The following is a 136671-nucleotide window of genomic DNA, read 5'->3' on the forward strand; positions in this document are numbered from 1 at the left end:
ATGATTTGTGAGTATGTCTAAAGGAAATTTTCATGTAGGGTCACAAATGGGGCACTTTCAGAAATATTTCCTTAGTTAATATCATATAACATCTTTCGTTAAATATTCTTTAAGCTTTTCCGGATGTTTTGTTTGAGCCTTTTAAATGAAATGTTTTAAACTTTAAAAGTTTTTCAAGCAAAGTCTGAAAATTGAACAAAGTTGACCAAACAAAAATTCTCTGTTTTGTCAAACTTGGTCTTGGAATAACTTTCAATGAACACAACAGCATGATGTTGACAAATATTATGACAAAATAAATTTACAATTTAGTTTTTTCTTTTTACTAAGATTATTTAGTGTATTTCAGTTATATACAACACAATTTCCTCATAATAAAGTTAACTTCACTCATACACTGTTTTTTTAAACCCAATACAATCTTGAGCAATTATTTACGATGCACATTCAAAAATCAATCTTGACATATGTTGTTATGGTCATTATATTAATCACTAACAAACAAGAAAAGAGTATCATTCTACTATAGTATTAAGGTTAATTAGATGACATTAACAAGCAAGGGGAATGTTATGTTGTTTACTGTTACAAGTTAATTATACAAAGTTCAGAAATTCATTTAATCTCATTTTTGTAATTAAACCAAGTTAGCATTACATTACAATCTATCCGAATAACTGAAATCAGTTGACACAAATTTCAGAAGTATATTAAGAACGTATAAAAAACATACGATACAGATTATAAGAAAAAGAAAAAATGTAAACCTGAGAATATTGATACAAATTCAGCACATTACCCTTACACATATAGGAATATAACAATAGGAACATGTAACAGGAATATGTAATACATATGACACAGGAATATGTAATTTATTGACTTTTCATTTAAAATTCTTTATAAGTCAAAAACTACATTTTTTTGTATTTTTACACTCAGCATAGTGAAAACAACATATACCACAATTATTGACTTGTAAATACACATCATCTTTCTAAATAATTACCCAGTCTTAAAATAAGAATTCTGTACAAATAATAACAATACTAGGCTTTAATATGTAATACACATACACTATTATCATAATAATCAAATTTACAAACATTAACGTACTACTAATGATAATTAAAAAGTAAAATGGTGTCAAACTGAGGGAATTGAACAATACAACACTTATGATCTTTTTTTGATACAACTAAAATCTATCTTGATATTTGATGACACTTGTAATGGACAAACCACGCAAATTACTTGTAACTACAATTTAACACAGTATCAGCCGTCGTCAGTTTCAACAGGAAAGAGAACGTCAGGAAAGACTAGCGGTCGTTGTTCATAGTTATAAAATTTACAAAAAATAAATAGATTCAAATCAGCAGCTTTTGGAAATTACTCAAGTTGCTTTATTTATCTATGCAAACTGGACACCTACAACTTCCAACTAATAATTTGAGTAGTATACAAAATATCAGTGAAACACTTCATTAGTCACAATCTAAAATTAATCTTTTATGTTGCACTCTATGGACTACTAAAACTAATATATAATTAAAACACAAAAAAGTCAAGTAATAAAAAGTTAAAAGCGTACACTAAAACTGAATTCTGGATACAAATCACAACAATTAATGCGAGACTTGTCAGCTACAGCACCAAATGCCTATTTAAATAGCTAATTACTAAATAACACCCCCTACTACTAACACTGCGTTCGTTCAAATAAATAAAACGTTTCAATTTAATACGCCTTCAGACTTGATACTTATTTAAATCATCTAAAAACAATGTAATACGTACTAACACATCATAATACAATAACTTTAAATGAACATTCCACATCTGTTAATAACTTAAATTTTCATAGGTTAGTTATGCAACACGTGGGTCCTACACACATTTAATTAAAATAAAATAATAATACGAACCCGTCGACGTAACTCCTATCTTCTAAATAATCATTTAAGGCTTCAACTCCTTTCTGAGATTTTAAGTCACCAACAGCCATATTTACCACTGATTTTAACCACGCAAATTACTTGTAACTACAATTTAACACAGTATCAGCCGTCGTCAGTTTCAACAGGAAAGAGAACGTCAGGAAAGACTAGCGGTCGTTGTTCATGGTTATACTCGTGAACCGTGCTTTCTTGGCGTGAACAGTTATTTCTGATTCTATTGTACATGATTCAGAATAAATCTAGTTATTTAACTCAAATAGTACAAATTGTGAATCATTATCTGGTTTTTTTTTCACAATCGCTATAATTTGTTAACAATTTGTCTCACTTCTCACAGAAGTGAACTATTTACAAGCTCACGAAAAACTTATAATGATCGAAATATCAGCTTCAAATAAATATGCAATAATCAAGAAAGAAAGAAACGTTGATAAATTATACTTAAATGTTGTAGTATAAGAATATCAGTTTTAACAAACAAACTTTGAAATGTTTAAAGTTTATGTAGTCTAAGCTGTACATAATTTTTTCCCTCAGTAAAAAAAATATGTATATATAAGCTTAAGTGGTATGGTGAAAGGAAATATAAAACGTTTTTAGTGTGTTTTAAGTGCATGTAATGGAATAATATATGGAGCTGCCATGAAAAACGAAGTATTTGCCAAAACTATGCGTTCTACGGCTCCACGTTGCCTAATAGGCAATAATAATTTAGGAAAATTTGAATGGGAAATGAATGAACAGCACCCGATCTCAAAAGTGTTACAGCTTAGTACACTAACTTTAAGGAGATGAAATTGTGTTCCCTCAAACGAAGAAATCGCCTTAACGTATGGACTCCAGTGTTTTTAGTCCACGCAGTTGTAAAATAACTTAGGGAGCCCGTACCTTCTAATACGCTAACAAATTTAGAGAGGCCGTATCTCGCATCCATCATATGAAATTTATGTTCGTTCTTCAGGGACAAAATTTAATACCTCGAATGACGTGTACAAAGTGCAAATCATCTAGTTCTCGTGTTTTACAATTGAACATTTGCATTTTATCGATACCAATGATTAGCTACAGTGAACTATCTCCAATAGATGAAGTTTCCTTCTAGATCTCTGGTGTAGAAGATGGAGACAATATACAGATACAGACTTAGAAATACTCAAACTGTCATTAAATAACAAAAGGAGAAAGTAGAATAGAATATTTGGTGTTTTCTAATGTACAAGATCCCTTCTATTTTAATCCCCCAGAAAAGAGAAAAAAGCAGTAGCAGATGGCATATACTGGGAAATATAAAAGAGAAGAGGTTTTTGTGACAAAATGTTGAAAACTGAAAATTAATTGATTTTTATTTCCTCACACTTCTCATCGCGTGGACCGAGTACTTGTTTTATAAATATTTTATGGTTCAATATAAAAAAATATAAATAAATGGGAATATGCTTTGTCATCTAGTCAAACATATATATATCGAGTTCTAATTAAGTTTCTGTGTTGAAATCTTCAATAAAAATTTTGTGATTGAAGAAAAATGCTTTCGTCTAAATTGTAGCAGAGTGATTCAAAATTTCACATCAATCTCTTGGGAGATAATTCTATAGCCAAAAATAAGAAAAACGTTTTAATTAGAAACAAAGCACAAAAACGGGATCGAAAAAGTGATAGATTTTAAACAGAACAATTTTCATCTATCTTTGAACTACATATGTAAATGAAAACAGAAAATTTATCAATAACAGAAAAAATGAATAATACCTCAATATTATATATATGTATTTATTTTTATTATATATTTATATTTTATATTTATGTTTGGTTAGATTTATTTTAAAGATTTTATATTTAGAAAATTAATTATTAATCTATACTTTATAATCATAATTCATCGGTTGAACAATCCGATATAGAAGATTTTTCTACACTACTTTTTTTTTTTTTTTGTCTTCAGTCATTTGACTGGTTTGATGCAGCTCTCCAAGATTCCCTATCTAGTGCTAGTCGTTTCATTTCAGTATACCCTCTACATCCTACATCACTAACAATTTGTTTTACATATTCCAAACGTGGCCTGCCTACACAATTTTTCCCTTCTACCTGTCCTTCCAAAATTAAAGCGACTATTCCAGGATGCCTTAGTATGTGGCCTATAAGTCTGTCTCTTCTTTTAACTATATTTTTCCAAATGCTTCTTTCTTCATCTATTTGCCGCAATACCTCCTCATTTGTCACTTTATCCACCCATCTGATTTTTAACATTCTCCTATAGCACCACATTTCAAAAGCTTCTAACCTTTTCTTCTCAGATACTCCGATTGTCCAAGTTTCACTTCCATATAAAGCGACACTCCAAACATACACTTTCAAAAATCTTTTCCTGACATTTAAATTAATTTTTGATGTAAACAAATTACATTTCTTACTGAAGGCTCGTTTAGCTTGTGCTATTCGGCATTTTATATCGCTCCTGCTTCGTCCATCTTTAGTAATTCTACTTCCCAAATAACAAAATTCTTCTACCTCCATAATCTTTTCTCCTCCTATTTTCACATTCAGTGGTCCATCTTTGTTATTTCTACTACATTTCATTACTTTTGTTTTGTTCTTGTTTATTTTCATGAGATAGTTCTTGCGTAGGACTTCATCTATGCCGTTCATTGTTTCTTCTAAATCCTTTTTATTCTCGGCTAGAATTACTATATCATCAGCAAATCGTAGCATCTTTATCTTTTCACCTTGTACTGTTACTCCGAATCTAAATTGTTCTTTAACATCATTAACTGCTAGTTCCATGTAAAGATTAAAAAGTAACGGAGATAGAGAACATCCTTGTCGGACTCCCTTTCTTATTATGGCTTCTTTCTTATGTTCTTCAATTGCTACTGTTGCTGTTTGGTTCCTGTACATGTTAGCAATTGTTCTTCTATCTCTGTATTTGAACCCTAATTTTTTTAAAATGCTGAACATTTTATTCCAGTCTACGTTATCGAATGCCTTTTCTAGGTCTATAAACGCCAAGTATGTTGGTTTGTTTTTCTTTAATCTTCCTTCTACTATTAATCTGAGGCCTAAAATTGCTTCCCTTGTCCCTATACTTTTCCTGAAACCAAATTGGTCTTCTCCTAACACTTCCTCCACTCTCCTCTCAATTCTTTTGTATTGAGACTACACTACTTTATGAATATCATATTCTATAATCGAACGTTTCTTTGGAAGACTAATGGAAGTCTTTGTCTTCCATCTGGGATAATAAATTCATTATGAAATAGAAAGCACAAAAAGCTGATTAAACGAATATAGTTTATTTTACAAATTTGACTAGTTTACCATGGCCTGCAGTTCAAAGACTGCTTTTGGGTTACAACGACACTCGGAACAAATCCATTATTTAATGCTTTATTTTAATCAGCGGTAATGAAGCAGTATTTGAATTAATCCACACTTTCTCACTTAAAATTAAATTTGTTCTATTATAATTTTTCAGATTTGCCATGATTATGTGTACAAATCTGAAAAAATAAACCTGATGTCCAAAACCCGTATAGGTGTATACTTAAGTAATAAATAATCACAACCTTTTGATTTTATACTTCTTTTGGCGCGTTAGGAGAAACTGATCAGAGTGTATTTTCAGCAAGTTACGGAAGTTGCGCGCGCCGATGTAACACACCATGAAGATTTACGCAAGTCCAAGTTGATCAGTTAGCACGCAATGCGAGTAGTGTCTAATTCAGTCAAAGGCACGTGTTGTAAACATGACAGATATTGAGTTGTTATAAATATATATTTATGTACGTATTTATACAAACGTTTTTCTGAAGACGAATATTTTAAACTGAGAATATTGTTGTTCATATTCATAAAACTTTATTTATATTGCAGCGAATATATATTTTTTTTGTGAAAATTGCGTATCAAGATTTCAGGTTATATTTATGTATTATCTTTTATGATTAAAATTATGTTTTTTAATGGCGGAAATAGCACACATAAGATAAATTCTTGATTTTGCATAAATAATTTTAAACTTACCAAAAACCAAATTTTTGATAAAATACACTAAAATAAAACTATTTCTATCATATTTTTCATATCATAAGCCTCTGATAACCCTCGTGACTATTCAATCGTCATCCGAAGAATTAATGTAACTAAACTAATCGAAATATATTCGATGAACTTTGTTTTATACGATGAGGAATACATCAATACTTTTTAAACTGCATAAAATAAGAATTATTTAATTTAAGTCTTATTTTTTCAAACTTTTATTCATGGTATTTAATGTAACCTACCGATCGTTTGACTCTGTTCAAATTTGTTTGAATCCGTAAAAAATTTTTTTTTATTCACGCCAAAGAAGTATAACTTCTTACGTGCGTACTTAAATGCATACGAGTTTTTTTTAATGCCATACAATGTTAGATACTAATACTTTGTATCCTTCGATATGAACATTGAACGTTTTTAAATCAGAATATAACCAATCCAGATTTCTAATCTTGTACTGGGAGCAATTTATTGATTGGCTGCTGTAACAGCTGTTTTATTGTAAAATGGCGACCTTGAAGATTTAGCAGTGGTTGAAAGTCGCATTTGTAGGTGAGTTAAATTTTTTTGTTATCGTTTTTTTACGACTTTTCTGGTATTTTATGATTGTAGATACTTGATGCTTATATTTTTTTACTGTAGTGTGTTTGTTAATTTAATACAATTTCTGTTTTATTTTTTTTTGTTCTGATATATCAAAACTTATTTAGGACAAATCTCCCTTTGAAATTGTGTTCCCATTTATTCAGAAAGAAAGGATTATTAATGGTTTCTTTTTTATTATGCGAATTTGTTGTAAAAAGCCACAAGAGCTGACGATCATTTTATGTATTTGCTTTCTAAACAACAGTAGAAGTGTTCTAATCTTTAGTTACTGGATTCAAAATGTACTGTTTACATTTAACGACACTGTATTTGCTGTATGCATTGATGGATATCCTGAAACTAAAGCCAGGAAGAAAAAGTTTGGATAATATTCCACAATCTGCTAATTATAAACTATAATACTCAACATTTGTAAAAGTGAAGATATTTTTGTTAGTTGCTGAGCCTTTTGTTTTCAGTATGTGACTATTTCAGTTGATTTGTAGAAAACAAAAGTAATAACTGTAGCTGAGAGATGTAAATTATTTTTTTGTTAACAAATTGCCAAATGTGTAATGTATTTTGAGATTAAAATTGTCAATTAGATGAGCCCATATTTTTCACCATCTTTGTATAAGGTGGTTAATCTATTCAAAGAAAAAAATGTATCCATTTGTACTGATCATATTTTGTATTCTAGATATCATGTCCACTGTGTGCCTATATTAGTGATTCTTAAAAGGATGGGTAAACCATGCCAGAGTTAGTCAGTCCCTGTGGAGTGTTACTTTAGAAGCAAGAACAGCATTTTACATTTTTATTTTTCTCATGCCTTTTTGGCTCTCATTTTCTTGATATCATCTGTTCAGCAGAACTTATAATTATTATGGTTTACTATTCCAGTATTTTTCAAGTAAATTAAAAAGATTTTAACAATTTTGGTGCAGTCTTTATCTTATTCTTTTTCTATTTTTACACTTGTTACAATTTCAAGCTATTATTTAATTATGAGGTTAATTTTTGTGTAATATAGATATCGGATTATGAAACCTTAACAGAATTAAAGTTCAGAAATTAAGTAGTTCTTCAGCATTGATATTTTTTCATATTTTATCTTTATCAAGTTATGTAAAGTTCATTGATTTAATATCATTTTACATGATTACCTTAGGGAATGAAAGTAGTCAGTTTAGTTTCAGATGGCAGTTGGAATGTATATTTTCAATAGTAATACTAGCATTGGCTACAATTATAAAATAATATATCATAAACTGAGCTATAAATTACATTAGGGACTTTTTTATTTAAGCAGCGTTCAACAGAGGTCACTCATTGGGATTTTGGGGTGTGTGTCTATTACTAAAACTAGATGAGGTTGTCCCAAGTAACATAAGCCTGCTTACTGTAATGAATTGCATGTGTTTATGAAGTCCCAACATTTGATCATGTGATTGTATTATTTGTGTATTTTGTCTTCATCTCATAATTTTCAAGAATTAGAACTATTGTGAGATTTTTTTTAATATTGGTGGCAATTTTTAATACATTACATGCATCATTAAATGCCATCTTGAATTATGATGAAGGGCTCACACTTTCGAAGTTGATAACCCAGTTAGTGGATGTCTTCAGTTAGGTAAATAAAAAAAAAATGATAACCACAGAAGTTTTGTATACCTTTATTGATAAGGTCATTTATTGTTGTGTTAATATATATATATAAGTTAATGTTAAACTACTTATCTTTTCCTATTGCCCACTTTTTCCATATGAAATTGATCCAACTTGGCTAAAAAATTATAACTAGTGTTTTATTTGTTCTTTGTGCTATTGACTCTTTTGTAAAAATATTCTCTTAAAAGAAACAATACTTTGATTCTGAAGTTTGACAGTATTAGATTTTAATATTTTGACATTTATCTCCACTTTAAATTCAAATTATTTTTTAGTTTACTTTTATATCTTACTATTGTGCATATTTTAACAAGGTAGATAAGATTAATGAAATGATGCTTGAAAAATGCCAAATCCCTACCAGGAATCGAATCAGAAACCAGGAAATCTAGAAGCCAATATGCTAACCACTAAAGCAGCTAGTTTTTATTGTAAGTAGGTAACGCAAAATTTTCCAAGAATATAGCCATAATTATAATCATATTTAATACAGAAAAATAAATCCTAGATATTAAACTAAACCAATCTAGCCTATTACTTTAGCATTTATAAATGTAAAATTAATCATTGTAATGCCTGTCCATTACAATGGCCAATGGCATTAAACAATTTCCTCATTTTATAAATAAATTACATGTATTTATTTTAATATTTAAAAAATATAAAATAAGATCTTAGAAACTATGCTATTAGGAGGATGGCAATGTAAGGTACAAAGAGTTGTAAATGATTTGGTAGTATGTACAGTTAAAAAACCTGTTATATGAGTGAATTTCATTAAGATTTGTTCATTTTGTATTTATACATTTAACACTGGAAAATTAAATAGTTTTTTTGGGTAGGTCAGCTCTGTTTTATATAGATTTCTGATGGTTTTTTTTTCATTGAATTTTGTTAATTGTTTAATAGTGGAATATATATTCTTTAAAGGTTGATTATTAACTTTCTACTCTTTTGAAAAGTGAACTATTATCTTTCAATTAGTAGGACTACATATTTGTACTTCCCTAGCCAACCAGAATTATAAATATGTTTACTACCTGTACACAATATATTTTTACGAATTTAACAAAAAATAAATTAAAATTCTTTTGTGCAGATTACGGTCTTTCTGATCACAGTTTTCAAATCGCAATAGATTATTTATTAATGAAAATATCCAAAAACACAATGATATTTTGGCAAAATCCATTATATGACCACAATTCTTAAACATTTTTCTATAGACAAGATACTTTGTTAAATAAATGTTTTTACTGTTGTAAATAAATTACTGTTGTAATAATTGACTTTAGAAAAAAACATTTCAAGCTATTTTGGTTGGGGTTGTTATCTTATCTACCTTTGTCATTCATTGATACAAGTAAGTCTATGCATTGCCTCGTGTTGTAACTGGTAACTTTAGTAATGAAAACGATTCAGTCGTAAGCCTATATCTCATTTCTCCCTTAGTGCTTGTGTGAACTATGAATTTGCCTACCAATATTTCTGAACTGTACAAGTTGTGCAATTCTAAAGAAAGGTGTGTTGAGTTTTTCCAAAGAGTAAATTACTCTTTTACCTAATGAAAAAGTGTGACAGTGGTCATAAAATGATTCTTAGTGTTACTGACAGTTGTGAAAGGTGGCGTTGTGCAAAAATTTTGTTCAACTGCGTTCTAAAATTTAGCTGAAACCATTTAAGGTTGGGGTGTGATAAAATTTTGATCGTTTATTTATTGCTAGAGCCACAAACTTATGTTTCAGGAGTTCTGCAAACGTGAACTGGACATTAACCACAACACAGTTGTAGATTGGAATAACTATTTGCAAGAGGTATGTGCTACAAAATTACTAGCAACGCTGCTAGTAATGGTTCTGGTCTAATTGTTGAAATTGATGAATCTGTATTTGCTAAACAGTACAAGTACAATGTTGGTTGAGTACCAAAACAACAATTGACGGAATTTATTGGGAAACCAAAGAGTGTTTTTTGTATTCTGTTGAAAACAGATCTGCTTCACTTATGCTATAATAATTGAAAGTATTGTACCTGGTTCACTAATCATGTCTGATCAATGGAAATCCTACAATCAGAACCGCTAACAAAGAGTGTGATCACCAAACAGTTAACCATAGTCAAAATTCTATTGATCTGGTAACAGGCGTACATACCAATACAGTGGAGATTATGTGGGGTGTAGCTAAATCAAGTTTTAGGCGCTGATTTGGTAATCATTCACAGATACTGAATAGTTATCTCTGTGAATTTATGTGGTGTAAACGACTTCCAGGAGGAGCAAACCCATTTGAGACAATCCTTCAGTATGTAGCTGGCTATTGGTCACATGAATAGTTTAATATTGTATATATGTTTTTTCATACAATTTTTGTCATGTATAAATAGAAAAACTAACCAGATTGTTTGTTTCAGTCATTTAAAGCCCTTTGCAATTGTCTCTTAACAGGAAAAGTCTATAGAAAAATGTTTAAGCATTGTGGGCATGTAATGTGAATTTTGACCATTCTTTTTAAAGGATTTCCATAAAGATTCAGTTAAAAGTTTGAGAACTTTATTGTTAGAAAATGATTGAGAAAATAACAAAATTAGCTTTTCTGAAAAATGTTAACAATTTGCCTTATGTTTTTCTTTCTAATTTGATCTTTAGTAAAAAAGAAACAGTTTAATCATGCAGAGAAAATTGAAAAATTGTTAAAGGAATTGTAAAATCTAGCTCTACGGTAAGGAATCCTCTAATTAAATGTCTGGGCATGATTTTTTTTTTGTTGAAAATATCCAAAATAACTTTTAAAATTACAGACAAATTTATGCTAAATTTATTTGTAATGTTAAAAGATTACATTATAGTAATGATATCTGACTGAAATATTAAATTTGAAACTGTGAAGGAAGTTGTCAAAGTTGAAAGCAGATTAGGGAACAGAACAAATTATGTTACTTAACCAAAAATACAAAAAGGCTGAACTTCCATTACCTCATCTCCTCTTCAGGCAGCAGAGGAATTAATAAAATCCTATTCAGTATTTCACATAACAAAAATACTCACTGTATTTTCATAGTATTTGAAAAAAAATTATTTAAAACAACTTAAAATTTCTTGAAAAGTATAATACATTGATATGCTTTTTGCATGGTGGTTTTAGAAAAAACTATTTACTGACAGCCATTTCTAGTTTGTTTCTTAGTAAAACATTAGATTTAGTCCAACATTTTGTTCTGATAAAATACTTAGTAACTGTTTGATATCAAAGAATTGGTGTCACACCATACCAACCAAAGAAAAGGAGTTGAAATTTCATCTTTTGAAGTTTATACATGTAAAATGTAGGCCTACACTTAAAGATGTAAATATAGACTGATACAATATAGTAGTACCTTCAGTTCCTTGCTTTTCTTATACTTAATGTTAATGATTATTTGCTAAAAAGAATAGTCATTTATTTTTAAAAAAATTAACAACATTCACATCTAGCAAACCAGACAGCTGAACAGTTTTATGTAACTCAATACGACATTGGCTTATAAAAAAGGCCTTATTATGCTTTTGAAGTCTTTAATAAATGACCAAACTATTTAAAAAAATCTCCCCACCAGGTTATTTAAAATACAAAGATTTTCTTTTGTAAAACAATATTACTTATTAGTGAATTATTAAATAATATTAATTACAACATTTTTTAAAGATTGGAATTTATTATATATTTATCCAATTTAACTTTCAATTAATGCCTTGTGAATCGAAATTTATTTTGAATTTTACACATTTATTTTAATATTACTTTGCATGCTTATATTTAAAATCATTAACATAACTATAGTCATATCTGTTCTTCATTTTATAATTAATTACATATTTATTTGGCTCTGATCAATGTTTTACCATGGTTTTTCTTGATCTATCCAGCCAAATGCTCAAGCTGTTCCTTCTTTTTATCAATGGAGTAGCACATTTATTCATTCCTGTTGCAATCTGTATATGAATTGTTATATACCAATTTTTATTATGTTGTTTATTCATATCTTTTTCTTTTTTATAATGATTGTAATGAACTTATAGCTTGCATAAAATTACAAGTCTGATCAGGATTCAAACCCTAGAATCTTACATACACTATCATACATCTTAATCTTAGATACACTATCATTTACATGTAATTTATGTAAGAATTAAAAATAAATAAATAAATTTAAGATGTTTTAATACCTGTTATATTAGCGTACCTTTCGTACAGGTGTACAACTTAAAAGAGGCCCCATCACTTAGTTTAGGGTATAAGTAATAGTTTATTGGCTAATATTTACGCAATAATTTACAGAAAGTATTGAAAATGATGTCCATCCACTTCTATAAACTTATCAACACGTTTGACCATGTTCCTGGCCACTCTTGTTAATTGTTTGTCTTCAATTACTGCAGGTTGTGTGGGTTGTCCCTACAAACAATTTCTTTTAAGTAACCCTGTAGAAAGAAGTTTGGACTAGTCAAATCGTGGAATTTTTTGGCCAAAATCCTTTAGAAATGATTTTTCCACTGAAAAAACACTATAGCATCTCAATAGTTGAGTGAGCTGAATGACAAGTGGTGCCGTCCTGTTGCAACTCTTATTCTCCTGCAGTAAGGCTATGAATCTGTTGGATAATTTCTTGGTAAACAGCAGCATCCACAAATTTTTCAAAAAACAAGGATCCTATTCGTCGCCTTGAAACCACATACCATATGCTTATTTTTTGTAGGTATTGGAGAGATTCAAAGAAAATGTGTGGGTTTTTAGTACCCAAGGTCTGGTAGTTTGACTATTAACATACCCACCAGGTGAAACCATGCTTCATTTGTGAAAAACATATGATCTAAAATGTCAGTATTGCCTCTAATGAAGTTCTTGAACCATTGACAGTATGAACTCGTTTTGTCATAATCAACATTTGTTAGCTCATAGAAAACCTGCAATATGGATAACATTTCAGCATTCTCCTCATTGCAATGTGGGTTGAACCTAGTGAAGTGTTATTTTCCTTGCCTAGTCTCAACATAGATTTATGAGGAAATCTTTTAACTGCTGCTTTAATGTCTTGTACAACATTCATCGCTAAAACTGACCTGTATTGGGTACATTTCTGGTCTAACACCGAACCTGTATCAACATTTTTTAACCAATTTTTGAATAACACTTTTCAGTAGTGCTTCCTTTTCAAATTGATCCCTAAACTTTTGTCGACACACAACATAAGATTTCATTTCTAAATAAGTTTCCATCATGAATGCATGTTCTTCAACAGTTAACCTTAACAAACAACACACAATTATGCAACCTTGTTGAAAAGCCAATGCTAGACACAGACTAGTAATACTTAAATATGCAAACAAACAGTCCTCCCCACATATGTTCCAATTGTACCAATATCTTCTACATTATTTTACCCATCTGACACACCAGTATATGCAATTTAACAAAAATATGCATTATGTATAAACTACTGAGTGATGGGGCCTCGAATAAGTTGAATGTGTGTGTGTGTGTGTGTGTATGCGCGCGCGCATGTTTTAACAAATTTTCAGTATTATAAATTCATTTGCATTAATAGTTATACAAAGCTTCTTTTTTTTTTTGTTACAGTAATATTTATTAGCAAAATGTTGCGAATACCACTGCATAGGGCATTGCCCTGTGTACGTGTTATTTTACCCTCATGTAGAACTGCATCCTCTTCAGCTCCTGAAAAATTAGAAGTATTTATTGATGATAAAAGAGTACTAGTTGATCCTGGTACAACTGTGTTACAGGTAATTTGTTAAACTTATTTATTAGCCGTGCTTTCATTTTTTTGAAACATTTGTTTACTTTCCTTTAAAAAAAAGTTTTTTGATGCCATGTTCTAAACTTAATGCTATTGAGAAGTTTTTAAATATTAAAATTAAGATCAAATTCGTTACCTACAACACGTAAAATATAAAAATTGTTTTAAGTCTGATATCTGTTGATGATGGATCAGTTTTTGTTAACTTAAAATTAAGTAATATTTCTTGTTTGTAACTTTTTAGAGCTGCAGTAAAGTTATCGAGAATAAAACTTTTAATTTTTACATCAATTGATTTGTTAGAAACAAAACATGTTGATCTACATGGATATGTAGTAGTAGTTGATAGTAGCTACAATAAAATTTATATGAGGAAAGTTTTACGTGAAATAAGACTTTCACATAAAATTCCTGTGTGATATGACTAAAGTTGTTTAAGTAATATAACTTTGACAAGATTTACATTAAAGCTGAATATGCAAGCCTTCTCAAAGTTATTGGTTCTTTAACCCTCTGTGGTACTCATGAGTGTACACATACATTCTGAAATGAATGACACTCTCAAGTATACTCATATCTGCTCCTGCATAATGCATATATGTAAGAGCAATACTAAATATATTTATCTGAAATTTACTGCTACAAGAGCAACCCTTTATTGATTTGTTTGTTTCTTTTAAAAATGCTATCATTCAAGAACTCTACTTATTTCAAACAAATAAAATTAATTCTGGTTATACATACGATTTTTCTATGAAAACATAATAAAAGTGGCTCCAACTGTATATTTTGATTGTATGAAATTTATTTATAATTTATTACTTACTGATCTATGAGATTTTCATTCTTTGATTTTTTCTGATATGTAGTGTTTCTTCTAATTTTTGTTATTAAATTATTTTCTAAAAAAAAATGTTTTTTGTGTATGAATATGTACATAAGATTTTTATAATAGCTTTTATCTGCAGTGTTCAAAACATAATTAGAAGAAAAACTAAATATTCCAGATATTAGTGTTACGAATGCAATGTAGGTCTTTATATTTTGCAGTATTTTATTTTGAGATGTACCTCATAAAAAGCAAATTACAACGAAAATTCACTGAAAATTTATTTTATGTATTATTTAGTGAGTGCATAGTGTTTTTGAAGTTTTGATAATATAGTAATACAAATATGTAGAAGCATTCACAATATTTGATATTGAACTTATTTAGCACATACTAAATAAGCAGGTTCTAAACTGTTAATCTTATTTATTGAATAGATTATTTTAAAAGTTAATAATTTTGAGTAAATCGAATAAAAACTTTCACCTGACAACAGATGTTTTTTTCTGGGCAACATTTTTTTCTGACAACAGAGAATAAGCAATCAAATTGAGGTGTGAAAAAAATTTATTAAAACAAAATCCTGCTTGTAAATAGGGTACTCCATTAAAAGAGAGTAATTTTTTTTATTGTTCTATAATACTGCAATTTTTGTTATACAGTTTCTGCAAATAGTTTTTCTTTACATTAGATAATATTGTGGTTTGAATGGAGTAGTAATTAGAGTTACCAGAGTGTTGCAAAAAATGTGTTTTAGAAGCTTTAAATTTTTAATAAGTGTGCGATTGAAAACAAAATTTCCTTTTTTTGAATATTTTATGACCAAATTATATTTTCTTATGGAAATTGTTTCGTAATTTAGTACCTTAATTATGTGATGTAAGCTTAAAATTTATTTATGAGCATTATTTTTATAATGCATTTGTGTGTTTGTCCATTATGTATTTTAATGCATTAGCCCTTACAATACATTAACAGTACTTAGAACATTTACCTAAAAAATGAAGTTTATGATCTGATTTTTTCGAACATTATTTCTTAATAAAGAAATCCCATTTAGAATTGTTGAAACATTTGCATTATTACTAATTTCTGATATTCATTTTCAAAACGTTAATGAAGTGTTTGGAGTAGGAAATGAACATTTATTATACATTGTTCTTTTTTGGAAGTTTTAAAGAAATTGATAAGAATATTAAATTTTATAAGATATCAAATATATATGATATTTGATTTTATTTAATAAAGTTTTTAATGTAGAGTACTTAAATTTTCCAAATTTGTCATTTTATTGTGTGGAAGCAATTTCATGGGTACTTAATTTAGTAAATTCCATTCTCTTTCAATGAAATGGTTTCTCTACAGTCTTATAACACCCAAGAATACTGTCCTTTTATATAAAAAAAAGTGTGAAATCAAAATTAATTGCTGAAAACATCTATCAGAGTCGCTTGTAATGAACTGGTTGATCCCTATTGATCCCAGAATTAAATAATGAACTTAAATTAAAAATAAAAAAAATATTAAATTCACCCTCTTACTCATTAGAGATAGTTGTATTTATAGTTTCTTACGGCCTGTTTCAAGAAATATAGGTAAAAACATGAAAGTAAAGGATCTTTTACATCTATGAAGCGTGTATCTCCATTGCTTTTTAAATTATAATTTTATTCTCTTCTCTATAAGGAATTAAGCTCATTTTTGTTGCACTGTAACACGAAGCTTTTTTTTATACCTACAATACATTATTTTTTAGCTTCGTACTTTTAGTTAAGGTTTATATGATCATCATTGAATTTTTCATTGCCTTTATACATGTATCAGTTTTTAACCAGTCTGGAGACATGAGAGCTTTTGCTTTCATTATAATGTAGAAATAGAAATTAATTAAATAAGAACTAAAGTTGAAAGAATAAATTAATGATTCAGCTTCTTTTTCCCGTATTTGTTTACCTATTTCCTGAAAAAATACTTTTTAACAAATTAAAATTGAAAGCTATTGTGTAAGATATTGTTTAATGCGATTTAGTTCCTGGTTTACAAGAACATTTATTTATGTGTATTTCACCCTATAAGAAAGCAAGCATTGAGAGCTTAATATTTTTTTTTTCAGAAAATTGACCTTAAAACTCATTTCTCATACAGTGTTGAGTTTACAGTATATAAGATAAAAGTTTCACGAAAATAACATTACTGGTATTTCCTGTTCAATTTAACTATTTTGTAGAGAAAATAAATAACATTCTATGAATAAGGTTTTCTGTAGCTGATGTCACTATTGATTAATGGACATATAATGTGTAATTTGGTTTATATACTATTTTTAATTGTGTTGTATTTGTTATTAAAGTAAAGAAGATATTACTGATGAACTATTGAAAAGAGTTATCTAGTAAAAACTGGTTTAGAGATTCATTCAAAATTTGTAGCTGATGACCATTAATTTATGTTCTTAATTTACATCATTTACCTTAGAATATTATGAAAATAATTATATTAAGTAATAAATAATAATCCAGTTAATTAAAAGAGCTTTGTTTGTACTTGTAAATGCCAGCTATTTTTATGAATCTAAATCTAGAATTGCTGATCACTTACTTAATCGTCTAAAAATGCTGACCTTTTTTATAAATTTCAAATATTACTTAATTTAGCGATTAGAGATTTGATTTTTCATCAGTTTAAATCCTGTGGTAACTGCTTAATTCCAATTCGTGATAGCATTAGTAGCATTTAGATTAATTTATATAATCTTGAAACTTCTCGGTTTATAAAATATTTGTTATTCTTTTTCTTTTATAAAAAATAAAAAATGAAAGTTAGGAATATTTTATAAAAGTTTGTTTAAAAATTTAATTTTGACTAAAAAAATCTAAAAACAATTTAAAAAAGTATGATTTTCTTTTTTTCTTTATTATGGAGTAACTGGAAATAAGCACTGTGTGCACTGCGTACTTACTAGACACTAGACATAACGACTCAGAATTGTACAGAAATGTTTGTTAAAAGGAATTGTTTTGTGTATGATCAAAAATAATTTTGTGTACTGATGCATTCCCATTAAGATTTTGTAAATCTTCTTTTATGGGATTTTTTAAATCATAGTTGCATAAAGCAGTGCAATTAAAACATTGTTTAGAAATATTACAAACTTGGATTATTCATTATTTCAGTAACTATTGTTGCATGCATGGTACTGACTTAAATATTGCTATAAATTAACATTTTTGTAACAAAATTTGCGAAGAAAGACATATTAGATTTTATGATAGATGAAAATACATTACTTTTCACTATGCATATGCATTTTTAGCATGTCATTTAAAATATCCATGTACATTCTTATTTCATAATTTCTTAACATTCAGTTTTAGATGTAAATAGAAATCGATAACTTTTAGATGTAATGAAAATCGTAAATCATAACTATGTTATGATATTAAAAGTGCTATATTGTACTACGTTACAATCCTGAAGTGAAGACTCATAAAATCATCACATCGGTGATGATTTTATGACTCTTTGAATGGTGTGATAAAATCTCTGAATCTGTTTTAGGCGGCAGCTATGGTTGGTGTGGAAATTCCAAGATTTTGTTATCATGAGCGGTTAGCTATTGCTGGCAACTGCAGGATGTGCCTTGTTGAAGTAGAAAAGTCTCCTAAGGTAATTGGTTTAGTTATAAAATATTATTTGGTTGTATTTGTTTTCTCTCTGTAACCAAACAGTTTGAAGATGGTATATGCATAAACTGGTTCTAGGTTCCAATTTCCTTGATATAACTTGCTGATTCAACTGATGGGTTCTTCAGATAAATGGACCCTTACCTAGCTTTCAGTTACAACTAGCTAGTTGCATTTATCAACATGAATGTTCAGTTAAACATGTAAACATTGATAAAATAGTTCTTAAGAGATAATCATTCATTGTAAATGCTTATTACAAAGAATTATGGTAGGATACTGTTCTTGTTGATAAAATTAAAATAGCTGTTGATTCAAAGATAATAGAAATTTCATACTAGCACATAATAATAACAGAAAGGGTTTACAAGAAGCCCAGCTTTCTTATGTTGTGCAATCGGTACGCTGAACAGATCAATGCATAAAGAAAGTTGTAGAGTAAGTAAACAAGCAAAAATTGTTTTTAAATATTGAGTACTTGTGCTAACTTAATAATACAGCAAAACCAGTGATTTTTAACTTGAAAAGTGATGATGAGGTTGATAAAATTAGTCTAAAGCCTATTTTGAAGTCATTGAATAAAATCTAGTGTTGGGAGGGAGTGACAAAATAAATTTCAGGAATTTTACTCATCCAAGGAACAAAGTATCAAATTCAAATAGGAGAGGGAATTATAGTAGTGCAGTAGTTCCGCTGTTATCTGTCCTCCATGTAACCGACTCTTCGGGTTAAATGACCCTCTGATTTTTCATAAAATAATTAATTTTAACTTATTTTTTATAATTATATGATTTATTTATATATGATTTATAGTTTATATTTTTATTTGATTTATTTATATTTTTATTTATAGTTTATATGATTTATTGTAATTAGGCTGTATACAGTACAATACTGTATTAGTTACCTCTGATAATATAATTAGGCCCGCATGCAAAGGAAAGATTTTTATGAAATGTAAAATAACTGTATACATATAGACTTTATACATTACTGTGCTACACCATGTCTGACTGGTACATTTCCTCAGCAAGCGTTAACATAAACAGTTTACTTTGTTACCTTTCGCATCAATTTTACAACATCGATACATTAAATGATTTTATTTAAAAAAAATTTCATTATGATGAAATCATAACTATGTTATGATATTATAAGTGCATTACAATCCTGAAGTGAAAACTCATAAAATCATCACATCGGTTCCATTTTGAATGGTGTGATATAAAGTGATGTCTATTGAGTAAAAAATTCAGTACATACGTACATATTATAGCACTGTGAAAAATAACTGCCTTTTAAGTAACAGATATACAGTGCATAGAGTATTTTTTTTGTGTACATTAAATTTTAGTTTAAATTCAGTACAGTAATTTTTAAGATTCCTTTTTATTTTCATCTATTTAGTATAGTGTAATGGGTTTCGTTCATAACGGTAGCTGTAAATTTTTTAGTTTTAGGTAATTTTTAAAATTCCATACAGTTTATTTTTTACCTATACTTACAGTTATGAGTTGCATAAGAAAATGTGTGGTAGTTTGTTTAAATTGAAACTAAACTGAAAGAATTAGAAAAAGCTCAATCGGTAAAATCAGCAGCATTAGATTTAGGTGTCGATGAAACAGTGGTTAAAGATGGGGAAAAAACCATTCACAGATTAGAGCATATTATACGCATCAAGGCAGCTAGGTGGCTCTTGAGTCAAGGTGTACCTTAAAACACCTGTTAGATTTACTAGATGAGGCGCTTTGATGTGGTTTCTTCAGGAAAGAGAACGAGAAACACCTATTCGCGAACCTCTGTTAAAAGAAAAAGTCTTATTCTAAATGGTAAAGTTGCTTCAACAAATGGTTCTGTCACAGCACTGTTAGCAACTCCTTTACAGCAAGTGAAGGATGGTTACATGGTTGGAAAAAAAGCACCATGGAAGCCATACCTTAAGTATATCTGGCAAAAAATTATCTGTAGACTATGCCGCAGTGGAAAACTTTATCAACTTCATAAAAAAATCATTGAAGAAAAACTTAGTTTCAAACTGTATTATGGGGTGATGCGGAGCTTGTATATAAGTCGCTGCCAAATAAAATGGCTGTTCGGGATGAACTTGCTGTTCCAGGAATAAAAAATCAAAAGGCCAGATAACTATAGTTGTCTGCTGTAATGCAGTGGGACTCATAAACTTCCACTTTTTCTAGTAGGAAAGTCTAAAAATCCGAGATCTCTGAAAGACATTAATAAAAAGACGTTACTGATGTATTATATAGCACAAAAAAATGCATGGATGAGTGCTTCATTATTTAAAGAATGGTTTCAACATGAACTTGTTCCTAAAGTAAAACAATAACTAAGAAAATTAAATTTATCTGAAAAAGCTATGCTATTCCTAGATTATGCTTCATGTCATTCTTCTTCCGACGAGCTTGCAGAAAACAATATTAGGGCTCATTTTCTACTGCCTAATGTAACACCCTTGATCCAACTTATTGATCAAGGGGTAGTATCCATCATACTTTACATTTTAGTTTTAATAGGGTTATTACGCTCAAAAATATGCAAGGGCTGTCGAGAAAATAACTTATGTTTTGAAATAAAAAACCAGCCAAATAAAAAAAAGAAATTTTATTATTCATATTTGAAAGTGCCAGTCTTAAACTATTTTTATACATTGTTGCCATTTAAATTGAGGCACTTATCATAACGATGCACAAACGTTTCAATTCCTTCTCTGTAGAAATCTGCCGCCTTAGATTTTTGGCACCCATCTTGCATAAAACTTGTGATAACCAAGCTTCCCAGATACAATTTCATGTAGTAAACTTCGTGAAATTTGGGGGAAATGAACCAACATAATTGTAATGTGGTGATTTTCACAAATTTTGTTGTTGATTTTCATCATCAGTTCATCAGTCACAAGGCTAGGCCGACCACTGCGGTCCTCATGATGAACATTGGTGCAGCCATTTTTAAACTGACTGCCTCACGCCACCTTCACTCATTATTCCATCTCCACACAGCTCACAAAGTTGTCGATGAATTTTAATTGGTTTGAGGTTTTTTGCCAGTAAAAACCTAATCACTGAATGCATTTCACAACTTGTGGGATTTTCTATGGAAGCGTACATTTCAATAATTCACAACGGAAAAAGTAGAAAAATTACAATCCACACACTATGACAGCTTGGTGTGTACTGAATTTAGAAATGTTTTGACGCCAAGATGGTGGCTCTATCGCCACCCATCTCCATGCTAGGCACAAATGTAAGTTACTTTCTGAACTGCCCTCATATCTGATGAAGGGCCTTCTTTTTTTGCTTGTTGATCTCACCACATAAACTTGAAGCTTGTGTGATGCAGAAATGGAATTTTTGTGGCACATGAAAAATGCCATGCTATTGTTACAGTATTAGTACCAATGGTTAAATATTGGTTATTACTGTACAGAAAAATACCACCTACAGTATCTTTTATGAAAAAAAATTGGTTTAATCAACTACCTGTCGGTCCCAACTAAGTCGATTTAACAGGGGGACAATTGTAACATCAGGAATATTTCAAAACTGAATGAAAAAGTATTAAACTGTGAAAAATGACTCCATTTTTGGAAGTGATTAAATTATTCATACGTCATTTTAAATTTATTTTTTCAAAATGTAAATAAAATAATGACTAGAAAAACATATTATGTTGGTTTACAGTTTTTTTTGCATTTACAAAGCATTACATTTGCAAATCCTATTTTGATTGTGAAATACAAAAACAGTTGTGTAAAACAACTATAAGTTTAAAATTTTAACTGAATTTTACTGTTTTATTTAAAAATTTACTGATTTACAAAACCTGTCGTTCTTTTATTCCATATGTCTATTTTTTTACTGTTCAAACTTTTTATTCATAATATTTTCACACACCATAATACTCTGAGTAGCAAGAAATTACTGAGTTTTAATTATTGCTATCTAGCTATTGATCGTTTATACCTTTGCATCAGATTGAACCTCTTGTTCAGTAGATAAAGCTAACTCTAACTTTTCAATTCTGAAAAAAAATTGTTAAAAACCATTAAATCTTAAATTTCGTACCAACCTGATCAGTAGTATCAGCATGTCTGAATGAAACATATATATATATATATATATACAGGTTGTATCACAAAGTTCTTCAGGGACTTTCATAAACTATTCTACTCATAAAAATAATAAAGCTGGTTCATATGAATGTATGTCTTAAAAGTTACTGTTTATTAATAAAATTTAAAATTTTCTTTATTTTATTCAACTTCTTATACTATTTTGTTCAGAATTAAATTTGCTACAAGTTTTGTTTAAAAATTTTGTGTTATTACCCATTTAATAAAGTTATTGTACGCAAAACATAAAAAAAACAGGTTTTTAATTCAGTTTATTTGTTTTCACCCAGATTTCTTAAAAACTACTGCAGATACAGTTTTGGGACCTATTTTATTAGATGTGTCAGGTCAAAAACCATAAGAAATCACTAATCTGCCCCTTAATTAACATCTGAAAAATTTCAGTATGACCTCATTTCACTGGGGTACCTGAAATCTGAGCAAAATCGTTCCCTAGCTGTAACTCTCAAACGAAGCATTTTAGAATATAAGTTTGTATGAACTTTTTTTACCATTATTTTTATGAGTAGCTTAGGTTATGAAAATTCTCGGAGAACTTCGTGATACACTCCTTTGTGTATCTGTTAATCTATACACATCTATGTGAGTAGTAGTTAGTAATATGCTAACGTATATTACTGTGAGTTTTAGTAATATGTTAATAAAGGGGTTCTAAATTTTATAATTTGGATTTTCAAGTAAGTAATTTTGTGTAGAAATTTGAAATTACTGAATAACAAAGTAGAATATGACAGTATATATTGCCAAAATTCAGGACTCAAATAAGGTGGTTGAAGAACTACAGGAATGGTTTTCTTTGCCAAAAACTCATTAATTGAGAGTGCAGTGTGACATGGTGCATTGTCATAATGCACCAACCAGTAGTCTTTGATGGCTGGATGCAGGCAACTATTTTCTGCAGTCATTCAAGAATTTCTCTTTAAACATAGTGATTAGTAGATTTACAGTCTATCATGTAGTCAAAAACTTCTTATGGACAATGGCATTACTATCAAAGAAACAAATTAGCTTGGTTTTGATTTCTGATTTGCTCATTTTTGCTTTTTTGGGATGTGGTGAGTTTAAAGTGTGCCATTCCTTGCCCTGGTGTTTTGTTTCTGGGTCATACTCAAATATGAGTGTCTAAAATTCATCACCAGTAATAACATTTTTTAGAAAATCAGGATCAGTTTCAAGATCGCAGCACACTTCCTGTTGTTTTTCTGTTCAACAGTAAGGTTTTTTGGGACCAATTTTGCACAAACTTTTTTTATGTCCAATTTGTTTATCAAAATTTGATGGACTGTGTATGGTTCAAATTCAATAGTTCTGCAATCATCCTGACAGTTAATCACTGGTCATACCAAATCAAGTCTGATTTACTCAACATTGTCATCACTTTTTGACGTTAACGGTCTTCCAGAGCATGGATAGTTCGCAACTGATTCCTGGCCATCTTCTTTCTTTTTCTGTTTAACCTCTGGGAATTACTATTCAGGAATCAGAGGATGATATGTATGAGTGTAAATGAAGTGTAGTCTTACATAGTCTCAGTTCGACCATTCCTGAGATGTGTGGTTAATTGAAACCCAGCCACTAAAGAACACTGGTATCCACGATCTAGTATCCAAATCTGTATAAAATAACTGTCTTTACTAGGACTTGAACACTGGAACTTTCGACTTCCAAATCAGCTGATTTGGGAAGATGTGTTCACCACTAGACCAACCCGGTGGGTTGATTCCAGGCATCTGAAAATGCTTTAAAACACTTAAAAACTTGGGCTCATGACAGGTCGTCATCTCCATATTACCTTTTCAATTTAAAGTTTCAATAGCATACTCACTGAGTTTAACAAACACTTGGCACAACGTTGCTCATAATTAGTATCATTCATTTTTGTAATGCACAACAAAAACTCGTTTCACGAAAAGTTTGTTTACGTCTCACATAGCAGCAATAGACCAAAAATATTAATACATAATATAAATCAGCTGTTCATATAAACATATGTTTACTAGTAATTTAACAGTGTTGCCACTTTGGCTGGCAGAAAAAACTAGTCTCATTACTTTATTTACAGACCTCGTGTGTGTATATATATATATATATATATTATATATATATATATTGCAGTAACAGTAGTCTTTTAGCAGTATGGGATTGTTTAATTTGTACCTGTATAATTAATGTACACGTTTGTGAATACCTTCAAAGTTTTCTAAATTAAATTTTAAACACAAAAATGTGATTGATGTGCTATATTAGGTGCTAAAACATAATCCTCTAGTTAGAATTCTTTTCTCATTTTCCTGTCTGTTGGACTACTTATTGTTATTGATAGATTTTTTGTTCATTAGTGACTTACAAACTACAATCATCAACTTGTCACATAGTATATTATAATATAAAAGTAAATAAATGATAACGTAAAATAAGATTTAATTGTAAAATAATTAATATAACTTACATTTAAAATAAAGATAATTGATTATTAGTTAAGTTGGCTTGTGAGTGAGTGGAAGAACACAGGTTTTGGGGTAGGGCTTATTCTGCTATTGAAATGGAACGACAGTTTAAAGGGATAAGCCTGCTGATAAAAAACTATGGTTGGCATGTAGAGAGAACTAGTGTGTCAAGTTTGCAGTCTTATTTACCCATGGGTGAATGGTTTACTATGCCGACTTCATCTTTAACATAAATTTTTTGAAAAACTTAATGTGGTTGTTTATATTCACCTTTGACTTTTTGAATCTTGGCAGTCATTTTTTTTTAACAAAACGTGACTGCCTTTGATTATATTATTATAGATTTTCATTCCTTTTACAATCATAATTTATTTTAATTTATTAAGGATATATACTTGGGTACTGAAATTTATTATTTATATCACTTGTACCACTTAATAATCTTTTATATTCATTTACATCTTCTGTGTTTGTGTACAGCCTGTTGCTGCATGTGCAATGCCTGTCATGAAGGGCTGGAGGATCAAAACAAATTCTGAAATGACAAAAAAAGCTAGGGAAGGTGTTATGGAATTTTTGTTAGTGAATCATCCGCTCGATTGTCCTATTTGTGATCAAGGAGGAGAATGTGATCTTCAGGATCAGAGCATGGCTTTTGGCAGTGATCGCAGTAGATTTACTGATATGGAGTTTTCTGGAAAAAGGTAATAATTTATTGTTTAAGAGATATTTATTTACAGGTAGATTTGCGTGTACAAGGAAGAAAATGTAATTACAAATATTTTTTTAAATTGTATGTGATCATATAGATTTTTAGCTTTCCTTGACATGCTTTAAAAAGTTTTACTGGATATTGTTGGTCGATTGTAGACACAGAAGATTAATACTGTTCTTCTTATATGGGAGGTAGGCAGTATAAGGGCTTAGTGTTAACAACTCTTAAACACTGACAACTAATAATTCCTTGACACTGTTGTCCACTATTCTGATGTTGGATTTTATTAACACATTTTGACATATATTCACTACCTGAATGAGGGCTTCAAATCAAGAAAGCTGCACAAGATGTATGAGATTTTCAGAATATCATAGAAATCTGTCAAACAAATTCAGAGATATATGTACTTGTAGTATGTTACCATAGTAGTTTAATAACCAGTAAACCTTAATGAAAGTTACATGGTTTTATCTTCAAGATTCAAATTAAATTCTGATTTTGTCTGTCTTTTGGCAGCAGTTTGCCTACTTATAAAATCAAAATTTGCTCTGGTAATGCGTAATAGCTTGATCAATTTTCTTTAAAAAGAGAGTGAAAAATAAAAATTAATTCCATACAACACGTTTTTTATAATAAGTTAAAACGTTGTCTATAAAAATGTTATCTTCATGAAAAATGGAAAATTATTAAAGCATGCACTGAAAATCAAAAAAGTCTAATAAATATATGACTAGTAGTTAACAAGTCACAAAAATTAATCAATGTTTCAGAAAGAGATAGGACATTGTTTGTAAATGAGACATCATACATTTTCACTTAAAAACTGTACTGTTGTATAAGTGCATCCTTCACAGTAATACGATTACTAATACATAATACATGAACAAAAAAAAGAACTTAACTAAACAAGCATCATCAGTAGCTAATGAAGAAAAATTTAATTAAAAAAAAAATAATAAATGAAAAGGGAATGAAGAGATAATAATTGATTAATAAATAGTACTTTTTGAACTTTATAAAAATAACATTTTTAAGACTGCATAAGAATTAAAAGTAACTCTTGACAAAAGTGTAAGAAGTATTGTTTAATCCAATCCAATTGTATAGTGCAAAGTTAGATAAAAAATTTTAAACTGAAGCCTCTTCCACTAGATTGCTAACAACAGCTTAATGCATTCCCATTGTATGGGGGTATGATAAGGTAGAATTTACTTGAAAGATAGATGTAGTATGAGCCATAAAAGAATCAAAAAATATCCTGCATTATAAACAAAATTTAAGGAAGAAGATAAAATGTAATTGTAGAATGTTTTTACCAAAAGACTTCAGTTTGACATTTTAAAAGGCTATTGGTTCCATTTATTTAAAACCAAAATGTACTTTAGTACAATGAAATAGTATATTACAAACAGTATGCAGATGTGTAATGTTTTTAAGTAAAATAAGTTGCAAGAGAATATCTAGAAAAGTTAAAAATACGAGGGTTATTTTTTTTCAAGGTCTGATCAGTCGTGAAATTAAAACCACAGTGAAAATAAAAAATTTTTTATTTGTAACAAGTATTTACATAGTTACGCTATTTCTCTACATAGTCGCCACTCCGATTTAGACATTTGTCGTAACGTGGTACCAACTTTCCAATACCCTCGTCATAGAATGGCTATGATCAAACACTTCCCAACGAAAACGCTGCAGCAGCTTCTTTGATACAGCTGCAGTGTGCGGCCAAGGATTGTCATGGAGATAGACAATGCCTGATGACAACATTCCTCTCTGCTTATTCACCCACCATTCAGCCCGGAATTGGCTCCATCTGATTTTCACCTCTTTGCTCACATGAAATGCTGGCTAGGAGGACAACATTTTGGCACAGACATCGAGCTGCAGACCAGTGTAGAAAATGGCTGAAAACACAGCCGACTCCGTTCTATGACAAGGGTATTGGAAAGTTGGTACCACGTTAGGACAAATGTCTAAATCGAAGTGGCAACTATGTAAAGAAATAGCGTAACAATGTAAGTACTTGTTACAAATAAAAAATTTTTTATTTTCACTGTGGTTTTAATTTTGTGACCGATAGGACCTTGAAAAAAAAGTAACCCTCATATTTTGATTTTGTAGAAGTATGAAATTAAACAATATATGCATTCAGACGATATATAGAGTGACAAAATTCAGCTAAACTCATTTAAAAACTATTCAAAAATGACAACATCAACATCACAATAATACAGCTACATCGGGTTCATTTGGTAAGGAAGACAAACATATGTATATTGCGGCTCTAGCAAAATTATATAGAAAGCCATACTTTGACACAGTAAATGTTAAAACCATGCTAACAATACAGTGATTGTTAGAAATCACTGTATTAAACCAATTCTTTGGGAATTGGTTTGTTAAATACAGATTTGACCATTAGCATCTTATCCTTATTAATACCCTTCAACTTTCAGGATGAAATTTACTGAAATATTTCAGGTTGTCATGGAACCATCAGATTGTGATGTGTACCGTTTTGAATAAAATGTCTTGGGTAATATGTGAAAATGGTTAATTTACTTATTAATTTATTGATTTACTTATTACTGGTTAATTTTTTGATTTTGTTGTATTTGTATGGTATATTTCAGAGCAGTAGAAGATAAGGATTTAGGACCATTAGTTAAAACTATAATGACAAGATGTATACATTGTACCCGCTGCATTCGATTTGCTTCTGAAGTTGCTGGTATTGATGACCTTGGAACAACTGGAAGAGGAGTAGATATGCAGGTATTTTGTTTATAATTTTGTTTGCTTAACCTTACTTATTACTTATTAAATTATAGATGCACACTTTAATTTGCCAGTTCACAGAATTGATGGCATCTAATTGGCAATGTGATTTTTATTCACAGTAGGAATAAATTGTATCAAGTGTCAGATGTATAGAAGGAATTATAATGAACCTTCATTAGATCACCTTTTATGCTAACTGATACTATTTTTCTGATTGTCAGTGATAAACATAATTCAGTCCTCTGGGACCCATTATCTTCCATCATTTTGGGGACTTATTAAATCTTTTTTGCCAGTAGATAAACATTCCACTGATTTTTGTTTAGATATCTTTCATACTTCACACTTCTTCCTTATGGTCTTATAGTTTTCACTTTCATATTTGAGTTTTAAACAAAATAGTGACTTAATTGGTTTTTATTACCTTGTTTTCTGCACTAATAATAATAATAATAATAATAATAATGAAAAATATTAAGTATTAATGATAAAAAAATTGAAGATTGACTAAGAATCAAAAGACATCTCTTTTAGAGAGTTCTGATTTCTGTTTTATTGTTCTATTAGATGGTTTATAATGTTGATGTGTAATACATCATATAAATAAATTTTTATATATACATCTGTATATTTAAATTGGAATGTTGTGTAATTTCCTTCTATAGTTAATAAAAATAAAATTCAAGAAAATACATATTCTTCAATACAAATAATGTGTCTGAACCACAATGTTAGAAAACAAAAAATCATATTTCAATATAAATTTGTATTATAGAAAACTGGGCAAATTCATAATTAAAATCAACTGTGGTCTCTTTTTGATTTTATGCATTTTTCTTGTTTATAAATGTCAAATTGTGCATAAAATAGTCCTAAAAATGATTTAGAAAATTAGTTATAGGGAAGTTGTCTAAAGTAAATTTGTAAAAAAGTAAATAAGCAGTTTTCACATGAAGGATCATTTGTAGAAATTAGTATTAATATGATTTATGTAATTTTAATGTTAGTGCAGTATTGTTATTTAATTGTAGTCATTACTATTTGCGTGTATATGAAAGAAGTTTTGCATGTGACAAAGTATTTTTTCTGAATATCTTACTTAGTGTCTAAAAACACTTTTAACTCTTTGCTAGTGGAAACCCATATATGGGCTACCTGTATTTATGCTGGAGGTCGGAAACCCACATATGAGTCTCTGAATGAGACCGGCTATTTGTCTTACATATAAATAGATAGTTACATATAAATTCCAAGAGATGGCAGGAGATTTTCTTTTAATCATTTTGAGGTGGGAATTCCTGATACAACGTGATTGGGAACTATTAAATTTCAGTTATCAGATGAGTTCAATGACCGTGTGTATTTAAAAAGACACGTGCATTATTTTTTTCATGTTTTTTGCTCATTTTTAAGTAATTTGTTTACAAACTGTTCCTTACAAAACTTCATTTTCAGCTTCAAGTTCAGAAGGAAATGAAGAAAAATATTTATATTATTATTATAATAAAACCATATTATACTATTCCCTGCCTAGGTGCACCACTTCTTCAAAATTGTTATTGTTATTATATTACCATCAATGATACTATTATTATTCAGTGTCTTTTATCTGAAAAGAACTCAATGTAAAAAACCAAAATCATCACCTATAGTTTGCAAATTATAGTGCACTTAGACTTTGCCGTTTCGTGTGAGATTTTTCTCGCAAGATAATTAAACAGTGTTCCTTAGCAGATTAGTGGCAGAATTCAGCAAAAACACAAGGTATATGTTGTTTTTACTCATGAATGCATGTTTTAAGTTACTTTAAATAGTTTTTTGAAAATGTCTTCTGTATATAGCCATAAAACATCGCTGCCGAGAAGAGTTAATAGTAAAATAAAGTCATCTTACTTCATCTTAATTATTTGACAGAAATTTGGGTAGTTCATTGTTTGACATAAATCAATATATCTAAAAAATTATATTTAAAAAAAAGAAGTTTTTCTATATGCAGGCTAAATAGATCTTGCTAATATATTAGCAAGATTTCCCTCTCTTTTAATATTAAAAGAAGGGAAAAGTAGGCCATTTATCATTATGAAATATTCCAAACATTCTGATCAATTATTAAAGAAGAGTCAGTAATGGGTCTGTTTTTAAATTTTATTTTTAAATATTCTACATATTAGCAAAATAAAGATAAAAGTTAGTAATATCAGCTGAAAAATTATTAAACATGTTCTAAAATCAAGCAGCATTGATTATCAAGGTGTTTTATGTTTAGAAGTAAATTTTAGTTAGTTTTTAACTGAGGAAAAACTTGCATTATTTACTAAAAAAAAAATGCAAAAAAGTTGTAAGAGTATAGGAATTCAAAAATGCAAAAGAGAATTATACTAAAATCTGTCCTCTTAATTCTTTGTAACTTAAGAGCTGAAGTCAGTATTTAATTTTAAAGTAATGGATTTTAAGATTATATAATTGTGTGAATTCTTTGTAGAATTTTGCTATATTAAATCTATATAATCCAAATTGTTTTTTCAGATTGGCACTTACGTGGAGAAGATGTTTTTGTCAGAGTTGTCTGGTAATATCATAGATCTTTGTCCTGTAGGGGCGCTCACATCAAAACCATATTCATTTACAGCTAGGCCATGGGAAACTCGTAAGACAGAAAGTGTTGATGTTTTAGATGCTGTAGGCTCAAACATCATTGTATCAACAAAAACAGGAGAAGTTATGAGAATATTGCCTCGTGTGAATGAGGTAATTTTTATTAATTTTTACATATACATTATTATTGCTTATTTAATTGCCATATTCTCAATATTGTATTGTAATTTCAAAAATTATTATGATTCTTTATGTTATTCATTTATTAAAATTTATTATTAAAAACATGTAGATGTTTATAGAAATGGACTTTATAAGCTTTATATAAATAACCGTAACTGTACTTCTCCTGTGGGTGTCAAGGTAAATTTTGATTGAATTTTTTGATTTGTACACTATTTATTAGTGAGTTTTCCTTTATGGTAATCTCTGCCACTACAGCTGAACCTTAATTTGACATTATTTATAATCAAATTACATGGATTCTTAAACATTATACCAGTCTTTTATCAAATGATGAATCCAGGTATGATCTATTCTGATAATCATATATCTACAGCCAGATAGTTTATATGTTCAGTTTGCTAGCAGTGCAGCATATTACTGCTGAACATTTTGTCATATTCAAACTTTTCTTCTTGTCACAGATGTGTATCATTATATTCAAGTGTTTAAAATGTTATCAAAGTTTCAATTACATATTTGATTATAATGGGTTGGTTTTATTTCTGTCTGTTCTCATCAACCATAGAACACGTATAAGTTTCTGTTGGCCTCCTACACATGTAGGAATTCCAGATGATAAATGAGCTTATATAGTCTCTGAAGAAGCTTGTAATGAAGAGAGTAAGAATCTTACCCTGAAGAGGGTAGTTCATGATGACTGGCAAAGTGAGTGGGATGCTACTGTGAACAATAAACTTTGCCCAATTAAGATCACTGTTTCACCATGGAGCTTCTCATGCAGAAGTAACCATCAGGAGAAGGTAACCATCAGGAAACCTGCCGTTTGCAAATAGGGCACACTAGGCTCACTCATGGATATCTGATAACTCAAATAGATGCACCAGCTTGTGCTCTCGCTGCAACTGCCGACTGATAGTCCACCTCATCCTTGTGGAATGTATTGTGGCATTGCATTGCAAGTTTAAACTAGAGGCTAACATGCGAACTATTGTGGGTGATAATGAAATGTTTCATTTTATGTTTTACGATTTCTTAGGGCCGTTCATATATAGTGAAATACTTAAATTACTATAATGTATTTCAGCTATTTGTGCCAATTGCTATATAGCAGTTGGAAATTAAAATTTTTTATTTGAGATACATAATGTGATATATCATTTTTATTACAACAAATAAATCATGTCTGGGCGATAACGTAGAAGCATTTTTCACCCAGGAAAAAACAAAAAAAAAAAATTGTGGTATCCACTTTAATGTAAATGTATTAATTTCAATTCTATGTGTTTTCTGAAATATCAGGTGAAATCAGAGGCACATCACATTTTTTTTTTCAATACACATTTCTAACATTTAAAAAGATAGTGTGTTGCTATTGGAAAAATGCGGATCACAGGAATGAATATTCTTAGAAATATCTTAAATTCTTAAAAATTAATGTACCTATCATATCTTAAAAGTAACTTCGGTCTGTCTTTTGAAAAAATTATGTGAAATTATCAAGTGTTCACACATTTAGCATTTCCTTTGATGAAAGAATGAATGAAATTTTTATTTGCATTCATTCCACATAACAAAATTTAACTTACATGATTTTATTTAAAAAAAGTTCAGTTGGAAATTTCCATTTACTTTTGGAACTAGCTAAAAATGAAATAAGAGGAAGTTTTAACATTTGCTTTTCAGTGAGCTCTGGTCTTTGTTGGCTATACATTAAAGAGTGCATTGCAATGGGAATAATGCAGTGCAAGGTATTTGCAACGAAGAAATCATTGTTATGAATTAAGGACAGTCACTAGACTGGCATACAGGATTGAATTATCTCCTATTGATTGTCCAAAGAGTCACAATTTCCTTGACAGAATCTTTTATTCAGCATGCTGTCAGAGTAACAGCATTTTGAGGATATTGTCACATTGTGGCTGAATTTGACTAACTTTTTAAGTCTTGAAAGTTATCAGACTGTTGTCTGAGCTGCGGCATATTTTGCATTTTTTCTCACACTTGATGGGAACCCTGGAAGTTATACAATAAACTTGTTTATTGTATTTAGGGGATGATGACCTTTTTATTATTCATTTAGATAAAATTTTCACAAACTCCCTGATTCTTACATTTCTCATTTTTTATGTCCTTTAATCCCCATTACATTCCTCAGGAATTTAATTTCACAAATTTTCATTGTATTTATATGCGGTTTTTTTTATTACCTATGTGCCTGCTGCATATATAAACAAACATTGAATGTTGTCTGAAATATCACTATGTCATATCCTTGCTCATGATGAACGTGTCATCCCTATTTATATTTATTTTTTTCCTTGTTCTATTTTGTATATATTTAAATCTTTCTACTTTTAACTATTCTTTAACAATAATATCTGGTCTGTCCTCTCTTTTGTGATTACCACCTTAGCATTAAATCACATTACACTAAGTCTTATTATTGTTCTACTCTTAGACTCATTCCTGATATTTTGAACTTCAGAATTTCTTTGCACGATCAGATCATCTCCAAACATTATTCTCCTTATTCCTTCCTTTCCTGTTTCCTTCATCAAAATATCAGTCACAGTGATTAACAAAATTGAGAACACAACTAACCTGTTTCAAGCCATTCCTCTATCCTGGTGAATTGTTTTTGTTTCTTTTATATTTATATAACTCAAACTTCCTTTATTCATCTTTCTGAATCTTTTCTTAGTTGTGGTTTCTTCACGCCTTTATTCTTTAACAGTTCCCATACCTTCTACTCTATAAACTTATATGTCTTCCAGAATCCAGAAAGTCTCTCCATAGTGATACTGTTATTGTAACTGCCTCATTTTTGATATGATATCTTCTACTGATCTTATTCATGAAGGCTACTCCTATTTTGGACCTCCATCCACTCCTGCCTGAGTCACTCCTCTTCAATATGTTTTAAAGACAGTTACAGCAATATATCTTAATATGAACTAGGAAATCACCTTCGAAAAACTTTCCTCCTTACCTTTTGAAGCCAAGCATTTAAAATTTATTTCTTTGGTGCTCTTATTCTCTATCCATAATATCATCACATCCATCCTACATAGCCACACCTTCCACATTTCTCCTGTACCTATCCCACAGCCTTTCTAATTTCATCACCTTCCTCTTCTGTCATATTTGTTCATATTTTCATACAGTATCTTCATCTACTTCTCTTTACATGTTATCGCTGTTACACTCTTTACCTCTCCAATCCTTATTTAAAACCATAATATTTTTTTCTTAATAGCTTGTGTCACCCTAACACCATTGTGTTTCCTTTCAACATTTCTTATCTCTAGTCCTTCTATATTACTCTCATCTATTGTATCTTGAAACTTCTCTGTTCTTAAGTGTTTTTTTATTCCTTTAAGATGTTGGCATATATTTCTTGATGTTCTTTAATTTCCTATATCTTTAGTTTCCACATTGTATACTGTTTTCCTAGTTTTTTACATTTCATGCTCCACTTTTCTTTCCTGAACTGTAAAAGTAATAGTCGCCTATTACTGCCTAAAATCCAACATCGTCAGTATCATTTCCATGTCTATTACCTACTTATTTTTCCTTGTTGAGGAAGAATTAAAATAGGAAATAACTTTGTGTAATCCACTAGTGAGCTTTCATTCATTTATTCATTAATTATACCATATTATTCCATGACTTCTTGAACTGGAAATTCTTAATATTAACAAATTCCTCTTGTAAAACTTTAGTCAATTCCTCATCCTCCATATTTCAGATTCTTTAACCTTCTAGTCCAAAATTGTTTGATATCTATCTGTATTGATATGCACATTCAACCCTCTTACCCTTATAACTTTTCTCAAAGTTACACTCGGAATTAGTATAACTCTTTAATCTCTTCTCCATTACTCTGCTAAAAATCTTTAAATGCTGTCCTTTGCCTGGTAATCTCATGCAGTCATCTAATTACTTAACCCCCTTCACCTTCATTAAGTCCTGCTCTTATCTCCTTTATTTCATTCCTGCTTCTTCTTTTGTTCCACTCAAAATATAAATTGCACATCTTCTATTCAATCTGTGTTCCCCAATACATTCACTCTCTTCTCTATCAAGACAACCACCTATATATTTTCTCATCAGTATCTGACTATTCAGTGCCTGTAATTTTATTTCTATATTTATTGCTTTTAGTCCTGACCTTTTTATCGCTTGTTTCATTTTTTAAAGTAACACGGTTTACTTCTGGCTTGCTTCAACATAATCCTTATTAATCAACAAAACCATCACTTTCCAGAATTCTTCTAGAACGTCTTTAACAGCTATAGCATTGAAAAAGTCTGTTTATTTCATCTATGCAAAAGCAATCCCTTGTTTAATGTCATTACCAGTTTCCTAAAATGAGCAAGGGGTTGGACTTAGGAAGACCTTAACAAAAACAAATTTGAAGATCATTTAGCTAATCTTAGTTTAGTATGAAAAATAATACAAACCATTTAAAATAAATTAGCATTGATACATAAATTATATTCTTTGATATAGGAATTAAAATTTTGTTCTAGTAAAATAGGTAGAAAAAGAATCCGTGTTGTAAAATCAAAATTAATAAATGTAGTATTTGAATATTTATTTCATAAAACTGAAGTATTTTGAATTTATATGAAAGACGTATATGAAAACAGTTGAAAAGCTTATTTAAATGTTAAAAACGTTTACTATTTGTAATCCCTATGGACATTTTATATTACAGAATTCTGCCATAAGAAATCAGAATATACTTGTTTTTTTCTTTTTATAAAAGTTGTTTTGAAATTTGTAATTTTAAAAATTGTTATATAAATGAAAAAAAAGTGGAAATAATAATTTATTCTTTAGTTAAATGTATTAACATAAAGTAGTGAAGTAATTTAAAGTTTACATTCAATGATTAAATTCAGTTGTAAGTTCGGCAGTTCATAAGTAATACCGTTGGCTGTGGTATTTTTTTCTGTATGTGATTTTTATACATTAGTAAGTCCCCATTGTCTGGTATACACACTTCCAATGGTGCATTGCAAGAAACCCATGTCTTGTAAGCTGTTGCCTCTTCTAATGCCTTCTGTTACTCATTGATTGAACTATATATTCAAGGTACTAGTCACCCAAGCCCAGTAAAAAAAAATAATTATGTTATTGTTAGAATTTAATCTTTAAAATTACTCAGTATGACAAAAAAAAAATGAGGAGGACAGATGAAATATGCACCTGCCTCCTAGAAGGGAAATTGAGGAGTGAAAAGGACATCTCACCATAAATGCTTGTACAGGCCATACATAACCAATACTGCAGTCAATGTGTTAAAATAAATAATTTAGGTTCTATAATTGCACCATAAACTACATCTTACTCTTTGTTAAATAGGATGTTAATGAAGAATGGTTGTCAGATAAATCAAGATTTTCATATGATGGATTAAAACGTCAGAGATTAGTCACACCAATGTTGAAGAATAGTTCTGGAGAGTTGGTACCTGTTGACTGGGAGGATGCTCTTATTGCTGCTGCAAAGGCAATTAGGAATGCAAAGTCAGAAGTTGCTGCTATAGCTGGTGGAATGGCAGATGCAGAAGCACTTGTAGCTCTTAAAGACTTTTTTAATAAAGTTGGATCTGAAGCTTTATGTACTGAACACACATTCCCATTAGAAGGTTCTGGAACAGATTTAAGATCCAGTTATCTCCTGAATAATAAAATTGCAGGTTGGTTATTATCAACTTTCTTAAAGTATTTAGTACCTAAATACAAAACATTTAATTCTTGAATTTCTCTTTTTTGATTCATCCTGCATTATGGTATCCTGACCCACATAGGGGAAGACACCTACCCGCCTTGTGATAACAGTTGCCACACCACTCCTTCCATTCATAGCCCTCATGGGCTTTACCTGAGGTCAACCTTTAGATGCTCTATACCTGATAACTTGTTAGTTGTGGTTGACAATAAAACATACTTCTTTGGCCTTCCCAACTTAGTCATTGTTTTCATTACTGAGCTGTGTGCTATTAATAAGGGCCTTTAGATATAGTTAGTGCAATGCATCAACATGTACTTGTCTTTTCAGATTCCACCATTGCCTTGCAGGCAATTAATGACATGTACTCCAGTTGTCTGTGAGATTCATTCTATCACTTATGATACGACAAAATAACAAATGTGAGCTTCTGCTGGATCCCCACTGTATTGGAATTTCAGGCAATGACTATGCTGATCGTGTAGCAAAAAAGGCCTGTTTGCAGTCTTCTTTCACTAATCATGTTGTTTCTGATGACCTAGTCTGTTTTCTTAAGAGTGGCCCTTGATGAAGGGCAAAGTGAGTGGAATGCTACCAACAATAAACTTTGTTCATTTAAGAACACTGTGTCACCAGGAATAACACTCTGTGTTATTCCTGCATGACCTCCTCATGCAGGAATAACCATTGAGTGGAGGTTATTATTTGCTGTTTGCGAATAGGGCACACTAAACTTACTCATGGACACCTCTAAATCAGACTGATGCACCTGTCTATATTCGCTGCGGCTGCTAACAGTACACCACATCCTTGTGGACTGTCTATTATGCAGCATTACGTCAGAAGTTTAAACTAGGGGATGACATCTGAAATATCTTTGACAACAATGTATTGATGTTATCAAATATTTTACAATGCGTGGTTTCTTAAAGCCATGCATCTGAATTTAAAAATTTAATTGTTCATATCTTTTTTCATTTCTTAATCTTTTTTTGACTATTTATGCCAGATGATAATTTTGTTCTTTTAACTTACATTTTTAATGTTGTATTGCATTGTTCTTTTATTTCACTTTTAACACATGTGATGGGCATTTTCCATCTATACTATATTTTTATATTACTGTTGTTTAGTTTTTAGTAAATTTTTAATTATAAGTTTTTAAAGTTTATTTGTTTACTATATAAATATCATGTTTGGACACTGATAACGACATTTCATTATGCACCCAGGAAAAAATAGGGAAAAAAAAGAAAATAAACCTGATAACACATCGTAGTCATCAGTTTGGCCTCTGTGAAGATGCCACTAATGCAAATGCCTCTGCCTCTGCAGACATTTCCATCAGTCTATTTACACAAGCCTTCATTTATAGCTTCTTCCAACCTCAACCATCTACTACAATTCATGACCCTCTTAGGTATCTGATTAACCTATTTCTGGAAGCGCAACCCCTGTGTCTTTCTCTTTTAACATCAAAGGTTTACACAAAAACGCTTTTCATATCTAACTTCAATTAGACTCTGCATTCAGATTATTGCGTAATTGAGTGTTTTAAATACCAAAAATACTATTCTCATATAAACAAAATATGTGTTGATCATAACAAAAATTTTGTCCAATATAGTCAATATATACTCAAAGTCATCTTGATTTACTCAAAAAATCAAGAAACAAATTTACAGATTTAATAAGCTTCTAATGAAGCTTAGAATTCTCATCCTAATTACAAATAACTCAGCTAATTTGGGTTCAATACCAAAATGCCTGTCTTGGTGAAGTAAGCACCCAGGTTGCTATGATTCTATCTATACATCTATAACAGTATCAGACCCCCCTCCATCCATCCTCCACAGAGCTAAGAATCTAAGGAAGCCAAGCATTACAGGGCTAAGAATCTAAGGAAGCCAAGCATTCCTGGCATATGTTCCATTCCGGGTTTCCAATTAATTTACAGATCAAGACCAGAATTGATCCTTGCAAGCTAAATACTTTGGTACATTAAGCTTCATACCTGGGGTAGACATATGTCATGACACACATCAGTGGCCCTAAATTCTGACCACACAAGCCTGAATTAATCAAACCAAATTTGGCCAACTATCTCAAAAAGCACCTTGTCCAGAATGAAACTGTGTAATATGCTGTTTGGGGGAAATTCACTTAACTGTCTGCATACTTCTCACATCAGGAAAAATTTCATGCGTGTAATGGTCATAGGGCGATTCAGCTCACCTGACCTTTTTTTTTTTCTTAACGATGAGTCTGAGAAATACCAGTTATGTACCCTCCACACAAGCAGGGGAGTGTTGGACTTGTATGGGTTCGGTTAAATGTTATTAGAAACCTATGTGTGCCCGCATCCTACAGACTAAAACTCCTCTCTCACTCCTGGTCCCCTACCCTTCCTGGGACAGCTTAAGCAAGCATTTCATCTTGAAGGGGGGGGGGGGTGTTATACTCTCATACACTCATTCATATAACATACATACAAATGTTAAAATTCTCACAAAATGATAATAATACAATACACTACACTACGTTTAACAATTTTAGGTTGAAAGAATGTGCATCAAAACACAGACTCAAGACAGATCACATTCTGAAGACATCTAAACCATCATCAACATCAGAGTCGCACCATCATTCATACTCAGAATACATAGGGGAATCACACAAATACATAAACTAACAACAAAGAAAAATAACCAAAGGATATATACAAGCTCAGCACATACTGCAATACGTATTTAATTTGTAACTATCACAGTTACAGAATACAATAGAATCATAAATACAAAATAACCGAACAAGTTAACATCAAATACATATCATATTATACAATAGACAGAAACAAATCAAAGCAATAAAATCATATTTATAGCTAAGCAGAACATATAAATCAAATATATTCGTCTACCTATCTCTTATACAGTGAAGTCACAGCCATCAGAATAACAGCCTAAAATCATCAGAATAATCAAGATACATACAGTCCTATAATAAAAATACATCAAATATTAATACAAATATATATATATATTTTTTTTTTTTACTTATATATGTATATATATATAAGTAAAAAAAATACACTTCAGGGAAAACCTCATATAACAAGCATATCATTCATCATTACGTCAAATCTCAACAGCCATACAATGATGACACCCGATCCACGCAGACATATTTATACAAGGACACATCTTGCTGTGACTGCCATTAGGTACAAAGATGGAGTGCTCCGCCCTCATCGCACCCAGGCAACCCCTGATTACCTGGGTGCAACATGCCTGGGCATGTTCAGGGGCCTCTTATGTGCTTAGACATGGGCCATTCCACCCTTGTACCCTCTAGTGCCATGCTGCTTCGAGCTTCCTCATATGTGTGTAATTTCCTCATCACAGACTTGATGTAGTCTTTTATTGCTTTCTGCTGCACCACATCCTGTATGAATATTTTCTCTGCCTCCTCAGGGCAGAACATGTGTTCAGTTTGTAGCCTTCCAAGCATCTCGTTTCTGTCATCAGTAAATTTCTGACAATCAAAAAATACATGGAGGGGTTCTCCTGCTCATCACGTTCGGCGCAGGTGTTAGCGTGATCAAGCCCAAACCTGTGCAGGTACAATTTGAAACCTCCATGATCCACCAGGAACTGTGTCTTTTCATATCCCAGCGAGCCATGTCTCCTATTACACCAGTCCATAACCTTAGCCACCAGCTGGTGGGTCCATCTTCCCTCGTAGACCGGTCCCACCATTCCTGCCATATGTTCATCATCCCATCTAGAATTTCTTTGTTTCGTTTCCTTATTTTCTGCTGCAGACATTGATCAAAGTTCCAAGTGTCTGTAGCGCTGTGTGATTTCTAGGTCTATTGGCAGGAGTCCGGCTAGGACCTCTACTGCATCCCAGGAAACATCCTGTATGCCAATACCAGCTGAAGGCAGAACCTCCTGTGCTTGGACTCTAGTTTGCTGCTATATTTGGCATATTTTATTGCGCCTAACCACAGCTGGATACTGTATAGAAAAGTAGAATATACTGTTCCAATCTTCAGTCTTTTCCTCTGCAACGATGTCCCCCTTTGTTCGGCAATAGTCGAGCAATCAACCTCCTTGTTTTCTCAACCTTTACGCAGGCCTGGAGTGTATGAGCTCCAAACCTAAGTCTAGAGTCCATCCATATACCCAGGTATCTGATCGTTGGGTGTGATGTTTTCTTTCCGTCCAGAATCACCCTCAGTCTAGGTCTTCATTTGGCGGCAGTGACCTTGATCAGTTCCATCTTTACTCGTGTCAGGACAAGTCTGGCTCCAGCCATCTAGTCCTTGATCTTCTTATACGACATTCGCACTTTGTTGGCAGCGTCTCTTGTGTGTCCACCTTGACAACAAGAGCAAGGTCATCAGCATAGCTTACCAAGGTCACTGCTAGTGGGAGGGCAACACTGAAGACATCGTTGTAAGCAGTCATCCATAGCATCGGTCCCAGAACCAACCCTTGCAGCACACCTCTTGTCGATTCTTTTCTTGATTATATTGCCTTGCACTCTGCTCATAAGCCTACAATTGGTAAGATAGGATCTCACTGTTCGGCAAAGGTAAACTGGTACTCCAGCTCCTGTAATGATCTTATTATCACCAAGTGCAGGACATTGTTAAACAGTTTCCTAACGTCTGGAGTGGTGAGAACACACATATTTTTCTACCTTTTTCTCTCAGTACCCCTCCAGCCATCTGGCCGACTTCCACAACTGCGTCAAGGGCAAACTTACTGCTGCAGAAACCGAACTGATTTGTGGAGAGTCTGCCCTGTGTCACCAGTGCCACTGTGATCCTTACTTGAAACATTCTCTCAAGTACCTTAGCCACTAGCCATGATGACCTTAGTCTGTCATGGTTAGTGGCCTATACGACAAGGAAAGAGCCAGATCCTTACCAGGCTTCAATACTAGTACTAGTCTCTGCCATTTCTAGATGTTTGAAAAGATTCCTTCATTCAAGCATGTGTTATAAGTTTCGATAAAAGCCTCTGGCACAGCCCGAGCCGCTACGTTGACCACCATGTTCGGCAGCAGGTCTGTGCTACGAGCCTTTGACAATGGTGTTCTAGCTGTCGCATAATGGAGTTATTCACTGGTAAAAGACAGGGGACCTTGGGAGTCCTTGGTCACATTCTCTGTGGGCATCTTATTCCTGCGGGGTAAGCGCCCATTCACGATGACTGAAGTTTTATGGGCAGTTGCTACATGTGGTGCCTTGGGTCTTATGGCACTCTTTACTAAGATTGCATAAGGTCTCCCCCACGGGTTGGCCTCCACGTCCTGTATTAATTCAGTCCAACACGTGTTTTTAGACTGGGCGATTAATTTGCTCAGTTCTTTCCTGCATATCTTGTACTTTTCAGTGTATACAGAACGTAGGGAGTGCAGATATGTCCTTGTTATTTGTCTTCTGAGCTTGTGGCATTTGCTCCTCTTTTGCGCTATCTCTTCTGTACACCAGTATGTAGGGGTGTGTCCCTGCCTTATGTACTTAATATGGTAAGATGGAACAGGCCTCTTCCAATGCAGTTGCAAGACGGGAGGCCTTCTCCTTCGTGGTGATGCTTACATGAAGTCCTCGCAAGTCAAGTCCCTCCATTAGAACCACAGGGTTGGGATTTCTAGCACGCCAGCCCATAAACATGGGTGAGCCATCCTCCTCGATGCGATATATTACAATACAATACAATACGTCTCTCCTGAAGGTGTACTCTCTCCCAAAATTGAGTATCACCAGATCAAGCGCCACAGCCATATCCATCAGGGTAGTGCCCCCTTCTGTTATTCTGTCAATCCCCAGTCTGTCGACCAGGCATTGAAGTCACTGGCTAACACAACCTGTTGACCAACCAGAATGTCTCTTTGGTTGTTTGTTAGTATCTCCATATACACTATGGAGATCTTGGAGGAGAGATAGCATGAGTAATAGTATACGCCTGCAATTCTTGCCCTGATGTAGCCAAGCCCACATTTTGTATTGTGTATTGATTGCGATACGCAGGTCTGTGTAGTGCTGCCTCGCCGTCCTTCGAGATTATCCGACCTGGGCGACGTCGTGATGCATATGGCTCAAGATCAGAGCGATGTCTGTGCCTGTCTCTTCCATATGTCTGGTGAGCAGGTTCTGTGCCAGACCGCAGTGATTCATATTTAATTGTAATATTTTCATTGCCGCTCTGGTTGCTGCCCAGTTCTCCTCTGCTTCTCCTTATTTTCTGCCTTATTTATAACTCTAAGGCATTTGTTGCTTCCTGTGCTATGCCCTTCTGCATTGCAGCAGAGACACTTTGGAGCACTGTTGCAGTCTGCAGCACGGTGTCCAAGTATTCAACACCTGAAGCACGCAGCCATTCTGTATGTGCCCTTGGTACAATATATACATTCAATCTTTTGAAGAGAAAGTATAAATGGCCATACAATTTCTGGAAAATGAATACCAAACATTCCATTGTTAAAAGAAAAATATGAAAAAGGTGTATAAAAAGATACAGAGACATAGCTGTATACCATGAACATTTTGCCGAAAAAGAGATTTTATAACATGCAAAGCTTCCATACATTTGTGGGACAGTAAAAAATAAAAACTGCCACCCATAATTTCAAATATACTACTGTGGAGAAATTGCCAAATTGTAATTATAAAGTATTGATGACTTGGAAATTTATATCTACTAGTAGAAGAAAAAATTGCATATAAAATACTTTTTTTATAAAGAAAAGCTTTTTTTGGGGGACCCATATGTTTTTTGGGCAGAATGAATGAAAAAGAAAAAAAATTACAAATAGATTGAATAATTATTGAATGTTATTTTTAAATATTTATATTTTACTGAAAGAATGAAATTTAGATTTTGGATTAAATTTAATTTAAAAGTTTAAAATCTATTAAAAGTTATTATGCAATTAACCTTTTTTATAGAATTTATTTTTTCTACTAAATATATTTTGTATAGCTTTTTTTCATCTAAAAAAAAAAGAAAAGCCTGCTTTGAGTAAAATAAATGATATAATCTAATATATTTAAAAGAATATATTTTTTAAAAATTCTATTTTTGGTAAAATTGAACTGAAATATTATTTAAAAAAACCATAGGAAAAAATGGCATCAAAAACTGAACTTAAAGAATTATACAACCAGTTAACTGAGAATGACCTTCACCATTAAGGAGGAAAAATGTTTATGAATGACTGCATAACAACACAATCTGAACTGGCTGACACTTAAAAATAAAATCTGTTGACTATAGGTTAGAGAATTTATCGGCATCTGCAGTTGCCCAGGAAAATTCAAATGAAAGCTTACATTGCAGTTAGTGGAATCTTCATATTAATTTAGTATTTTTGACCACATATTGCCTTGCCTCACAGTATGGTTTAGAGAAAGGAGCAAAAGGTATTTGGTAACTGTTCATGAGAGGATAGCATTATATGAATCAGTTTTGGTCTTGGCCAGGGCAGTAAATTATTCTCTCCTGATCGACCTAGATCACAGGACTTTTATGATTGATTGTCCATTCCTCTTTCATTCCCTTTCCTTATATTTTATTCCTACTTTCTTGGATAAGTGTCATAGGAAATAGGTCATCCACCCAGTTCCTTGTAGCATTATGTTGACACCTTGTGGTAGCTGGAAGGGGAGAGCTTCTATACTAGAGCTTAGTGTGATAATGATCCTATGTGCTGCCAAACTGTCTAAGGACTACATTCCTACCCAGGGATTGCACAAGAGCCAAACTTGTGGTTGATGTGTCTACCAGTTACAGCGTGGCTTCTGTTCCTACACCTAACCCTATTTTCTGTAAAGCAACTTATTTACATCACTGTATTCTTATGAACATAATTTTACAATTGTTAGAAGAAAAATCAACAAAAATACAAAAAAACCAGCTGAAAAATGTGTGTCAAAATTTTTAGATGTCTAAATCAAAAGTTTCTTTTATGTTTATTTGGCCTACTCAGTAGTTTGACGTTGGGTTCTCATCATACTCAGAAGAATTAATAACTGGTTGGTATGAGGTAAGGCTGTGAGAGGGGTAGTAATAATTAATTGTCATATAACATATATAAAGACACACAAATGCTCCGTTACTGATGATTTATAAAAAAATAACAATTAACTTAAGTCAAAACTCACCACTTTGTCTGCAAGAATTGTGTGAGTGCCACAGAGTATTGCATTTTCATAAGTAGATTTCTTACATCAACATCTTCATCGTTTTTTATTTTTTACAGAGACTTGTTGATATTCATAGAATGGTGCTGTACTTATCATATCTCAGGAAATAGGAAAGAACTCTTAAAAAATCATTTACCTTGATTGCTTTTCTAATTGCATGATGAATCTTTTGTTGTTATTATAAGTTTACTACAGTTGCTTTGATTTTTAGTTTATTCTTCAGAATATCAAGCACTGTTAATAGCAAAATAGATTTTATAATGGTAGTTTATTAATTACTTTTATCTTCTGATTTTTTTTTTTTAGGTATTGAGGAAGCTGACTGGATCGTGTTAGTAGGAACAAATCCAAGATTTGAGGCTCCATTAGTTAACACTAGAATTCGTAAAGCATATGTACATAAAAATGCAAATATTGCATTAATTGGGCCAGAAGTTAATTTAACTTATGAATATGAAGTAAGTCAATGGCATTGAGTTTTTGTATAAGAATTGGTAATTTTAATCATACATCAAAAGTTAATTGTGTATTATTAACTTTTATTATATTGTTCTTTTAGTTAATCTCAGAGAGTGAATTCATGTTTCTGAGAACTGTTGCTGATTGTTTATTATGTTTTTATTATTCAGTAAATTTCCTCATGAAGTGATATAAATTTTCAGCATCTATCATATTTAGTTAAAAATAAAACTTTTAGTAATAGTAATATTATTAATGTAAGTTTGTTAATTGTTGAGATAAAATAGGAGCGTTATATTATCAGCTCATTAGTGTATTTATTACATGTACAATAACTTGAATGTTACTTTATCATTTTATATATCAGGTTTGAAATGATTGACAAGCTAATTTTCAGTACAATAACTTGTGTTGCTTTATAATTTTATCATAACAGGTTTGAAATTATATATGCAAAGATTATTTTCGAAGTAACTATTTTCAAAGTCACATTTTCCAGTCAAATGGTTTGCTTGCAGATGTGTATAGTGTAACCTTCTACTTTTCTCTTTTGTTTTTCACCGTGATTTCTGATTCAAAAGTAAAATGAAGCCATATGAGATTCTTGGAAATTTTATTAAGGGAAAAATTTCATGGTTTCATATGGTCTTTGACTTATATACAATACCTTATCAATTAATTACTATTAAACAGATAAAAAATTGCAGCAAAAGTTTTAGAGAATTTAATTGTGAGAAAATTTGTGAAGCCTAACATCAACTGATGCTAAAGAGGCTTGTAATAAACCTCCCTTCATCACTTGTGTTGCTACTTCGGACTTTATTAATTATATAATTTATGTAAAACAGTCTCTTCAAGCAAAGTGGCAAGGTGATTGGACAGCCACCATTGATAACAAACTCTGGCACATTAAAGATTCTGGTGTTGCCTTCAGACTCCTCATGCAGAAAAATTTGTCAGGAGAAAGTGCTCTTTTGTAGATTGCGATTAGGCCATACTAGTAACACACGAGTACCTGGTGTCAGCAGATCATGCACCACTAAGCGCCACAATGCAATTGCCACATGACTGTGCACCACATTCTTGTGGATTGCATTCGTTATGTGGCTTTGCGTAGTAAATTTAAATTGTCCAAAAATATCTGTCAATTTTTGGATAATAATAACGAAGTTTTAGACCAGATGTTTCTTTTTTTGCATATCTAAAATTTGATATTATGGTGTATAGTTTTTGTTTTTGATAAAGTTTTTAGTATGTCTGATTTATTTTTAATTTTTATGTTTCTGTGTTTGTTTTTTATTCTGTTATCCGAGAAGGGGCCCTTTACAACCCCCTCAGGTATTGTGATTTTCTACATTTATGTAAATTTAATATTGTTTTTTGTTTTTGTTTTTTTTTAAGATAAATTTTATCCTATTTTAAAATTCTGTGATATTAGTTCATAGTGATATTAAGTGATATTATTATGTCCTTAGTGATATTAGATAAAGATTTAGTAATATTAGTTTTCAGTTTTTATTTCATTTTTAATATGTTTCTTTTATGTTAAGTATATTTATTTTTTTTATGTTAGTTATATTTTTAGTTTAGTTTTTTTTTTCTTATTTTTGTTATCTGAGAAGGGGCCCTTTACACTTTCTCAGAGTTTGTAAAGTTTTAATTTTTGTTGAATTTGTTTATTTGTTATAAACAAATACAAAACATTTGTTTATTTGTTGAATTTGTTTTAATTGTTATATGTTTATTTTTTTTTTTTATGATATACGCCTATTTTAGTACTTATGAAAACTTTTATTCCTGGCGATGAAAGCGTTTTTCACCCTAAAAAGAAACCATTAACTCAACATGAAGAGTTTAACAAATTTGGCTTATATTACAGATAAAAAAGTGGGGCAGAAAAATACTGCATTATCATTTTAAACCAAAACAAGAACCATTTCAATATTGGAAAATGTATAGAAACAAAATGAATTATAAAAAATAAAATAATTTAAAAGCATTATTTAAATTTCATTTTATTTTATAAAAATATGAAGAAATAAAAATTCCTTATTTAGAAATTATTTAGAAAAAATAAATTGACATTTTTTTATTTTATAAATTGGCGGTATTAACTGATAAACACTTGAAATTTGTGTATTTCAATAGAATAATTTTGTATGCTTTCAAAATTGCTTGAGTGTCACTTTCTAAGAATCCTTTTTCAGTTTTTAAATGAAGAATATGAAGGCATTATTTTTGTTTATTGGTGCTCTAATGGAAATATCCTAGCTGCACTTGGTGAGTATCAAGAAAGATTCTGTAACAGTCCAAATCAAAAAACTCTTATTTTGAGTGTTTACGCACAACTGGTTCTTTTCCATCATGTTCATATTCTATTCTACACCAACAACATGTTATCAATGAAGAGCAGAATGTAATTTGTCAAGTTCAATGTACCTCAGGGCTGTAGGCTTATTCTAACTGTTCTTTTTTCACATTAATCTTTTTATTTAACTGTTTCATTTCTTGTGAATCATCAAGCAATTTCTTTTGGGTCTTATTAGCTTTTACCATAATTAATATTAAAGCATGAGCTACCTCATATTTCAAAGCAATTTTTTATATTCCTTTTGTGTGTCAGAATTTGCAAGTAATTTTCTGAAGAGAATCATTTCATAATAATATGTTCAATATATACCTTTCTCTACAAGAAATAGAATGTTTGCACTAAAAGGTGTCAAAATATCTGAAAGCACAGTGTTATTAGTTGCAACTAAGGATTTTTCTAGAGATCTTACACAATTACTATGTAATAAAGTAAAAACAATGTTACTAAATAATCCTTCCTCATTTTTCATGGTTTTATGAAATCTTTCACAAGTACCATTTGTTTGAGGAAGTACTAAAAGTATGAGGAGTAAATATCTATACTATTAAATTAGTAATCAACTGATTTGTTGCATAGTATGTATGGTAAATATTTTGTAAAGAATCTACCTACATTACTAACAGAAGATTTAAAATTTACTACCTGGAAACTTTCTTTGTCTAAACTTCATTGTGACATAAACGTCATTGGCTTCAAGGCAACCATCATAATGTAAGTTCTATTTCATTTACTGATGAAGCAAATTTTTCAAGAGATGGAGTTAATAATTATTTAAATAATCATCATTGGAGTTTTGAAAATTTATTTGATATAATAGAAAAAGGTTTCCATCACACGTTTTATGTTAATGTTTGGTCTGGTATTATTAACAAGCATATTATACTAATAAATACAGTTTTTGGCACATGAAAGTTTTATTGTGTTCCTGATGTAACTTTCTATGCTGAATTCAAAAACGCTGTTTGTGCATGATAACTTTGCTGTGAGTTCTGACATGTCCGCATACAGAAATCTTCTCTTTCGTACAATTATATTCACTGTTTTTTTTTACACTTACTGTGTCAAGTGTGTTGTGTTAGTGAATAAATACATCAAAATCAAAGAATTTAGGTAAATGAGCCTGATAATTTCTGTTATGTGTCTGGGGATTTGACATTTAAAGAACGACAAAGTTTTACTTCACTTGTTAAAAAAATTATTAATTATATTTTTACTGTAAAGCTGGGGCTCAAGATAAAAACTGGGCTCCTCACAACTGCTCTTTGAGGTGTGTGAAACATCTGATTAACTGGGTCTAGGACTAATTGACATAAGAGTTTTGCCATACGGTAGTGTCGCTGAACCACAAGGCCATTTTTCAGATTATTTTTGTATTACAAAGAAAAAAGGATTAAGTAGTAACCAAACATACTGAAATTACTTAAATTGAACTTGTCAAAGAAACAAGATGCCTTTTTGGGATCTAGCCTTAAAGGATTTTTTTCACACTGATACTAAAGTGTATTTCTTTCATAATTGTCAGGAAGAGTTTCAAGTTGATAATCTAAAAGAAAGAATTTAATGTACTATAAAAATATTTGGCTGTCATGGTTTCACTTTGTCATGAACATAAGTACAAAATGGTGGCTTTTCATTGATTCTTCGAAAACTAGTTTAAAGACAGTCCTTTTCCACGATGGCAATAGATTTCCTTCTATGCCCATTAGCTTTAAGAACTAACATGAGAATCTTATTAGAGAAATTTCAATGCAAGTACTGCCTACGTTGTGATTTTAATGTTATTGCATTATTAATGAGTTTGCAGTTAGGGCTATACTAAATTTTGTTGCTTTTTGTGTGAATGGAACAGCAGGGGCAAAACAAATCATTCATTATATTAGGAAGGAATGGGCAAAGCATGGAAGCACATATGCTGCTACAGAAAAATTGTTATACATCCCTTACCAGTTAATTTGAAAATGATTATTTTACCTCTGCTCTATATAAAATTAGGCTTTTCAAAAACTTTGTTTTGGTAATGAATAAAAAATGTGCTGGATTTCATTATTTGAATGAAAAGCCTCCTCGTGTTAGCAATGCTAAGATCTGTTTGTGCCCATACGTCACTCAAGTAGTGGGGGTATACACGCAGACTAGCTGGACAGTCAGTTGTCGCGCAATATCAGCCGTGTACGCAACTCGCCCGTCTAGTGGCATTATTAACAATTCTATATCTCTTTTGTTTTATTTTATGTAACTTATTCTCATTTCACTCAAGTCTCTTTATGACATGTATAAATTCGTATTCTAATCTATTTACAGTCCACTCATTGTTTTATTAAATATCATTCTTGACTGAATTATGAGCATTGTTTCTTTGTTTATTTCACGCTATTCGAATTGTGAAACATCCATATTTAGTCAAACAACATCAAGGAAGGAATTTTTATGGGTCCCCAAATAAAAAATTTTAATTGGAGATGGACAATTCAAAGAACTGTTAAGCCAAGTTGAAAAGTCAGTGTGCAAGTCATTTAAAAGTGTTGTGTAAAATGTGTTGTGCAAAATCATAAATTACTTATCCCCAACTACCATGGCATTGTGGGTAAATTACGACAGTCATACTAACATATGGTATGTAGTATGTCCTTAAAAATTTATTTCTTGGATTCACACCTGTATTTCTATCCAGATAATTTAGGCATTGTCGGTGACAACCACAGGGAATATTTCCACCAGCAAATCTGTAATAAAAAGCTGGTACCAACATTAGTGGAATGCAAGAGTAGTCGTAGATTATTGTTAGACACTTAAGAACTACCACTGGGTTGGTCTAGTGGTGAACTTGTCATCACTAATCAGTTATTTTGAAGTTAAGAGTTCTAAGGTTAAAATCCTAGTAAACACAGTTACTTTTTTATGGATTTGAATACTAAATCATGGGTACTGCTGTTCTTTAGTGGATGAGTTTCAGTTAACCACACATCTCAGAAATGGTCAACCTGAGATTGTACAAGACTACAATTCATTTACATTCATACATATTCTCATTTATCCTCTGAAGTAATACCTTACGGGGATGATGGAAGCTAAACAGAAAATAGAGATATTAAAGAACGATGTTCCAGATACAAGTTGAATACTGCCCTCCATGTAAATTCTTACATTTCTTTCAAAGTTTACCTATATTTCAAAAGTAACTGAATGGTGTATTCAGTACGTGTTCTGCTAGTGATAGAGAAAATCTATTTACATATTTTAATTCAACATTAAAACTTCTATTAGGATTACATATTTTGTTCCTTGTGCAAAAATAATTTAGTTTTACTCCTTGGTATTATTGGAATGTTTGTTTTTGAGGATCATCTTATCGATAATGTGTACTTAAAGCTCTTAAAAAATAATTTGCGACGTCTTTTAGAAAATGTTTTGAAATTAACAAAATAAAAAAAGATTTTTCAATATAACACTGCTCTCCCTCATTTCTGTCAAGAAGTTATTCAAATATATGGTCTATAAAAACTGAATCAGGCGAGGCAGGCCAATTAATTGATCTTCTAGATCATCTGACCTGTCGCCAATAGTATTTGTAGGGGCATGTGAAACTGTAACATATGAATAGAAAGTAACTAGAAAAGTTACTTACTGTTAAGCACTGAATGAGGGTATTTTGATGAACAATTATTGTAATGTTGTTATTAATAATTTTGTTTCTAGATATTTTGCGTTATTGAAACAATTCTTGTTTTGGTGCAGAAAACAACATCAGATAACAGTCCTTTGGAAACAGCTTTTTTCAGAAAAAAATTTGATGCAGCATTCTTCTGTCATGTTTCATTTTGTTTCATTTTAATATAAGAATCAAATTTAAACTTTTTTCATGTTCAGTTTTAAAAAATTGTTTTGCGACACCAGTTTTTTTATGTTGTATAATAATTATGTAAAAAATTACTATAGGTACTACAGAACATGGTTTTTTCATTATTTGATAGTTCAAAAGCAGTGTGAAATCGTGTAATTTACCTTTTGTATATATGTTCCAAGAATTTTAATTTGGCTTAATTTTACCCTTGAAGCAGAAACAGTAAAAAAACAGTGTGCTTGATATTTAATATTAATGAATAGATCTTGAATTAAATTGTTTAAATAACATGAAATTATACTAAGTTAACTAGCACAAAACACTTTATTTTAGCAATAATTTGTATAACTTCTTCTGTTGAAAAATAAGAATGAAAAATTAAGAAAAATGTTGCCTTAGACAACATTTTTTATAAGCTATAACTTGGAAATGAAGTGTTTCTGGACCATATTTGAATAAATTATTTTCTTTATTTTCACTTTCAGAACATGTCTTGAAATTGTATCATGCACATGCACACAGCCATACTTATTGCTTAACATTAATTATTCTTTGCAGTGTTTTTGATAAAACTTATTTTTCTTAAAAAAATCTGTCATTCACTTACATTAGAAAAAAACTCAAATCATATTTATACATCAATTATTGCCAATGTTTTACCAATACAATTAATTTTTTATTTTTATTTTTTAACTGAACATTATGGAAGAGCCATAAGCAGGTTATTCTAAAGGGTTTTGTGCTAGTTATCTAAGAACAATTTCAAGTTTTTCAAAAATTTAATTCAGGTTCTGGTTATTAATATTGTTACGTGTTTGTGGTTTGACAAGGATTTTGAGAGATAGAAAACATAAAAGGTCTTACAAATATAATTTATTTATTCTTAAATTACTTATATAAAATAGGTCAATTATAAATAGCAAAATATAATTATGATTTTTAATAAAAAGTTTATTATAATTAAATAAAAACTAATACAGAATTAATAAGAGATTATACAAGTCACAAAATCAATTCACTTTATGCAAGAATCATTCACTTTTAATGTTTACAAAAGACAACTGGCATACAGTTCTTTAAGGAGTAATATCACTTTCATTCCTGATCACAAAAAAGTCAACGAAGCCTCTCGCACTTAACCACTGTCCAGAAATGGAATATTCGTAACACATTTTTGCTTGTTTGTTACCACACACTCACTCTGAATACTCTCACACTGTGATTGCATTTATCATAAGCCATACTTGTGTTTATCACAAACTGTACCGAAAACTTTAATTCTGCTGGTTCTCAGCAGTTTTTATATCTCCAGGTCTAGGGCCTGATCTTCAGTTCAGTACTCAACCTGCCCTTTTGTTTGTTCAAGCATAATTATTTTTATTATCCACAGTTTGATGCTTTTCTATAGATTATTTGTAGAAAGAATTCCTATCTTTTTTTTTTAGATTTTTCTTTCTTCATTTTCTTCTCTTTCTTCTTGTAGAGAAGTTACAAGAAAAAAGAGAAAGAGGTTAAGAACTACAATAATTAAATATACGCACTTTTTTTACCAATGTATATTAAAGTTTAAAAAATTATTGTCTAAAACAGTTCAACGAGTGTAAATTCAAATTATTTAGAAAAGCATAATTTCAGAGGTTAAGAACACCAGTAGAAAGCCTGGTTTTACCTGACAAGCTTCTTGTCAGAGCCTGACAATTGGTAGCCTGATCAGCTACTAATTTGACTTTTTGTGTCATTCCCAGTCAGAAATCACAGTCCTTGACAATTTCACAGTCACTCAGGAACATTACTCCACATAGGCTCTAACAAAAAACAACTGCTCCAACTCTAACACCACTTGCCTGAGGAAGAAGGAGAGTGAATTTCTGTGTTACCCATACCTGTTATTTACTAATATGTGTAAAAAGTTAACTTCTTTATTCACTAAGCTATATTTTCAGATTCAGATAACTTCACACTATTGTGAGTTCAGTTTCAAACCACTTATATATTGTGTAAGTTGACTACACTGAAACATGTGTAGCAAGTTTCAAAGAATAATATATAGTTCTCTTGTTAATGTTGATCATAATACAGTTCAAAGTTCATATTAAATTTACTGGAATATACAAAAATTAAAAAATAATTGGTTAAAAAGTTAACTATTTTTCAGATATTTTTAATTAGAACATATTTAGGACTTATTTTTGATGTATAATTGAGATCTGTTGATGAATATTCTGAAAATTTATTTAAGGAATATATCAGTCTTCATTCTTGGTTTTCTGGAGATGAATCCACTTTTTGTACTAAACAGGATATTACTCACAATCACAGCTCAGGCCTGGATTGAATTATCTTCTTAGTGGTGAAATAATTAAATGCAATCTGGTTTTCTAATAATCATGCAGATTATGTTAGTTAAGTATGCAGTACCTAATTGATAATAGTATTTGTTTTCTGAATGATTTTCATTGTTATCATTATCATTTTCAAGACAATATCTAAGTTTTTCATTTTAATCTTGAATAATGTGTCTATACATTTTGTCCCTTTTTTTATCATGTGCTTCATTGATATGTGCCATGTATTGGATTTCTGCTATAATATGTAATAATATGATGTTTGGTTTATTAACAGATAACAGACAGCATTACTCACCATTTTTCTTTAATATGCCTGGAATGATCTGCTTATTACTCTTAGGTTGACTATACTGTTTTCAGATCATCTTCAACTATTGCAGTCATAGCATCTAAAACATCTGTATTTATTTAAAAACGGATTTGTACAACAGATATACTATTGAATGAATTCCTTTGTTTCATTGAATAACATACATGTTAATATATTCATTAAGTTATATATTTATTTTATAATGCCTGTAGTTTTTCTTTAGTTCCTTTTTGTTGATCTCAACTAGTGACCAACCTGACATTTAATTTTATCAAATAAATTTAGTGTATTAGTAAACATTTTATTCTGATCTGTCAGAATAAATAATATTACATTGCATAGACCACCTTGAGAATGAGTAGATATCTACTCTTCTAGCACTTGCCTGGATGGTTCAAGATAAATCGTGATAAAACTTTGATCATTATGTTGTCATAAAATCCACAGTTAATTGTAAATTAAAAAATGGAACGTTAAAATTATAATATGGAAATTCTATATTATTAAGGTTTAAAAAATAAATACATAAAATATTATATTAAATCTGTGGAGATTAAAAAATAAATTATTATAAAATTAACGAAAATTTAGATGCTAATAAAATTGTTCAACCTCATATTTATATAAACAGTAATGTAGAAAATTCTGATTTTTTAAAATTTTTTTAGAAACTAAAACAAATAAAACATTAATTATATTTTAAATAAACTAATGAGAAAATCTTTTAGATGGATTTAGTTAAAATTGCAGTGGAAGCATAATAAGTCCCTCTCTGGTAATATATGGTTGAGTTGCATGTTAACAATTTTGTTGTCTGGTTTGAAAAAAGTGTTTTTTAAATAGATAAGTTTTAATTGACTAATTATTGATCAGCATTATTCATATTTATGAGTACCAACCATGATCTGACAACCTATTTTTGTAATATGAAAACTCTTAGTGACTTTTCATTCCTCTTAGTTTACAATGTGTGTATTGTACTAATAAGACTACTTAAAAATAAATCAACAAAAATCAAAAATTCAATTCTATAAAGTCATGAAAGAGAACATCACAGGACTTTAGATCATGTCTTATTGTAAATCTGGTTCAAGTCTTTCTTATATTTAATATTTGTCACATAGTTGTATATTAGTGTTTGACAGTACCTCATTTCCTCTATTCATTTACCTACATGCATAAATTAAAATCAACACTGTATGTTGTTTTCATGTATTAAGAAAAAGATATCAAAAGAAAATTAGTTTCTTCAGAACCATGTAAAATTGCACTCCTTCTTAAGAACAGTCTTTTAAGTCTTGAAGAACATTTAAAAGCACCTTAAATGTTCATATCGTTTTAATTAATAATACTAAGAACACTTCTTAATAATCCGGCCATACACTTTATTAAAAAGTGTGCAGTAAATTACAAGCAAACCGAAGTATAAGTTAAGAAAAACAAAGCCAATTTATTTGTACATTTTAATGTATACAGCTGCGATAGAGTACCCTCAAATGTGCTCTTGTGCATAGAATGCGGTAATTTTCATTAAATTATCAAGATACCTTTACATTTATATCGTTTTGGTGGATAATGTTATTATTAATAATTTATTAGTACTTGTATTTATTTATTAGTACTTGAATTTTTTATTTGTTAGGGGACAGTGTTACAAGTAGTGATAATTTTTTTTTTCTTTGTTACAGTATCTAGGAGAAGACCCTGGTTGTCTAGTAAGTTTAGTGAATGGTGGGCATCCATTTAATCATACTCTTTCAAAAGCAAAACGGCCGATGATAATTGTTGGTGCTCAGCAACTTAGTCGTCCTGATGGAGCTGCTATATTGGCCAACGTTCAAAAGTTGGCAATAAAATTGGCTTCCAATGCTGGTGTGGTAAGTTGTCTTAGTGTATTAAGCCCAATTCATTAATTTATTGATTTTGTATATCGCATTGAAAGCATATAGGACTTACTGTAGCATGCGTACATAACAGAATTACAAAAGTGTCAATCAAACATAATTATTCCAAAAAACAATAAGTCCGTGGGTGTCTATCTATCTCTCCTGTGTGTGTGTGTGTGTTACTGAATATTTTTAATGAATTATTGCTTTCGCTTAAAAATTATTATAGTCATGGAGTCCTATTCAATAGAGTTTAGTACTGATTTACTATAACTGATAAATAAATTATGTAATTAAATAAGGGAAGCTTTCAAGGATAAGTAAGTTCTTCAAATCCTCTAAAGAAAACTTCAGCAGGAAAGGTAGACCAACCAAGTCTTCTATAAGAAACGTACAGTCTTGCAACTTATTCTGCACTAGCGCTAGCTTAATAATGTTAAAATATGGATCCAAACTCTGGCTGCTTATTTCAACAGACTGCAACCAAGGTCCTTTTATAAAAACAATAGTACCAAGTGTATAAATAAAAGACAAGCAGGAGTAGGTTTCATAATGAACAAGAAGATAGGGAAGAGAGTAAAGTATTTCAAAATGCATAGCAACAGAATTATTATAATAGGGATTAAATCAAAACCTAAGCTGACAACAGTTGTTAACGTCTATATGCCTACAAGTCCCCATGATGATGATGAGGTAGACTGTATATATGAAGAAGTTGATGAAGCAATTAAACATATAAAAGGGATGAAAATTTAATAATAGTTGGAGATGGAAGCATTGGAAAAGGCAAGGAAGGAAATAGGAAATACTATGGGTGAATATGGGCTGGGCAAAAGAAATAAAAGAGGGGACCGACTAATAGAGTTTTGCATGAAGTATAATTTGGTAATTGCCAACACCCAGTTTAAAAATCATAATAGAAGAATACACATGGAAAGAGCCAGCTGATAACTGCAAGGTATCAGATAGATTATGTCATGGTTAAGCAAAGATTCAAGAATCAAGTCGTTGACTGCAAAACTTCCCCTGGAGCAGACATTAGTAGCAACCTTAATTTAGTTATAATGAAATGTATGTTGGGATTTAAAATCCTGAAGAAAAGATGTCAGATGAATTGGTGGAATTTAGAGAAGCTTGAGGTAGAGGAGGTAAAGAAGATTTTTGAGAAGGACATCGCAAGAGGTCTGAGTAAAAAAGATAAGGTAGAAAATGTAGAAGAAGAATGGGAGAATGTTAAAAAGAAAATTCTTAAATCAGTAGAAGCAAACTTAGGCAGAACAAAGAGAACTGGTAGAAAACCTTGGATGTCAGAGGACATATTGCAGCTGATGGATGAATGTGGAAAATTTAAGAATGCAAGTGAAAAGGAACTATCGACAATTAAGAAATACTATAAACAGGAAGTGCAAACTAGCAAAAGAAGAGTGGATTAAAGAAAAGTGTTCAGAAGTGGAGGGAAATAAACATTGGTAAAATAGACGGAGCATACAGGAAAGTTAAGGAAACTTTTGTGGTACATAAATTAAAATCTAATGTGTTAAACAAAGATGGTACACTGATTTATAATACGAAAGGAAAGGTCGTTAGGTGGGTGGAATAAGAGTTATACAGAAGAAATGAATTAGAAAATGGTGTTATAGATGAAGAAGAAGTTAGAGAGGATAAAAGGGGAAAAACAATACTGAGATCTGAATTTAAGAGAGCATTAAAAGATTTGAATGGCAGAAAGGCTCCTGGAATAGATGGATTACCTGTAGAATTACTGCGCAATGCAGGTGAGGAAGTGATAGATAGATTATACAAACTGTGTGTAATATTTATGAAAAAGGGGAAGTTCCAGCAGACTTCAAAAAGTGTTATAATCATGATACCAAAGAAAGCAGGAGCAGATAAATGTGAAGAATACAGAACAATTACCTTAACTAGCCATGCATCAAAAATCTTAACTAGAATTCTGTACAGAAGAATTGACAGGAGAGTGGAAGAAGTGTTAGGAGAAGACCAATTTGGTTTCAGAAAAAGTATTGGGACAAGGGAAGCAATTTTAGGCCTCAGATTAATAGTAGAAGAAAGATTAAAGAAAAACAAACCAACATACTTGGCATTTATAGACCTAGAAAAGGCATTCGATAACGTAGACTGGAATAAAATGTTCAGCATTTAAAAAAAATTAGGGTTGAAATACAGAGGTAGAAGACAATTGCTAACATTTACAGACATCAAACAGCAACAGTAATAATTGAAGAACGTAAGAAAGAAGCCGTAATAACAAAGGGAGTCTGACAAGGATGTTCCCTATACCCGTTACTTTTTAATCTTTATATAGAACTAGCAGTTAGTGACATTAAAGAACAATTTAGATTCAGAGTAAAAGTACAAGGTGAAAAGATAAAGATGCTATGATTTGCTGATGATATAGTGTAATTCAAGCTGGGAGTAAAAAGATTTAGAAGAAACACTGAACAATGAATGGTTGAAGTCTGACGCAAGAACTACCGCATGAAAATAAACAAGAGCAAAATGAAAGTAATGAAATGTAGTAGAAGTAATGAAGATACAATCCACTGCTCACCCACTGCTTGATAAACTTCTCTTATTGGAGGCTTGATGTTTTCCAGTGGTGTTTTTGGGATGTTGGTGTTTAAGTTTAGGAGTTCTGTCAGTTCTTCACAATTTAAGAATTTGTTGAAATATTTAGCTAGGATTTCCACATTGTCTTTATTGTTATGGGCTAGATTATAGTTTTCATCCTTCGTTATTAGTGTTGTGGGTTCATATTTTTGGAGTGTTTTTGAAGGTTTTGTGTAATTCTATTATTGTTTTCAGTGTATCTTTATGGTGTTGTCTTTTTATTTTCTGTATGGTTTGGGTGGTTTCTTTTCTTTGTTTTACTAGATTTTAGAAGGATGTTTCTGATTTTTGGGATTGATGTAATAGCCATGCTTGATGTCTCTTCACTATTTCGTTGCATTTGCTATACCGCCATTGATGTTTTTTATGGATTTTACTGTGGGCCAATTCTTTTGCAATCTGTTTAACACCTTCAGTACCAATGATGAAGTGACGGCTTCTTATTGTTCATTCCCCAGCCCGCATGCGCCTCGTGTGCGTTAACTGCACTCATTTTTCCGTTGTTGTAGCAGTCGGATCTTCATTCACATTCTTTATATTGTAGTGGCATGTTGTTTGATACATTAACAACGTAAATTCGTGCTTGGTCTCTGTTTTTTGTTTTAATTACTTATTATGGCTGATTATGAAATGCCAGGATCTTCAAAACCGAAGAGCCAATAACTAGACGTAAAAAACATAATACCAGAGTTTAAATTAAAAGAATTTTTATAAAACAATAATATTGATGAAGATTTTGATGTGAGAGTGCTCATACTATGGGTGGGGGGATGATAGTGACTACGATTGTGAAGCTGGAAAAGATGATGGAGAAAACATGACACTTATTACAGAACAAAATTCCAAAGACGATGGTTTTGAAAACTTAGTTGATGAACGGACTCCTGTTGCTAATAACCAAAAGCCTGCAGATTTACCTTCTAATATATTGTGGGCATCAGTACCGCCAAATGTAAAAAAAATATCCAATTTGCTTACATTAGAATGGTTAAATTTATTTTTTATTTTTGTATATAATCTGTTTGTAATTAGGATTTGTATAAAAAATTTTTAGAATCCGGAACATAATTAATGAATAATAAAAGTAATTGTATATATTTAATTTTATGTATTTTTGACTTGTTATTCATAACAGTACTCCGTAGTTTGTTTTATGTGTAGATGGTCATAATAGCAAGTAAAAACGTTAACAAGTTTTGACTATTTATGGTAATAATAATAAGCAGAAATATTGTAATAAAGAATAAGTTATATCGCTGACCAAGAACTGCTATAAATAACTAACGCCACATGTTTGACCCCTGGTACCATACATACACACACACACATCTCAGTCACCTGCCTGCAGATGCATCATATGCGTCATTTCATTATTTTTGTTTTAAACAAAGTGAATTTTTTTTTTTTACATAAATATACTTACTACATATAAATAAATTAAATTATGAAAAAAAATCAGTTAGATTTTTTAATAATTTCAAAATATTCAAACCGGCACTGGAAGTGTTAAGATTTTTGACTATGACTTCAAGTTTATCCATGATTATAGTTATTTTTTTGGTAGCTTTTTTTGGTAAGATTCATACTTAATTAGTAGTAGGGTCTATTTTTATTTTAGTTTTAGCAGTTTGGTTTTGTTGCTTCATTTGGGGAGTGAATTCCTTTTATTACTAAAAATTACATTTTTTATTACTACAAATTAAAAATCCATACACACTTAAAAACTTACATACAATTTAAAATATAATTAATTAACTACTCAAATTGGAAAACAAGATGATTTATAGAAATCATACAATTAATTTTTAATATTTTTTTTTATTAAACTGGCAGCAGCATATATGATAACCAGATAATTGACAGAATATTATGTGCTTATAATTTATTTTTTAACATGAGTATATTTCATTATTTGTAATAGTACCCTGTGAAAAGATGCACTTAAAGCAGAAAATCAGAACAAAATGATAGTATAATTAAATAAAACGTATATTGTATTGTCTAATTTATATATTCATTTATTTGCAAGACGAACTATGGCCAGGTACACAATCTATCGCAGTTTAATTAATGACAGTAGATTGATTTTTACTTCCTCATCAAAGTCCTTTCTGGTCATAGTTGATTAGTACTTTGGTCACTATATTAAAATTCCAAATTCTCATTAATATTATCCAATTCTCTCTGAACTGTTTTTCATCTCTTACTTTTCTATTATAAATACCACTAAGCTATTTTAATTATATAAAATACCTTATAATTAAAAACATAAATTCTTCAGAATTTCATAATAAATAAAATCTTGATTTTCAGTTAAATTTCCATTAAAAAAAGTATCTCTTAACATTAGAACTAGACTTATAGAGAGGGATTTTTTTTGGTCGCTTTAAAATATTTTTATTGTATAAGTAGTCAAATAATTTTTATTATCATTGTTATTATCAACGATGGGTTTTAATTTTTTTTCTTTTGACCAGGACAAGGACTGGAAGATTTTGAATGTTCTTCATCAAGTAGCATCTCAAGTCGCTGCTCTGGATTTAGGCTACAAACCCAATGTAGAAATAATTAGAGAAAACAAACCTAAAGTCCTGTATTTGCTCGGTGCTGATGATGGAATAATCACCAGATCAGATCTTGCTTCGGGAACATTTGTGATTTATCAAGGTCCTTTACATTATTAGTTTTTTTAATTTGTTATTATTTATTTATATGACGTCCTCAGTGGATGTATGAGGTTAGATAATTAATCAATTGAACAGTTGAGTGAATACCCTGTTATATTTGGGTATTTAATTTATTCAGGTAACATATTTTGTAATTAAGTGAAAATATATATACATATTTTTCATTTAATTCTTGCTTTTGCATGAAACACTCTCTTAATGGTTCAAGACTGAGAATGATAGTAAAGTGTGTGCATGTGTGTATGTATATATTCTTTTTTAATTAAAAATTATATATAGTGAAGAAACAGAATTAACTCCTGTATTGAAAAGAGATTAAAAGAGGAGGTCATGTTGAATGAAAGAGGTGGACGTGGGAAGGCAAAACTCAATTCCCACCATAGCCAACTGGAATTATACTTAGAGAATTGCTAGAATAATTATTCAAATGTAAATCACTCAACATATTTTTAAATGATAATGAACCAGCAGTAACTGCATCTGAACTTTTTTCTTCATGTATGATTTTGCTTATTGTTGTAATTATACTATTATAATTGTTATAAAGATTTTGTGTAGTCTGTTAATTTTTTTCTTTAATCGGAAAAGAATATCCACATAGTTTTTTTATTTGTTTATTTTAATCTTTACAGGCCATCATGGAGATGTTGGGGCAACCATGGCAGATGTTATTTTCCCTGGTGCAGCATATACAGAAAAACAAGCATCGTATGTTAACACAGAAGGTAGAGCACAGCAAACATTAGTTGCTGTTTCTCCTCCAGGTATGGCCCGTGAAGACTGGAAGATTATTAGAGCTCTTTCAGAGGTAATTTTTATATATTGTTTTGTTTTTATATATTTATTTTTTCATTATTTTATGAGTTTTTTAATTTTCAGGTTAATGTTCATTTAGATAAAAATTTTAATTTTAGACTTGTTATTACATTGCATGTGATGGTGATTAACATTCTATGAGGAATATTTCTTAAGTAAAGGCCGCTGAGAAATTACACTCCTTAACGTTAGTGTTGTTCACGGCCATGCTAGTAATGTACACACTGCATTGTTGTCTGTAAGTTGTCGCATTGTAGTATCATTGATTACATGTGAGTTATTACATTATAAAATGAATAGGGAAATCGATGTTGCCACCGACTGTGAAATACATGGAGTCATATGTTTTTTTAAACCATCAGAACTTTAAGCTGGCTGAAAATCATAGGCAGTTGGTTGCTGTGTACGGTGACAATGTAATGAATGAAAGAAACTTGTAAAAATGGTGTGAAAGGTTTATAAATAACAGAATCAATGTGCATGATGAAGAACGTATAGAGGACCTCAATAATCTCGGAGGACTTGTTGAGATGCGTCGATGATGAAATCAGAAAAGATCGTTGCTCAACGATTTCCACTCTGGCCCTTTTTATTTCGTGATGTTTCAAGAGCTGTTATCGGTCACACTGTTTGTGACCATTTACGCTTCAGAAAGGTTTGTGCATGTTGGGTGCCACATATCTTAACGGAACATCACAAAAAAATCCGAATGGGATCTGCTTTGAAATTTTTGATGCGCTACACAGAAAAATGTGTTGAATTCCTTAATTCAGTTGTTATTGGTAATGAAACGTGGATTTCATATTACACGCCAGAGAAAAAATGGCAGTCAAGTGAATGGCATCATCCTAATCAGCAACCAGACCAACAAAGGTCAAGCCACAGCCATTTAGACGCAAACTGATAACATATTTTGGGATAGGTTTGGCATACTGCTGATCGATTTCATGATATGTGGAACGACTATAAATGTAGAAGCCTACTGTGAAACTACATTAGTTACAGTATGCCATTCAAAATTGGCAGCTGACCGACAGTGTCGTTGTGCTGCGTGATAATGCACGTCCACTTGTTGCAGGTCCGACACATGATTTACTGAGAAAATTTGGATGGGAGATTTACGATCTCCCACCACATAGTTCAGACTTAACTCCTTCTGATTACCATTTGTCTGGGAAATTGAACAAATTTTTCAGTGGTAAGAAATTTGCAGGTGACAATGAACTTAAAAATGCTGTGGCTAAATGGACTGGCAGAAAAAGAATACAATGAGGGTATATTGAAGCTAGTCAATAAATGTCTTAATTCATGTGGCGATTATATAGAGAAGTAGTTTAAGAGAAACAAAAAATATTTATAAAGTTTTCAGAATAAATCTTTTTACAATGAAACTGCCTTTATTTTAGAGATAACCTCTCGTATTTTCAGGAGAATGTGGCTGTAATGTAGACATTTTAAAGCTAAATCCATTATGGTGAAAGAACAGCATTAATCAACAGTTTTCATTTCAGTTGTTTGTCTAACTCCAAATGCGCATTATTAATATACACAGAATTTAAAGGTACAACTTAACTAAACTAAATGTGTGAAAATTGTAACTTTAATAGAAAAAAAAATGGCCACTTGTAATGGTTGTAAGTATTTTAGCGAGCTTGTTATACTGTTTTAAATTTTTTTTAATATCAGTGTAATTAATTCCCGCTTAATGAAGAAGGCTCTCAAGAATTAAAGTCTTGCTTTTCAATTAAATCTGGAACAGAATTCTTTTTATTAATGAGAACATTGCTGATCTCAGAAGTGACTAATGTCAATATCAATCGACTTGATTTCTTTATTGTTAAATTATAATTTGCGCTTCAGTTAAAAAAAGAGTAATTTTTTTTTATCTTATTTTGTGTTAATCAATTAATTTTTTCAAGTTTCTAATAGAGTAGAGTTATAATTAAGTACTTTTCTCATTATTATATAATGTAATTTTTGTACAATTCTCTTGAAATTTTTCTTTGAAATACATTACTGATCTTTTTTTTCTGTATAGATTTCAGGCCACAAATTACCATATGATACTCTAAATGAAATCCGAAGCAGATTAGAAGAAGTTTCACCAAATCTTACAAGATATGGGGATGCAGAAGAAGCCAATTTTTTCACGCAGGCTGTTGAGCTTTCTAAGGTAAGATTGAGATGAAAACTTTTTAACTAATTGAATATACAAAGTGTCTGTAGTATGTTGTTCATTGGTTTATTTTTATATATTTTAAATTTTCAGTTTCAGAATAAAAGTTGATCAGTTTGTAACTAAAATAGCATATGTAATTGAGGCCCTGTAATTTAGGAGAAAGATTTTTCAACAGAGATAATAGCCACTTCATTCATGTTATTTGTATTTAAGACATGAATTAAATAAAAAAACGAATAGTTATTGTTTTTTTTTTCAAAATCTTCTTCTCAAATAGTTTTGTTACATAAATCTCAATATGCCCGCCCTTTATTACTTAAATGAAGTTTACTTCTGATCTGGTTGGCACCAAAAATAGGCATAATCAAGAAAGGTAGCTTAAGTTGTAGGTAATTATAAAATGAAATTGCAGTCGTATGTGTAATACCAACAAACTAGTTCATAAACCTTTTATAAGGTATTATAAATGGTTTATTATTTCAAAGTATCAGTTGAAAATCTAGATGGTTAGAATTATAGATTAATACAATGAGTAATTATAGTTATTACAATGAGTAATTATAATTATTACAATGGTAATTATAGATTAATCACTTAAAAAAGTGTGTTCTGTTATTTTGAAAATTATAATTTGATTTAAACTGAAAAACTGAAACTGCATCATGTTATATCACAATTTGCAAACAAAAATACTGTAAAGTAAAATATCTGAGGTTAAGGAACAGCAATAAGATTTGTTATAATTACTGTCATGTTATTATATTTACTCAGTAGCCAATTTCTTTGCTAGTCAGAATTAACATCATCTGCATTTCACAGGCATGCTGATGTATTATCAGCTTAACAAATAAACCAATCCTTTCCTTAACTTCTCTGTTATTCCTGGCATTGGACAATTTTTCTTATGACATGTTATTCTTGACCGTGCACATAACATATAGCTGTTGTGTTATGTCACCTAACAGACTTGATTATAGCAAGTAGCACACTTTTTGAAAAAAAATTGTAAGAGACAAAATTGGCCATCGTAAGAAGTTGGTTGTTGAGAACATTCTTAATTACTTAATTCTTTTAGCAGAAGAGAAGGGAAAGAACTCAGCACAGTTCCACAGTTAACCTTGCTATGCAGCCATGAAATTTTTTTCAGTCAATCACTATCCAGCCTTTGTGCATAACTATGTTAAAAACAATGCTACTGCCATTGAGTTTTGTTCAAAATTTAGTGCTAATGAAACCAAGATGGTGTGTAAGATATATCAAGCATTAGCAATTTTACTTAATTTTTTCTCAAATGACTAAAGGTAATTTTAAATTAAATTTACAAAGGACATGCTGAAATATGCTAACAGCAATTGTGGTTTGTTTACTGGTAATGAAAGCCGGGTGTGCGTTTAACATTGAAAACGTGGCTCATTCATCACATGGAAGTCTTAAAACATTACTTGGCCAAATGAAACTAAGATATTGTCTTATGATGCTCTGCACTGTAAAGGATAGACATGTGTAATTGTACTAGATGTACTACATTATGATAATGGGAAAAAATATGTATTATCATTGAGGAGTGAATGGGAACACATTCTTCATGCTAATCCAGATCTTTTTTCTTAAACAAGCATTTTGTACGATTTCCAAAGCACCATATTCTAAAAAGCATTATGGTTTTTCATAGTTTATGATAATTCTTCATACTAAAAATGTAATTTTAAGGATTAGAATTTTGTTGCTAAAAGGAAACTCTGAAAAAACATGATCACACAGCCAAATAACATTCTGAAAATAGACTTGTGGAATGTTGTGAATTATGAAAAAATCGCTGAGCTAAGTTTTAAGTCATAAGGATCACATACGTTGAAAGAGATTAGAGCTAGAACTGAAGGTGCGAGGTGTTCTTTTAATATCATGAGAATGGAGTCTTTAATTCTTCTTGTGATAGTAAATCATTTAAATATGTAATTTAGTATAATTTTGTTACTTCTAAGTTAGCACAGACATAATTACATTTGAATTGTTTTGAAGATTTATTTAAAGTTTTTATCTGATTACTTGTTAAAGTTTTACAGTTTAAACATTATTTTTATGTATATTTTTCAGACTTTGGGAACAAAAATTCAAAAATCACCATTGAATGTTAAACAAAAAGCATTGGAAGATTTTTATATGACTGATCCCATTAGTCGTGCTTCTACTACTATGGCCAAGTGCGTCCAGGCAGTCTTGAAGCAAAAGGAATCGAAATATTTTGAACCATCTAATTTTTAAAAATTGTTAGTTATTTTGTATCAGTATTTCAACTGTTAATTAGGTAAATTCTTTGATTCTCTGTAGGATTGAGTCATTTAAAAATCTTAACCTGTACTGATACATTTAAATAAATAATTAACAAAAAGTTTTGCTGTGAATTTCTTTTAACACTTTTTAAGTTTCATGAATAGATTTATTACTTTAAAGGAAAAAACAAATGTCTTTTCATTAATTTATGCCATTTACAGATGTAATTTAAATATTTAACAAGAAACTGATCAAATACTTGTATAATTTGAGGGGGAAATGAAATAATGTGCTGTTTATTAAATGTCACATTTTTCAAATAAATCATTTTAATACATGTGTCTACATTAATTTTATTATTTTAATCGTTTTTGTATTCGTATTTAAAATCTAATTTGTGTTAAATTATTTATTGTAATAATGTGTTATTATTTATTTTAGTAAATAATTTTTAGTTTGTTTTTTTTGTTTTATTTGTTTGGTTTTAGTAATGGTGGTTTTTTCTCCTTCAGAAAACATTTTTTGTTGAAGAAAAATTTATTTATTATAAATACATTAATTTTTTCCCTGTTATTACAGTACTGACATTACCAGAATAGCATGTCGATAAATAAATACTATTAGAATACTATTAAAATTAGAATGCCATTGATAGTAGAATGGTTTCTAATTGTGGAACTGGTGTATCTTGAAAAGCCAGAATTAGTTTTGGTTGTGTTATTTTAACTAAAAAAATGGATGGATGCAAAAGGCTTAGTGGTACAAAATACCAAAAAAGTAGTGGGCAAGAAGAAAAAGAAGGTGAATGAAGCAAGAAGTAAAACTGTAAAATTAGATAATTTTTTTAAGTTAATCCTAGTACAGAGGAAACTTCTTCCCGATCTGATTCAACGCCTTCACTGAATTCAAGGTCAATAAAGAAACGTTTGGGTCCAAACAACTTTTGTTGATCTGTTGTGCCTACTGCCAAACAAGAGGGCTGAGTTAATGATCAACCTAGCCTCATATCATTATTCCACTGGGTTTGTCTAATGGTGAATGTGTCTCCCCAAATCAGCTGATTTGGAAGTCGAGAGTTCCAGCATTCAAGTCCTAGTAAAGGCAGTTACTTTTATATGGACTTGAATACTAGATCATGGATACTGGTGTTTTTGGTGGTTGGGTTTCAGTTAACTATACATCTGGTCGAACTGATACTGTATAAGAATACACTTCATTTACACTCATACATAACATCCTCTGAAGTAATACCTGAATGGTAATTCCCAAAAGCTAAACAGGAAAAAAAGAAGTCTCATATCATTGTCAACCAAGCCAAGTGGAGATCCAAATAAAGTTGCATCTGATGCTGAAGAAAACAAAAACAAAAACCTGATACTCCTACTACTAGAATTACTTGTAACTTAAAGCCAAGTAATGATCCATTACTGTGAAAATTAAAGACACTCACTACAAGAGACTTATTTTGTTAAGATGGTTTCAATCAAAATAAAGATGATGACTTTGAACACTTCAAAAGAGTATACCCTGATGAAGACAAATTTGAACAAAGCATTGTTTGACAGAAAACTTGTTAATGGAGATCTAGTGAGTAGGGATTACCAAATTTATTCCCCCCTGCCAGGGATTTGTTTTGTCTAGCTTCAAGTCAGTTCATTGACAATGGATTTTAGTGATTGGAAACATGACTACCAATAGTTTAAAGAACATGAGAACTCATCTCGATATTGTGTTAACCTACAAACAGAGCTGCTGTAGTGGGGAAGAATGATAACCAGTTACAAACTCAAATTGAAGAAGTAAAATACTTTAGAATGGTTGCCATGATCAAGAAGCTAGCATCACACCTTGCCTTTAGAGCAGAAGGTGAACTGTTTAGTTCCGCTAATAATGGACACTTTTAAAGCCCAATTTGATAAGCGTGGAAATCCTGGTGAAGTTAAATCATATTGACTTTTGTATACAATCTGTGATGAATTGATTGAAATAATATGTAGAAGTATTATAGAGACTATTTTAAAAGAAGAGAACCTCAAAATACTTTTCAGTAATCGTTGATTCAACTCCTGATGTTACACATAATGACAGTTGTCTTTTATCCTAAGGTATGTGAGCGAGTCTGGATATCCTGAAAAACAATTTGAAGATTTTTTAAAAATCAAGGCCATACAAGAAAAGAACGTTTAATCAATTTCTGAATTTCTTTAGGGTCATGGCTTATAGATTAAGAATTGCCGTGGACAATCATTTGAAAAACCTTCAAATATGTTTGGGTTCTATTCTGGATTAATAAATTAGACTAATAGAAGGAAATCCAATGTTTTATGTCCTATCTTCTGCCTATTCCCTTAATTTGGTAAGCTCTAGTGCTGTAATCTTTCTAGAACTTTCTTTGATTTGTTACAAGGCCTCTACAATTGTTTTTCTTCGTCGACTCAGTGGAATCATTTTTCAAGCTTGGTGATAAGAACTTCTCCATAAAATCACTGAGCATAACAAGATGGTCAGCCAGGAAGTGGCATGCAAAAAGTCTTAGTAGAGATTTTGAGGCAATTGCAAAGGCTCTAAAAAGTTTGGCAATAGCTAAGATGAAAATGAAAAAACAAAGCCAAAGGGGCTGTTAAGAAAACTTGGTTGCACTGAAACTTCATTTATGGCAGTCTGACATTCTTAATAAATTTAAATCGGTTAGTTATGATTCTGTACAAATGTCTGATTGCATATGTGGGTGAACTGAAAGGTTCATCCACATATGATTGTCCAAACTGTTCTTGAAACTGAATGTGTAGAAGATAGGCTAAAAATATCAAGAAAAAGGAAAACGTTCTTTGATGAATCTTCCTCTTCTCCTGGTTCAGGAGAGGAAGAGGAAGAAGAAAACACAGGCCATAGTTTTCAAGAAAGTTTTGATATGATTCTTAATAAGCTTCTTTGGACTTGAACAAAAGAATTGCTGTCAAGTTTCTCAGCAGATTCTGCTTCTTAACAAGTCTATATAGCTTGAATGCCGAGGTAATCACCACAACAGCATCATCTTTTATCAGAAAATTTATGGAACTGGTATTGAAGAATCTTCATTTAAAAGCAGTTTCAACTCGAGACAAATTATACATTGCCAACGCTGAAGAAATGCTATTAACAACTTAACAGATTTCTAATAACAAGAAATTTTCAGGACTTATGCTAACATAATTATTTGCCCTAAAGCGTATTTATGTACACCAGCAACAAACTGTGCAGCTGAAATATTGTTTTCCACACTACCAAGAATCAAAAATTATTTGAGATCTACACTTTCTCAGATGAAATTTATTCACCTAGCTGTTTTATCAATCGAAAAGGACTTGATTAAAATAACTTGATTTTCATGATTTTATTAATGATCAGCTCAATCAAAGCAAGACATAAGCAGTTTTGATGTACTAAAGTTTCACTTGCTTTAGAAATTTCACATACATAAGTTAAGATTATGGGTAATATAATCTTCATATTATACTTAAAAATTGTTATTTGTTAATACCTTCTACACCATGTTTTGAAAGTTGATTTTCATTTTTGTAATTATGGTAGTAAAGTATACAAATTTATCATAGTAAGTATGAGTACACCAGTAGGGATATATTGGTGTACAGCTTGTTTATATTACTTTAAAATTTTGAAAGGAAATGATTAAAAATTTTTATGATTTATACCCAGAGACAGTAACTAAATTGCTTGTAAAACATTAAATTTTGAAAGAAAAATTTCACTCATGCTTAGAATATGCCTTGGATTGTAATTAAAAGAGTAATCACAAAGTTCCTTTCCAAGATACAACATACAGTCGTAACACTGTATGTCACCAGGTGATTGCAAAGGTTAATAATGGAGCTGCTCATTTACTCAACAAACTATTAGTTTCTTAAAAGTTGATATTTTCATGTGTTCAGTGAGAATTTTTATTTGTGCAGTGTAAGTTAAGTTAAAATGGTACGACAAATGAATATTCAGTTTAAGAAAGATTTGTTGCTAGTGTTTGCATGAATAAGCATATAAACATGACAGATTCATTCATTATTTTGGTATGAAAACTGCATTAGTAGTAGCACTCCTGATATGTTTCTATACAAAGGGAAAGCCTTTTCTACTGGCTTAATTCTTAATTTGAAACAATATGGACATCCTTTCAGTTGACTGAATAGCTCTGATATTGAGGAATCCAGTTTACTATCCCCTCAAGTCAACCAGGAAAAGCTACTTCAGAGTTAAAATATTCCCTGTTCAACACTTCAGAAATAATGAAAAAGAAGATTTTGGGTTTAAATCCTTTAAGCCTGCTTGTATTGATAACTCTCTGATTAGAACATTGCTTTAGGGGAAACTTGTTCGAAATTCTAAAACATTTTTTCTGTTCAATCATGGAAAAACCAATGTTTTTTCTCTGATAAATGTGCCGTTTATATGATTAATAGATTGTATTTTTGGTATGCCCCCCTTTATGGATATCAGAGACCTCCTACCACATGTAATGATGGGAGCAATAACTGAAATGTATCTTATGGCTGTACGTTTTTTAAGTAAGATTTGAAAATTATTTTATTCCTCAGCCATGATTACTGGTATGGAATTAACTGCCATTTTACAGCAAGATGGAGCTCCAGCTTAGAATATTCAGTCGGTAAGGTACATTTTAAATGAACATTTTGAAGGGTGACAGATTACTGGGCTTTAAAGTTCAGTGGCTGCAAACTACACTGAACTTTCAAGTTCAGTGCTTAATGCAAACAACACAGCTGTGTTTTTCAGCTATATGTTTTGACCTGCACAGACATTATTAATCTTGTCCATGAAGGCTCACTCTCCAGTATTAGATATGATGTCATAATATATGACTATGATATGATTTCTTTGTCTAGTACTGTTTATTTATAGCTTACAAATTATGTTAACAAAGTTAAACAATAAAAAATGAGCTAACAAAATACAATATAGGAGCTTAAAATGCCAACTATACGTTGATAAATGATAAATCCTTTTAATTAAAATTAAAAAAATTTTCAAAAATGGTGGGTGATAGAAATATTCTTTCCGAGTTCATATTCATTTTCAGCATAAAAAAACAGAGTAAAATCCTACATCCCATGTTAGGAAATAAAAATTATGTGTTCAATATCATCAATAATAAAAAAATAAAAAATATCAGAAGTTATTACTGATATAACATTTTATATACTTTTCATTTAAAAAAAAATGTGTGTATGTAATTTAATAGGCATACAAGGAAGTCATCTGGTGTCCACATCAGATTTTTTTTCAAATCTGTTAACATGCTAATTTTGAAAAATAATAATTTAGTTATTCTTAAAATACACATTATTCACAGTCAAACCAGATAACATAACTGTTTTTAACACAAAAGAAAACAAATTGTATGCTTTATGGTTATTTTTTTATCAAATAATCTTTTTAAAATTTCCTGTTTCAAAAACAATAATACTTTGTTGAAAGTTTTTTTGACTAACATCTACAATCTGTTCTCTTTGAACAATGAATAGATGTGTTGACTGTATGTATTTGACTTGAAGAAGAGAAAGCATAATAGCAATTTTATTATGATTAGCCTTGTTGCAGCTGCTGAAAGATGATAATGAAATGAATTTTTTATAGCGTAAGAAAAAATACCATGCCTGACCGGAGACACAAGCCAGAACCTTCAGATGAAAGACAGAAATGTTACCACTCAACGTTGGAAATTGGCAGTTTTTAAATTAACCTGAATCTTTTATGACTTCATTTGACAAACAGATAGTTTTAAATTTTTATTTTATAAATTGTTCAGTTAATACTATTTTTATCTGTGTTTAATTTTATTAGATTCAATACACTATTATTTAATAAATGATGATCACTTCCATACTTTATATTTTAAAATGCTGCTCTGATCAACGTACTCTCATGGTTTTCATGGTACATAATAGAGGACCTCCTTTTGTACTTGTAGAGACATACACCATTCTTTTCCGTACATGTTATGTATCTATTTCTTGCAAGCAACTTTGGATGCTATGGTCATTAGCTACTAATAAATGCCTGTTACATGTTAAGAAACTGTACCCTGCAAGATAACTAATATTTATGTTCAGTGATCCACATAAAACTGATTTATTAAACATCCCCTCAGCTGTTGGCATTATATCCTTAGTTCATACCTCTAGTTTTCTGGTTCCACTCCTTGAAACATTTTAAGGAATACATCAGAATGAAAGCGATAATACTCCCTACTGTCTTAACCAGACAAGACTTTTTAATATTATGTTAAATCTACTTAATAAGCTAGATTGTTAAAGATGACAAATATTATAAAAAGGTAAGTTTTAGACTGCAAAATGAAAACTAGTAAATTCAAAATAGTGTTCATTATAATTAGCAAATAATAAATTCAAATTCTGAATTAGTAGGACATTTAAAAAATTAGAGAAAATATGAGTTGAACTTGAATTACAATAAGATGGTCCAAATTTCTGCACTAAATGGCATTGTTCTTCTGTCAAACCACACTGCAATAAAAACAAATTAAAAATAACTTTGAAATCAGGGATAAACATATGCACATACATCAACCACAGTAATACCAGTTAAAAAATAAAACCAATTGATCAAGAATTGGTTAAAATTACTACAAATGAATAATATTAAGTAGATAAATCTGTGTTAATGAAATGAATTACACTCATTTTATTTTTTCCACAAATAAACTTTTTATTTACAGTATTACTCAATGATAATTGCAGGACAAATAAATAATCATTTTTATTTTAGGTTATTTTTATTGAGCATAGAGAGACACATGCAAGGTTTGATACAGAAAATACATGGAATTTTGAATTCTCCCAGGGTTTGTAAATCCAATTGTCAGAATTATTTTTTTATGTTAACATTGGTAGCCATATTGGATGCTTAATTTATTGTTGAAAAGGTTACATGTGTTTTGTAATGATCAGTGACTTTTAACTTAAGGAAAAAATGGAACAAAGAATTTGCATTAAATTTTGCTTTAAGAATGGAATAGAGTAAAGCACCACATTGGAAATTTTGAATGTTGCTTTTGGTGAGGACCATGAAGACGAAGATGATGAGCACCCTGGATGTCCCAGCACAACAACCAATGACATCAAAAAAGTAAAGAAAACACCCAATTTATGGCAATTGCACCATGATAATGCACGTGCTCTTACTTCACTGCTTGTTCAAGAATTTTTGGCCAAAACAACACCATTATGCCTCAGTCTCCATATTTGCCAGACATTGCCCCCCTGTGACTTCTTCCTATTCCCCAAACTGAAAAGAGCCATGAAAGATGACATTTTGTCAACATGACGAAATAAACACAGAATCGCTAAAGGAGCTAACACCATACCAGAAATTGCATTCTAGAAGTGCTTCGAAGTTTGGAAAAAGCGCTGCCACAAATGTATTAATCTGAAAAGATGTACTTTGAATAAATAAGTACTATGATGAATAAATAAAAATCTTTTGCGAAAAGCTAAAATTCTGCAAATTTTTTCATCAAACCTCACATGATACCTAAACTGTACAAAGTAATTAAAAATTTATATATACTTAAACTGCAGTCTATAATACTTCAATTAAAAAAAGTTATTTACTCAATAGCAGATTTTTAAAAAGTATTTGTATTAATCTTAAAAATTAAAATTATTTTATATAGATGCAAGCAAAAATAAGAAAGTAAAATTTTACTTCATGATAACCTTTCCATGACTCACACAAATCTGTACCAGAAAATACCTTCCTTTTTTACTTAACATAAGGAAATTAAAAGGAATAAAAGTATATAATGAAATGGCTAAAGTCTTAGAAACTTTAAAGTAGTGAAATAATAATAGTTTATGTTTTTACTGGCACAATGTAACATTGTACATTATTCAAAAGTGTGAAAGAAAACAAATGCTATCCAAAACAGAGAAAAAATATTCTATCTACCTGTGATATTCAAGGTTTTCCATATGTATCAAGCAAAATTAGGAAAATGATTTAATCCCAATTCAACGTAAAAAACGTTCCACTTTTAAGAAATAGTGCTTTTGTTTTGCTACAGACTGGAGCGTAATTTCAGTTATTATAAGAATGCTTTTGAACATTTTTAATATATATATATATATATATATATATATATCTTCAAATACTGAATAGTTTGTTCCAGGTTTTGTTCGTAGAACTTGCTGCAAGATATAGCATTGAACCCTAAAAATTTCAGCTATGTATGATTAGCTTTAAAAACTTACATATTATATGGACATCCTGACCACCATACAGGAAGACACTCACCTTGTAACCACCAAGCCACCTGCTCAGTTCCTAGCCCCCAATGTGCTTTAACGAAGGAAAGTCATCTTTTTGATCCTCTAAATCTGAATACATATTATAATCAGTTTGAAAGCAGGGATTATAGAATAGAAACTAATTGTACCTATTCTGCATCAATTTTATATCTGAATGATTTATTATAATATGGAAGCTGTGTTTGGTATATCAACAATTTATTTATTTATTTTAATTATATTTTTATAATAAATATTTTGTCATGTTTTAGCCTGTTATTTAACATGTAGGTCACTAATGAACTGCTGTTGAATCTCTTATCTTGCAGAAATAATTCCTACATAATCATTTATTAAACAAAACAGATTTAAGAAATAACAATTATGGTGAATACACTATGATTTCTTTACAAGAAAGTCTAGAATGATAACTCTAATTTGTGCTATTTGTATAGGAGTGTCTTCATCATTTCCACTTCACTGTCTATTTAACCCTTCATGGGCGGCAATATCTTATGACTGTAAGCAGAAGGCATTTTCAAAAGAAAAAGTTCATGCAAAAACTATTTAAAGTAACTTAAAACACGCATTCATGCATAAAAACAGGCACAATATACATTGTGTTTTTGAATTCATTGTTGAATTTTGAATTCTGCCACCGATCGGGTTGAGGAACAATGTTTAATTATTTTACGAGATCTTACACGAAAACGGTTTTTCATGCAAAAAACACTGAATAATAATAGTAACAGAATAATGTTGATGGTAATATAAAAACAGCAATTTTGTAGTGCACCTAGGCAGGGAATAGTATATATGGTTTTATTAGAATAATAATGTAAATATTTTTATTCATATTCTGAATTTTTGTCTCAACAATTTTGTTTGAATTCAAATGAAGTTTTGGAAGGAACAGTTTGTAAACAAAATAAACAAATACTTAAGAATGATCGAAAAACACAAAAAAATAATGCATGTGTCTTGTGACATATGCATGGTCATTGAACTCATCTGATAACTCAAGTAAAATGGTTCCCAATCATGTTGTATCAGTAATTCCCATCTCAAAATGATTGAAAGAAATGATCTCTTGGAATTTATATCTAACTACTTGAAGACAAATAGCCGCTCATATTCAGAGACCCATATATGGGTTTCCACCTGTGAAGGGTTAATTTCTATTATGTACACTTTACTGAAAACAGAAACTCAAAAACCTAGTGTCACTAAAAGATAAAAGCACCAGCTGCAGCAGTTTATCACAGGGAATTAAGGTAATGAGCTAAATGTTTCGTACATAGAAAACCACTATAACAGCTATTACATGAGGGCTGTTTAGAAAGTAATAAATTTTTTGGTATACAAAATCAAGAAAAGAATTAATTAAACAGTTTTTATTTTAAATGTTTATATATAACATTTATTTTTTATATTGAAACTATATCCCAACATAGCCACCATACAAATTCACACTTTAGCGTGATAATATTTTTTCTATACTTCATTGTACACTTCTGCCAACCAGTTCTTCAACCATTCATTGACAACTTCTTTCAGCTCATCATTCAATTAACTTGTGCATTATTTCCCATACTTCATCATCAGTAACAATGTGATCTGAAAGTTTGTCACCATCTTGAGAATAACGAGAATAAAAGCAGCTTACATTCTTTGACTTTTGTAATCAGACAGAAATCAACATCTCTATTTGGCATTCATAACTTTGTAACCAAGATGGATTGTTACAATTAGATGAAGTAAAGCTCTTCAAATTTCAGGAAAGAAACTGTAAACCATCTAACATAAATCTATTCTCTTTCACTTTTACCATGAACACTTTTCTTGAGTTCATCAATGATTAGGTATGGTTGACCAGAATATAATGATGGTCATCATCATGCACATTTGTTAATCCCTCATCAAACATAATGCACCATTTACTAGCCGCTGCTTCATTCATCACACTATCGCCACAAACTTCCTTAATTTGTCTGTAAATGTTTATGGGCCGAAATGTTTTCAAGTTAAAATCACACTATGCACTTCACATTTGGCAGGTTTTTCTTTTTCGTCTCGCTTTTTAAAAGCATGAAAAAATACACACATTTGTAGCGCTGTAGTTTAGCTTACAATGAGCTTGCAGTGGAGGGAGTTTACACCCATAATGACCAGCAGGGCTGGAGACATGTGACATGCTCAATCATTCTTTATTTTCGGGCAACCCATGTAATATAACAGAATTTAATAACAATAACTAAAACTACTGAACATAATTGTGTAAGGATAAACAGAAAATTTTTGAGTCCAGTTAAGTCAAAGAATCACTTCAGAAAGAATAAATACATAAAAGTAATGTTTTTTTCTCAAGGAAAATTCAATTTGTCACTTTAGTGATCTCTAACTCTTGATACCAATTAAAAACATAAAGGAGTGAGACATTTTTGGCTCAATTCTTACGCAAAAAATACTTTTTATTTTTTAAATACATCCAAAAAAAAATTAACTTACATTTTTATTGCCAGGACCTCCAACAATCAGTTTAGCAGGAACAAGCTGAAGATCTAGAAATTCATTCAGCACCCAACTAACCATACTTTCATTTTCTGTTACTAATAATGTGCATGTACTGAATACAAGAGTACCATTTGGCTTCAATAATTTAACTGCCTGAAATGATAAAAATCAGTAGAATTAATTTTTTGTAGTGTATAAAGAGATATGTAACATCAAAATAACTACTCTGTACTAAATGTTACCTGATTAATCTTGATGTCCTGAAAAATCTGAAATAATGCAGAAACTCTGTATTATGATGGGGAGTAAGGAGTACCAGAAATCATTTTATCTTGATTGTTATCTTAAATTGCAAGTAGGCTAGTGCATGTTTGATGTGTAAAGTAGAACAACTTTGTTAAATATAAGATTTAATGCATTACAGTGTTAAAGATCAACATATGATTTACCTAGGAGACTTTACAGCCTCGCGATGGGTGCATGGCAGCAAGAATGGCATGTCACAATTAAGGGTAGATCCTTGTATAGATTTATGCAGCACCTCTAGTTCGTTTTTAAGGGCAACGGGAGCCCAAGTGCTCTCCAATCACGTGAATTTAAACCAATATTTGTTTCAGATCTTCCTGGCAGCTGATGAGCCATGTATTTGTGAGGAGGTCCAGTCGAATGAAACAACATGATGTTCGACTGCCCAGCTGTTGGGGGCGCTAGAACTCAGGCCACCCTGGAACTTAGAGGTAAAGGGGAAAATTGGCCACTCACAAGCAGTGAGTCAATGTGGCGAGAGTCGCACTGTCTGACTGTATGGGCATTCCTTGATGATGTTGCTTTGTTTAACAGGCATAAGTAATTTATCTAAGGGAAAAACTCCTGCCTTGCTGCTAAGGGAAGCTACCCAAGAATTATGGCTGGCCACCAGCCAACTAAAGCTCCCAAGCGCTTTAAAATGGTGGATAAATACTCACCATTCACATTCAGTGACCAAGGCGTGGCAGCTAAGTGCTGTCTTGACGATATAAATTTATTTATTGAAGTCATATATATTTTTAGTAGTTGACAGGTGCGCCCACCCATTTTAGTTATATATGATAAGTGAGTGGTTGCGACACGTATACTGGTGGTGTATGGCAATGCGCTTAGTCCACTCATGCTGTTAGGAAAGCTTTAGAAGCTATTAAAGACACTGGTTGCCAAACTGTTTCGCAGCTCAGTAGCCATTTATCACACAGACATTCAGTCTTATGCTTTAGGGCGACCAAATGGGGTGGTGGTAGGAGAAATGCCATGCAAACCAATATGATTTACCTAAAGCTGGGCCAAGAAATTAAAAAATTAAAATTAAATTGAAATATACCAAATTTATTCTAAAAATTAAAACAAGAAGATAGAAAATTATAAGAAAACTACTGAAGAAAATAATATCAGTATAATCAAAAATTAAATACTAATCATACTTCTACGATTGACTGATTAATATTATTTACTTTATTTTAAGCAGGGTTCTATAGAGATGCGGAAAGTATGGAGATAGCTCCGTACTTGACTGTCCATCCAGTCACCCTTTACCGTTTCTCTCTCTTATTAATATTAGCAATAAATAATAACTTAATTCTAGTAAATAGAACAGGATTGTTATTTAAGTATCAGGACATTATCAGAGTGGGTGACTGATAACAGAGAAAGGGAGCAGACCAGGGATAAATAATTGTTTCATTTCCTAACAATATGATGGTTCACTATGCCTAGAAAGTCTCTCAGAATGAGATATAGCGTATTTTCTCGGAATAATAAAAAGGTATGATTGTTTAACCATTGGGCTTTGAAAGGGTTCTTTTATTGTTCAATCATTAGGTTACTTTTTTTTTTTTTTGTCTTCAGTCATTTGACTGGTTTGATGCAGCTCTCCAAGATTCCCTATCTAGTGCTAGTCGTTTCATTTCAGTATACCCTCTACATCCTACATCCCCAACAATTTGTTTTACATACTCCAAACGTGGCCTGCCTACACAATTTTTCCCTTCTACCTGTCATTCCAATATTAAAGCGACTATTCCAGGATGCCTTAGTATGTGGCCTATAAGTCTGTCTCTTCTTTTAACTATATTTTTCCAAATGCTTCTTTCTTCATCTATTTGCCGCAATACCTCTTCATTTGTCACTTTATCCACCCATGTGATTTTTAACATTCTCCTATAGCACCACATTTCAAAAGCTTCTAATCTTTTCTTCTCAGATACTCCGATTGTCCAAGTTTCACTTCCATATAAAGCGACACTCCAAACATACACTTTCAAAAATCTTTTCCTGACATTTAAATTAATTTTTGATGTAAACAAATTATATTTCTTACTGAAGGCTCGTTTAGCTTGTGCTATTCGGCATTTTATATCGCTCCTGCTTCGTCCATCTTTAGTAATTTTACTTCCCAAATAACAAAATTCTTCTACCTTCATAATCTTTTCCCCTTCTATTTTCACATTCAGCGGTCCATCTTTGTTATTTCTACTACATTTCACTACTTTTGTTTTGTTCTTGTTTATTTTCATGCGATAGTTCTTGCGTAGGACTTCATCTATGCCGTTCATTGTTTCTTCTAAATCCTTTTTACTCTCGGCTAGAATTACTATATCATCAGCAAATCGTAGCATCTCTTTTCACCTTGTACTGTTACTCCGAATCTAAATTGTTCTTTAACATCATTAACTGCTAGTTCCATGTAAAGATTAAAAAGTAACAGAGATAGGGAACATCCTTGTCGGACTCCCTTTCTTATTAGGGCTTCTTTCTTATGTTCTTCAATTGTTATTGTTACTGTTTGGTTCCTGTACATGTTAGCAATTGTTCTTCTATCTCTGTATTTGAACCCTAATTTTTTTAAAATGCTGAACATTTTATTCCAGTCTACGTTATCAAAAGCCTTTTCTAGGTCTATAAACGCCAAGTATGTTGGTTTGTTTTTCTTTAATCTTCCTTCTACTATTAATCTGAGGCCTAAAATTGCTTCCCTTGTCCCTATACTTTTCCTGAAACCAAATTGGTCTTCTCCTAACACTTCTTCCACTCTCCTCTCAATTCTTCTGTATAGAATTCTAGTTAAGATTTTTGATGCATGACTAGTTAAACTAATTGTTCTGTATTCTTTACATTTATCTGACCCTGCTTTTTTTGGTATCATGACTATAACACTTTTTTTGAAGTCTGACGGAACTTTCCCTTTTTCATAAATATTACACACCAGTTTGTATAATCTATCAATCGCTTCCTCACCTGCACTGCGCAGTAATTCTACAGGTATTCCGTCTACTCCAAGAGCCTTTCTGCCATTTAAATCTTTTAATGCTCTCTTGAATTCAGATCTCAGTATTGTTTCTCCCATTTCATCCTCTTCAACTTCCTCTTCTTCCTCTATAACACCATTTTCTAATTCATTTCCTCCGTATAACTCTTCAATATATTCCACCCATCTATCGACTTTACCTTTCGTATTATATATTGGTGTACCATCTTTGTTTAACACATTATTAGATTTTAATTTATGTACCCCAAAATTTTCCTTAACTTTCCTGTATGCTCCTTCTATTTTACCAATGTTCATTTCTCTTTCCACTTCTGAACACTTTTCTTTAATCCACTCTTCTTTCACCAGTTTGCACTTCCTGTTTATAGCATTTCTTAATTTCCGATAGTTCCTTTTACTTTCTTCATCACTAGCATTCTTATATTTTCTACGTTCATCCATCAGCTGCAATATATCATCTGAAACCCAAGCTTTTCTACCGGTTCTCTTTATTCCGCCTAAGTTTGCTTCTGCTGATTTAAGAATTTCCTTTTTAACATTCTCCCATTCTTCTTCTACATTTTCTACCTTATCTTTTTTACTCAGACCTCTTGCGATGTCCTCCTCAAAAATCTTCTTTACCTCCTCTTCCTCAAGCTTCTCTAAATTCCACCGATTCATCTGACACCTTTTCTTCAGGTTTTTAAACCCCAATCTACATTTCATTATCACCAAATTATGGTCGCTATCAATGTCTGCTCCAGGGTAAGTTTTGCAGTCAACGAGTTGATTTCTAAATCTTTGCTTAACCATGATATAATCTATCTGATACCTTCCAGTATCGCCTGGCTTTTTCCAAGTGTATATTCTTCTATTATGATTTTTAAATTGGGTGTTGGCAATTACTAAATTATACTTCGTGCAAAATTCTATAAGTCGGTCCCCTCTTTCATTCCTTTTGCCCAGCCCGTATTCACCCACTATATTTCCTTCCTTGCCTTTTCCAATGCTTGCATTCCAATCTCCAACTATTATTAAATTTTCATCTCCTTTTACGTGTTTAATTGCTTCATCAATCTCTTCGTATACACACTCCACCTCATCATCATCATGGGCGCTTGTAGGCATATAGACGTTAACAATCGTTGTCGGTTTAGGTTTTGATTTTATCCTTATTACATTAGGTTACAAAGCAATGATTCTTTAAACCTGATAAATAATTAAATATAAAAGCAAAATTAAAACTATGGAAGTATAAAAAATTATTCATTTTTATCTGGTATAAACAGGAAATACCTTGATACATAGATTCTGAAATAAATAAATAAATAATATTTCATTAACTAAACATAAAAATATATATAAATATATATATATATATATATACATACATAAACAATTACTGTAAAGTGAACTGTATACTATCCTGTAATAATAAAAAGAACAAATCGAAAAACTAAAATTTAACACATTTAAATACAAAAATTGTCAGCCAAACTGAAATAGTTTGATTTCCACGGCCATATTTACCACCTTCGATTTTTAGACTCTGGGACCACAGTTAGATATGAGATGAGATGGTAATTTTATAGCGAGTGAAAATGCCATGCCTGACCGGGATTCGAACCCAGGACTTCCAGATGAAAGGCTGAGACATTATCACTCGCTCCATGGAGGCTGGTGGCCATATTATCACCTAATAGAAATTAAAACTATTAACAGTAAATCCAAATTAAAATTAAAAAAAAGAAGAAAATAATATCCTGTGGATTTATTTCTTTATAAAGAAATTAACTTGACCAGCACGAATCAGAAAAAAATAAAATACTGCAAGCATATGATAACCTAATCTAATTATGCCAATGACTTGTTTTTATTATCTATAATTTTTAAACAAAATAACTTACTGAATTTACATCAATTTGACAACTGCAAATTGTTTTTTTTATATCGTTTTCTTTTTTTAAGAAATTTAAAGCCAAATGAGGAGAATGGGTAGAACCATGTCAGTCAGTATAGTCATGAAAGATGTTTTTAAGGATATTTAAAAAGAGAAAGAAAAACTACGACAGAGCTTTTTAAGCAAGCTACAAAAGATAAAATCAAAGACCCAGCTATAATAGTCCAGTGAACAGTTGACAATTGAAAAATAAAATTATTTGAAAATGTAAAAATGAGACTATATCTATTGAAGTGAAAGTATAATGTTCAATGGAGTAAGTCATTTTAATTAAAGTTTATATCTACTTCTTTTTCATTCTTTATTTTTTCTCTTAAGTATTAAACAACATTTCAAACATAATTTTACCATATAAAATAACAAATGAAAAATCTGACTTCAACAACAGCTCCAAAAAAAATCTTTAAATTACATTGAAGAATAAAAAATTGTGAAATATTTATTATTCCGTATTGTCTTTCCTTGTGAAGAGTATCAGTCAAGAGACAGACTCAGCACAGTGCATAGTCATACACATGCTCGATTATACATCGTAAACATACTTCTGAAGGTTAAATAAATCAAGAAGTTTGCCATTATCTTCAGGATGCTAGTATCCACAAAAGACCAAACCTAAGGAAATCATCCAAGTGAGAAATCCATCATGACAATATGTCAGCCCATTTCTCATACCTACTCCAAAACCTTTTAACTCAACATTTTGTACTGTAAAAGCACTTATTTTTAGATATGGTCCAATGTTATTTCTGGGTTATTACCTGAGCTGAAAATCTTGCTAAAAGTGTAATGAGAAAAGAGAGGACATTGTGATGTGAATTCCACTCTAAAAAAGACTCCTAGAAATATTCTCAACAACAGGAAAAGTGCTGAAATTTATGTACATTATGTATAAAAAGTCCAAAAGTCGCGCACATCAAATAATAAAAAAGTAAGACATACGTAATAATATTTAAAGATTTATTTATTTACACAAAATGGCTGCCCCGCTCACTAATGAATATAGAAAATCTTTATAACATGTTTGAAGTAACTTTGTGGAGCACATGTATACTGATATTAAACTCCGTTGTTATATTCATCTTTAGTTCCTCCAGTTTTTATAGACCTTTCCTTTAAGATCACAGCAAGAGATCTGGGGACATCAAATCAAGAGAATGTGGGTACCATAATTCTTTAGAGATGATACACTCCCAAAAAACTCGTGCAAGAAATGCATGGTTTCATTAGATGTGACATGTGGCACTGTCCTACTGGAACCAACAATCACGTTCATTATTTTCAAGAAGCACAATAAACTATGTAATGATGTCTTGGTATATAACACTATTCACTGTAGTTTTAAAGAAATGGGGCCCACTATTCGACAACATGATATGGCACACTGCACTTCCATTTTTTGAGAGAGTTGTAAGCTTCTATACATAAAAAAAAACATAAAAAAAAAAATAAAATACTAATTTTTAAAGAATTTGTTTAAAAAAATGAATTTAATAATGTTGGGATTTGCAAAACAATGTACTAAGACTATGCTGCTTCAAAAGTTTATATCCTAAGATTGCTCTCTTTAAAATCTAATTGGAATACCATACTGTCAGATAGATCCGATTTAGTGTAAACATGAGTAAAGGAGTCTCAAAATTAATCATTCAATTAAAATCAGAAATTTATATTTAATAGCTTAGTTATCCTTTTAAATAAAATTACATAATAATGAAAAATTGAGAATTCTAACATAAAACTTAAACTTAGCTAGAGCCCTAAGTTATTTACCATTATACATTATAATGAATAATTATACATTATTTATTCGTTATGAAACTAACTATTTATATATATAAAAAAATAAAAACAAATAATAAGAACATACAAAACAAACTCTTTTGCTTAATGAATGTTTGACTCAGAACATCCATTATTAATCTTCTTGAAATTCGTAGAAGCCTTATCTACATGAACTTTGATATTCACATATTAGAATTTCTCAAATTGTTTTATTAATACTAATATGGAATTGGCCAATCTGAAATTAATTCTAGTTGTAATTTTGAATATAATTTATCAATATAACAAGTATCATTTTTAATAGTTCTTTATTAAATAGTCAACGGATTAGTATTATTGTAATGGATCCATTGAAATATTGTTGCGGAGAGGCCTTTAATAATAAAGTTTCTCACACCTGTATCCAGAATAAAACATAAATTATAATTTTTTGAACGGTTTTACGAACAAAATCACTGCACTGAAGCTCACACTGACAAATCTGAACATAAACTGCATCTTGTCTATGGTCTCCCGATATAACCCTACCACCATACCTTAGCATTATAAGTCTATGTGAATGCGTAACACTTTCTGTGGGAAAGTGCTTTCTGTGGGATAAGTTTGTTCCCATTGCAAGCATGATGTCATACTATGATAAAATTTAGCAAGAATGAGTGATAAGAATTGAATCATCAAAAAATAGTTTATTCTTATCTAATTATGTAATGATTATCCACATCAGTCTTCTCTGAATAAATTCATTTAACCTCGCATTTTTAAAATTGTCTATCGACGTAACACAAAATTTATAAAATAAAAAGTATATAATACTAACAAAGTAACCAACTTTGCCCTATGAGCCTATTTTAGACAAAATTAATAATGGTTACAGTGTAAGCGGTTTTCATGTAACACATGTGGATTTTCAATTGACCAAATTATATAGTGACTGTTCACATAGCCACTAAGGTGAAGCCATGCCTCATCAGTGAAGAAAACACAGACACGCTCTGCAACTCCATGGTTTTCAACAAATGACTGAAACCATGTACAGTACACTACGCGCTTTTTGTTAACCGGCTCCTTCAATTCCTGAACACTGCGAATATGATGTGCATGAAAGTGTAACTGCTTCATCGCTCTCTGAATACTTCCATATGAAATCAGAGTGCGCAGGTAGTCTCCTCAACCTTTTTGAAGGTGAACACTACATATCACATTCTTAACCTCAGCCAGTTTAGCATTGGTCAAAAAGCTGGTCTCCCGGTTCTCTTCTTGTCTGCAACTGATCCACATTCTCTAAAATAGGTGATTAATCTTGTTATGGTCAAATTGTTAGGCACTGCCACATCCATAAATTTCCAATGAAATTTGCCTACAACACGTGCATATGAACAACTGGAAAAACAACATTCAACAATTTATTTTTCTTCAGAAAGCGACATGTTTACCAAACAATAAACAAAGTACTATTGCAAGATATATCACAATGGCATCTAGGTCTGTTGTTGTTAATATCCATGGTGCTATCTTGTGGTAGCCAATAGAACATTTTCGACTATACTACTATTTGTAGACACTTTAATTTTTATGTGCACAACTTCTGGATCTAAATGTATATGTGTACGTGCATATATATATATATATATATATATATATATATATATATAGTGTGTGTATGTGTGTGTATAACTTGTGAGTTTAACTAGCAGTAATTTTTGTTTTTATACTGGACCTGAGATTTTGTTTTTTGAAAAATCAAATGAAATCATCCATTCAGATGAAAAAATGACATTGTGCTTTTTTTAACACTTTAATGGCTTTTTACAGTAAAATCAGTATTTTTCAGATAGTCCCACACTTATATTTGTTCTGTTAACTGGAATTTTTTCTTTTTCAGTATGTAAAAATCTGTGTAGACAATAAATTTTATACATAAACCAGTGAATTTCACATTATTAAAAGAACATTAATATATACAAGGAATAAAGTACAAAATAAAACTGTTCACAGGAAATGACTTGTAAGAGTGATTACAATCACACTGCAAAAAGCAACGGATTCTGTAGATAGCATTCAATCATTTTATTATCAGTCTGTTATTTACTCTTCCTTGATGATGAGTAATGATACCCATGATAAATAAACTCATAACTTGTTGGATTGGTCTGTAACATTATTTTTAAATAAAAATTATTTTGAATCTATGTAAAGGGAGAAGTAAAAGTAAGATAATGGTGAAATTAATTTTTTGGAGATTATACAGATTTTGTGATGAAAAGAAAAATAGAAGAGCTAATTTGAGACAAATAAAGTTTTTTAGGTGAATGTACATGTTTGACAAATGCAATGCTGAAACACTAGTTAATTACAAGTGGTGTTCTTGCCATGGAATTTCGATCCATTTCAGAGTGAAGTCTACAGGATCTTTAAAAATAAAATGTTTTCAAGACCTGCTGCAAAATTCTGATTGTGTTAGGAATTCTGTGATGGAGCTGTGGTATGGGAGGGTGAATGATCTTGCTCCCAAAAGCAGACCAGATCAGAGAGAGTTTTGGTGCTTCTTGTTAGAATTTCCAAATTGAATTTCTTAATTGTCTTTGACAAATTAAGAGATGAATTTGGGTAACTGTAGGACAAAATTGTTATTGTTGCAATCAACACTTGTTTAAGAGGTATGAGAACAGAATTTAAATGTTTCTAGTACAAAAAATAAATATTTAATAGTGCAGTCTAGTTTGGAATTTAGTAATGGGAAATGGTTATTTTGTGTTCTTCAGTGTTACAGAGAGGTACAGGGATTGCGGTTTCATAAAATGGTTAATCAGTTACTTGAGAGGGCTACAAATTAGAATAGATAAGCGAAATTGGAAGAAGCCTAGTACAAAGGTGACAGTAAAGTTGAGTAAACACACTGATGAAAAAGTGTGCCGAGGTATTTACATTAGGGACATCCTGACAAGAGGCCAAACTGATGACTGTGATATGTAATCAGATTTAGAAGGTCTAAAAGATGACCTCCCCATCGTAAAGCCCATTAGGACTAGGAATGAATGGGATGGTGTGGCAACCAGAATCATCACAAGGTGAATGTCTTCCTTTACGGTGGTAGGTGAACTGGCATTTACAAAAATTGAATTCTATGGAAATAACAATCATAAAAGAGTATATGATATACTATCAAAACTTAAATATGTTGTTTAGAATTAGTGATGTGGAATGCTGACGTTAATAATTATTCTCATTCAGCTAGTCAAACTGTTCAGAAGGTTCAACAAACACAATGGGGATTTTTTGGACAAGCCCCTTATACCCCAGACTTCATACCTAGTGAATTCTCTAACTTGCTTCAAATCAAGAAGTAACTCGACCCTCAGCAGTACACATTGAAAATTGCAGTGTAAACCAGCTTAAATCTCATTCAGCTGACTTTTGTGCACAGCATCATAAAAAACTTTATTTCTCAATATTAAAAGTGCTTAAAAAATAAAAGTGATACGTAAAAGTATATTTGCAAATATTCAACCAGTATAATATAAAATTACCAATCTTTCTTTCTTTTGAGATGCAAACATTTATAGATAAATAAAATTACTGATGTTGAACTTACTGCTTTAAAAAGTCTTTTCTGTAATAAAGGAAATGAATCTGCTTGCTTAAATGAAAGTGACTGAGAAAGTTGAGGTCGCTGACCTAATGCACTACATGGTGCGTCTAACAAAATGCGATCAAAAGTATTTTCATTATATGGTGGTGCTTTCACTCGGCATCTTTCAGTTATACAATTACCATCAAAAGCTTTTGTTGCATCAAATACATAAGCAGATACATTATTCAAATGTTGATTTTTACAGTTTTCTTTTATCCTTTCAATTTTCTTCTCAGTTTTATCTAAAGCAATTATTTGACCCTGTAAAAAAATAAGCTAGCATGTATACTTAACATAATCACAATCTATTTCAAGTTCTTAAACTTATTTTTAAAAATTGTTTTATTTACAATAGGTAATTAACACAGACTGACCCCTTTACGAAATTTTCATGCTACACTCCTACTACATCAGATAAAAATAATAACATTTTTATTCCATTCTAAGAAAATAATAAAGAATGAGAAGAGACTAGGTGAGAAACAAACAAAGCTGTAAAATAAAAACAATACATAAATTAAGACACTAAGGTCTGTCACCCCAAAATGGTCTTCAATATAGAATTGGTTTGATTAAGACCATTAATTGGTATTCAATCCAGAACAGACACAAGTTAAAAGTACTGGAAAAAATGCTGATTTAATATATAACATAATAAAATAATATTAAACAATGATTTAATAAAGGAGATATGTGAATTGCAATAATAATTATGACTGTACTTTTATTATATATGAAACAAAATTTTGTGATAGATGAGATAAGTTCACTTAAATAGTACAATTACTATATCTTGAATAATTTAGTATATTTGGTTCTTTGGTCTTGTTGGGTTGGGAGAAACAAATCGAATAATATTATTCCGTAGACATACGTTATCCTTTGACATACATAATAAGTGTTAAATCATTCTATATAAGAAACTAAGTAACAAAATTACTGAATATATAAATTTTGTACTACTATATCCAATGTGTAGGGGTTTTGGAACTCATTGGAATGTGAATTCACTTTTTTCTTTAATATGAATCATTAGAAATGGGTCTTTTCTTCTTATATTTTTTTGTTTGCCAATCTAATGTGAAAAATACTTAATGAAAATAACCAGTTTAAGATAGCTGAAAGAAATTTTAAAATGTAAAATTTTTAAAGCACACAAACAAAAAAAAACTGAAAACACTGAATTTATATAAAATTTGTCACTAGTGTAACATTTTCATTAGGTATAAATCAAAATTTCCAAAACCTTTTTTGCACAATAAAAATAAAGAGATTTGTTAAAATGTTAAAAAATAAACAAAAATGAGAAAAATTACAGACATGAAATCCAATACAAACAATAAAATTTCAGCTCAAAATTTCCAAAAGAATACTTTTTAACATACTTCAAAAATTAAGAAACTGCTTTGCTATTTTTTTTTTAATATTATAATAATGAATAGTAATTTTTCATAATCTTTTATACATGACAATAGTACTCTTTTAATTGAGGATAATGAATTATTTAAAATGCTGATTAACTGACAATGCAGTCAGTACTCTTATCCATCTGTGGAAGGTTAATCACACACATACAGTAAATATATAGATAAACATAATAGTAATATAAAAAAAAAACAGAATAGATTTTAAATAAGAATAAGAAATACTTATAATAAAACTGGATGTGAGTGAAAAATTGTGAGTAAAGAATCTTACTGTTTTTTTCAATTTTACTGATGCAGTGGGCGGTACCATTTTCTGCAGTTTTGGCAACTGGATGGATATTTAGTGCCATATGAAAGGATAACCAGCTTCTTATTATTTCTAGTCGAAAATCATAAAAATGACCATGCAACGTACTTAGAACATAAAAAGTATGCTTTAACAAATGTTGCAAAATATGGATAAAAAGTTTTTTGTACTATCGAATGTTTTTCTACTACAAAGGTATTACACCATCATTTGATCTTGTCCATCTATTCCAAACATAAATTTATTTTAATTTAATACAGCTACTTGCTTCTCCATCACAGTTCCTCTTTTGTTTGTGAAAAGGCCCATTTCATTCCCAAAATCAGTGGTAATAGAATTAACAGTAGTACACTTGTCATGACATTTGTCAATGTCAACTCCATTACAGAACATGATTTGTGTTCTTCTTTTTTTAGTTTTTTGGACATTAAATCTTGTGGATTATTTTTCCCATCAGTTCTAAGAGTACCGATACAGCATGTGTCTTGGTCAAGTAATTTGGTAGCTAGACCCATGCTACCAAAATTATATTGTCACACTACACGACCATTACCTAGATTTTCTTGCAATAAATGCATCACTACCTTTTCTCAATGACTAGTAACCACCTAAAATGTCTGTAGCCCCTTTATGTACATGAATTTTAAGAACCAAACCATTTGATTCAGTTACTATATTCAATTTCATGTCAAATTAATGATGCTTGTTTTTTATATATTGGTGGAATACTAAATGACCATGCCAGAAAACCATGGACTCATCTAGAGATAATTCTTTGCCTGGGTAATAAATCTTTATCACTTTATTATTAAAAAAGTCTATTACTAGCCTTATCTTTTGTAGACAGTCAACAGCATTATTGCTGACAGATGAGAAATGTAAACACCTAAAAATAAAAAAAAATCTGTTTCAGGACATGTACTTTCTAAAACTGGTGTGTCAAAACGTGGATCAGTCATCCAATAGTCACTGAGACGAGATAATGAAATGGTGTCAATGTAAGGCAGTAAGGCTAAAAATATTTTTAACTCTACAAGAGTAACATCCTTCCAATCTGTAATATAGGATTTCATCTTTGCTTGTAGACAAAACTTCTATGGCATATTCATTAGTAAACTGGACAATAGTTGCAAAAAATTGTCAACAAGCATTTGAAAAAAGTCTATAGGCTTGGCGTCAATTGGAATTGGAATATGCATTTCTTGTTGTTTTGTAAATATAAATTACTTTAATGTACCTGCATCTTTCTACTGATTTCTAACCTTTATATTTTCATTACTCAGCTTTATCATTGAGAACCTCAGCTTCACTCACAGAACTGGTACTCAAAGTTTTTGAACCCGGAAAATACTCATCTAAATAGTCTTCTAAATTTTTCTAACTATCTTCTAAATATCGCAGTAATTTTTCACTATTTAACATTTTATTTCTATCAGAAGTAGAGTTTTTGTTCATGCGTGGAGTCCAGAAAGACCTAGTGTGTCATCCATTTTAAGCTAAAACTGTACAGTGTTGAAGAAAAAATACATAACCGACTATAATATGTACTAAACCACAACTTTTCAATAACACCACAACAGCAAAACAGTCGCTTCAGGTACACCAAACTCATAGTACAGTAGTAGAAATGATTAGCTACCACTACTCTGATCACAGAGGGTGGTGCTCCCGAATGCAGCCGAGTCACTCTGATCGTAATAGTCGGTAGTCAAAGTGTTAAGAACAGTTGGCCCTCATTTTAAAAATAGTAATTATTGATGGTTATCCATCCTTTGTACAGGTAAAGAAAGTATTCTGCACATCCTGACCCCGAAGGGGAAGACACCCTCCATGTGGCAGTTTTGGTCGCCATGACACACCATCCCCTCCACACCTAGCTATTATGGGCTTTACCGAAGGTCATCTTCAGAACCTCACAAAAGGCATCTCTCAGCCTTGTTCTTGCCTCAGTTAGGATGCCACTTATGGGAATACCACATGATAGTCCCATCAAACGATGTACTACTAAAAAATGAACTATTAAATGAAATATTAAATTCCCTCAGCAATCCGTTCTTTTGCCAGGTACCTGATGAAATATTTCAACAATTACCTATTCGGTCTGGTTTTTCCAATTCTCATGGAGATCTAATGATGAGCAAACAATTAGCACTATTCAACAAACACCACAAAGAAGTGATGTACTTCATTTCTCATTTTTTATTATTTGTTTTTAGTCAAGTAACCAAAAGCAAGTGCAGCCAGTTGCGTCACACACACAGCAACACATGGCTGTGTTGGTTGAGTTGTCATGCGTTATATCATCATACCATTAAAGCTATTTTATAAACAAGAGATATAAAAAATGACAATCCCCAACAAAATGTTACTTTTTACATATAAATTTTAATTATCCTTTCTTTCTTTTTCCTGTTTAGCCTCTCCGGTAATTACCTTTTAGATAATACTTCAGAGGATGAATGAGGATGATATGTATGAATGTAAATGAAGTGTAGTCTTATACAGCCTCAGTTCGACCATTCCTGAGATGTGTAGTTAATTGAAACCCAACCACCAAAGAACACCAGTATCCATGATCTAGTATTCAAATCCATGTAAAAATAACTGACTTTACAGGATGCTGGAACTCTTGACTTCCAAATCAGCTGATTTGGGAAGATGCGTTCACCATTAGACCAAACCGGTGGGTTAATTGTTAATTATCCTATAAAAATATTACTTTCCACCATATTAGATGTATAGCCAAAAAATTTCAAATTGATACAAATAGCAGTAAAAAAAACCTACGAGGAAATTACAGTGACAACCTCAGCAACAAAATAAATATTTATGCAATAATATTGCTAAATTAAAAAATCAACAATTTAAATAAAAATAAATCTCACATTGAAATTACCTTTCCTTTCATTAATGAAGCAATGTGTGTAGTTTTATTGCCTGGTGCAGCACACATATCTAAAATTAAATCTTCACTTTGAGGGTTTAGAACATGACTACATAAAATTGATGGATAGTTTTGAAGTAATCCTAACTCAGGTGGTAGAGTGAAAGATGGAACACCACTCACAGTTTCCTTCATTTGAACAGCAATACCTCTACAAAAAAATTGTAAAAATTGAGATAAATGCAAATTACATAAATCATTCACTATTCATAACAATAAAAATGATGTACAACATTGGTAGAGCAAGGTAACACCTTCCACAAGTTCTACTAATTCCAAATACAATTTTATAATTTTTTTTTTTTTTTAATTTTAACCCATCAGGGAAGAGGGAGACTTGTTAAAATACAATAAATAGTAAACACACTTGAGTGCTAGTAGTATTTTAATTATCTTCATAAGAGAAAGGTTGATGTAAAAAATCTTTTCAATAATAAATGAGTTTGAAACTAAGGTTCTCAAACCTGAATAAGTCATATAATCAGCCTGCATTACGCATATCAATGTCATACACATTACATGCATTTACTTTTGTGCTCAAAATAAAATGTGCAGGCATAATTTCTTTATAAAACTAAAATATGATCAGATATAGTACATTTTTAAAAATTCTTCTTGAAAACTTGAAAAAATACTAATGTTAATGATTGAACCATAAACTATCTGCAACTATTACAGCAGTTGTAGTTGAATAAGCAAACCCCTTTGACTACTCTTTTACTAATTATCAATTTCAATACTTTCAAACCACTGTGCAGGGAGTGGAAATCGTCACTGAAGTGGATGAAGGTGGTCTCTTCCTACACTCCTGACTGCTTGAGTTAGGCCTTTTGTAGACACTTTTCACAGACATGCTTAACAACAATTAAATACATATTTTCATGAAGGACATAAAATTTTTTTTAATGTTTATTTAATTTTTCAATGTGAAAATCTGATGTTACAGTGTCAAATGTACAATTGCACTTTTTCTTGATACATGTTAAAAACTTTCTTTTGAAATAAGATTTACCTAAATTAAAATATAAAATTAAACTATCGATGTGTTTAATTTAATATTTACGTAAGGAATATTGTTTCTTTTTGCAATGTTTATTGATAATTTAAGAAAAAAGTATATTTGTTAAACTGAAAGCTCCACAGCTACAAATAAATCTTCTTACCCAGATTTTATTAAAACCCAAACAAACTAAAATAAAATTAAGCAACTCCTTTTTTCTATGTAAATTTAAACTGAAAATGCTTTACTAGTATGTGAACCTTGTAACTGACAAATAATAAAACAAAATTGAGCATTTAAATTGACCTTTCAATCTTAAAATTTATTTTTGTTCTTGATTTTGAAACAGTTTAAATAATAGTTAATTAACACATTAATAGGGAATGGCTCCGTTAGATCACTACAGTTAAGAATGCTGGATGCAAATTTTGATATTTTTTAGTGATCAGTAATTATAGTATCAATGCAACTTAAAAAGTCTAATTCAAATATAAAAAAATAAAATAAAAAATGCATCTATGGTGCAGTTATCACTTATTTATATATTACATTATTGATGATATGTATGATCAGATGGAGTTTTTTCCTTTCCTTACTTATTACAAGTTCATTAATTTTATTTAAATGTAATTTAATTGGCAGTCAAAATAGAAAATACTCTTAGATCCAAAAAACATCTCTGGGTTGGCATCCTGGAATAGTCGCTTTAATATTAGAGGGTAAGGTAGAAGGAAAAAATTGTGTAGGCAGGCAACATTTGGAATATGTAAAGCAAATTGTTAGGGATGTAGGATGTAGGGGGTATACCGAAATGAAACGACTGGCATTAGATAGGGAATCTTGGAGAGCTGCATCAAACCAGTCAAATGACTGGACAAAAAAAAAATGATGATATGTAGGCACAATGAAAAAAATTACTGAATGAAAATAACATTATTAAATATTAAAATAATTTATGTTCATATATCAGAAGTTGAATTAGACGGGATTATATTCTAAATTTTAGAACAAGGTTAGGTTTACAAGACAGATACTTTAGACTGGTTTTGTTTGCAACCTTCTATAAAAGAAACAAAGAGTCCCTAGACACTGTCATAGAGAATTTAAGAGCAATTTAGGAAAGAGAGGATGGTAAAACAAGACAACTTATAATAATACTTTATTATAAGTCGATCGGGACTAGTAAATAATCAATGATCTCAGCAGGATTAATTAAATTAAAAAAAATTAAAATTGGATCAAATTAAATTGTACATATTTATATAGTTGCATTAGTTATTGTATTGAGTATTGTTTGAAAGTTTAAAATATTTGCTCTTTCTTCCAACACGTCATGTTTTCATTCAAACCATAATGTAAGGTAATAAACAGGCTAGATTTGAAAAGGTAAAATCAACAAGAAGGAATGCAAAGAAAATTTATATCTGTTATGGAATGTTAGTGACAATTTTTTTTAAATAGTAGTGGATGGGCCTTTGAAGAAATTATGACCCTGAGCAACACCAGGAATATTAGCTAGTATGTAATATATATATATTTTATATATAAAACACACAAGTTCATTATTTAGGGAATGTAGTGGTGCAATAAATATGAGGAATTAATCTACATTTTAACATTAATTAAGAATATCTTGGAACAATTATGACAGTTGGAAATATGTGAGTTGATAATCAATAGCAATACAACAGTATTTCCATTGAAAAAAGCTGAATTTGATGACAAGTAAATGAGATTATATTGTTACTGTATTTGTAGGTTTTATGGTCCCTTCTAACTATAACAATTCAATCACAATAAACACTACATTTTTAATTATTAATCATAAATAGCTAACAAAAGACACATAAACCAATAATACATAAACAAGTTCTACTTAATTCATATTTTAATCATTATAATTGCTAGTTTAGCATAACACTTTTTGAAATTAAAAATAATTTGCATATCCCATATAAGTAATAATTAGTAAATAACTGTACTATGAATATTGTGGTTTATTTAATTTGTTTAAACTATGCTTAGTTATTGTAATTATTATTTATATCACGTATGTAGTAATTGATTATCTCACACATTCTCTCTCTCTCTCTCTATCTATTTCTCTCTGTGTTGTGTTTGTTTCAGTTAAATCAAATTGTGTTTTAATATATTATTTTTTCAATTCACATAGCTTTTATAGGTTAATAATGTATACATGGCCCAAATTATATTATTATGAGAAAAATAATTGCATTTTTTGCTGCTTTATAGAGCAGCAAATAATTGCTTTTGAAACACCTTCAAATGTTAAAGAGTTGTCATGACATTCTCAGTAATAATCAGTAAACATCATAAACTGAAAAATCTACAAAAAAGAAGTTCAGCAAGCTTTAATAAACAGAATTATTATTTCAGCATATACACATTTATTAAAATTTATTCTATAATTTACTTTTTTCAGGTTTCCTCAATAAATTCCTTTCATGGGGTTCTGTATTCCAACCTTTAGGTCGCCTCTCTTATTGTATATATTTGACACATATTAATTTTAGAACTACAAACAGGTGCACAAAGAATACCAACAAACTTTACTGATATGACACGGGTAAGATTTTAAAATATCTTGTTTGAGTGATTTGCTTTTAACATTAGATTAATTATTTTAAAGAATAATAGCATTTAAAAATAAAAATTATAAAATATATAAAGATATGGAATATTAAACAATTTGTAATAAAAATATACTTTTAAAGTGAAATTAATGAATGATTTAATATTGACAAAATAATGCTACTGAACTTTGAAAAATAGCAGGTGACATTGTCAACCGCCTAAATTTTGCTTATAAGGAATATTTGACTGAAGGTGATATACAAAATTCTTAAAAATGAATATTATTACAGTAGCAATCAGCATCTGTAACAGATATGTGGAACTTTAGTGTAATTGTTCTCCTAGCAGACAGCTATAAAACTGTTGGGTGTATAAAAAATTTAGTATACAAGTAATTAATAAATTGAGTATACAAGTCTTGTGTGTGTGTGTGTGTGTGTGTGCGTGTGTGTGTATGTATGTGTATATGTATATATATATATATATATATATATATATATTTACATATTGTACATGTATTGTACATATACAATACATACATATATATATATACACACATTCATACCACATAATAAAACATTTAATAAGTAATAATATGTCTGATGTATACAATTTGAGTGGAATTTATAAAATCATATGTAATGAATGATTGTACCATATTTATTTTGGTAAGACCACTAGATCTTTTAAAACTAGATTCATGGAACATTTTTAGAAGTTATAAAAAAGGTAACTGGGTTTTTTGAATGTATCAGATCATTTGATTAAAATAAACACACAATATCAGATATTCAAATAAACTTAAAAATATTAGAAATTAAAAGATGTAATATGGGTAGTAATAACTGAGGGTTTTGACATTTTAGTAAGGTATTATATAAACATAAGAATAAATTTAATATGATCAAACTTCAGACAGTATATGAGGATGACTGTATAATACAGGCTACAATAGATAGTACCATTATTTGTTTTGATGATGGAGTAATTGAACTTTCAGTATGGTTAATAGAGTAAGTTCAGTGAAATGGTTGGCAAGTGATTTTGCTTTGCTTAGATTTTTGATTTTATTTTAAAAGACTTAATTTTTTAATTTTTATCTTTGTTTCAATTATATTTTTACATTTTAATTTTAACTTAATTGATTTTAATTGATTAATCTTTATAATTTAATTTTTTTATATTTTATGTTTTTTATCTCTTGTTTTGATAATATTTTACAAAAATTTTAATTTAAATAAAATTAAAAAAAAAAAAATATATATATAAGATTTTAAAGCATGATGTTAAATTTAATTTGAAGATTTTTAATAAAATTTAATTGGTTTAAAAATGGTCAGTTCTTCATCTTAAGTGATTATTACTGTTATTTCAAGTATTCCATTATTTTATATCTAATTCTAATAAGTGACATTCCTTTTACATAATTTTTTATGTTTAATCCGTGAAGTTGACAGTAGACAATATTTATTCTATAACTTTTATTCTTCTTATTTTCTTTGCTGTTGCCCATGACAGTCAGAATGACACTAATTTCTAATTAAAATTTTTGTAATTATCTATTAAATAAAATTGTATAAATATTGTATTTTTAAAAAAATATATATAGGATATATATATATATATATCTATCCCAAAACAGAATGCACTTTTAAACAAAAATATAATGAACACATAAAAGCCCTTCACAGCTACATAAAGTCAACATTCAGTAACCAAGTAATAGACAAAAGTCAGAAATCCACCAACATTGATAACAGATCCACAGAACATCAATATCACAAAAGAACCATATTTTAACATAATTGAATATTATTAAATATATAAGAAAAAACAAAAAGTTATATTAACAGGAACAACTAAAACACACACAGTTTTTAACTACTTTCTTTATATGCATCTGGCAAATTAAGAAAAACTATCACCAACAGTAACATTATCTGAAGTCAAATTGAAAACAGCAATAAATTTGCTGAAATGTTTCAAACATAATTAAAAACATTTTGAAATAATTTTTTTCTAAAATAAAAACGATTTTATTACACAATTTGATTTAATATCATTATAGATTGTTTTAAAATTCTTTTATTATCATTTTTTTAATTATCCAATTAATAATGTGTAGTGAAATAAAAAAATAATGTTTTTGGATGATCTTACAGAATTATAAATTTTAATTGATACATTTCAATAGAGTAGTATTATTTACCATCATCTTCTTAATTTTTTTTTTATGATATTTAAAATTTATTTTATTTTAATTAATTAAAAGATAGCATACATTAGTGCTAGGAATTTAAATTTTCTTTGGAATTAAGGATTGCTTTAAAATGAAATAAATACTTGTCCCAATGAATGTCAGTCCTAATTTTTTTATTTAATTTTGGGTCCATCAATTGTCTGTACCTCAAATTTTTTTTGTTTTTGGACTTTTACTATGGAACAAATACATATGATTATACTGGTAAACAACAATGCAGTGATAAAAACAACACATTGATACAGATATAATGAATGATACCACCTTATTGATCAAAGGAAACATTTCAATATGTATCAGAAACCACCAATGACAAACATAGTCATTCACAATACCTCAAGCCATTTAGGATTATGATCCACAGATTACTTAACACTCAACCATATTACCTGAAGATCACATTGTTAATTCAGCATTGTAATGTATCTTTCATAAACAAATGGTTGTAACTTACTGACTCATTCCAGTGTAAAATAATTAAAGTCAATATAATAATAACAAACACAAGATATATCACATTAAAATGACAAAGTAAAATAAACAAGATCGCAATAAACAAGAGATAAATAGTAAAAATTGAAAAACACGATTGCCAAAAAAAAAACATTGCTCTTTAACTTCGGATGATTAAAGTGCATGCAGGTGACAATTTTGTATACAATATAATATTTTTTCTAATTCTTTAAATTTATTTAAACACACACATATATATATATATATATGACACTTTTGATAATGTAAAGTTTCAACGCGGGGTCACACATTCAAATCAGTTCAGCTGTTGAGCTGCTACAGTGGAACAAACATACAGCTTACAAATACATTACACTCATTTTTGAGCAGTCTTGTAAAAGTAATAAAACTCACTGTGTTTTTTGCCATGTAATCTTTACAGCAAAAAACAAAACAAAATATCATGCACAAAACAGATTGATCCAGAAACAAATCTAATGCAGCGCTCTGACTGCAAAATTATCTAGATTGTACAAATAAGATGATGTTCAAAACAAATAAAAAAATTCCATAACACAATAGAATCAATATTTTCCAACTATCTCAAACAAATCACTAATAAACTAACATTAACAATCTACATGTGTAAATATTTTTCATAAACACAAAAAGGACTTCATTTTATTACATTAAGAAATACTCATATATAATAATAACTAAATAAGTTATTTTGTTAGTTTTATAGAAATAGATTATAATGATGAAAGTTTCTGAAAGACACTAAAATTGAAAAATACTTTTTATTCTCCATTGTCCACTGAGCCATGGGTGAACATATAACAATTCTGCTTTGTTTAAACTACTCATAGTCTAACCTGAACTTATCTATTCAAATTACTTTAAATGTTTTGTATACTTATACCCAAGTGACGTCTGTTCAAATTATTAAGCTTCATCAAATGTAGGATTAATTTCTTATGTTTTTAGTAATATCTAATTATATAAGTTATGTTATATTATTACAAATTAAACTTCTTCAGTAATGTGTTTTCAAATTTTCCTCAACAGGATATTTTGTTCAACAACTTGATAGCAGCCATCAATACCTGATGTTTACACCATTCAATCTAGGGATTTAGCTAAATTCAATGCAGTCTTCCCACTTTTTTCTTGTTTTATTTCTTCAAAATTTTTCTTCATCAAAATAAACCTTGTCTTTATAGAGGATACACTAATCTTTTCAATGATACTTCTCTCACTCTGCACCCAACTGGATCCTAATTTAATCATAATAATTTTATAAAATTATACTACTTGAATATTTGAATTAGGTTATTCTTAAATATAATATTTTAAGTTATTCACCCTTTTAATTGTTGTATTGGGAATTGTGAAAGTAGTGCAGTAAAATAGTTTTTAAATATTTTTCCAGATTGTATTTTTGTGGTTTTAATAAATCTATAAAGATTATTGTAAATAAATATATTCAAATTAGAGAGCAACTTCATAAGATTAACAAACAGCTATGAACGGTTTTGCAATGAAGTCCTACTTGCATTTATTTTAGAACCATTTTCACTTGATTTGTATTTTTTTATAAGTTAGATTATATTTTTTATATTAAAATAAAATGTAGCCAAGATTTTAAGTTACAAACAATTTAGTTTGAGAAAGTCTATTTTTTTTATTTTTCCCAAAAGCAGTACCAGAACGGTTTTCTGGCAGCAGTGGCACACTTCATATAAGCCAAAAATTATTTTTTCTAAGCATGAAAATAGCTACAAAAATTAAGAACTATAAATCATTATTAGAAATACTCAATATGTTATTCAAAATTTTTAATTAATCAATAAATTAATAAAAATAAAAAAAATAACGTAGAATAAATTTAAACTGAATCTGTAAAATCGTTTTGAATATACAATGGTACAAAAAAATAGCTTCCTATTTACTTCCCAACTCCACATTTATAATGATGTTCTTTGTTTGCTCAATCTCGTAACATCTAAACCAACAAATTTTTTTCTCTATATTCCTTCCACAGTATTTAATCTATTATAATTTCTTTTTGTCAGAAATTTGAATGTAAATTAAATAAAATCATTGACTATACAAAATTTGATAACTATAAATATCATAATTATAAATTGCCAATAATTTTTTCTTTCTTTCAGATAACAACAGCATTTGGTGATATAATGGGATCAATATTATCAGCAGTATTATTATTCCTATTTTTTGAAGCACCTGGTTGTGCACTGGAAAGAGTTATGCTAGGTCCAGGTAAGTAGACCTATAACTTCAATCAAATAATATGATTTCTTTACTGTCAACTGTATTTTATGGATAAATTTCCTGATCTCTGAAACTGTTTAACATTTGACTTGTGGTAGAATGGCTTATAGAATAATTCAGCAACCTACTGCTGGTTAGTCTTCAAGTAGTGTCCCTATACTTTCTAATAATACTGTACTTGTGAAGTTGTGTTTTTTTTTTATGAAGTGTGTTATAAACTTTTCTGGAAATTTCTGTAAAAAGCATATAAACCACTTCTAGTGTGGTATTTTATTAGTCATTAATTAGAGTGATATAACCCTTCTAATTTTGTTCAGCCATTCAGAAAATAAAAATAAAAAATAACTGCATGAAGTGCTGTTGAATTTCTAGATCTATTTATAACTAAATTGAAGTTAAGAATGGAAATAAAAATATAACCAATGCATTAAAATATGAGTCACATAAATTTAATGGCAGCCAAGAAACAGTAACAATTGTGAATTTAAAAAAACAAATAGAATACAATGTGTTGGAAACTGAAAACACTGGAGGTCATTATTGTCTTGATGAATCAGCTAACTGTAAATGATGTACTAATATGTAACAACAATTAATAAGGTGCAAAACAAAACATTTCTAATCCTATTATTTAAATAATATTTAAAGTACTTAAAAAAGTATGTTATTAATTTCTATCAGAAAAAACATGACTACTAATCAGATATTTTAAAACTTAAAAATTTTAAAACATACACCAATCATTAGTAGTTGCAAAAACAGCATAACTTTACAAGAACAACATTTTTCTAGAGGCAAGTGAAAATTCTAATATTATTATATTTTAAATTGTTTAAAGTAACACTAATAAGTCTAAATTAACAATATAAGTCTATAAGACTTATATAATGTGGATGGAAACAAATATGTGGTTCTTATTTTAACAAATGTTAGGAACCACAATAAAGAGCAAGTGACAAACTTATACAAATTTGATGGACAATATTCTACCTAGCACAATCAGTTGCTTCATCACTAGCTGTATAAGTATAGTTGCCACAGACTAAATATGTATTAGTGCAATGTCATCTATAAGTTAAATAAAAAGCTACATTCAACATTCAAGCTACATTTAAAAAGCTGGCATTCAAGTTATGCATGTTCAGGCTTTCAAGTGTTGAACTCCAGCTAACTTAATACTACTATTCCAATAAAAATTATAAAATTTATTATTCTTAGTATTGTGTAATGAATTACATAAAGAATTGTGAAATGAGGACTTATCGTTGTTAAAATTGTACAATTTAGGAAATATACATGAGGTGTAAATCAAAAGTAAAGGTTGGTAGGTGGCTTTTTTAAAGTATCCACTATATTCTAAGCACTTTCTGAGAAATATTTTTTTAATATTTTAAAGTCGATAGATGGGTGGAATATATTGAAGAGTTATACGGAGGAAATGAATTAGAAAATGGTGTTATAGAGGAAGAAGAGGAAGTTGAAGAGGATGAAATGGGAGAAACAATACTGAGATCTGAATTTAAGAGAGCATTAAAAGATTTAAATGGCAGAGAGGCTCCTGGAATAGACGGAATACCTGTAGAATTACTGCGCAGTGCAGGTGAGGAAGCGATTGATAGATTATACAAACTGGTGTGTAATATTTATGAAAATGGGGAATTTCCATCAGACTTCAAAAAAAGTGTTATAGTTATGATACCAAAGAAAGCAGGGGCAGATAAATGTGAAGAATACAGAACAATTAGTTTAACTAGTCATGCATCAAAAATCTTAACTAGAATTTTATACAGAAGAATTGAGAGGAGAGTGGAAGAATTGTTAGGAGAAGACCAATTTGGTTTCAGGAAAAGTATAGGGACAAGGGAAGCAATTTTAGGCCTCAGATTAATAGTAGAAGGAAGATTAAAGAAAAACAAACCAACATACTTGGCGTTTATAGACCTAGAAAAGGCTTTTGATAACGTAGACTGGAATAAAATGTTCAGCATTTTAAAAAAATTAGGGTTCAAATACAGAGATAGAAGAACAATTGCTAACATGTACAGGAACCAAACAGCAACAATAACAATTGAAGAACATAAGAAAGAAGCCCTAATAAGAAAGGGAGTCCGACAAGGATGTTCCCTATCTCCGTTACTTTTTAATCTTTACATGGAACTAGCAGTTAATGATGTTAAAGAACAATTTAGATTCGGAGTAACAGTACAAGGTGAAAAGATAAAGATGCTACGATTTGCTGATGATATAGTAATTCTAGCCGAGAGTAAAAAGGATTTAGAAGAAACAATGAACGGCATAGATGAAGTCCTACGCAAGAACTATCGCATGAAAATAAACAAGAACAAAACAAAAGTAATGAAATGTAGTAGAAATAACAAAGATGGACCACTGAATGTGAAAATAGGAGGAGAAAAGATTATGGAGGTAGAAGAATTTTGTTATTTGGGAAGTAAAATTACTAAAGATGGACGAAGCAGGAGCGATATAAAATGCAGAATAGCACAAGCTAAACGAGCCTTCAGTAAGAAATATAATTTGTTTACATCAAAAATTAATTTAAATGTCAGGAAAAGATTTTTGAAAGTGTATGTTTGGAGTGTCGCTTTATATGGAAGTGAAACTTGGACAATTGGAGTATCTGAGAAGAAAAGATTAGAAGCTTTTGAAATGTGGTGCTATAGGAGAATGTTAAAAATCAGATGGGTGGATAAAGTGACAAATGAAGAGGTATTGCGGCAAATAGATGAAGAAAGAAGGATTTGGAAAAATATGGTTAAAAGAAGAGACAGACTTATAGGCCACATACTAAGGCATCCTGGAATAGTCGCTTTAATATTGGAAGGACTGGTAGAAGGGAAAAATTGTGTAGGCAGGCCACGTTTGGAGTATGTAAAACAAATTGTTGGGGATCTAGGATGTAGAGGGTATACTGAAATGAAACGACTAGCACTAGATAGGGAATCTTGGAGAGCTGCATCAAACCAGTCAAATGACTGAAGACAAAAAAAAAAAAAAATTTTACATATATAAATCATATATATTTTTCTTATTTATGTACATATATAAATTGTATGGGATCTCCACCACTGTTTCCTACTTCTTGAATTATTGACAACTAAGCGGATTCTTAAGTTAAAGGAAGACAGAGATGTCTCAACAATAAAAAGAAAACTTTTCTCCACAAAACAGAAGCTATGTTCTGTGCTAATAAGGTTCCCTTGAATTCTTTTACATTTTCCGATCATAAATAACGCACTGGATGAGTAATTCTATACGCAACATTAATCTGAGGAATTGATGTTTCATTACTGATAACAGTATGCAAAAAAATTATTTCCCTGTTTCTGATAGCGATTCAAATATTTGCATATAGATGGCAACCTCTGATTCAGTTATTTAAAAAGTTAAAATCATTCAATCTTTTATACATATCAGCAAACATTTCTGAAACCCATATTAACAATTTTATGTAAATCTGCTTTTTCAGTAACAATTGTATACAATGGACTTTGTGAAATATCTGCAAATTTTGTAGCAAGAACACTAGTTGTGAAGCATCAGTTTTCTTGAATCTTTGTATTCTTTTAAACTAGGTCATCCATCTAAATTCTAGGCTTGTCACTTCTCTCCATCATGAATAACTACTATACAGCCTTTGTTAGACTCACAATGTCACATCTTACCTTCTGCTTCCTTTACACAAAATTCACAATCATATCGGTGCCAATGGCTAAGGAATTATTAAATTGAATCAAAGACTGTATCAACTATGAGAGTTTTTATTATCACTGCTATCATTACTTACTGTCACAGAAAAGAAAAGCAGAGAATTAATGAATGAAATTCATTAAGTCTCAGTGAGACTTAATCTATCCATTAACTCTCATAACTTAATGTATAGGTTTACTGAGTATATGATTCAATTTAACATTACCAATCAATTGCTATTAGCAAGTGCTGTTTACTAACTTGTAAAAGTAATAAAGTTTCTTTTATTTTTAATTTCAGATAAGAAAAGGAAGAAGCCAGTGGACAATGAGAAAGCGATGGAATTAGACAATGCACCTAAACAATAATAATAATAAACAAATACTTTTTTTTTGCCTTGTGCTAAATCTTAAATTAAAATAAACATAAAAAAACAGTTTAACTGTGAAAAGAGTAGCTATTAGTTTTCAATCTTAATTTTGTCGAAAAGAAAAACAGTAATTAATATTCTTTACTTATTAATTGCAATGCATCAAGTACTGCTATACAGATAACTGTAAAAAAAAGACAATCGATAATTGAATAATGTGAAACACTCCAATAAGTTAATCTTCAAAAAACCTTAACAGAGAAAATACAGGGGGTGAACAAATAACTAAAAAAATAATTTATTGATCTTCAGTATACCACTTCAACTATGCTAGGGTCAAACAGAATGTCCACTATAGTAGATCAGTGGATTTAGATTAATGGCATCATACAAGATGTTAGTCTAAATGAATGCTAAAGAACAAGGACAGAAATAAGTTTTCTTTTTACATGATGCAAACAATCTGTGGTTTAAAGGCTAATGGAAACAAAGAAATTAGTAAATCCCTAAGTAATAGTTTCCAGTTCTCTAATTAGCATTTCAGTGTTTATACCTAACATTATTAAACAGTATTCACTTTTTATTAAAACTATAAAAGATACTCAAAGAATGTTAATCTGGTACTAGTGTGACATACATGAAATGCTACAGTTTTAATGTATAAACAGTAGTATATATTGATAAGTGACATGTGAATCTAGACAGCATCTATGAAAATGTCTATTTCACCTTATGTTATAGGTGGAGTAGACCAATTTGTCCTAACTGCAATCTTATTTGTCATAAATAAAAATGTAATTAAATATACATTATGACATATTTTTCAATGAATATACATTACACAGCTTTGTTTTCCAACTTACTGTTTATATTTATTAACAGCACACCCTAAAGTTGAAGCAGTTTCACAAAAGGGGTATTTAAATTGCTTTATATTATTAGCCCCAGGCTTTGTTATGGTTTAGGAAGTTTTCTTGTGCATGTAAAGTATCTCTTAGAGTAATGGTAGTTTACTATAAAGTCAGTTGGCGTAATGAACAGAGAGTAGAGCCGAATATTAAGACCATTCTGCTGGGGTAGACATGATTCACAATTGTACATTTGGCTCAATGAAGAAGGCAAGGAAACACCTTCACTTGTCACTTTTCCTAGTAACCAAGAATGAGACGCTTGTTATACTTAAGAATAGCTACATCATTTTTGAGGATGATTTGTGATTCATGTCAGGTTGCCTGACATTAAAGTTGTGACAATTAACATGATACAATTTGGTAATTAAAAGCAAACATTATTTTTTGCTGGAAAATAATGTTTGTGACAAAATATAAAAAAAATGATTTAATATTTATTAATACATTTAGAGAATTATCAACTAAATGTTATCCAGAAAATTTTCTACGTGCATTATAAAAAATAATAAAGAAAGAAATTAAACATCAAGTACTGCTAATATTATTAAAGTCTGATTTGTTTCATAAAAAAAAACAAAAAAAAAACAACTATCTTGCCACAAAGAAAATGACAACAAAAAAGAAGTATGGATCAGATCCAATACACTCAAACAAAAATCATTGCTAATATCAACCATCATTTATATGTATACAAATAAATTAGAGAATGTAACCAAATAATTATTTTTATTACTTATGTATAAAATAGAACAAATATTAAGTATATGTACAAATAAATATTGTATAGAAAGCATTAAATAATCATAATAAATGTATTGATTTCTTTAAAAAAATTAAATTAAGTTTTTACTGCCCCCTCATAATTAATGCCTTTTGTTAATCATTGGATTTATTAAAATTCCAACTACATAACTGCTAGGTAGATCTACCCAAGAGTAAATTAAATAATTTGATTCTGCACATCTCTGCATATCAAAAATGATTCACTTCATATTTTAGCACAATATTTAAAATCTTAATAAATACCATGCAAGTTTGTTAAAAAAGAAAACTTAACATGAACATGTTTCATCAGTCTTATTTAAACTTACTGAATCATTTCTGGAAACCTACCATACCCTTGGTGACACATTCTGCTCACCCACTTGTGTGTTAAGTTTGACTTATGATATTAATCAAGTGCTTTTTACATTTAATGAATTCTCTATAATTTATTACACACTCACTAAATAAATAATTCAAAGGCAGGAAAACTGCAACTTATAGGCTAACTTTCAGTAACATTCAAATTTTTAGGTAAGATTAAATTATTTAAGGTAGTAGTATACTTTGAAGTAATTGAAATAACATTCTTATTTGAAATAATTCACTTTGAAATTTTTTTAAGTATACAGAAAATATCAGGTGAGTACTTAGGTAAAATCAGCTGGCTCGAACTGCAATTATTTGAGATCGCATTTAACGCTGGTCCTAATAGTGGTGCTATTTTACCTACCATCACTATTGGCTGCATATATTATTATACTGGTCTATTGATGTCAGTTGTAGCGTTTTCATGTTTCAGTATAGCATAGTTTCTTTATTTACAGTTCAGTTTTTCTAAAATGCCTTATTCTATCAAGGAAAGAGTTATTAACATATGTGCTTTCTAGATGCTTTCATGAAACGTCAATTATTTTTTCAAGAAATGTGGAAAAATTTTCAAATTTCAGTATCCCAGCAAAGTATAGCATACACATTTGGTTAAAAAATGTCATAAACAAGGTCAGTTACAAATGGAAAACAAAGTAAGCAACCTTCTGTTAGAACCTGTTAAGGCCTCTGTATGAGGTTGTAATAGATATTCAAAGAATTTAAGCTAGTTTTGATAAAATTTATATGTAAGTTTTCACAACAGAGAGGTGCAAACTACCCAATTTACCAAAAGATTCTTCATGAAATAAATTTGAAACAGTATCTTATAGTAACTGTGCAACAAATTAAGAGAAAAGATAAATTGAAATGTCTTAATTATTGCGTTCTCAAATATACAGTATTGACAATGGACACATAAACCCAGTGTTGTATTTTATGTCAAATGAGGCATGGTTTCATTTATTTGAGCAGGTTAATTTGCATAACACTAAATATTGGATGACTGAAAACCCTCTCCAGACATTTGAGCATCAACTTCGCAATGGGAAAATCAGTATATGATATGCTATTTCTGGTAATTGTACATTGAAGCCATTTACCAGACTCAATACAGAAGTGTACCATTCAATTTTCAAAGAATTCTATGTTCACTTAACAGATGGTGAAAAAGAGTATAGTTTCTTCTATGAAGACAAAGCAAAGTGTCACACACCAAACAATTAACTTGCAGACATTTATTTATTTATACATTATTTGCCATTATGCAGACACTCCTTTAATAACTGGGATTTTGCCACAATTAAAAGAAAAATTAGGTGAGTTGGTCATGTACACACACACAATGAATATGTTGAACTAATAAAAAAATCATCAAAGTTTAACAAATTTGATGTTCACAACAAGGTTTCTACCACTGAGATAATAAATTTTAAGAAATTTTGCAATTTTATTAAGAAAAGTCCTGTCAAAGAAAATTTGTGGTAAGAAAGCTTACAAAGATCAAAAAGTATCTTTCTCTGTTATCAGATATTAGCAATATAAGATATAGATTTATTTAAATTGTTATTAATAGATATATTTTAAATAGTAAGAGTACATTTCAATAAGAAAAATAAAGTTACTGGGAATTTTCCAAAGACTGAAAATCAGAGGAAATTAGATTAGATGGATGAGGCTACATTTGTATTCATTTATAAGTTGAGAAGAATTTAAAATATTTTCCTTTCATTTTTATAATTAAGTCTAATTATTGTAAATATAAAATTCAGTAGGTCCTACTGAATTTAATACTGTGGTCATAACTATATTAAATAAAATGATGTAAAACCCTCTTACTGCATACACCACAATGTTTGACTTTCACATAACCCACTTTTCCCTTCAAACATTAAATAGTAATCTATGACACCGAACTGTGCAGGGTCTAGATTTTATATGTGAACTCTTATCAAAAGATGAAATTTAAACTACTTGTTTATGGTAAGGTATGATTTTAACCAATTGTAAACAACTGTTCTGATACCATAGCAACTACATTTTTCATCAGTAAAAAATGTTGAACTAAATCAAATGCTTTAATGAGATCTCAAAAACAATGAAAATAGAATTTTTGTTATCTAAGGAATTTAAATTATTTTCAAAAAACTGGAAAATGGCTATATCACCAAATTTTTTTCCTAAAACCATGCTGAAAGTTTGTTAAAACTGTATGCCTTTCAAGAAAGGTTCAAAATCATTTTTTTTAACTATTTTTTCAAATACTTTAGAAAATAACAAAATTGACATATAATTTTGTAAATTAAGTGTCAAAATTTTCAAGGAGGAATAAATCTGCTTCTTTTTATATTTATTAATTAAAACATTCTTAATAAGAATAAACATATTAAAATCTTTTTATATCATATGAGAATTTCTTTTAGAAAAGCAGCTTATTTGTTACTTAAACATTTTTTTTAAATATATTTTTAATAACAATAAAAAAATTCAGTTGTACAGAAACAGTAGGTATTGAATGAAAATTAAAGAACTATTAGAGAATTTATTTTCCATTAAACTGAAACATTCTATCCAAACAACTGATAAATTGATCCTGTCCACATCATTAATACAAGAAAACAAAAGGGTAGCGAGTAATACATAGATGTAATTGGATATATTTTTTTTTATATTTTCAAAACTATTAAATGTATTAAATAATAGTTGAGACATTTTATAAATTGTGAAAAATTATTTTCAATTTGGTATTTTTGTTCTTTTTTTCAATTCGAATTTGATTCAGTTATCTTTTAAGGTATTTAATGAATGTATTGAATAATATGTTTACAGATTAATTAGGTAAAGTAAATGAAAAAGAAAACTTTTTTTTTAACTTCTTTTTATTTTAACGATAATTTAATTTTGTAGGAACTAATTTTAAAATAAAAAGCAAAAAATATACATTAATTATCAATTAACAAAAATAAAAACAATGTGAAACTTGTAACAAAATTCTACGTGTAAATTTTTGCTCTACTCTTATATAAGTTAATTCATTGACAGCCAAGGTCAAGATTCAAATTAGCACAGTTTATTAAAGCTGGTTAAATTTACTGTTATGTTCAGTTGATACATCATCATCCAATGAACAAACAACGACAAAAAAAAAAAACACTCATTCTTAATCTTATTAAAGGAATTAGAAAAAAGGTAAGCACACCATACTTCTAGATTACCAAAAACTGTCACATCTGATTTAAAATATGTATTAATTCGAACATTAATTAATTATACTTTTGGTTACAAAGTAAATAATATATTTCAGTAAAATATATATAACAATTTACAATGTGATTGAAATTAATGACAACAATAAAGAAGAAATCGGCTCAGAGCAATTTTATATTTTTTTATTCAAGAAAGGACAAAATGATTATATTTTAAACGAAGTAATCTAATTAAAAATAGAAAATAAAATTTTATGAAAAAATTGAGAATGTTCATTTTTATTTACTTTTTCAGTAATTATCTTCCTAAGTACAATAACATTTTTCAGTAATTTTAGGAGAAAATTTTGTTTTACAAATGTATGAATTACAAATAAAAAATATTAAAAAAAAGTTGACAGCTTTTTTTTAACTTATAAATATTCTTTTTAACCTGAGTTATATTTAGTTCCAGTTCAAAGAATTTAATAAAAGAAAAGTAGATAAAAATAAATCGCATCAAATTTCGATTCTCTACATCTTTATTTTGGTTCAAGAAGATTTTGGTCCAATTTTTATTGGACGCAATAAATTTGATTATCATAAGGTTCGGCTATAACAGTAGCAATTTATTAATTTTTCTTTGAGTTTAAACCAATAACCAATTAATAAGGAGGGAAAACTTTCAACACTCTTACTGAACTTTTCCTATGTTTGCGTATAGCTTAAATGTAATCCTTCCCTCATTGGTAAGAATTGAGAATTGTTATTATACATAATAACTTTGTTATTTTGTGTCTGATATAGAATTAGGTTATTTTTCTTTTGAAAGAAAATTATGATTATACAGAGTGTTTCATTTAATCGCCCCAGGCGATTTTCTCGTAAAATACGCACAATACAAAAAAAAAATACCTAAATAAAAGTTACTCAGATTGGAGGGGGACACTTCATGGTGACCTTTTATTTGACCTTGAACTTATTTCAAGGTTACACGATTTTTTTTTTCAAATAGAACTTATCCAATAAAAATGGATGAGAGATAATAGAAGGGGATAGTAAACAACGATTATGTTATAGAGGAAGGGCTACTGATTTCTGAAATCATTCTTTTACAAGATTTCTTATCTTAAACTATAAAATTATAATTAATTCCCCCTCAAAATTAAGAAAATTTTCAGATTTACTCAATACAACAATGTGAAAAAAAGTGTAACATGTTTAGTGTACGACAAGCCCATCTTCTTATAATTCCAGCGAAATTTTGGTCATCTCTTGCTGTAAGGGTTGGTCATATCAAAAATTGTTTCAGGTTTAGGTAATGTTTAGAGGACTAATGACAACTTTACACAGATTCGATACAATGCCTATTCAGAGAGGTATGATGTTTTTTTCTTCAAAACCCCATCTTTTCCATTCCCTGGGACAATGATTGGTGATATCAAAAAACTTTACTTATATAAGTTTTAGGTCCTTATCCAAAGAATAGTAGGAACTTTAAACGAATTAGATATTTTACTTAATAAGAAAGTTATAGCGATATATATATTTTTTTAAATCCCCATTTCCACCCCAATGGTCATATATTTCCCGTTAACGAACTAGACCGAAATTTTGGATCGTTATATTTTATGTATCAATTTGAAAGTGATTGAAGCAAAATTACGGCAGTTATCGTGTCCACAAGAAAGTTAAATATTCCAATTCCAGCAATATTTTCATCATCCCTTGCCATAAGGGTTGGTCATACAAAAATTGTTTCAGACAAAGGTTTTAGGTATTGTTTAGAGGACTAACGACCACTTTAAACCGATTCGATACTATGCCTATTAAGGGAGGTATGATATTTTTTCTTTTCGAAATCCCATCTCTTGCACCCCCTGAGCCAATGGTCAGTGATATCAAAAAACTTTGCTTAGATAAATTTTAGGTACTTATCTAAAAAATAGTAGGAACTTTAAACGAATTCGATATTTTACTATTATTTTAATAAGAAAGTTATAGTGATATTTTGTTTTTTTCGAAAAAGCCCCCCTCCATTTCACCCCCGTGGTCTGATTTTTCCCACTAACGAACTCGACCGAAATTTTGGGTCGTTATATTTTATGAATCGATTTCAAAGTGATTGGCGCAAAATTACGGCGGTTATTGTGTCCACAAGAAAGTGAAATATATATATGTATATACAGGGTCATTCACGGGAACCGGATGTTTTTAAAATAATCATAAAAAATTGAATATTTACTTTAAAAAAGTTTTATTGGTACTGAAACACTTGTTAAATCAAAGCATTTGTTACTTACTCATGAACGAAAAATTATGTCCGGCAAGTGATGTCCATTTTGGGCAATACATTGTTGTAGCCTTTCACGGTAACTGGCCTCAATTCTTTGCAGCATGTCTACATCAATCTGGGTGACGTGATGACGAATTGAGATCTTTAGGTCCTCCAATGTACGCGGTTTATTGCCGTACACACGCGATTTCAGAAACCGCCACAGAAAAAAATCACAACTACTCAAGTTGGAGGACCGAGGGGGCCAAGGAATGTCGCCGAATCTGGAAACGATCCGTCCCGGAAACAAGTTACGGAGAACAGCCATCGTTGCCCTCGCTATGTGCGCTGTAGCTCCATCCTGCTGGAATAACACATTTTGAAAATCGATTCGCCGGTTTCGTAACTCAGGGATGAAAAACGTATTCAACATCGCAATGTAACGATCAGCTGTTACAGTTACGGCAGCGTCATTTTCTTCAAAAAAATATGGTCCAATAACACCGATCTTTCCTATTGCACACCAGACAGTCACCTTTGGACTATGAAGTGGTCTCTCGTGAAGCTGATGTGGGTTTCTTTCTGCCCAATACCGGCAATTCTGTTTGTTGACGAAGCCATTCAGATGAAAATGGGCTTCGTCACTCATTAACAATAACAAATTTTCATTTTCTTCAAAAACGGTAAACATTTGTCGACAAAATTGTAATCGCTGCGTGAAATCTTGCTCGTTTAACTGCTGCACGACGGCTATCTTGTAAGGATGGAAATGCAGGTCTGTATGCAGAATTCGTCTTACCGTACTTGTGCTCATTTGAAGCGCTGCTGAATGCCTCTGAATAGAGCGGCGTGGGCTTCTGACAATGGCTTCCCTTACTCGTTCGATGTTCTCCGGAGTGCTAGCAGTTCGTCGGGGACCCGGTGGTTTTTTCTTCAATATTGAACCGCTTGTTCGAAGGTTGTTTACCCGTCGCAATATTGTGTTACGAGAAGGGACACTTGCATTACGATGGATATTAAACTGACGGCGGAAATCTCGCTGAACAGCAGTTACGGATTCGTCATTTCGCATAAAACTGTCATACAGGCGTTGGTCTAGCGTCCACGGCTCCATCTCAACGACTAAAATGTAAATCCTATGAGCAAAGGAAACGTCAGACATCAGCTACGTGCCCCTCCCACCACGAACGCCCGAGTACAACCCACTTCAAAAACATCCGGTTCCCGTGAATGACCCTGCATATATATATATAAACTTTTGAACTGACGGTAGTTTTTGGGGTCTGGGAGATGAAACGCGAAGATATGTCGAAATTTTCTGGAAGTCGAATCATGGTACCCATTACAATAAGTAGCTTTCTTATGAAATCTACCTAAAAGACGGGAGTCTGGAAAGTGGCTACTGACTAATACATATCGAGATGTTTTAGACGAGTTAACATATCAAAAAATAATTTCCATCGAATGCAATCCACCACAATAAAGAAAATGTTTTAATAATGTTCTAACAAAAAATAAGGTAATTTAAAAACAAAATTGTTCAATAATAATAGAAAATATTCATGAAAATATAAGTAACACCATTATAATGTGTAAAAATAGGGTTAATTAATTTTTTAAATGTAAATTTTACAGTTGTTAATGATATAATACAGAAATAAAAATATTCTTTTACAAACCAATCGTGTAGTTTTGGAAATACATTTGCATATATATATATACAAGAAAACAAAATATTATAAAATATGTTGTATTTTAAATATTGATATTTTCAAATATCTTGTATTTGTATATACAAGAAAACAAAATTTATATCAATATTAAAAATTAAATTTAAGAAAATTGTAATTTTGTAAATATTATTATAAGGTATTTCAAGTTAGTCTAAAGCGATGGAAAACTGGAAAGGAAAAGTTGCAGTAGTTACTGGAGCCAGTTCCGGAATTGGTGCAGCAATTGCAGAATCATTGGTTAATATTGGGATGGATGTGGTCGGTCTTGCAAGAAGGCTGGAAAGACTTGAAGTAAGTACTTTGCTCTTAATAATGTATTAAATAGACTATTATTCACATAGTAATCAGTTCAATTCTTATAAATCTTAACGTAGAATAATCCACTAATTTCTAACTATAATTAATATTGCACATTAACTTATTAATTGGCAGGGAAATTGATTAATATAAGTTATCTATAAATGTTCACTAATTGAATCAGACCTTCAATATATATATATACACGAGTATATAAATACAGTCGAACCCCCATATAACGAACATCTAAACTGCGAATTTTTCATTTAGCTAAATTTTCTTGAGATCGGTGAAAACTTAGAATTATTACATTACAAACTGTTTTTACTTAGCGCAATCGAAGTTGTAATATAACGAAGTTTTTTGTTGTAAGTACTTTATGTATACTCTATGACTTTCATAGAAAGTCATTCAGTTTTGTTTGAGACTTGGCTAGATGCGTTTTGTTTGGAGTTTATGTTAGTAGTACATCTATGGGAATGACGCTTGTGACGTTCGCATCCGTGGCATTCTGGCTGATGCTTGACTGAAAGATGTCATTGCCGAGGTACCGAAGATGACCTCCGGTAAAACCCATAAGGGCTAGGTACGGAAGGGGTGGCGTGGCAACCAAAACCGTCATATGAAGGGTGTCTTCCCCTATTTGATCAGGATGTATGTATACTGTGTATAATAAATGAAAATAACAAAAAAAACATATATATTGGATAAAAATAACCGAATCACAACTGTGTTTACTGTTTCTACTTGTGTTTATGTAGGCCTACATTGTTTTTTGTCAATTAGTGTACTGTATGAACGACATAAAATTGCCGGCGTCGGTACGTCGGCAACTAAAACTGTTTCACATTCCTTTCATATTTTGTCTTATGCTACCGCAAAAGTAAGCCTAATGCGTAAATAAGTTGCCATTCAGTTCTAATCGTCATATTGAACCATACAGATCTAGTGGTTCTGTTTTGTTCCAATACTGTTTTTGGGTGATTTTGTTTTTCTTATTGTACGTACACCAGTAGTACATTACATTTTTTTGTTGTTTTGAGTAACGTATTTCCCCGTGCTGTTTTTTAAAAGTACTCTACTGTAAAGTACTGAACCGTGTATCGGTGTAACTTGTATTCTCCGTGTTTTGTGTAAACCGTGTATTGGTGTTATTGTGTATATGATTTCTTAAAAATGTCCAAAAGAAAGTGTTTGAGTATCAAAGAAAAAACAAAGATAATCGATGAAGTTGAAAAAGGAGGTAATCACGTAGCAATTCTTTTTGGTGTACCGGTGAATTCTCTTCCCACAATATTAAAAAATAAAGATTCTATTAAAAAACAAGAAGAAAATTTAGACAATAATAGAAAGAGATTGAAGTATTTGTATTTATGATGATATCGATGAGGCTGTAATCAATCGGTTAATTGTAGTTCGTGAAAAAAATTTACCAGTATCGGGAGCCATTATTAAAGAAAAGGCTTTAGAATTCTCCAAAACACTGAATCGTCCTAATTTTCAAGCTAGTACCGGTTAACTTGGCAAGTTTAAATTACGGCATGCTCTTGTACAAAAGGTTTCATGCGTCGAGAGTGCTGATACAAAAGAAGAAGAATGTATAACATGGAAGGAAAACATCTTGCCTAATATAGTGCATGAATACAATGAAAATGATGTTTTTAATGCCGATGAGATCGGGGTATTTTTTATGTCTTACAGGCAAAACGTTAGCTTTTAAGAATGAAAAATCTTTTGGTGGAATGTATACCAAAGAAAGGGTCACTGTACCGGTACCGGTACTTTGAGAAGCTCAAAGTAATCGGAAAGTTTCAGCGACCTCTTGGTTTTAAAAAAATCAAATCATTAGAGACAGATTACAATTACAACAGAAAAGCTTGGATGCTAACTGAAGTTTATACAAAATGGTTAACAAAAGTTGATGATGAGATATCAAGACAAAAACGTAAATTTTTTTACTCATTGATAACTGCCCGGCTATCCCCGCCATGTAAATGTAAATATGAAATCTGTATCTGTCGCTTACTTTCCACCAGATACAACTTCAAAACTGCAACCACTGTATCACGGTATAATTAAAAATTTAATGGTTCAGTAGAGAAAACGAATTCTAATGAAGTTTTTTAAAGCTATCGATGTCAATATTCCGGTTAAAAATTTAGTAACTTTAAAAGAATAATTGCTGAAATATCTAAAGCACGGTCTCAAAATGTTTAAAAAAAACCGGGTTAACTAAGAATGAGACAGTAACAGACACCGATAACAATAATTTTACAACTGAAAATGTAGGTGAACGAAATTTCAGAATTTCTTACCGATAACTGGGGTAAATCGCAAAGCAACACGGAATTAGAACTGCAGTTAGATGAGTACCTAATGATCCATGATAGAATAGTGATAGAGTGTCTTAACGATGAGGAAATAATCAGAGACGTAGTTGCAAAATCATCATTTGTTAAGCCTACAAATGATGAGTTATTGCGGTTTTGATAAGTAGTGGCCTTCATTCGTTTAAAAATATACCAGATATTATATTTAATTGCTTGAATAATTAAGAATTTTTTTTTCTTGAAGATAAAATTTTCTTCTGTAATAAAAAAAATAGCAATTTGTTTTACCGACTTTTAAATATTCTGTACTCATTAATTTAACGTATTTATTATTTTGTTATTGTTTTTATTGTTTTTTTATTTTATTTTATTGTCAATAAAAAAAACTATTGGATTAATATAATACGATATATTTTTTTATAAAAAAAAAAATTACAGTACACTACTTAAATATAGAACTTATAACTTAGTTTTTATACACAGTACATATTTCTTGAAAATTTCTTTATGTAAATAAAATTACAATATTGCAGAATTACTACAGTAATATTCTATTTTACGAATTTTTCATTTAACGAACTTTTCGCGGGTCCCGTGGGACTTTATAGATATATAAGTTACATTACTGAGAATAGATGATACATTTCATTCTATAAGCCTCGTGTTTTCCCTATCCATAGTTTCCAGGAGAAAAACCACCGTGAGAAATACTGTAATGCAGCTGCAACCTACGTTTCTTTATTCTAATTGTAAAAATAATTATTTAGTCTTTGTACAGCACTCATGGGGTAAAGTAGTTATTCAGCATTCGTTAGATGTTATATCGTTCTATTTTAAAACTCATAAGCATGTACGCATAATGATGGTAACAATTAATTATTTGCAGTTAAATGTATATTAATTGTAATAAATAAAGTTCATTTTTTTAAAAAACGTAACTCGTTGAATATCATACTTAACTGGCGAAGTCTGTAGGACACCTTGAGGACGGTTAGCGCATATAATCGAACTTTGGTTTTCAAACCATTAAAAAGTGTACCAAATAAATAAGTCATCTCGAGAAGTTAATGAATATAATTTCTTCAATCATCGTATCGTTAACGAGTTGCGTCGGAAGAAGAGAATAAGAGAATATTATTCCGCATCGAAGGTAGCAATCGATAGTAATTAGGGGAGCTACCTTTGTTTTTCTGTTTAGCCTCCAGGAATCGCCGTCAGGTATGACTTTAGATGATGAATGAGGATGATATGTATGAGTGTATGTGAAGTGTAATCTTGTACAGTCACACGTCGACCATTTCTGAGATGTGTGGTTAATTGAAACCCCACCACCAAAGAACACCGGTATTCACGATCTAATATTTAAATCCATATAAAAGTAACTGCCTTTACTAGAATTTGAACGTTGAAACTCTCGACTTCGAAGTCAGGTGACTTGCGAAGACGCGTTCACCACTAGACCAACCCGGTGAGTTTAGGGGAGCAACCAGATCTATTCAGTCTTCGAACTGCAGCAACGTAGAAGAGAGGACATCTCTACAAGCTGTTCCAGTCGACAGAATTAGCGAATATAATATAAGGCAACCAATCACAGCATGTATAAAATGATAAAAATAGTACTGTAAGAAAAATATTTAAATAGTATGTAAGATACTTTGATAATTTTGTGATGTATATAATTTGTGTGTAATATATATAAAAAAAAAAAAATATATTAATAATAAGATTTAAAATGGTAACATCAATGTTTGAAAAAGAGGATTTAGACCTGATTTTACAGATCCGTTAAAATTGAACCAATTTATCACTTTATGTGATGGTTTAATCGCTAAATTTTAAGTTAAGGAAAACCCTAATGATTTCCAAAATGATTATCTAATTTGTAGAATGTTAGAAAAAATTAAAGTACCAGATTTAAAATTAATGGTAGGTGGTTATAATAATTAACGGAATAACTTAAAATAAATTTTATTAAATTATTATTATTCAGTAGACACTCAACATATCTACCAACCACTTCCGAGTTAAAACAAATGAATATAAATATTGTAAATAATAATAATAGTAATCAAACTTTAAAAAGAAAAGTTGCTCTGATCCGAAACCCAAATAATTTGAAATACCAAACACCGGAATATCCTAATCAATACCTTAATTACTTCCAAAATCTTGTAGAACCCTAAAATAAACACCAAAAATTATATCAACTGACGAGTAATAGACCCAGACACGAAAAACTAAAAGAATCTTAAACGATAATATTACTAGACAAATTGGTAAAATTAATTTAAGAAATAATTATTAAAAAAATTTAACTAACGATTAAGATTAAATCAAGTAACAAGAAATAAAGTTAAAAACAAAAAATAGATCCTAGAAATATATTTTTGAAAAAATAAATAGAATTAACCCCGACAGTGACAATGAAGAATCAGACGAAGAATTTGAAATTAATAATTTTTATTCACCATACGATATTAATTTTGATGATGAATTATTTTAATCCGCGAAACAATGTTATTGTCATAAACGTTGGTGACGGTTAACTTGACGAATTTGAAAATAGCTTTTTAACAGACAATTTTAATTTGGAAGAAGTAACCGATGATGAATTGGAGGATATTTATTCACCAGACAAAATTAATTTTAATAATGAATTAGATTATTTTAATCCGTGAAATGAATTTATTGCAATAAATGATAATGATGATGAATTTACAATGAGTCAGATAAAAATGAATTCATAATGAGTCAGATGAAAAATACAAAACCGTCGAAATATCGGAAACTATAAATTACAAGTTCTGTATCTTCTTTCCGTTTAGCCTCCGGGGATTACCGTTCAGGTATTACTTCAGAAGATGAATGAGAATGATATGTGTGAGGGTAAATGAAGTGTAAGTCTTGTACAGTCTCAGTTAACCATTCTTGAGATGTGTGTGGTTAATTGAAACCCAACCACCAAAGAACACCGGTATCCACGATCTAGTATTCAAATCCGTATAAACCTAACTGTCTTTACTAGGACTTGAATTCTGAACTCTCGACTTCCAAATCAGCTGATTTGGAAGACGAGTTCACCACTAGACCAACCAACTAGACCAACTTGTAGGTTACAAGTACTCTGTCTGGAATGAACTAATTTTAAATAAAATCAGAAATATGGATGTGTTTCTCAGAAAATATATGAAATTAAAAACAATAAGAATATCTTTTTATTTAATAGCTATAAATCAGAAGAGTTCTATTACTACTTACATTATATAAACATTAACAAACATTTGTTGAATACATGGATTTGCATGCCCTTAGATGAAACTGATAATTAAAAAAATTTCCTGTTCTGAAATTGCATTAATTATAATTTTTTAAATGAAAAGAGACATATTATTCATCATCATGATGAAGTATTCTGTATGTTGGCAGTTCCCTGGTATCCCTATTGTCTCCATCTGTTTCTGCCCCATACTTTTCTTTTCATCTCATAATAACCTTCGCTACCCTTAGTCATTTATTAACTTCAGCCTCTTCTTTTTTCACCATCAATGGAGCCTTCAAGTACTGTATTTATTTTTATTCTCTTTCCCCTTAACTTCAGCCTCTTCATGCCTCTTCTTTTCTCACTGTCAATGGAGAACTGTATTTATTATTCCCTTTCCTCTAATTATATGCCCAATACAATTTCCTTTCCTCTTCTGATAGTCGCCAATAATGTTCTACCTTCATTTATTCTTCTTAATACTTCTACTTTACTTATTCTGTCCACCCGTTTTATCTTCTTCATCCTCCTCCAGACCCGCATCTCAAAAGCCTCGATCGTATCTTTTTCCTTTTTCCCCAGTGTCCATGTTTCACTACAATACAAAAGTATACTCCAAACATAGTATTTTACTAATCTCTTCTTCAGATTCAGATCCATGTTGCTGCAGAATAGGTTTTTCTTTCTAAAAAAGGCTTCCTTTGACATTGCAATTCTCATCTTAATCTCTTCTTTACTCCTCCAATCTTCAGTTAGTACTGTCCTGAGATATCTGTATTTTTTTTACTTATTCAATTTTTCCTTGTGCTGTTACAACATATCTTCCTTCTCATTTGCCTTCATAAATTTTGTTTTCCTCATATTTATTTTCATTCCATCATCCCTACTTTCATTGCTTTTTATCATTCCTTGTAGTATCTGAGTGTCTTTAGTTGCAATCAGTAGATATTCAGCAAATCTGACATAATCTATATGTTTTTAATTATGTTTACCCCTTTACTCCTTTTTGGCCATCCAATATTTCTTTCAATTTTTCCTCTACATAAAGGGTGAACAGTGTTGGTGATAAAGACTTGCCTCACTCCTCTGTCTAATTCTAACCAATTTTTGATATTCTCATTTATTTTACAGCTGCTTTTTGTTTCATATACAATTTTCTGATCAGTCTTCTAACTTTTGAATCAACTATCTTTTCTTTCAGAATCTCAAATAACATTTCACACTGTACTGTCAAATTCTTTTTCCATATGTATAAAACATAAACTCAATCCTCTTCTTCTTTCAGAACATCTCTCTCCAATTATTCTGATCAGTCGTATAGCTTCTCTTGTTCCTTTTTCTTATCTGAATCCAAACTGTTCTTCCCCAGTATTCTCTATTTTTTGCAATTAATCATCTATTCATAACTCTCAGCATTATTTTTGGAACATGTGGTATTAAGCTGGTAGTTCTATGTTCTTCACATATTTGGGTTCCAACCTTTTTATGTATCAGTATTATTTCTGTTACAATAAAATCTTCTGGGCATACTTCAGTATCATAAATTGTATTGCACATTGAGAGTATTTTAATTATTCCTTCATCTTCTAAACATTTAAATAGTTCTATTGGGAGTTCATCTACTCCTATTGCTTTCCTGTTCTTCATGTAGGTTTATAATTTCGTTTTATCTTCTTCATCCTCCTCCAGACCCGCATCTCAAAAGCCTCGATCGTATCTTTTTCCTTTTTCCCCAGTGTCCATGTTTCACTACAATACAAAAGTATACTCCAAACATAGTATTTTACTAATCTCTTCTTCAGATTCAGATCCATGTTGCTGCAGAATAGGTTTTTCTTTCTAAAAAAGGCTTCCTTTGACATTGCAATTCTCATCTTAATCTCTTCTTTACTCCTCCAATCTTCAGTTAGTACTGTCCTGAGATATCTGTATTTTTTTTACTTATTCAATTTTTCCTTGTGCTGTTACAACATATCTTCCTTCTCATTTGCCTTCATAAATTTTGTTTTCCTCATATTTATTTTCATTCCATCATCCCTACTTTCATTGCTTTTTATCATTCCTTGTAGTATCTGAGTGTCTTTAGTTGCAATCAGTAGATATTCAGCAAATCTGACATAATCTATATGTTTTTAATTATGTTTACCCCTTTACTCCTTTTTGGCCATCCAATATTTCTTTCAATTTTTCCTCTACATAAAGGGTGAACAGTGTTGGTGATAAAGACTTGCCTCACTCCTCTGTCTAATTCTAACCAATTTTTGATATTCTCATTTATTTTACAGCTGCTTTTTGTTTCATATACAATTTTCTGATCAGTCTTCTAACTTTTGAATCAACTATCTTTTCTTTCAGAATCTCAAATAACATTTCACACTGTACTGTCAAATTCTTTTTCCATATGTATAAAACATAAACTCAATCCTCTTCTTCTTTCAGAACATCTCTCTCCAATTATTCTGATCAGTCGTATAGCTTCTCTTGTTCCTTTTTCTTATCTGAATCCAAACTGTTCTTCCCCAGTATTCTCTATTTTTTGCAATTAATCATCTATTCATAACTCTCAGCATTATTTTTGGAACATGTGGTATTAAGCTGGTAGTTCTATGTTCTTCACATATTTGGGTTCCAACCTTTTTATGTATCAGTATTATTTCTGTTACAATAAAATCTTCTGGGCATACTTCAGTATCATAAATTGTATTGCACATTGAGAGTATTTTAATTATTCCTTCATCTTCTAAACATTTAAATAGTTCTATTGGGAGTTCATCTACTCCTATTGCTTTCCTGTTCTTCATGTAGGTTTATAATTTCAGATTTCAAAATTGGTGTCCTATCTTCTCTTCCATAACTTCTTATACCTCAGCATCTTGTGTTTCACATTTCCTTCTCCCTACATACAAGTCCTCTATATACTCTTCCTAATGTTTCTTTATCTCATCTTTATAAACACTTTTAGTATCTTTCTTCTCAATTTCTATATTTTACAGTAGGATTTCTTCTGTCCCATGTAGCATTTTTACCTTCTTATACAACATATAATACTTCTTTTTCTTTTCTATATATTTACATTATATATATATATATATATATATATATATAATACATTACATATATATTTACATTCTTCATTTAGCCACATTTCCCTAGTTATATGTGTTTTGCACTTTAATTCATTATTCAATCTTCAATAGATTGCTCTGTTGTATTCTCTTTCTTTATTTTTTTCTTCTTTCTTCCAGTTTTTGAATCATTTTTTGTGTTTCTCAACGATTCTTTGCACAGGTTCCTTTATAAAAACCAATTCCTTTCTCTGCAGTTTGGTTCATAGATGATTTTGTCCTTGACTACCTTTCCTCTGTTGGTTCATTTTCCCTTTTACCTTTAGTGATTGCCTTTTGGCAGCTTTTCTCCCACTTTTACTCTCCCTATGCCCTATAGCCCATCTATATTCCATTTATTCACCTTCATTGCACTTTGAATTCTTTTTAATTTTATCTTCATTTCTATCATTAACAGAATATGATCACTTCCTGTGTCAGCTCCTGGAAACCCATTTGTCTTCCTAACAGCATTCCTAATCTCTTTTCAACCAAAAAATGATCTATCTGAAAGCGACATCCATCTGTTGGTCTTGTTCAAGTATATCTTCTTCATTTATGATTTTTTTTAAATGTATTCGTAATGAAAAAATCCTTCACTTGGCAGAATTCATTTTTTCATTTTGTGTTTCCAATGCAAACTTGCCCACTATCTTTCCATCTTTGTTTTTTCCCACCACTGCATTCTAGTTGTTCCCCATAATTATTTTACAGTGATGTTGTTCATTTTCTTATCAACTAACTCCTCAATCTTATTGTACATCTTTTCAATATTTTCATCCTTCTACTGTGACATTATTTGCAATGAGATATTACTACCTACTTTTTTTAGAATGAATGTTACATTTTGATTAATTCAGAATTCATCGAGATACATCCCTTGTTCATGAAATGACACTCTGTGTGTAACTATTTTCCACCAAGAGTGTGTGTAACTTTCACCTTGCTAAAATGTGTTGTTAATTAAAATCCTCTAACAAACATAAAGAGGAGGTAGAACTAAAGTAATAATAAATAGCTTTTTAATTTGTTTGGTACTGCTAGATTTCAATCAATCAATATTTCATTAAGATTGTATAAAATAAATAAAGATTATTAAAGTAGCATTGTTAAAGAAAATAATAGTATACATAAATAAAATGTACAAAGATGTATCTGTATCTGTACAATTGTAGAATCCAGCAAACCTAATACCAATTTAAACATTTTTTTAAATTAAATCAATTTGTTTGAACTTCTTATTGTAACAATGAACTACTTGAAATATTAAATGCTTGCTTCAGTAATGATCATATTGGTAAAAGTAGTTTTTTATGACTAATTTTTTTTATAAAGGTTGTGTGTTGTTATACCTTGAAATAGCTAATATTTTTTGCATTGATGATAGCTGTTTCATCTTATCTCCAATTTCTTACAACAAGTATATTTTATTATGTGTTACATATTATGAAGTGATGGAAAGGTTAGACGGCCAAGTAACCATGTTTGTGATTTAGGCAATATTTCTTAATACAGAATTTAAAGAACTTTAAAAAAATTAAACTCTATTATACACATTTTACCAGGTAAACCTTATGTATAATAAACACACACTAATAGTTGTTCAAGTTTTATTTTTATATCCACAAATATAACTGTTTTACTAAAATATATGTATATTTTATGTAAATATAGTAATATATGTATATTACTGATATTACATGCACGTGTAAAAACACACACACACATATATATATATATATATATATATATATATATATATATATATATATATATACATTTATGAATAAATAAATAAATAAATTTGTAAATGATTTTGAATGTTTTGTAGCAATTGAAAACTAAATTAAAGGAACAGAAGGGAAAATTTCATCCAGTAAAACAGATCTTGCTAAAGAAGAAGATATTTTATCTGCTTTTGAATGGGTAGAAAAGAACTTAGGAGGAATTCATATTTTGGTAAACAATGCTGGAATTGGAAAGTGTATGCCATTTGAAGGTAAATTTAAGACGGATTCAAATATCTACACTTGATTTGTTTTTAAATTATCTGTTTACATTTTTTTTTATGGATGAACAAACTAATGAGCAGGATATAGAAAGATCTCTGTTTTTAATTTTATTTTTATGTAAGGGCCTTTCACACCCTTACATTATTCATTTGAATTGTCTGGCACTTCATGGGGCACTCTAAACCTTATGCAGTAACTTTTAAATTAGTATTAAGATTTTAACTTTTCATCAACTAGTGTGATATATACTATATAACTATTGTGCGGGTTGTTCTATACTCCAAAAGGCAATCTAGATCTTATGGAGTTGCATACTAGTTTTAAGATTTTTTCTTAACTTTTCTGTGATATTTACTTGTTTGTGTTGATCTGTAACAACAATGTAAAGCATTTTACACCTTGTGTTGCATGTTTTATTTTATTGTATATTTAGGTTTAAATTATAGATTTTGAAAGTAGCTATTGAAATATGAAGTATGTAATTAATTACGTATAAATCTGAGTGCAAGAATGTACAAGTGTGTTATGTATGAGCTCATATGTATATGTGTGTATGCAAGAGTACAACTGTGTGATTGTTTCTTCATTAACCACATAAGTCCCCTTTACAACTTGCAGTGTTATAGTGTAATTCCTACTGGGAAGTACATAGTACATAACATAACAAAACTGGTATTTTATATATAAAGTTAATGGCTTCTGTAGCCAATAAAAAAAATATATTAAATATATTTTTTATTTAATAGCATACTTTTACAGTTTCTTTTATCAAACTTGAAATTAAGTGTTTTTAATTTTTTAAACAAAGTTATCTGCTTCAAAGACAGCCAATTAATTATCAGTATTTACAGACTGTAATATTTTCTCAGGTGCTGGTATATCAGTTTCTAAAAAAGAAGTGACATAATAAATTTGTGAATTTTTCTTCTTATTGTGTCTTTTCAAATTCATTCATGATATTAAATATAGTTTTCTTCTAGGACTTATTTTTAGCTAAAGATTTCATAGTACCTGTTCCTTTATTTTCTTTATAATGAAGCATACCTTTAGAATGGAAATCTTTACTGAAATTTATATTTTCTTAATAATGTTACCTATACTGATTTAGGATTTTTTCCTTTTAACTTTTATAAATGTTTAAAACCATATTTTGCTGGTTTGTGTATTCGTATGTTACTTATTCTTTTTATTTTTAAAGTGAATGACATGTTCATACCCTATCATTAATTATAATACAATGAAAACTTATAAATATGCACATATAGGCATACAAATAAAAAAAAATATGATTTCTATTGTACAAATAAAGTGAGAAATAAATGAATGTATACATAGACACAACCGTGATTGAGGGTAAAAATTAAAATGAATAAAAAAAAAGATATATTGGACTATACTATAATTCCATTGATTGATTGTTAATTGTCATTGAATATTATGAATATCTGATCATGTGAACACATTGCTATTAGTATTGCTGGCAATAGTACATCCATGTGTAAAGTTTGTTTACATCTTCTGTAAAAACATTTTGAATATAGTATAAATGAGTAAAATTTAATGTAAATCTGAAAAGTCAAAGTAGCCTTTGTTTACGCCAATGTGTAAAGCAGTTATAAGTTAATTCAACTGGTTTGGTATTTGTCTTATTTTCATCTAAAATTTACCAACATTTCTATGTAATAAATATTTCAATTATAAATAAGAAATTTTTCATATACTGAAATTTGTGCATTCCATTCAACATACATATAAATATATGCTCAGCTGATTTTTATTTATGCCTTTTGTATTGATTATTTATTAAGATTTAACTATGTATTATTTCATGTTTATAATGAAAAAAAAAACGTAAACATGTTGCATTCACTCGGCTCCTGATGATTCACACAGCTCCATCTACACTATATAAACCGGCTCCCCACTAGAGTCTGCAGTGTCTCTCTCTCAGTGTCTCTCTCAGTGCCTCTCTCAGTGTCTCTCTCTGACCACAGTCGCTGACCATCATTCGAAGAATCATTAGTGCGTCTTACAATTCTAATATAGTTCAGTCAAAATTTACACTTCATGCAGTTAACAAGTAAATTAGACATATTCTTCAACAATGAATCATATTTTTGTATGTTAAAAATCCTTTAAACATTATGTTTCTGTTTTTTCTTCTCTATAATTGTATGATAAAATATTAAACTTAAAGGTACTTATGTAGAGATATATAAAATCCGCGATTGTGAGAATATATTTTGAGCAAGTGAATATCAAGATGTCAATGTTTTTCATTCTACCGTAATCATCCGTTAGACTCTCTGTTACGATAATCCAGATTACATCTTGCGTAAGTGAATATCAAGATATTAATGTTTTTCATTCTAAAGTAATCGTCTGTTGAACTTTCTATTATGATAGTCCAGATTACATTCTGTGCCAGTGAGTATCAAGATATTGTTTTTCATTAACAAAAAACAGTAATCGTCTACTAAATATTAAGGTAATCCTCTGTTAAATAATAAGATATTATTATTATACTCTGTATTGTTATTATATATACTGTGTTTATGTAAAAGAAATATTTAAGGTAGTAAGTGTACCTATACTTTACTTAAAGATTGTTGTATATAAATATCGCACACGGAGATTTTGTGCAAAGCATTTGTCTTAACAAAACAATAATATGTATTAATGTATTTATGCATTTTTTTTTTGTTTTTATGAACATGGTTATATAATTCTGATTTTCATTCTGTTAAAAATGAAGTCCAATTTTCTTTTGGCAAACGAGCTATGTGTAATTTTATTTTTGTAACTTTCCCCAACAGCCTTATTTATGCGCAGGAAAGTATAATGAAAAATTTTGAATATAATTGGTCAAAATTGTTTAGTCATGTGGTGAGAATGAATGATAGAAGACCACCATTGAATGTTAAAGAATGACAGCTACAATGTGAAGAATAATGAGGTACTTAATAACTTAATAACATTTGGTTATACAACTTTACTGTCTTTTGGTGGTGGTGTCACTACCAAAGGACAATAATGATAGAAGTAAAAGGTAAATAGGTTACAGAATTGATAGGAAGCTTAGTGGAACCTTGGTTGAATTTATTAGTTTATTATTTATATTGTTTTTTTTACTTTTTTTTTATCTTTGGTTTGAGAAAACCTCAACAATGAGAGAACCCTCAAACAATAAATTTAATATAAGTTTTCATTATCAGAATCTCAATTAGTTTAAAATATCTGATAACAGATTACAAGATTATAGACACAGCTAGCTACTAGAATATTAATCATGCTAGCAATAACACTGTCATAAATAGAATGAAAACTTATTAATCTATTCAATCTGAAAAGATTTATATTGTTAAAACAAATAGGCTACGTGAAAAAAAAGTTTACAGCCAATGAGGGTACATAAAAATAAACATAAATAGTATTTAATATAGCTGAACAGTTTGCAGACAAACTGAAAATAAAATTAATATCATTGTGAAATCCTATAAATAATGCCATACTTGATGTAAAAATATTCTTTTATATTTTATTTAAAATAAGTGATTTGATTTATAAATTTAATTTGCCTGCAGTACAAACTTAAATGCTCAGACTTTAATAATCTCTATTCAGAACAAGCAGGTTAATTGCAGTTTTTCATAATTCAAACACATAAAAACACTTCACTGTATTATCACCAAATTCACTTTTGCAAACTGCAAATGTATACAAACATCAACAATATAAAAACTTATTACTTGGAGGAGCTGGAGGAATCTGGCCAAAGGGGAATAAATGGCAGAAGAATAAAAAGTTTTATATACCACTGCATCAATCTGAGTACATACCAAAAACAAATACATATATACATATCCCTAGAAAATTAGGAGGAGTAGTAGCACTAATAATATCAATCATAATTATTATATGAATACCATTCTCAATAAAAATAAAATTTCAAACAAGATCATTCTACCCAATAAATAAAATAATATTTTGAACTATAGTAAATACATTTATCCTACTTACATGATGAATTGGAGCACGACCAGTTGAAGAGCCATATATTATTACAGGACAAATCTTAACCACAATTTACTTTTCATTTTTTGTTATCTACCCAATTATATATATATATATATATAATTTATATTATTATATATATAATAGACAAAAATTGAAAACCACCCTGTTTTCTTAACTGCAAGAAAAAATCATTTTCATACCATAAAATTCATCTAGTCCATAAAACTATATCAATACAATTATAATTAGGCAATTAAGAATAAAAAATAGATATAATAAATGGTTAAATAACCAAATGATACGGATCAGACATTTAATGCAGCTCTATTAATGCCTATTACTCAATGAGTTACTCTGTTGTCTTTTCTCTCAAATGATCAATTAAGTCAGCAAATCTATTTACTAAACAATTATAAAGTCTTATATAAAATATTCTTATATTTCTTGTTGAAATCCTTAACTCAATCTCCTGATTAGATGGTAAACTTCCATGTAGTAATCCCTAATGAATTTCAAGTCTATGAAAATTCATAGATTAAAAAATGATTTGATGCCTGGCTCTGTAGACTGAGTATCAAACAAGCTGCTTTTAAATACTTCAGGAATTCTACATATTATTGCCCATGAAAACCTTTCCTGGACTTCTTCCACCAAATCAGATGTAAATAATCTTTCACAATTTTAGGTAGTCATATGTGTTCAACATAAGGATCTTTTAAAGTCTTATACAGCAGGATCTGTAATTTTGGAAATATACACAAAGCCATTTCATCATACCTAAATTAGTTGAACTCATAACCAAACAGTTAAATTCTTTTAACTGAAATATTGGACATAATGTTCCGAAAATGTGACTATTAGTTTTCCGTGTCAACATCATAATCTTTGTTTTATCCAAATGTAGTGGAATTCAACAGATCTAATTCAAGCTTCATTTAGAGCTTTCTACAGCATCATATGATTTTCTTTAACATATAAGGGCTGATAGATTTTTACATTGTCAGTAAATATTAATAATTGACAGCTTTCAGACTTAACAATGTCATTTATTAAAATGTTATGAGTAACCCTCTTTGGAACTGACTAATACTAACTTTTTTCCAGCAGCAAGGAAAGATTCCAGATCTTAGGCATGCATTAAACATATCAGTCAAGGGAAATGACACCACATTAGAGAGACCTTAAATTATAAATGGTGGTATACCTGGCATACCAACAATTCCTGTTGCTGCTTTACCATTAAGATTTTTATTTGACAGTTTGACAACTTCCATAGTAATTTTAGGTGCTTTTAACTCTATATAATCAGTGCACAATGTCCATTCAAACCAGTAGCGGCACCTGATAAACAGTGCATTCTAAATTGATGGAAAATTTCGACAGGATTTACAATAAATAAGTTGTCGCCGAAAACAAACTTATTGTTTTCGGCGACAAGCAAACTTATTGTTTTCGTTGAAGCACGAGGCATCTTAGAACCTTACGGTAGCCCTAAAAATATTTTGAGCTTTTTGAGTGATGACCCTGAAAAAGGCCGTTTGTATGTTAATGAAGTAGCTCTGAGAAGATATGCTGAGTCCGGTCGCTGGTCTCCGTTGAAGTAGGCTCGGCCCGTTGGATGGTAGTCGGAGAGTTGTGGCTCGTCCATCGAAATCGGACCGTGCTTTCCCTCAGCGGTTACTGGATCTTTGTTACAACGTCCGCTGTAGCTGTAGTGGTGGGCCCAGAGCCTCGCAGTGTGAGGTCGGCGTCGATGGTCTTCCATTGGCGCGGCCGAGATGGTTCTTCCCAAGCGATGCTCGTCCGGCTTCTTCTTTACCGCTATGTCTCCTGGCGCTAGCGGGCTTCATCCTGGGCCAGCCAGACCCGCTGCTCTGGTAGAGATACTGGCATCCGCTGCAAGATCCCACTGTGGGCCATCCAAGGGTCTTCTTCCTTCTTCTTGGTCTGTTCTTGGTGTGCTTCGCGAAAGAGTCCGTTCGCACTTTGTTGTGCCGTGCTTTTACAGTCGTCTGCGAGTAGCGGGGCCGCAGCGCCGCTACTCGCGAACCACATAAATTTCCCAAATTTAGGTGGCCGAACTGTAATATCATTCTCAACTTGCACATATAAAGCTTATAATAATATGTATGTCTATCTATTATAATTATTAATTTATTTTTTTTGAAGAGAGGGAAATTCTTTATATAACATTAGGGGACGGACTGCCCCCAGTGTGTGGAAATCTCCGCTCTTCGCATTACTACAGAGTGGAACTACTGTATTTGTCTCTTCTCTCTTGGATGTTTCTATCCAAGATCATCTCAAAAATCCTTCAGGCAGAGGACTGTCACCACTTCTTGAGACCTTCACCTAAGCGTCTTCGCTTCGCAGCATGACATCGGCAATAGTATCCAGTGTCAGGCTGTCTCAACGAAACTCTGATGTGTCTTTCACTCAAAGAATACAATCCACTCAAGAGTGCATTCAAAGAATGTGTAGAGGGCATCATCTCTTCGAAGCTGTACAAAACACATCTAGGTCTGGCTCCTTCCCCATTTTGTAAAGGTAGGACCTAAAGAAACCATGTCCCGTTAACACCTGAGTCAGAAAATAATTCATTTGATCATATCTACGGTTCATCCATACCTCTATGGGAGGAATCAACTTAACTGCCAATCTGACCCGCGACTCTCCTTCCCATCTTGCCTTCCAGATCTGCGTGGTGTTCTGCCTGGCAAACTTCTCTCTTCTTGATCCCGGTAATATCTTGGTCAACTGACTTCCGCTCCTGGGCCAGGAGATCACTAATAATAATAATTCCACTGAAAAATAAAACATAAAACAAAGCTCATACCTTATGATTAATTACATAAACAAAAAAAATATCCTTACCCTCATACACATTGATCAGTTCTTTCCTTCATGTTACTTAAAATTAATTAAGTATTTAAACAAAAATTAAAAATATCTTCCTTCAGCTTCTTCATAAAGATGAAATTTAATGTGCCTCGTGACAAATCTGAGAAAATCTTTGGGACAAGATATTACAGCGTACGATAGCCGTACTTGTTATGAGGCCGGTGTATAAAATAAGATGTGTAACAACTTTCATAGTTCATATTTTTTTTTTTTTTAATTTTGATGAGTAAAAGTTATCTATAATAATATTTTGATAGAGCAGACCTCTGGATGATAGAAGTTTGCTTACTATGAAAATCTTGGATATTAGCTGGAATTTGTCTATTGTTTTAGGCTTTAAGAATAGTTTTAATTACTTGTTTTTGAATGGAACGGATTAAATTTTAATAAAAATCCTCAGAATGTCTCCAAGCAGTAATACCTTTTCTTAAGAGTGATTCAAATAATTTGTAATATACAATTTTTTAAATATAATTAGGGAAATGAAACTATAGATGAAACATTTTACATTGTTTACTACACAATCGAGCAGAAATAACACTAATTTCCTCAACTACGTAAAAAATTCATCTATATAAATGCCTAAATACTTACGCTCGGATTCATATGGTACAACAGGACAATTGTAGGAAGGTGGAGAATTTTGGAACTCAATAATACTAAATGAGAAAGGACATTCAATGTTTAGAAAAATCGGTAAGCAAATTTAATAATAATAAAAATAATAACAACAACAATAATAATGTCCTGAGGTAGATAATCCCCACGTCCAGAACATAACATCTACGTTCCACGTCCAGGGCGGCAACAGCTGTACTTACGTACAATACATATAGCTGGCTAACGGGGTTCCGAGTAAATTCCTCGGATATGCATTTTGTTTTTGACCTGTATCCCTCTTCAGGTCACCAGACGGATTGTATTTTTCGGTCACCTGCAGGATATGAACAGTTAATTGATTTGGAAATAGACTCACACCATATTTATACCTGGTGATGTGGCGGCCAGGGTCAATGTTATTGCAGGTGTAACGGAGACCCTTCCGTTGTCCACATGCCCACTGCGATGGCAAGCATGTAGCAATGCTGCCCATGTATGTCGGTGCATGGGAGCTCTGAAAGCTTCGGTGAATAGGGACCTGGAATCAGTGCAGAGAATGCGCATCGCTCTCTGCCAGGACATATGCCGGTTCCACTGGAGTACCGGATCGGACCTCCAAGGTTGGTAGCCCTGGACTGGGGGTGTACCCCGGCGGCTAGCCTTGCTATAGAAGGAATAAACACAAATGAATATACTTGAACAATCAAACGTGGCAGAGGGTGCACGTAAACACCCTCATTTAGAAACCGCCGATTCACCACAAGCGAAGAGGAAAAAAGCAAGGAGTCAGATAAGATTAGAAAAGATGCTGATAGAATCAGTAGAGATTTAAGAAGAGCTTTATTTGGAAATAATGCTCCCAAACCAAGATTTTTTATCATTACGGAAGAGAATGGTAACTTCCAAAAGGTTAGTCCATTCTTAATCGCTAGAGATTGTATTGCTAATTGTGCTGGTGGTCCTGTCAAGGAAATCCGGAAGACTTTTAATGGATTGCATGTCGAAACTATCAACGAAATTCAAAACCAGAAAGTCCAGGCATTGAAGAAGATCGGTGAATTTGCGGTGTCTGTCCAACCGCATAGCACCCTTAACACACCCAGAGGAGTTGTTGTTTGCCGTGATCTTCTAAACTGTACAGAAGAAGAAATAGTACAGGAAATGTCTAGTCAGGGAGTGACACTTTGTCGCAGACTTACTATGAGAAGAAATGGTGAGATTCTTCCTTCGGCCTCACATGTTTTGACATTCAATAGGCCTAATCTTCCTGAAAAGGTACGAGCTGGCATCCATCGGGTTGATGTACGGGCATTCATTCCGCAGCCGATGAGATGTTTTAAGTGTCAACGTTTTGGACACACTGCAGCTAGATGTGAAGCGCAGGAAATATGCATATGTGGAATGAAAACACACGAGGGTGATCCATGTAAAGACCCTTCAATCTGCATTAATTGTAAAGGGCACCGCAACTGTCGATCAAGGAACTGTCCCGTATATAAATTGGAAACGGCCATTCAGGAAGTTAAAACGCTTCAAAAAGTCAGTTATCCTGAAGCGAAGAAAATTGTCAATTCACGAACATCTCCACCATCAACTACATATGCAGAAGCAGCTGCTGCTCCTTCCATATCTAAAATTAACGTGGAGCAGTTGCTTCATACGACGGCACCAAGTCTTGCGACAATGATAGAAAGAATCATTGATTCAAAGATTGAGTCGACTCATCGGACGGAACAAAGTAAACATGAGAAGGCTCATTCCCGGACTGAGGTCGTTGACATAAGACACGTACCAGCGCAACCTAAAAAACTGGCAAAACCTGCGGTTATAACGCCACCAAATAAATAAATAAGTAAGACGTAATGAATAAAAATTTTGATTTATCTGGCAAAGACAAAAAGATCACTCCGTCGTCGAGTAAGAAGACTAAGGAAACTGTGACAAGAGTTCAGGAAAAATCTGAGTTTACCGGAATGGAGGTGCTAGTCATTATCGAGAAAGCACCAGACACAGACGATATACAAACTGTACCAATAGAGCCTCCAAAAGCTCAAAGAACAGCTTCGGTGAGAGCGTCTATTTCAGCTGGACCCAGCACTCCCTTAGAGATCGAATCCAGCTCATCAGCCGCCGAAAGTGCATCGCTTGCTAGTTTAGATTCCATAGCAACGATGCTAACAGCACCAACGAAGCTTTCATCACCTGATGGAAGCCGGAGAACATCATCGGTATCAGAAAGAGAAGAAGATGCCATGTCCGAGGCCTCAGACACACTATCATCGGAGGTTGAGGCCGTACGAAGAATGGAAAGGCGGTGCAAGAAAGGATGGCCGAAAGGAAAGCCTAGGCGTTAAGAATTAGGTTTCAAAAGTGAAATGGAAATCGGAAATTATGAACCTTTTTCTTAATTTTTTTTTTGAAGCGTGACGGGGCTAATGACCAAAGTAGTCGATGCCCCTATAACTACAAAAAAATAACAATAATAATAATAAAAATAATAATAATAATAATAATATTTACATTACAGTTTCAACGACAGATATTTGGCGAGAGCTGTATAATATTAATTTAATAGCACTGCAGATATGTAGCCGAGAAGGAATAAAGTCAATGAGAAAGCACAATATTGATGATGGATATATTATAAATATTAGTAGGTAAGATAAATTTATTTATGGAATTTCAATAATTAGATATTTATAAATTTAAAATAATATAATATTTAATGTCCTAAATCAGTACTTACCATTGATTCAGGTAATTAAAATAAACAAAATATTTTATGTGGAAAAATGCCCTGACTTGCCATATTTTCAACAAACATTTTTTTTTTCAATAATAATGAATAACTTAGGAATGGACTGAGGTATTTTAGT

At 30.7% G+C, this 136671-nt stretch overlaps 4 protein-coding genes across 4 annotated transcripts in view; 2 read left to right on the forward strand and 2 right to left on the reverse strand.

Annotated features, from left to right (window-relative positions):
- Positions 1-2102, reverse strand: part of LOC142317277 (putative elongation factor 1-beta) — a 17315-nt gene extending 15213 nt beyond the window's left edge. Inside the window, exon 1 of the mRNA XM_075353690.1 lies at positions 1929-2102. Coding sequence (XP_075209805.1) covers positions 1929-2008 — 80 coding nt within the window. The 5' untranslated portion in view covers positions 2009-2102. The remainder of the gene's footprint in view (positions 1-1928) is intronic.
- A 4295-nt stretch (positions 2103-6397) lies between these two features.
- On the forward strand, positions 6398-67658 carry ND-75 (NADH dehydrogenase (ubiquinone) 75 kDa subunit). Its single transcript, XM_075353691.1, has 13 exons — positions 6398-6554; positions 13877-14043; positions 18445-18552; positions 25644-25867; positions 28515-28656; positions 31189-31410; positions 36814-37150; positions 45707-45858; positions 56418-56606; positions 61724-61913; positions 62566-62741; positions 64788-64922; positions 67023-67658. Exons 2-13 carry the CDS (start codon positions 13894-13896, stop codon positions 67188-67190), a joined length of 2193 nt encoding a protein of 730 aa, XP_075209806.1. The 5' UTR covers positions 6398-6554; positions 13877-13893; the 3' UTR covers positions 67191-67658.
- Positions 67659-70248: 2590 nt separating this feature from the next.
- Positions 70249-94340, reverse strand: LOC142317949 (tRNA (cytosine(72)-C(5))-methyltransferase NSUN6-like). The gene is made up of 5 exons (XM_075354482.1): positions 94318-94340; positions 93312-93510; positions 88643-88942; positions 78026-78184; positions 70249-70353 (listed from the first exon to the last, which is right to left on the reverse strand). The coding sequence occupies exons 1-5, from the start codon at positions 94338-94340 to the stop codon at positions 70249-70251; spliced, it is 786 nt and encodes a 261-aa protein (XP_075210597.1).
- A 16865-nt stretch (positions 94341-111205) lies between these two features.
- LOC142318439 (farnesol dehydrogenase-like) lies at positions 111206-126221 on the forward strand. Its single transcript, XM_075355026.1, has 3 exons — positions 111206-111271; positions 115412-115566; positions 126097-126221. The coding sequence occupies exons 2-3, from the start codon at positions 115435-115437 to the stop codon at positions 126193-126195; spliced, it is 231 nt and encodes a 76-aa protein (XP_075211141.1). The 5' UTR covers positions 111206-111271; positions 115412-115434; the 3' UTR covers positions 126196-126221.
- Positions 126222-136671: the final 10450 nt, after the last annotated feature.

This window comes from Lycorma delicatula, chromosome 1 (genome assembly GCF_047948215.1).
Source record: "Lycorma delicatula isolate Av1 chromosome 1, ASM4794821v1, whole genome shotgun sequence".
In the NCBI taxonomy this organism is placed as follows: domain Eukaryota; kingdom Metazoa; phylum Arthropoda; class Insecta; order Hemiptera; family Fulgoridae; genus Lycorma; species Lycorma delicatula.

What these genes read in the sequence shown, in the direction of transcription:
- ND-75 (XM_075353691.1), top strand. Translation starts at nt 13,894, where the DNA reads ATGTTGCGAATACCACTGCATAGGGCATTGCCCTGTGTACGTGTTATT. An exon ending in GAAGAGGAGTAGATATGCAG is followed by an intron (nt 28,657 to 31,188) that starts GTATTTTGTTTA and finishes TTGTTTTTTCAG; the next exon opens with ATTGGCACTTACGTGGAGAA. An exon ending in AACATTTGTGATTTATCAAG is followed by an intron (nt 61,914 to 62,565) that starts GTCCTTTACATT and finishes TAATCTTTACAG; the next exon opens with GCCATCATGGAGATGTTGGG.
- LOC142317949 (XM_075354482.1), bottom strand. Translation starts at nt 94,340, where the DNA reads ATGTATCAAGAAAAAGTGCAATT. An exon ending in TATCAAGAAAAAGTGCAATT is followed by an intron (nt 93,511 to 94,317) that starts GTACATTTGACA and finishes ATTTTTTTGTAG; the next exon opens with AGGTATTGCTGTTCAAATGA. An exon ending in AGAAAAGACTTTTTAAAGCA is followed by an intron (nt 78,185 to 88,642) that starts GTAAGTTCAACA and finishes TTATCATTTCAG; the next exon opens with GCAGTTAAATTATTGAAGCC.
- LOC142318439 (XM_075355026.1), top strand. Translation starts at nt 115,435, where the DNA reads ATGGAAAACTGGAAAGGAAAAGTTGCAGTAGTTACTGGAGCCAGTTCC. An exon ending in GAAGGCTGGAAAGACTTGAA is followed by an intron (nt 115,567 to 126,096) that starts GTAAGTACTTTG and finishes AATGTTTTGTAG; the next exon opens with CAATTGAAAACTAAATTAAA.